The sequence below is a fragment of the Megalobrama amblycephala genome, linkage group LG14, assembly GCF_018812025.1.
Source record: "Megalobrama amblycephala isolate DHTTF-2021 linkage group LG14, ASM1881202v1, whole genome shotgun sequence".
Taxonomy (NCBI): domain Eukaryota; kingdom Metazoa; phylum Chordata; class Actinopteri; order Cypriniformes; family Xenocyprididae; genus Megalobrama; species Megalobrama amblycephala.
This window is the reverse complement of record NC_063057.1, coordinates 52,693,615-52,837,793: the sequence shown is the minus strand read 5'-3', so window position 1 is coordinate 52,837,793 and position 144,179 is coordinate 52,693,615. Positions and strand designations below refer to the sequence as shown.

The 144,179-nt window shown below is 37.0% G+C and overlaps 5 protein-coding genes across 10 annotated transcripts in view; 4 read left to right on the top strand and 1 right to left on the bottom strand.

Annotated features, from left to right (window-relative positions):
• LOC125246154 (gastrula zinc finger protein XlCGF26.1-like) overlaps positions 1 to 14,545 on the top strand; it is a 15,280-nt gene extending 735 nt beyond the window's left edge. Inside the window, exons 2-3 of the mRNA XM_048157024.1 lie at positions 5,878 to 6,028; positions 12,443 to 14,545. Of these exons, the coding sequence (XP_048012981.1) occupies positions 5,944 to 6,028; positions 12,443 to 14,331 (1,974 nt within the window). The 5' untranslated portion in view covers positions 5,878 to 5,943 and the 3' untranslated portion in view covers positions 14,332 to 14,545. The remainder of the gene's footprint in view (positions 1 to 5,877; positions 6,029 to 12,442) is intronic.
• A 14,357-nt stretch (positions 14,546 to 28,902) lies between these two features.
• On the top strand, positions 28,903 to 74,310 carry LOC125245494 (RAB3A interacting protein (rabin3)). 3 transcript variants are annotated; one of them, XM_048156077.1, is made up of 12 exons: positions 28,903 to 29,195; positions 42,707 to 42,808; positions 44,343 to 44,613; positions 47,219 to 47,396; positions 51,081 to 51,176; positions 56,611 to 56,688; positions 58,992 to 59,195; positions 63,929 to 64,057; positions 66,993 to 67,105; positions 68,197 to 68,296; positions 71,534 to 71,603; positions 73,815 to 74,310. In XM_048156077.1, exons 3-12 carry the CDS (start codon positions 44,351 to 44,353, stop codon positions 73,895 to 73,897), a joined length of 1,314 nt encoding a protein of 437 aa, XP_048012034.1. In that variant the 5' UTR covers positions 28,903 to 29,195; positions 42,707 to 42,808; positions 44,343 to 44,350; the 3' UTR covers positions 73,898 to 74,310. The 3 variants fall into 3 exon arrangements, with proteins under 3 accessions (XP_048012034.1, XP_048012036.1, XP_048012035.1); XM_048156078.1 differs by having other exon boundaries at positions 28,904 to 29,195; positions 73,818 to 74,310; XM_048156079.1 differs by lacking the exon at positions 51,081 to 51,176.
• A 5,002-nt stretch (positions 74,311 to 79,312) lies between these two features.
• LOC125244534 (gap junction alpha-1 protein-like) lies at positions 79,313 to 80,160 on the bottom strand. Its single transcript, XM_048154601.1, has 2 exons — positions 80,143 to 80,160; positions 79,313 to 80,022 (listed from the first exon to the last, which is right to left on the bottom strand). The coding sequence occupies exons 1-2, from the start codon at positions 80,158 to 80,160 to the stop codon at positions 79,450 to 79,452; spliced, it is 591 nt and encodes a 196-aa protein (XP_048010558.1). The 3' UTR covers positions 79,313 to 79,449.
• A 1,197-nt stretch (positions 80,161 to 81,357) lies between these two features.
• Positions 81,358 to 111,687, top strand: LOC125246403 (myelin regulatory factor-like protein). Its single transcript, XM_048157341.1, has 25 exons — positions 81,358 to 81,576; positions 82,137 to 82,250; positions 86,686 to 86,773; positions 86,871 to 87,314; positions 87,401 to 87,504; positions 89,497 to 89,644; positions 90,690 to 90,885; positions 90,974 to 91,050; positions 91,156 to 91,266; positions 93,258 to 93,348; positions 93,821 to 94,021; positions 95,705 to 95,813; positions 95,899 to 96,008; positions 96,099 to 96,259; positions 96,525 to 96,597; positions 99,604 to 99,692; positions 103,078 to 103,140; positions 103,303 to 103,358; positions 105,823 to 106,008; positions 106,099 to 106,146; positions 106,528 to 106,612; positions 107,387 to 107,461; positions 109,869 to 109,977; positions 110,251 to 110,325; positions 111,047 to 111,687. Exons 2-25 carry the CDS (start codon positions 82,205 to 82,207, stop codon positions 111,131 to 111,133), a joined length of 2,832 nt encoding a protein of 943 aa, XP_048013298.1. The 5' UTR covers positions 81,358 to 81,576; positions 82,137 to 82,204; the 3' UTR covers positions 111,134 to 111,687.
• Positions 111,688 to 121,762: 10,075 nt separating this feature from the next.
• Positions 121,763 to 127,804, top strand: LOC125245758 (gastrula zinc finger protein XlCGF26.1-like). 4 transcript variants are annotated; one of them, XM_048156484.1, is made up of 3 exons: positions 121,763 to 121,985; positions 122,606 to 122,719; positions 125,677 to 127,804. In XM_048156484.1, the coding sequence occupies exons 2-3, from the start codon at positions 122,635 to 122,637 to the stop codon at positions 127,323 to 127,325; spliced, it is 1,734 nt and encodes a 577-aa protein (XP_048012441.1). In that variant the 5' UTR covers positions 121,763 to 121,985; positions 122,606 to 122,634; the 3' UTR covers positions 127,326 to 127,804. The 4 variants fall into 4 exon arrangements, with proteins under 4 accessions (XP_048012441.1, XP_048012443.1, XP_048012442.1 ...); XM_048156486.1 differs by having other exon boundaries at positions 122,592 to 122,719; XM_048156485.1 differs by having other exon boundaries at positions 122,577 to 122,719.
• The last annotated feature ends 16,375 nt before the right edge of the window (positions 127,805 to 144,179 follow it).

Here is a 144,179-nt window from a genome sequence, read left to right as displayed (position 1 = left end):
CAGTGTTTATTGTGAGTAAAGCGCATCCGCACATGAGTAATTCATAAGGTGCGTCTCATTTCGCTCCATATAACGTTACTTAGCTCCCGGTATCAGGAATCACTTTACCTTAAACACGAATTCGGGCACTGGCAATTAAAAATGGGAGAAACGTTGTTAATGTTTATCTGGTGTCCGTGTTCAGTTGCTGCTATTTCAGATCGGCCGCATGTTTATCAATTTTGAAGAACCTGCAAAATATGTCCATTAAAATGAAACTGCCAAACTATATGATGTATTATTTTAGAGTTTTCTGATCTCTCCTATAATATCACCATCATGTAACGTTAGTGAGAAAGTTTAATTGTAATATCATTAAATGTAACGGCAGAAGTCTCATATCCAGCAGCTGCAGAACCTAGTGATGGGGAGTCGAATTCAAAAGAGTCGACTCTTATTTAGCCCTGGTGTAGGAGTCGGAAGGAATCGACTCTCGTTGTCGACTCCGTTGCTGTGTCTGAACTCGATCACTCGTGTGTAAATAAAAGAACTGGAGCTGTTGCAGAAACAACGTCACATTCACATAGTTTTAAAGGATTAGTTCACTTCTGAATGAAAAATTCCTGATAATTTCCTCACCCCCATGTCATCTAAGATATTTATGTCTTTCTTTCTTCAGTCGAACAGAAATTAAGGTTTTTGAGGAAAACATTCAAGGATTTTTATCCATATAGTGGACTTCAGTTGGATACATGGGGTGGAAGGTCCAAATTACAGTTTCAGTGCAGCTTCAAAGCGCTCTACACGATCCCAGACGAGGAATAAGGGTCTTATCTAGCGAAACGATCGGCCATTTTCTAAAAAAAAAATACAAATTTATATATGTTTTAAACCACAAACGCTCGTCTTGCAGTGCTTTACGATCCACCACGCATGACATAACCATGTTGGAAAGGTCACGTGTGAAAAACTCCATTTCATTTTCTCCTCCAACTTCAAAATTGTCCGACATGGTTATTTTAGCTTTTTTTGTAAAGGGCGTTTGGCTTAATCTTTGCACATTCGCTTTGTAGACACTTGATCGGTACTTCTGCCTATGTGACGCATGATCTTTGTAACATGATTACGTCATGCGTGCGGAAGAAAATGACTGATCGTTTCACTAGATAAGACCCTAAGTCCTCGTCTGGGATCTTGTAGAGCCTTTTGAAGCTGCACTGAAACTGCAATTTGGACCTTCAATCGTTTGGAGGCCATTGAAGTCCACTGTAAGGAGAATAATCCTGGAATGTTTTCATCAAAAACCTTAATTTCTTTTTTGACTGAAGAAAGAAAGACATGAACATCTTGGATGACATGGGGGTGAGGAAATTATCAGGACATTTTAATTTGAAAGTGGACTAATCCTTTAATCATGAAATTCAAAATAAACATTTAGTACAATGACTTGACCAAGTGAAACACTCTCTATATGAAAACCAATAGTAACTAATAAAATATTGCTAAAATAATATTTTAAATACATATATAAACAACTAAAAAAATTAAACCCTAACTAAGCCCATTGCCATAATGAAACAACTCAGACCTATAATGATTTGAACACTGAGAATATGTTTTTGCTTGTTGCTGTCCATAGAGTTAAACATTTTGTTGATTTCAGTTTTGATGGATGAGTTTGAGCCTCGTACCAAGGACAACTTTATAGGTGTTTATTTTGATAAACATACTTATGTTGTTACAGGTAATGAAATCACTTATTTTTGACAATGGCACCTGTATGATAGTGGTTTGTTTAGGTAGTGGTAACACTGCCTGTTATGTATAGGCACATTGTAAACAGGAGATGATGGCCTAGTGTGCGTGTTGGCAGCACACCACTATTTTACTGCATTTTGATCCGTCTGTGTTCCTCTTCAATTTATGTTAAGAGTACGGAAGCCTCTGACTACTACAACAGTTGGAATAAAATAGCAGACTGACTGAATTGCATCAATAAGCTTTTGTTTTACCTGACAGACTTCAATGTTTTAGACATAAATGATAATGCTGGCATTTACAGCCGCTTACAATTTAAGAGAGAGAACAATATGTGAATAAATTACTTTGTTAGTAGCTATTCAACACTAACCCGTCCTAAACAGCGTGCCTCTGTGTGCATCGGTCCATGTTGTATATGTCAAATGAAATCTGTCATTAAAAAAAATGTCATTTTGATTGTTTTTTGTATCTGTATACCTATTATGTGATTAAGTTATTAATCAACATTGAACATAAAGGAAGATATTTTGAAGAAAGTTTGTAACCAGACTGCTTTGGCATACTATAATAAATTGTAGTATACTGTACATATTATAGTATTTACAACACTTTGTTAATGAATGCTACAGCATACTGTATAAACCGTTATAAATACTGTAGTATACTTTAGTTTTTACTACAGTAAACTGCAGTGTATATTGTAGTATAATATACCCTATAGTTGTAGAAAACTTAGTACAGTTATTTGGGTAAAGTCATTTGTTTATATTACTATAGTTGTTATCACAGCAACTATAGAATTACCACAATAAATTAATTCAAGTAGGCCTGCTTTACTGTAGTATCTTTCAAAAACACTATAGTATTTACTATAAATTACTTTAGTATTTTTTCACCTGGGTCAGGTACATGTTAACGAATCTTATTGTTTTATTGTGTATTATTCATCAAATTATATTAACTGCAGTGATTCTCTATCAACGGGTAGCGGAATACAATGATTTAATAAGAAATGTGCGTCAAAATCTTGTGTTTATTTGTGATAATCTTAGCACTTTATTATTATTGCCTAATAAACCTGACATTGTGTATTATTACTGACTTTTAATTTTTTTGTTCCTCTTTTCTTCTTCTAAATGCATGTAGCCTAAATGCAACAATAGGCTAATAATAATAACAACAACAACAATTATTATTATTTATTTTTTAAATGTATTTATCAATTATTTTTAATTTATGACTATAAATGAGTGCACTTAAAACAGTATGTTTATCATAAAATAATTAATTAATGCTTTATTAAAAAAAAATAGGGGGGAGAACGGACTGCAAAACCATCATTCTTTCCCACATTCTTCAAAATATCTTCCTCTGTGTTCAACAGAACAAAGAAATTTATACAGGTTTGGAACAACCTGAGGGTGAGTAAATGATAACAGAATTTTCATTTTTGGGTGAACTATCCCTTTAAAGAACAAATGGTGCAACCAGATAAAGTACAGAGTTAGTTACAAATGATCTCCTAATGATCGCCTTTTAAGAATTCAAAGAATGATGACCAGATTGCAATTAGGGATGTTCATTTCTGTTTTTTTTTTCCCCTAACCGATCAACCTAAGCGTGTTAACCGTTAACCGACAAGATTGTTAAATTAGAATTAAATTAATTTAGAATTGATACGTGTCTGTGACCCATTGAAAATGACAAAACATTTTTTCCAGTGGTTTAGTCTTACATGCGCAAATAACAGCATAAAAAAACAGAACATGAGGGTTAATTGTCAAATCACACACATGCAGCTCTTCTGTAAATGAAAAAATAAATAAATAAAATCATATATATAAAAGGAATAAATATGTGAAATATATTTCACTTAATTAGCAGATTAACAAAAGGAAAGAAAAAAACAAGTAGTATATGCTGAGTTTCGGTTCATTTTTGTGATGCATTTCAAAATCAAGTTCACGAAAAAGGAAACCGAGAGGCAGAAAGCACATCCTGTTTGTTTTCTTTATTTTACAAAAGCACAATGTTTTGTTCATATTGTGAGTGCTTACAAATAAAAGTAAACCTTTTCGAATGATGTCTTGCTCTTACCTGTATGACTATAAATGACAGAGTATTTTAAGTTGTTTCCACTGTTATAAGGAAACAATTGAAGTGTAGATTGCCTCGCGAATGCACAACATATCAGTTCTAGCATTGCTAACTTGACATCGCAGCCTGTTCATTGTCAGAATAAAATACAGTCAACCAAAATATAACGATTTGCTCATTTTAAATAGTCGTATGTAGTATCTGTGGTGTTTAGCATGACCACTGCCCCACTGTGGTGTTATACCAAGCACATATTTGCACATATGATGGATGATGTTTTATGTCGATACTGGAACATGAGTGAAGTACAAAACCTAGTTTACATAATAAATAGTTTAGCATCCAAATACATTGTGAATATGGAACCATTTGGATTTTTGCCGAATGAGGGAGGTAGACTGCGTGAGCCCAATGCTGGTTTCTGTTTCAGTTTCACTTAAAATTAATTCTTACTGTCAGTTAACGGTTAACCAGTTAACGGATTAGTCCACTTTTAAATAAAATTTTCCTGATAATTTACTCACCCTCGTGTCATCCAAGATGTCCATGTCTTTCTTTCATCAGTCGAAAAGAAATGAAGGTTTTTGATGAAAACATTCCAGGATTATTCTCCTTATAATGGACGTCAATGGTCTCCAGACGGTTGAAGGTCAAAATTAGTGTTTCAGTGCAGCTTCAAAGGGCTTTAAACGATACCAGACAAGGAATAAGGGTCTTATCTAGTGAAACGATTGGTCATTTAAAAAAAGAAAAGAAAATGTATATGCGTTATAAACACAAATTAACGCCTTGCCCGTGCTTCAGCTTTCCATATTCCTCAAAACGCTTACACTGTATGTCCTACGCCTTCCCTATTCTACTTACGGAAAAAAACGAAACTGGCACTGCGTTCGTTCCATAAGTAGAATAGGGAAGGCGTAGGACATACAGCATAAAGCTTTTTGGAGAATACGGAAAGCTGAAGCACGGGCAAGGCGTTAATTTGTGTTTATAAAGCATATACAGTTGAATTTTTATAGAAAATGACCGATCGTTTCGCTAGATAAGACCCTTAGTCCTCATCTGGTATCGTTTAAAGCCCTTTGAAGCTGCTCTGAAACTGTAATTTTGACCTTCAACCGTTTGGAGGCCATTGAAGTCCACTATAAGGAGAATAATCCTGGAATGTTTTCATCAAAAACCTTAATTTCTTTTTTGACTGAAGAAAGAAAGACATGAACATCTTGGATGACATGGGGGTGAGTAAATTATCAGGAAAATTGTATTTAAAAGTGGACTAATCCTTTGATTATGAGCATTCCTAATTGCAATGTCATGCACTAACTGTATTTTATATACCAGGCGAATCAAAGGGTTAGTTCACCCAAAAATTAAATTTCTGTCATTTATTCTCACCCTCATGTAATTCCAAACCCGTAAGACTTTTGTTCATATTCAGAACAAAAAAATTAAGATTTTTTGATGAAGTCCAAGAGCTTTCTGACCAGCAACATCATAACCAATTTAAAGGACCAGAAAGGTAATAAAGACATTGTTAAAATAGTCCATGTGACTACAGTGGTTCAACCTTAATGTTATGAAGCGACTAGAATACTTTTTCCAGAGAATACTTTTTGCAGTAGAAGTTACAACTTGACATGGACACCAGTTAAATCAAAACACAGGAGCTTTTTAAATCAATTGAATAAATTGAACAAACACACTGATGACACAAGCTACTCTAAATGTTTTTAATGCAACTTTTACAATGTGTGATTACAATGAAATTGCAAATGTTTTCATGAAAATGTAATCGTATAAATGTATCTGCAAATCATTAAATACCAATTTAAATAAATATGAAGTGTCTGTATAATTTGTTGTCTTGTATTAATATGAAGTGCTAGTTTTGAGAGTTTTTTGGGAGGGCTTGGATAATCATGGATAAGACTCTGACTCACTCCCTTGCCAGTGCTTTGACTACAGAATTAGGAGCTGCTTGAGATGCACCAATATATTTAGTTTGGATTTATTTTTCTTTCTGTTAATTATTCATGACAGAGTGTCCAAACACACAGAAGAATTCCTGGTGAGAAACTGAGATCCACGTGACACACTATTATCAAGATGGCGTTTATTAAAGAGGAGAGTGAAGACATGAGGATTGAAGAAACATTCAGAGTGAAACAAGAAGATACTGAGGAACAAACAGGTTGGTTTCATTCTCAAAGCTGAACTCAGTCATTTGATCCTTATTAAAATGTTTCCATCTTAACGAATATATTTATGAAGAATGTCACGTGAGTGGTAATGAAAGTGGTGGTAATTAAAGTAGGGGGCAGTCATGGCGTAATGGTGGACTTGTAACCCAAAGGTTGTATGTTCGAGTCTCAGTACCAGCAGGAATTGTCGATGGGGGGAGTGAATGTACAACACTCTGTTCACCCTCAATAGAAACCCTTGGTGAGACCCTTAAAGGTGCCCTTGATTCAAAAATTGAATTTATCTTGGCATAGTTAAATAACAAGAGTTCAGTACATGGAAAAGACATACAGTGAGTCTCAAACCCCATTGTTTCCTCCTTCTTGTATAAATCTCATTTGTTTAAAAGACTTCCGGAAAACACGCGGATCTCAACATGACAGAATGTTACGTAACAGTCCGGGTGTACGCCCCCAATATTTGCATATGCCAGGTATGCATACACAAGGGCAGCCAGTATTAAAGTGGATCTGCACAGATGAATTCAGACTAGGTAAGCAAGCAAGAACAATAGCAAAAAATGGCAGTCATGGGGTAATGGTGGACTTGTAACCCTGTTGGTTAAAGTTACACCGTTTCTTAATGTCACAGAGACAAGAGCCGTGTTATTTTCATTTTTAAACACGAGTCTGTATAATTCATAAACACAACTTCATTCTTTATAAATCTCTCAGTGTCATTAGCCGTAGCCACGGACCAGCCTCAAACTCACTCAAAATAAAAGTTAACATCCAAATATATACTTTACTCACATAATTCGAATTGTCATGATGATCTTGTAAAGATCCATTTGGGGTTATATTAGTTGTGTGAACATTGAATGCGCTGTAATATACAACACTCATGTGGCAGGGAAGACGCTCACTCTTAAAGGGGCCTCAGTGAAAAATAGAGACCAAAATAGGCTTGGTGAGAAACTTCACCCTTCAGGAGACAAGACTTATATTACATCTTATAAAAACATGTTCTAGACCTTTAAGCGCTGAGCCCCCAACTGCTCCCCGGGTGTCGCAGCAAAAAAAAAAAAAAAAATGCTCTGGGTGTCTGTTCACGTGTGTGTGTTTGATTACTGCTCTGTGTGTGCACTTTGGGATGGGATAAACACAGAGCACAAATTACGAGTATGGGACACCATACTTGGCTACATGTAATAAAATACATGGAACGAACGCAGTGCCAGTTTCGTTTTTTTCCGTAAGTAGAATAGGGAAGGCGTAGGGCATACAGCGTAAGCTTTTTGAAGAATACGGAAAGCAGAAGCACGTGCAAGGCGATTATTTGTGTTTATAAAGTTTATAAAGCATACAGTTGTATTTTTTATGAAAATGACCGATTGTTTCTAGATAAGCTATTCCTCGTCTGGTATCATTTAAAGCCCTTTAGCTGCACTGAAACTGTAATTTTGACCTTCAACCGTATGGAGGCCATTGAAGTCCACTATAAGGAGAATAATCCTGGAATGTTTTCATCAAAAACCTTAATTTCTTTTCGACTGAAGAAAGAAAGACATGAACATCTTGGATGACATGGGGGTGAGGAAATTTCAGGAAAATTCTTGAAAGTAAACTCGTCTGGTATCATGGTTTTTTTTTTTTTTTTAACAGAAATAAAGCCATGTAATCTTTGAAGCTAAAGAATATAGAATATTGGTATTTGAGTTGTATGCTTATGTTGAACTTTAATTTTGAAACTGTATTGGTTTGGCTCATTTTGAAATTACATTCTCAAAACCTTCAACCGTATGCTTACTTGAGCTCATACCTTTCCCAAAACTGCCATTGTCAAAACTAAATTTCCTTCTCATTTAAACAAGTCCATGCTTCGTTCCTATAAGGAGAATAATCCTGAAATATCCCTCATGAATGTCCTTCATTTTTCACTGTTTTTTGTCTCAAAAACCTTAATTTCTTTTCGACTGAAGAAAGAAAGACATGAACATCTTGGATGACATGGGGGTGAGGAAATTATCAGGAAAATTTTACTTGAAAGTAAACTAATCCTTTGATTTCTGCTAATGCTTACAATTCCATGTTTTTTTTTTTTTTTTAATAACAGCAATACTATAGTTCCAGTAAAACTATTTCCATGTAATCTTAATGTTAAATTTATCAAAATAGAACTGCTAAAGAATATAGAATATTTGGTATTTGAGTTGTATAGGCTTATGTTGAACTTTAATTTTGTACATACAGGTGCTGTATTAAGCAATATATATCCTTCTGATTGAAAAGTGTTTCTGTTGCTAAATGAAAATGTCTATGTATTTGACAAATATTGCATCTAATTCACTTCATCTGTGATAAAATACACAAACACAGTGTGAGCATCACTACAGCAAGCAGAAAATGTCTGACTCCTTCCTAGACTGCGGCAAAATCTCATAGATCGGTTAAAGGTGCCCTAGAACTTATTTTTAAAAGATGTAATATAAGTCTAAGGTGTCCCCTGAATCTGTCTGTGAATTTTCAGCTCAAAATTCCCCATAGATTTTTTATTATTAAATTTTTTAACTGCCTATTTTGGGCCATAATTAAAAATGTGCAGATTCAGTGCATGTCCCCTTTAAATGCTCGCCCTCCCCACCCCCAAGCTCGCAACTCTATAATACATTGCATAAACAAAGTTAATACAGCTAATATAACCCTCAAAATTGATTTTTACAAAGTGTTCGTCATGCAGCCTATCAGATCGTGTAAGTACAGTGTTTATTTGGATGTTTACATTTGATTCTGAATGAGTTTGATAGTAGCTAGGCTGCAGCTAATGGGACTAATGCTAACATTACACACTGTTGGAGAGATTTACAAAGAATGAAGTTGTGTTTATGAATTATACAGACTGCAAGTTAAAAATGAAAATAGCGACGGCTCTTGTCTCCGTGAATACAGTAAGAAACGATGGTAACTTTAACCACATTTAACAGTACATTAGCAACATGCTAATGAAACATTTAGAAAGACAATTTACAAATATCACTAAAAATATCATGATATCATGGATCATTTCAGTTATTATTGCTCCATCTGCCGTTTTTCGCCATTGTCCTTGCTTGCTTACCTGCATAAAGTCTGTGTGTAGCTCCAGATGTTAATACTGGCTTGTCTAATGCCTTGAACATGGGCTGGCATATGCAAAATTTGGGGGCGTACATATTAATGACCCCAACTGCTGCGTCACAATCGGTGTTATGTTGAGATTTGCCTGTTCTTCAGAGGTCTTTTGCAAAAATCAAATTTACATAAGAAGGAGGAAACAATGGTGTTTGAGACTCACTGTATGTCATTTCCATGTACAGAACTCTAATTATTTAACTATGCCGAGGTAAATTCAATTTTCAATTCTAGGGCACCTTTAAATCCGGCCGGTTAAATCTAGTTCCTGGTTGCGTTGGCCATTACTAAAGTGAACGGATCTTTTCTCCCCTTCCTAAGGATACATATTGATTGTGCCCAAAGAGAGTTCTGAGGTCAACTGGGATCTTACAGTTGTCTTGCAGTCACTGACCACAGCCAATTTTGAACCTTTGAAACAAGCCAATCTCAAGTCCCTGACATGCAGGGGCGGAAACCTGAAACAACAGAACTCTTCTACAATTTGTGTATTCATATGTGTGTGTGTGTGTGTGTCTGCATTTAATGTTGGGGGAGTAAAAGCTTCTTCAACAGGTCACTGTTCTCAGCAACTCGGTCTATGACAGTGTCAATGTCAAGGGACATGAAAATGTCTTTCTTTGTGGCCATGAGCATGAATGCTCTAATTTCTTTTAAGAAGACTGCATTAACAGCGCTCGTGCTTTCGGTTGAGTCATGTAAGTGGTTAAATATACTTGCACCTTGGCTCAGAATGCTTTTGTAATTCACTTCAACCTTTTTGAACTTTATGAATGATTATTTAAGGTTTAAGTGGTGTGTGTAAAGCACGTATAGTAGTGCCATCTGCTGTTAAAAAACTAAGCTCAGAATTGATTCGAGAGAGAATCGCGATACATCTGAAAATATCAGAATCGCTCCAGATTCTTTGTATCATGAAACGAGATTCGATGTATTGTCCCATCCCTATTTTTTTGCATTTTGTAGCGTCAGTCTCTAAGGACTTTGCTTTTTTTTTCTTTTAGCTTCTCCCAACCACTTTATCTTTATCCAACCACTTTTTTTTTTCGCTTGTTATTATAAGCAAAAAGGATTGCATTAGCGCCCCCTTTTGTTGGTCGTCAACGTCACTTACACCGTGTCCTAACCAGACGCAATACAACGCCACAACACGCAATAAAACTTATCTTTTCCATGTTAATCAGAGTTTTTGTCCTAACCAGCCACGAAGGCGACACGTGAATATTCTATTTTAGAAATGATTTCTATTTCTCCGTGATGTCGCTGCTGAAACAGCAACACAAAGTATGATATTGATAAACTCAGGTACTGTTTATGTGTTTTATTTAATGTTAAAAGCGATTAATGTGAATTTGAATATCATTCTGTGTTCCCAGCTTTTTAGCTGTAATGAAGACACTGGCTAATTCACCTCAGATCATGAAAATCAATAAATGGGCGCAAGAACGTTCAAACTGTCAACTCAATGCGAACAAACAAGTGTATTCTATGACAAAGATCGGTTCAGTCACTACATGTGTACTTTAAATAATGTTTAAATGATGTAATATTTATGAACTTTACTATATACTTGCCCATTTCACTGTGTCTGCTGTGCTCTTGCCGAGAGAACCTGCCCACACTCTCTTCTGATTGGCTGTGGTTTTTGATTGATTTTATCGCTTCTCATTGTTGCGTCGCATCTAGTGTGGACAGTCAAGTTGCTCGTCGCTGGAATCTTATCGCATCGCGTCTGGTTAGGACACGGTTTTAATCTGACACTTTTTCTTTGATGATGAACCAGCCAGGTCGACGGCCGTTGGACTGGTGGCCGTTCTGGACTTCTCCAGAAAGTCCAGATGGCCAGTCCGCCCCTGATTATATGTTATATTATACATATTTCATTCTCTTTTTGTGTATTTTAGTTCATACAATAATACACTTATTTTAATTACCATTGGTTTTGTGATGTTATTTGCCATAAATGCGATACATTGACTGCTGTAATATTGTGAGATAGTAGCAGCTGTTTGTAGTTGTGGTGGGGATTATTTGGGGGAAGATGAATCGCCTTCGATAATGAACGCGATATTGCGTAGCTTGTCAGTGATCTACGGCTCTGTCTATTAAATGCCGCTCCATTTGAAAGCAGGTGATGGCGATTTAGCGGCAATCAGGGAACCGGCTTTACTGACGAAATGCGCGTGACAATCGCATGCGATATATCGCCCAGCCCTAATCCAAGGCCGTTTTTTACTCCCAGTCTGTCTCTGCTAACTTAGAAGACATGGTTTCTTCTGCCAATTTGTTCGGCTAAATGTGACTGTTGATGAGGTTCTGAGATTATAGGAAACACCTCTTTTTCTATAGACCCCTTAAAAGTTTGTAAACATTGCAACGTTTCCTGGTGGGCAGGGCTTAGCTGGAGGCAAAAAGAGATGCTGGACTCAATGTTGACAAGCGTAAGCTAGCATGTTTTAGGAGGGATTTATTAAACATAGATGCAGAAGAAAGTTCAGAACTGTCCGAATATGTACAGTCACTGACTCTGCGGGACCGTAACAGCTATTTTTGTAAATTAACTTAAGTTTTGGATATTTCCTAGACAACATATGAATTACTTTCGGGTGGTTCGGGGAATTTTGTCAAGGCTTATTGTCTAATGTAACCTAACGCTGGGCTAACTATGATTATGGCTAGCAATGTGGATTATTTTAAGAGATCATTCAAAGGATGGCACACACATCTATCGCTGTATGTTTGTTTAACATTTAAGCTAGCTAGTGTGCTGAAAGTTGGCGATTTTCACCTATAAAACAGAAACTTGCTGATTTGTACTAGATAAAACCAACACACCATTACATATGCATCGTTTATTTTTACCTGATATGAAGTGTGCACTGCAAACACGAGTATTATTTATGATCGTCTCCGTCCAGTCTGTACGCCGTATTGCATTCAACCACAATTATCTTTTTGATTTCTGTGAAGGAATGTCTGCCGGGATCTGGTAAAACTTTAGTTTTGAACCAAAAGTCCTGTTCCTTCTATTCTGGCAGCCAAAAACACAAGAAGACGACATTTTAAAGTCAAAACCTCAAACTTTTAGCGCGCCTGCTATGAGTTCTTATTTATGTTTTGCCTCCAGCTGGAGCGGTGACGTCACAGTGACGTAGGCGATTAAGGGGTCTATAGGTTTCAATGGTTTATTTTTTTTTATGATTTTGATGTCTGTTGCTTTGTGCCAATAAACTGTATTTGTCTTTTTGCTTTAGACCTGATAGTACTGAAAGAAGAAAGTCAAGAACTGATGGAAGAAAAAGATCAATATGAGAAACATCATGAGATCATAACTGGAGAAAAATCCACACAGACTGAAAAGACTTCCTCACGAAAAAGAGCTCAAAAGACTGATGAACCTAACAGTTGTTTTACCTGCAGTCAATGTGGAAAGAGTTTCAATCAAAAACAAAACCTTGAAGTCCACATGAGAATTCACACTGGAGAGAAGCCTTTCAGCTGCCAACAGTGTGGAAAACGTTTCACTCAAAAAGGAAACCTTAAAAGCCACTTGAGAATTCACACTGGAGAGAAGCCTTATACCTGCCAACAGTGTGGAAAGAGCTTCACAGCAGAACCAAACCTTAGGTATCACATGAACATTCACAATGGCGTAAAGCCGTTCACATGTGATCAGTGTGGAAAGAGTTTTACACGTAAAGTAACCCTTAATTACCACATGAGAATTCACTCAAGAGAGAACGTTTTAATATGTCATCACTGTGGAAAGTGTTTCAGTCATAAAGTAAGCCTCAAGACTCATATGAGACTTCACACGGGAGAGAAGCCTTACACATGCCTTCATTGCGGAATAAGTTTCACTTTTAAAGCATCACTTGATTCCCATATGGGAAGTCACACTGGACAGAGCCCTTTCAGCTGCAAAGTGTGTGGGAAGAGCTTCTCACTAAAAGGAAATCTTAAGACTCACATGAGAATTCACACTGGAGAGAAGCCTTTCATATGTGTTCAGTGTGGAAAATGCTTCACACGTAAAGTAACCTTAAATTGCCACATGAAGATTCACTCAAGAGAAGACTGTTATATATGTCATCAGTGTGGAAAGAGTTTCCCAGATATGAAATGCCTGAACAGGCATGTGATAATTCACTCTGGAGAGAAGCCTTTCAAATGCCAGCAGTGTGGAAGGGGTTTCAAATTCAATAAAAATCTTAAGGCTCACATGAGAATTCACAGCAGAGAGAAGCCTTTCAAATGCCATTCCTGTGAAAAGAGTTTCAGTCATAAAGTAAGCCTTAAGACTCACATGAGACTTCACACTGGAGAGAAGCCTTACACATGCCCTCAGTGCGGAAAGAGTTTCACATATACTGCAACCCTTAATGCCCATGTGAGGATTCACACTGGAGAGAGGCCGTTCAAATGTGGTCAGTGTGGAAAGAGTTTCACACGTAAAGGAAACCTTAATTACCACATGAAGATTCACTCAAGAGAGAACTGTTTTATATGTCAGCAGTGTGGAATAAGTTTTACAGACAGGAATAACCTTAAGAATCATGTTATAACTCACACCGGAGAGAAGCCTTTTATGTGCCATCACTGTGGAAAGAGTTGCACAAACAAAGCAAATCTCGAGGTTCACGTAAGAGTTCACACTGGAGAGAAGCCTTTCACCTGTCCTCAGTGTGGGAAGAGTTTCACACTTAAAGGAAATCTTAAGACTCACATAAGAGTTCACACTGGAGAGAAGCCTTTTATGTGTCTTGAGTGTGAGAAGAGTTTCACATATCAAAAAGACCTGAAACGTCATTTGCAAACACATTCCGGAAAGAAGATGCAGTGTTGTGAGTGTGGTAAAACATTTGGAAAAAGTAGCAATTTCAACAATCACCTGCGCATTCACTCTGGAGGAAGGAGATTTAATTGTGATCAGTGTAATAAAAAGTTTCTTTTGCCATCACACTTACAGATTCACCTGAAAAGTCATACATATGTGAGACCCTATTTGTGTTCCTTGTGTGGAAAGAGTTTTAAATGGCCCAGCAATTTAAAATGGCACCAGAAAATACGGATCTGTGTGAAATTAAGTCTAGGTTCACCCCGTAGCAGAATGTGGGGCAAATCTCATTATCCACCTTCATGACTATTTGCATCCTTCACCTCTGTATACGTTGCCTTGAGGCTTTTATTTTCGTTTGTCATGTACATATGAACTTTTGCAGCCACACCTCACCATCTCTTTTTCTATAGTTTAAAATAGGGATGCACTGATACCAGTTTTTAAGGACCGAGTACGAGTACCGATACTTTTTTCTAGTACTCGCCGATACCGATGTACGGAAGAGGATTAGGGCCAAGCAATAATAAAAAAAATAAAACCATCTCGAGATTACAGTTGTTAAATTTCGAGAAAAAACTTGTTAAATTTTCGAGAAAAAAGTTGAGATAAAATGTTGAGAATAAACTCGTTAAATTACGAGAAAAAACTCGTTAAATTTTGAGAAAAAAGTCGTTAAATTTTTTCTCGAAATTTAACGACATTTTTCTCATAATTTAACTAATTTGTTCTCGTAATTTAATGACTTTTTTCTCGTAATTTAATGACTTTATTCTCAACATTTTATCTAGACTTTTTTCTTGAAATTTAACGATTTTTTTGTCGTAATTTAATGACTTTATTCTCAACATTTTATCTCGACTTTTTTCTCGAAATTTAACGAGTTTTTTTTCTCATAATTTAACGAGTTTATTCTCAACATTTTATCTCGACCTTTTTCTCAAAATTTAACGAGTTTTTTCTCGTAATTTAACGAGTTTATTCTCAACATTTTATTTTGACTTTTTTCTCGAAATTGAACAACTTTAATCTCGAGATGGTTTTATTTTTTTATTATTGCTTGGCCCTAATCCTCTTCCGTACCGATGCCTATACCGATGCCTATACCGATGCCTATTAATTTCTCTCTCTGTCTTTTTTTTTTTTTTGATGTTGCAGTTTTCCAAGCACAACACAGTGAGACTAATGAATGTAGGACAGCTTCTTTATTACTTTTTTTCATTAGAGTAATAATAATTTTGTGCTTGTCACAAACTTGAACAAAAATTTCAAAGTGTCCAATAACCTTCAAAGGGCATAGTTACCAATATATTAGGGCTGCACGATTAATCGCATGCTATTCTCACGCGCATTTCGTCAGTAAAGCCGGTTCCCTGATTACCGCTAAATCGCCATCACCTGTTTTTAAACGCAGCGCCTTTTAATAGACGGAGCCGTAGTTCACGGACAAGCCACGCAATATCGCGTTCATTATCGCAGGCGATTCATCTGCGATATGAACGCGATATTGCGTGGCTTTTCAGTGACCTACGGCTCTGTCTATTAAATGCCGCTTCATTTGAAAGCAGGTGATGGCGATTTAGCGGTAATCAGGGAACCGGCTTTACTGACGAAATGCGCGTGAGAATAGCATGCGATTAATCGTGCAGCCCTACAATATATATAATTGTTGTTATATAAAAAGAAATTTTACAAACAAATTACAAACAATACAACAAATACTATAGAGATACAAATTAAATAAACTTGTTTTTCAGATACAGTAGGTCTATTTACCATTTATACATTTATTTAACATATTTTGTTGTTTTATTAATGTTAATGACAAATATAGGCTACGGTCTCTTTAAGACCGAATCCATGGATACTGAAACATATCCTGTTTTCACCCAAATGTTTATGTTGACTTAAGCCATAACCGACTGTATTTATGTGAGATACTCCACATTTTGACAACTATGTGAATTTGACCATTCAGGCGCGAGGAGAACGGATCGCGTGCTGTCTGAGAGAATTGGGATCCCGCGCAAAAAAGAGAGAGAGCGCTTCTGGTCTGTGTCATTCAGCGCGATTCTGCCTATCCCGCCTTCACTATTCGATAACGAATTGTGATTGAAAGCATGCAGTTTGCAATGTGTGTGTTGTCATCATTAATTTTGAAGTATTTCCATACCTCTGAGGCTGACATTGTTTCTGCTGCTGCCGTCGGTGTCTCTGTGCACGGAAAATTCTGTCAGTTACGTCACGTGAGGTATCGGTCTTTGGTATCGGGGGTATTTTTACGAGTACGAGTACAAGTACATGAGCTTGGTATCAGCCCGATACTGATACTTGTATCGGTGCATCCCTAGTTTAAAATATTGAGTGGTTGCGGTAGACGCCCTCTAATTGAGACCTCTCAGAACAAAATATTAAACTTCTTTCTTGCTGTGAATTGCCACAATATAAAGGAAAGACTGTAAACAAAAGAACATGAAATAATGAACTGCGTTATTTTAGTCATCTTAAATGAGAGAATGCACAGGCATATGTTGTCAGTCTGGAATTTAACATGGATATTGTTCAGGCTCATCTGGTGACACTGGAAGCTAGTTCCAGCTGTGAGTTGTGTAATTGCTAAATATCTCTCACTTTTGATCCTAGGTGTTTCTTAGCTGATCAATTAGTCAAGTTTATTTCATTTACATAATGCACACTGATAACACAGCTTTACAAAAAAATAGCTGTAAAGGCCAAAGTATGCATCAGATTTAAAGAAAATGTTTAGAGTTATCTGTACAGCCAAACTAATGGCCTTTTAAAGTATACAACATTTGATAGCATGCGCAAACACAGGCAGTCAACACATGGACACTAGAAAATGTTTTCTTTGTCCATTGTCTGCACTGTTTCTCTTTAGAAGTTATAAGTGATAAAATGTCTTTGTACTTGTTTAAACTAGTGCTCATCAACGTAGGCATCTATTGTGTCTCCAGTAGTTTGTTGTTGTTGTTCCATCTATTCGGTTTCTTTTTTGAATGTAAAACAATGGCCTGGGCCACCTTGCCACCCTGTGGACAAACTACACTATAAAATAAATATATAAATAGTTTAAAAAAAAAAAAGGTCAGATGACTGCCAAACAAACAAACAAAACGTAAAATTAAAGTTAAAATATCCTAATTACAGAAATGCAGAAATTTTCATTAAACACTTTACAGAAAAACTGTTATTTTACAGGTATTTCCTGAATTATTCTAATCAAACGCTTTCACTGTAAAATGGAAATCACTTGCAGTTAACCGTTAGCTAGTAATAGCACACATGCATGCTAATGTATATAGACATCACTGTGTTAGTGACTACATAGAAAGCAAAATATTGTCAATGTTTTCTAGCCCACCCTGGACTGAAGCTCTTCACCACATGGTGACCAACAAAACTCAGCAACAGAAACCCTTTAAAGAACATTAAACACTAACAGATCTCTCAAGATCTCTGCATCTTCACTTATTAAAATCTAGTTTGACTTTCTTTCACACAAAAGTTCTTATTGACAATTAACAGAGGTTTAGATGTTGATGTTTTTATTGAAAATAATAAACTTGGTAAGTTACCATTATGGTGATCAGTGTTTGCTTTAGTTTCTGGCTGCTGAAACTGTGTATATCTAAAGCACATTTGCCACATATGGCAAAAGAAAATGTGATCAGATGAAGTTGGCTACTTCTTGGTGATGATATAGCCATCATGTAATGGACTGGTCTTGTTCAGAGTCTAATGATTAAATTATTTCAGATTTTTGTTAGTTATTAATATCACATTGTTCACCGTAGCCCTATAATACTAATGCAAAAAAATCATGCAGTGCTTTGATTTTTTCAAAGATTTTATAAAGTCATTATGCAGAAAATATTTTTTTCAGGATCATGTAGACCAGGGGTGGCCAGACTCCTGTCCTGCAAAGTTTAGCCTCAACACACCTGACTGGAAGTTTCTAGTATGCCTAGTAGACCTTGATTAGCTGGTTCAGGTGTGTTTAATTGCCGTTGTTCCTGAACTCTGCGGATGGTGGCCCTTCAGGAGCAGAATTGGACACCCCTGATGTAGACACACAGATATCAAGAATCAGTGTATGAACCTCAACATTGGTGACAATCGAAATATTCAGATAAAAAGATAATCTCTGAACATTACAAAAAAGCTTTTTGTTGATTGTCACCATTGTTGAGATTCAAATGCTGCTTCTTGATGTCTCTGTGCATCTAAAATACACAGCTAAAAACATTTTCTTTTTAAAGACTTAAAAAAAATCAGAATATCTGATTGCCATAACACTGATGCCATAATATCAGAAGGCTGTTGTAAATAATGTGAAATTAACAGCTAATATACATTAGGTGATATCAGTGAATCAGGCCACTACATGATGACTATATCACAAATAAGTAGCCAACTTCATCTGATCAGAAGTTTGCCATAACAAATGTGGTTTAGAAACACAATTACAGCAAACAGAGAAAAAAATAATGTTAAAAGGTGAAGGGTCAAGCTTCAGCTAAAGCAAACACTGATCACAATAACGGTGATATAGACCATCTAAACCTTTTTTAATTCTCAATAACAACTTTGGTATTAAATATATAGTCAAACTGGATTCTAATTGAAGATGCTGAGATCTCGACAGATCTGTTTGTCTTTAATGTTCTGTTGCTGCCAGCAGAGGCATCATGTCAAATGGAGGGGGCACCTCAGATGTTTAAACCAAATGGATTTGAATGCAGCTTCCAAAAGACAAAACATAATATTTTTACATTTGATAATTAATCCTTTGAAGCATACAATCACGTTATGTGATCACATTATGTATGATGTGTGTCATGTTATCAACTGCTAAATTCAAATCTGTGTTCATGCTTTGGCTGGCGCCGAGCCAGAGACGGACGCTTCAGCGTTCGTCATATATCACAACTGTGATATATGGTTATGTTTTCAACCATATCATTTTTATTTTATGTTTCTGACAATTAAATACAGATAAGTAGAAAAATCATTAATAGCTTGTAAAATATACACTGATGTCTATGGATGCGGCAATAATCCTTTAAAATTTAATTTGACAATGTGTTTTATTGACCTCCCATATATAAACATTGTGTAGGTAACTATAAAGTTTACTTTAATCTTGGAATATTGTAGGTAAAAAATGAATAGTGCCCCAAAGTTGTCGAATATCTTAGTTTTGAATATGTCACACAGCCATAGATGATTCGTGCAGAACCATTGTTTGCCTTGCAGTGTCAGTGCTTATATGCTTTAAATTAGTTTGTTTCTATAAGTTACAAAATGCATGGAAGACTGAATCAATGCAGGACGTATAGTCCTAATAATCTTAATATTCTGGAATAGCGACAATAAATGCATTAATAATGTATGTTCTCACTTCAATAATTCAAAAGTATAAATGGATATGATGACACTGCAGTAATTATTACTGTGAAAGCTAAAGTAAAGTTTTATTCTAGTGAGAATAAAAAGCTTGAGTGAGAAAAAAGCTGCTGCATCGGCAGATATGCATACAGTATCTTACAGAAGTGAGTACACCCCTCACATTTTTGTAAATATTTTATTATATCTTTTCATGTGACAACACTGAAGAATTGACACTTTGCTACAATGTAAAGTAGTGAGTGTACAGCTTGTATAACAGTGTAAATTTGCTGTCCCCTCAAAATAACTCAACACACAGCCATTAATGTCTAAACCGCTGGCCACAAAAGTGAGTACCTCCTTAAGTGAAAATGTCCAAATTGGGCCCAATTAGCCATTTTCTCTCCCCGGTGTCATGTGACTCGTTAGTGTTACAAGGTCTCAGGTGTGAATGGGGAGCAGGTGTGTTAAATTTGGTGTTATCGCTCTCACTCTCTCATACTAGTCACTGGAAGTTCAACATGGCACCTCATGGCAAAGAACTCTCTGAGGATCTGGAAAAAAAAATTGTTGCTCTACATAAAGATGGCGTAGGCTATAAGAAGATCCAGAAACCCTGAAGACCAAGACCCTGAAACTGAGCTGCAGCACGGTGGCCAAGACCATACAGCGGTTTAACAGGACAGGTTCCACTCAAAACAGGCCATGGTCGACCAAAGAAGTTGAGTGCACATGCTCATCGTCATATCCAGAGGTTGTGTTTGGGAAATAGATGTATGAGTGCTGCCAGCATTGCTGCTGAGGTTGAAGGGCTGCATCAAATTGGTCTGCATGGCTGTCGTCCCAGAAGGAAGCCTCTTCTAAAGATGATGCACAAGAAAGCCCGCAAACAGTTTGCTGAAGACAAGCAGACTAAGGACATGGATTACTGGAACTAGGTCCTGTGGTCTGATGAGACCAAGATAAACTTATTTAGTTCAGATGGTGTCAAGCGTGTGTGGCGGCAACCAGATGAGGAGTACAAAGACAAGTGTGTCTTGCCTACAGTCAAGCATGGTGGTGGGAGTGTCATGGTCTGGGGCTGCATGAGTGCTGCCAGTACTGGGGAGTTACAGTTCATTGAGGGAACCATGAATGCCAACATGTACTGTGACATACTGAAGTAGAGCATGATCCCTTCCCTTCAGAGACTGGGCCGCAGGGCAGTATTCCAACATGATAACGACCCCAAACACACCTCCAAGACGACCACTGCCTTTCTAAAGAAGCTGAGGGTACCTAAACCCTATTGAGCATCTGTGGGGCATCCTCAAATGGAAGGTGGAGGAGCGCAAGGTCTCTAACATCCACCAGCTCCATGATGTCGTCATGGAGGAGTGAAAGAAGACTCCAGTGGAAACCTGTGAAGCTCTGGTAAACTCCATGCCCAAGAGGGTTAAGGCAGTGCTGGAAAATAATGGTGGCCACACAAAATATTGACACTTTAGGCCCAATTTGGACATTTTCACTTAGGGGTGTACTCACTTTTGTGGCCAGCGGTTTAGACATTAATGGCCGTGTGTTGCTTATTTTGAGGGGACAGCAAATTTACACTGTTATACAAGCTGTACACTCACTACTTTACATTGTAGCAAAGTGTCATTTCTTCAGTGTTGTCACATGAAAAGATATAATATAATATTCACAAAAATGTGAGATACTGTATATGCGCACAATGATAACATAGACAGAAGGGATAGGACAAAACCCCCCATAACAGCATATCTATCGCCAAGACATACTATGTACTGTTTTTTCTTTTCTTTTTCCTTTTTTCTTTTCTTCTACTATCTATGTGTGCCTTGGCTACTTTGCCAACCGACTTAATACTAATGACCTAAGGCTATGTGTGCCTGGGCTACCTTGCCGACCTGACTTAGCACTAGAAACGCATGTTATAAAAAACCCAGCAACCACCTGAGCAAGTATTATCAATTAAGTCATTTAATAATGATTACATAACCCTTATACTTATCTTGTTTGATAATTGAAAAGCCATTAGGAGCTATAATGAATGACAGGTATGACTTGCTCTGAGGCTGCATCAACATGTTAAGCATAGCTAATGAAAACATATACCCTTGAAATAAAAGAACATGTAATTATTTTATGCAGCTAAACATAACCCTGTTGAATGTGAATGCTTATTTTACTTTAACCTTGTTATAACTTAGACGGCGTATACACACAGAGATACAGTAGACCATTTGCTGCTGCATAGACAAACTGTATAATGCTCCAGCTTATGCTTAGTAAATCACACCACAAGACTGTAAATATGTTTATTTTAACTTAGTTTAGTTTAACTGTATTGATTGTTTTTAGAGTGACTCAGACACACATATTTAGCATAGCTAATGAAAACATGCTCTGGAAATAAATGAATGTGTCATTGAAGTTTTACCGCTAAAGATGGTAAACGCCGTTTAAAGCGCAAATGCTTATATCACTTTAACTGTTTTCATATTGATACTTAACAGCATATAAAATAGCAATGACATGCAATAGACCGCTGCTGCTGCGTAAACACATGCAGTAAACAGATGCAGTAAACACTGCTGCTTCAGTAATTCGCTCTTGCAACAGTTGACATGATGATGCTAGTTTAAAACATTTCTAACATAAAGCTAGTTTAAAACTTTTTTGATTGCTCAAATCAAAGATTGCTCCATTTAGGAATTAATAGCCGGACGACACAATATGTGCAGAGAATAAAACATCATTCACTAAAGCTGCGTTCACGTCACCTCGTATTTACCGGAATCTTGAAATGACAACACGTGACGTTATATTCGGAGCTGTTCACGTCCTTTTGGTCCTTGAACTGGGAATTATGCGTTTCCATGGCAGCACTGTCAACGCCTAAATGAATCTACAGCTGTCAGGTGGTACAGCGCGGCCACGTGGTATATCTGGGAGCTTTCAGAAAACTCCCAGCTTACAAGCTGTAATTACGAGCTCTACGAGGACATGAACGCTTTTTACAAGCTAGAATCTCGTAACTACAGGAATTACGAGGCCACGTGAACGCACCTTTATCTTAGATGTTGATTCCAAACGTGTTGAGCCGCAGCTCATTGGCCGCTGATACAAAAGCAACCAATCAGCTGTGCTATGTAGATAATGATATGATCGCTACCAAATAAAGATCTATCAGCCTGCGCCATCTAGAGTTTCATGCCAATACTAGGTAATTATTTTTATTTGGGGGTTAGTTTTTTCCACATAAAACACAAACAGTTCTGCCCCCATAGTGGTGCCCCCTCAAAAATACTATGTGCATGATGCCCCTGGCTGCCAGTCATTTGACTGTTTTTTTTTTTGTGTGTTTGTTTTTTTTTTAAACAGTGAATGTGTTTGATCGTAATAATTCAGGAAATACCTGTAAAATAACATTGTTTTTGCAGTAAAATGTTTAATGTATATTTCTTTCAAAGTTTTTGCTCTTTATTTAAATTGGGATATTTTTCCTAAATTTGACAGTTTTTGCTTGGCAGCCATTGCCAACTGTTTTTTTTTTTATATGATTTTCTTTCTTTTTTTTATAGTGTGAGCAATAGTGCCAACTGTCCCTTTGCACCATCTGGTGGTGATTTTGTGAATTATTATCAACATTATTTTTGTAGTTTTACATACATTTGTATGTAATTTAAATAGAAATACAGTAATTTTTTTTGTATAAAAATGAGAATTACTGTAATTAATACTTCAAATAACAGCCGAGTTGTTAATTTTACAGATATTGTTTGTAATTTTACAGTTTTGAGTACAAATTCAAAATAAAAGAAAACTACTGTAAAGAAAGTTATTTTCTGTAAGATTTTTTTTTTTTTTTACAGTGTAGTGTTCAAGTGCTGTGAAGTGAACTGATTTCACCAAGTACATGTTCCTGGATCAACATTCCAATCAACCAGTCAGATCTGATTAATAAAAAAATAAAACCATCTCGAGATTAAAGTTGTAAAAGTTGTTAAATTTCGAGAAAAATGTCTAAATAAAATGTTGAGAAAAAACTCATTAAATTAGGAGAAAAAACTTGTTAAATTTCGAGAAAAAGGTCGAGATAAAATGTTGAGAATAAACTCGTTAAATTACGAGACAAAAATGGAGATAAAATGTTGAGAATAAAGTCATTAGATTACGAGAAAAAAAGTTGTTAAATTACGAGAACAAATTCGTTAAATTATGAGAAAAATGTCGTTAAATTTTGAGAAAAAAGTCTAGATAAAATGTTGAGAATAAACTCATTAAATTATGAGAAAAAAGTTGTTAAATTACGAGAACAAATTCGTTAAATTACGAATTTGTTCTCATAATTTAACAACTTTTTTCTCGTAATTTAATGACTTTATTCTCAACATTTTATCTCGACTTTTTTCTCGAAATTTAACAACTTTAATCTCGAGATGGTTTTATTTTTTTATTATTGCTTGGCCCTAATCCTCTTCCGTACAAAGTTAATGTGGGTTAGAACTGTCAAATTAAAATTCGAATTTAGAATATTAGATGAATTTAAAATAAAAATACATATTCGAATGCAAGACGGTGCATTCGAATTTTAGGTGTGCGTCAGGCAGCTTTATCAGTGACGCACAAGATGCGATGATAAGAGTCGTTGCTTTTTAATTTTTTTGTTAGCCCTATCTAGCTGAACCCACTAGATGCGGCACTGCTGTATTGGTCATTCAAAACATTGCAGAAATAGAGAAGCTCAATGTGGAGAAGATCTTGGTTACATCAAAACCATAATTAAGCTGTTCACACAGTACACATTTTCTGTGCTGCTTTTCCATTGATGCCGTTTTGTTCGTAATTGATTATGCAATTTACGAAATTATATTTGATTTATAAACGTTTAAACATTATGCAATTTTTTTTTTTTTTTTTTACAGACAATCACGTCATTTTGTCGCTTTGAATAAACAGTTTAATGCGTTGCATTAACATTTTGCCCTCTTGTGGACTCAGGAGACAGGCCATGTCTTTATATAATTCATTTATTAGTAATATTTAAGAAAAAGTTTCAAATTTAGTTTTTCAGTCATTTTGACAGCCCTAATGTGGGTGCATTCCTGCATCTCGCCAGAAGATGGCGCCCGCAGCTGAATCCATCCATTTCCAAACTTCACTGGTCCAGTGGCTACAGCGTAATGAATTCACTCGTTCGTTTTCATTATTACATTATTTGCTAACTGCATTCTTTAAATTGTAATGTTGACATGCATTCTCTGTAAAGCTGCTTTGAAACGATATGTATCGTGAAAAGCGCTATACAAATAAATGTGAATTGAATTGAATTAATTCCTTCCAGTGGACTATAATATTGGCGTAATGTACACTCTCAAAAAGGATGTGTTAATTAATAACACATTTTTTGTGTTATGGCTATTTTAACACATTTTTGTGTCAATATAAGTTGATCATGTGTAGAGAAAGAGAGAGAAAGAGAGAAACAACACTGTGTCCAACACAACATGTGTTAAACTATCATCCAATCACATTGCTCCTACGTCACTCCGCAAGCCGTTAAGCAAGTTTGTGCCTCTTTCTTCATCGGTGGATGACTTGTGTTCATTTTGACACATTCATTGTGTTATGATTTTAACACATTAAATGTGTCAGGAAGGTGATCTGCTGTTAACAAGCAGAATCAAAGGAGAAATTCACAATTTTAAGTTACCATCATGGAGATGAGTGTTTGCTTTAGTTGGGCTCTTGACCCTTGACTTTTTAATACTGGATTTTGTTTGGGCTGCTGTAACTGAGTTATAACAGCCAGACAAGCAAAGAGAAAAGATGATCAGGTTGTGTTTGTTATCACATAATCATTATTTGTCTTGAACTCATTTAGAGCACAATCTCTGAGCTAGATTTACATTATTGATTATAGCAGAAGATCAGCTTTTTCTACATAATTCAAAGGTATTTCTTAAAAAGTTGTTCTGATCAAAAAAAACAAAAAAAAAAAAACATTGCTTTTACACACAGACATCAGGAATCAGCCTGTGAATCTCAACAGTGGTGACAGGCAACATATTTTGATTTTAGAAACATTAGAAAAGAAGCTACTAAAAAGTCACATAAAACAGAGAAAGAAAAAAAAATAGTGAGAATAAAGGAAATTACTAAGACAACTAAGCTCATAATTTATTCATGCAGCAATGCATGATGGGAGCCATGGATGAATTTTGATTGGTGGCTCCCAGAATGCACTGCAACATGCTTTATTATTCTCACCACTGTAGAGATTCACAGGCTGATTCTTGATGTCTGTGTCTCAAAATGAAAGAATAACTTTTAAGAAATTCTTCAGATTATATTGAAAAAGCTGATCTTCTGCTGTAGAATCACAGTGCTGCTGTAATCAATAATGTAAATCTAACTCAGAGATTGGGCTCTAAATGAGTTCAGTGATTCAGATCAAATAATGATTATGTGAAAACATAACCAACACCACCTGATCATCTTTTCTGTTTGCTTGACTAGCTGTTACAACAGCCCAAACAAAATCTAATTTTAAAAAGTCAAGGTTCAAGAGCCCAACTAAAGCAAACACTCATCTCCACGATGGTGGCTTAAAAATTGTGATTTTCTCCTTTGATTCTGCTTGTTAACAGCAGATCACCTTCCTGACACATTTACTGTGTTAAAATCATTGACTCAGTGAATGTGTCAGAATTAACACAACAAGTGTTGTCCCTAAACTCACACACTGATGTGTAAGAATTTAACACATTTTGAGTCAGTTTTAACACATCCTTTCTAAGAGTGTGTATTGCATTCATTTTAACTGGTCAAAAATAGCACATCTATGACACAAATTGTGTGATTTATGACACATTAGTGTGTTAAATATTTTAACACATTGCCTGTGTTAAGAAGAATAACACACTGGTTGAGTTAAAAAAAGTAACACAAAATGTGTTGTCCTTAACTAGACACACGGATGTGTTAAGATATAACACAGGTTGTGTTGTTTTTAACACAACCTGTGTTATATCTTAACACACCCGTGTGTTAAGTCATCCGCCAATGAAGAAAGAGGCACAAACTTGCTTAACGGCTTGCGGAGTGACGTAGCAGCAATGTGACTGGATGATAGTTAACACATGTTGTGTTGGACACAGTGCCGTTTCTCTCTCTCTCTCTCACACACATTAGTGTGTTAAATATTTTATGCCTGTATTAAGAAAAAATAACACACTGGTTGAGTTAAAATTAACACAAAATGTGTTGTCCTTAACTAGACACACAGATGTGTTAAAATATAACACAGGTTGTGTTGTTTTTAACACATCTGTTTTAAGAGTGTAGGGTATAGTAAATGAGGGTATGGGGGCGGTTTTGAACACAGCAAAATGATCGGTTTTTCTTTATTGCCAAAAATCAGGATATTAAATAGATCATGTTCCATGAAGATATTTTGTACATTTCCTACCATAAATATATATAAAAATATATTTTTATGAGTGGATATGCACTACTAAGGACTTCATTTGGACAACTTTAAAGACAATTTTCTCAATATTTTGATTTTTTTTATATCCTCAGATTCCAGATTTTCAAATAGTTGCATCTCGGCCACATATTGTCCTATCCTAAAAAAACATACATCAATGGAAAGGTTAGTTATTCAGCTTTCAAAAAATGGACCCTTATGACTGGTTTTATGGTCCAGGGTCACATTTAAAGGGTTAGTTCACCCAAAAATGAAAATAATGTCATATTACTCACCCTCATGTCGTTCTACACCCTGTAAGACCTTCGTTCATCTTCGGAACACAAATTAAGATATTTTTGTTGAAATCCGATGGCTCAGTGAGGCCTCTATTGAGAGCAATGCCATTGAAACTCTCAAGGTCCATAAAGGTACTAAAAACATATTTGAAACAGTTCATGTGAGTTCAGTGGTTCTATCTTAATATTATAAAGCGAATACTTATATTATATTATAAAGCGAACTTTTTGTGCGTCAAAAAAACAAAGACTTTTCACCAATATCTATATGGGCCGATTTCAAAACACTGCTTCAGAGCTTTACAAATCGAATCAGTGAATCGGAGCGCCAAAGTCATGTGACTTCAGCAGTTTAGCAGTTTGATAGGAGATCCAAATCACTAATTTGAAACAAAAGATTCATAAAGCTCAGAAGCTTCATGAAGCAGTGTTTTGAAATCAGCCCATATAGATGTGGGTGAAAAGTCGTTATTTTGGGGGGGTTTTACCGCACAATCCGCTTGTTAAGTCGTGACGTAAGGAACGCCGTTTCCGGGTCCAACCCTCTATGCTCGTTTCACTTGAGAATGCCATCGACGGCCATTTATGAGTGCTATTTATTCATTTTAAACATCAATCATTTAAAAAAAGTTAAACATTTTAAATACTTACAGTGTACACAACAGTCCATGCTCACAGCATCACAGATATTAATATTTTAACGATTTATAAAAGATGAATCATTGTCTGGCCATCTAGAATTTTGGTATGGAGATAAAGGTTATAATTATATATTTTTTGTAGTATTACACCACATCGTGTATGTATATTAGCATCATTTGTTGTTTTCTTGTGGTATGGGATAGAGCGTTAGGACCCGGAAGCGCTGCCGCGTGACGTCAGACTTAACAACCGGATAAGTATTTGTGTCGCTTCATAATATTAAGTTAGAACCACTGAACTCACATGAACTGATTCAAATATGTTTTTAGTACCTTTATAGACCTTGAGAGGCCTCACTGAGCCATCGGATTTCATCAACAATATCTTAATTTGTGTTCTGAAGATGAACGAAGGTCTTACGGTTCTAGAACGACATGAGGGTGAGTAATTAATGACATTATTTTCATTTCTGGGTAAAATAACCCTTTAATATTTACCTGTTCTCCAGTTTTTGCAGTTAGAACAAAGTTTTGTTCTTCAAGATCGACATAACATCCAAAGAAATGTGATATTTACAGTAATATGGAGAGAACACACTATCCTATTAATCATCGTTGTCAGTTAAATTATGATTCAAACTGCCCGATGCGCGGCGCTGCTGTCCATAATTATAATCCTAAACAAACACCTGAGTGGGATTTATTATTATTACTTAAGGTTAATAAGTCATTTTTGTTTTATTGTTTTATGTTTATTAAAATGTTTTATAAAAGAAGCGATTTAACAGCACTTGCGTGAGCCGGTCTGAGCCTCCGCCTAATCTGACAGGATTGATTGTTGGATGAACAGTCGTACTATGGCAACCGCTTGGCTCGTGAAATATTAATTAGGTAATTTCATAATCGATCAATATGTCTTTCTGATTGGCTGAAAGGCAGGCGTTGGTAGGCGGCGCTGGACAGCTGACGAATAAACGAAGCTTTTGAATATTAATTAGATCACGTGTCTGGACCCCAAATGAACGTACCTGAGAAACGTCACCGCGACCAAATTAATATTCATGAAGAAACCGTCGCAATAGTAGGAATCGTATATTCAACATTGAACAGCACAATCATGAAGCGGGATGGTGGCTGCCGGTGGCTCTTGTTTGTCTCTTTGTCTGTCCCTGGTTACTGTCTTTAACCGAGGACTAGTTTATTACGAGAAAGACATGCGTTATGAGAGGAAAAGCGCGAACCGTGTAACCGTGCAAACGTTAATGTGTTAATATTAATTATATTCGTGTATTTTCTTGAAGGAGGAGCGGGATACATGACAGACACACAATCCCTTCAGGACATGTGAGTGTACTTAAATTAGACAGCCATCTTGCGCTTTTAACAATGATTCTTGCTTTTATTCATTGCATCAACGCCAAATCCAGCGTATTATGTCATTGTGTTAATGAGGCTTTGATGCATTATTCATAAGGAGTTTATGACATGGTGTTGAGGATCACACTTGCAGTGCTTTACAATATCATACCCCTCAGGGGTTGTTGAAAGCATAAATATAATAACATGACAGGCCTTAATTCCCCTTCTGCATATAAAGATAGCAGGTGTGTTTATATAATAATATGGAGTTGTTTCTGTATCCAGCATTTCTGGTCCATCTTGCTCTGAAAGCTTAATATAACCACACTGACAGTGTGTATGCAGCATACTTGCTCTATTTTGTAGTGTACTAGCAGTGAGCTCTTCGTGAGCCCTATGTAGTAAACAGCATGTGGGGGTCGAATGCCTTCAGGTCAGGCAGGATACCTGATCCCTGTGCTGGTGACAGTGGAGTCATTGTGCACCTACTATATAACCATTGTTATTAGTGTCATCTACTGCATCTCCCATAGAAGACTAAACTAATGTAGCTCAAAGATGTCCAAGTTAATTAAAAAAATTCACATTAGATCCTTAGTGCTGTTACTGATGGAGGCCTTCAGACAGACCTGCAGAACCTCAGGCCTATTTATGATGAGGTTCGTGTGATTTGGCCAGCAGAGAATCAAACATATTACATTTCATCACGGCTCCTCCATCCTTTATTTAATGCAGTTTTGTGCAAAGCTGTCTGCCACACGATGCCTGGGTGTTTTGAGGTTATGGGTGGAACTGTAGATCAAATGGTTAAGCATGGTGCTTGTAATACCAGTACGGTCATGAAAAACCTGGAAAAGTCATGGAATGGATTTTTCAAACAGCAATTTCCAGGCCTGGAAAAGTTTTGGAAAACTAAATAAACAGAGAAAGTTTAGGTTAAGTCATGGAAATTTGTTTCAAATTATATAATAGAATATATGTTTAAGTGATAAAATGGGTTAAACAAACTACAATACTTAACGTTCATTCGATCCATCCGACTGCGGCATTCCATCAGATTTCGTTTTGCAGCGTTGAGCATTATCAAAGTCCCTTAAAACAAGTCATTTCACTCGGCGGCCATCTTTGAAATGCCTCTCGGGCATCCAAGTGCAGCTCCTATCTCTTTGAATGGGGAAACATCAAATTCTCCAAAGCTGTTTGCCAAGCTTTCGATTAAATTTCATATTTGTAATCACCAATGAAATCTGACAACAACCGTCTCATAAATTTTGTTTCTAAACGCTCGAATCATGACAAAAAAACTGTATTTTTCAGGCTGGATCAAGCTAATGCGCATGCGTCTCTTGTGCCTCATTTCGGAGGCGCACGTCTGACTGTTTCTATAGAACCCGGAGCTTCTAACGGCCGCTGCAGTGACGCAACGATTTTACCAGTCGGCGATTGGACCTGATTTAGAAGGCGGGACTTATTCCGCCATATTGCACGTTGCACTTTCTCCCATTCAAAACAATACGAGTGACACATCTTATGTTATTCTATAGTCTTTGGCATTATAACATGTTTCTGTTGAGCTCAGAATGTGATGGCCAATCAGAGGCATTCAGATTAGTCATCGCTGAAACGAAGGGTTTTGTTCAATGTACGTGCTCTCTGACTGAATTCTGACTGAAACAAATTCTCAAAAATTCTCTCATCATAAACAACAAAGTGCAGATTCGATATAAGACAGGCGTCGACAATAAGGACTGCCCGATTACTCATAATTTGATTATTTGTTACTATTTTATTACTTACTGTTTATTTGTCTAACAATATTTAAAATTTAATTGAGTTAATCTAGTAGCTTTTGGTGTCATAACCCTATTTATTAAGGTTACATGTATCAAAAACAACGAAAAAAATATCTAGGCTTTTTTTATGGGTCTGTTTTCTTTTCTTTTACTTTATTAATTTTTTTCCACTAGCCCAACTGGGCCAGTAGAAAAAATCCTTAGCGTTGAGCCCTGTAAGATATTTGTGTTTGTGAGAGTGCTCACGCTAGACCCAACGTTATGGACAGCTTCATGATTGGTCACATTCTCTACTCCTTTTCTGTATACAGTTTATGCCAGATATAATTTATTCATCATGATGATAAAATTATGTGAAATCTTAATTTTCTAATGTGTAGAAAGTTCTTAGATTATTTTATCTGTGTAGCCAAAATATGACTTGCAGTTTTCCCAAACATAAACATTTTTATACGCTTGTAATCAACATTAATAATAATTATTACAATATGAAGAGCATTAAAGGGATAGTTCACCAAAAAATGAAAATTATCTCATGATTTACTCACTCTCAAGCCATCATAGGTCTATATGACTATCTTCTTTCAGATTAGCACAATCAGAGATATATTTAAAAATATCCTTAGTCCTTCAAGGCTTATAATGGTTGTGAATGGCTGCCCAGATTTTGAAAACAAAAAAATTGCATCCATCCATAAAAAAATAAATAAATCCATGACTCCTGGGGGTTAATAAAGGCCTTCTGAATCAAATCGATGCATTTGTGTGCATTTGTGTAAGACAAATATCCTTATTTAAAACTTTATGAAGTAAAATAACGAGCTTCCGTAGTACACAATGACATGACATACTACGCGTTATAGCGTAGGACATAGATTATTGCCAAAGATTATTGAATAACACCAAGACGTGTCACTCGTATTGATTTGAATGGGAGAAAGTGCAACGCGCAATATGGCTGAATAAGTCCCTGCCTTCTAAATAAGAGCCAATCGCTGACTGATAAAGTCATTGCGTCACTGCAGCGGCCGATAGAAGCTCTGGTTTCTATAGAAACAGTCAAACGCGTGCTTCCGAAATGAGGCACAAGAGACGAGCATTTAGGTCTGCGCATGCGCATTGGCTTGATCCAGCCTACAAAATACAGTTGTTTTTTTTTGTCATGATTTGAGCGTTTGGAAAACAAATTTATGAGACAGTTGTTTTCAGATTTCATTGGCGATACACAAAAACATGCACATAAACTACGATGGAAACACTTTTTCCGAATAAATTCCTTGATGTGCATCAAAAAAGACATGTTACTTTGCAATGTAACAGCATAACTGGACCAACCAGTGCACTGATCTCATTGCACAGCATCTGAAATGCTGTTTTTGGTCATTCTGTAATGCCTGAGCAAAGTCTGTCATTAAAGTGGTTCGGTTTAATTCCCTCCCAGAAGCGCCTCACACGATTGCGTTCACAAATACCAGGCATTTGAATGCAAGATAACATGACAGTGTTTATTGTGTTTCGTCTGCACGCTCTGAGGTGTAAATAATTTATTATATTTAAAAATTCTTATATATACAATGTAAAGTGGCATTTTTGTTCTCTTTGACTTGTGGATGGAAACAGTGCTTTATTCGCAAATGTTTTATGTAGGGATGGGCATTTTTCAAAAATACTGTATTCGAATATTTGGGCTCGTAAAAAAACGAATATTCGAATATTCGTTTATTTAAATGAGGTTAAATGAGAAGGGCGTTATTGTTTTATATTCATCAAGATTTTGTAACCATTTCTGAACAAGCTTACGATTAGGCAATATACACAACTAGCTTACATTATATCTGAAGGTTTTCTTTTAGTTCAAAGCATTAAACAATATGTGTAAACAGAAAATATTAAGAACAAAAGCATTTAAGCTCAAGCAGTGCGAACCGGAAAAACGCTTATAAAGCAGACAACGCCAGTTATCGTACAAAACTTAAGGTACATAATACACTTGAGTCAGTATATGGTTATTGTGTTTATATTTTTTCACATGTTCATGTTGAGAAAAACAATAATATCCACATGCTCAGGTGAGAAAACAAGCTGCGCTGACAGACATTGCAGGGACAAAGATAACAATAATACATAACGGTGTGCTAAGCTAAGTTTCTAACAGCAGCACTTTGTTTTCTGTTCGTAAATATGTCTCCCGCGACGAAACTTAAAGGAAACATATGTCTCAAAATCATTGTGAAGTTATCATCTCGGCTCACTCTGGGATAACTTACAGCTGCGCTTACTTGTCGTGAATGCAGTGATGGACAGCTGTCTTTCCTCTCTGGTGTTTTGATTTCATGTGCTTTCTCAATATGGTGGTGATATTATGTTAACTCAGTTTCATTAATTAATTTGATCAAAAGTAATTCCATTTTGTAAGATCATTTTTATCCAACTAATTCCAAACTGCGCGAGGCAGACGACAACATTATGTGACGATCAAATAAAATAAACTTGTTAAACACGCTCCACAGCGCCACCCGGTGCATTTAGTTATGACTGTGAGTTTTAGTGATTAGGATTTATCATGGATTCACTGCATTTATGGCCAGGAAAGCAACATTTTAAAATTCGAATAGTATTTTTTTTTTTTTCAAATATTAATTACAGGTCGAATATTCGACTATTTGTGCACACAGTTTTATGTGATATTCAAAATCTGCGCATAAGATAAATACGCAATTTTGGATGGAAACATAGCTAATAATGACCATGTAATGAGTTCCTGTTAATTTTATAGCTTATGAGTAACATTAAACAGTCAGTGTAAATGAAATTGTATGCTATTTCAGATGCAGCTTGACTTATCTCAGGCTTTTGTTAATGATAACATTTTATTGGTAGCAGTCTATGTAGTATTTTGATTGATTTAAGTAATTGGGTAAATTGAAGTATTTGACATAAAAGACAACACAGGTAATCATAAAAACTGCACTTAATGGGGGTTTAAAAAAAAAAAAAAAAAGCCCTGGAAATCAAATCTTAATGGAAAAGTTAATTTCTGACCCTGGTATAGGGTGACATAGATGCTTGATGTACATGTTTGTACTTCGGTGTAAATTACAATAATGAAAAAATATAAACTTGACTGTTTTGGGGAATACAAATAGGGACGTTATATTGTTGATGATTGATGGTTATCCATTGAGATTAATGGTAAATAGGAGGCAAAGCTGTTTTAAAATCTTCTTAGTTACCAAGTTTTGTATTCCAAAAGTATTGCCATCTTGTAACAGTTGACTGTCAGTGTTACTGGACACTTTTATTTACTTATTTAACATTGTTGCCTCCCATTGATATGTTAATTCATTGCTACACCGTGGAGTTCTGTGGGTCAGACACAGCATTATTTAAATCTTTTGTATTAAACCACCTAACTTGTCATTAATTAGTTAAGATATGCTGTGATTTGAAATTTGAACATGGATTTTTATTCTTATTTTACATACACAGACGTTTCATGAAACGTTAGATATTGAATATTTGCCTCAAAAGTCACGGAAATTTATTGGTAGAAATGTGTACGAGAAATGTGTACCCTGCCAAGGTCATGGGTTCAATTTCTAGAGAACAAACATGCAAAAAGATATATACCATGACTGCACTGTAAGTTGCACTGTTTCTGCCAAATAAATAAATGCAAATAGTGGCAAAAACTTTAGATATGAAAAGATTGTGCACTCATATTACAATGAATAGGAGAGAGTGTAACGTGCATCATTGCTCAATAAGTTCCTTCTTCTAAATAAAAGAGTCAATCGGCAATTGATATAGTCATCCCATCACTGCAACTGTTTATTTATTTATTTTAGATGCAAAATGTACAAGTCCTAAAATTAGGAGCAACACCACCCTTAATTTTTAAGAACTGTTCCTAAATTTCTGCATTAGGAGCAACTTTTAGATGAGTGTGTTAAATATGCTCTATGTAAGTTTTTGGCTGTACTAAAGCATAAAAATACCATAATATGGTTGCAGATATTTATTAAACATGCTGAGTTCACATACCGTTTCTCTGAAAACCATTGGTAAAGCCAGTTATTTTACTTTGAAATTTGCATTCCGTGTCGGAATTTCGTTTCTTTGTTTCAGTCTGTGCAAGACCGCACGTTGCCAATTTACCCAATAGTATTTCGCCACCCTGGGTTGCCAGTTGGCGGAAAACACATGCAGCGAATTGCAGCCATGGAAGCCTGCGAACAAACTGGGTCAGAGATTCTACCCGACCTAAAAAGCCTCAGCATCCATCTTTTGTTACCAACATTTTTCATTTTTTGTGTTCAGCAGAAGAAAGAAATTTATAAATGTTTGGAACAACTTGAGGGGGAGTAAATGATGACAGAATTTTCATTTTTGGGTGAACTATCCCTTTAAGTTCTGAGTTGTCTCTAAATTCAACCCCATTGAAAGCACTGCTGCTACAGACACATTTAATAAAGCAATAAGCCCCGTGAAGCCATGGTTTACAGTGAATTTATAACAGCTAAGGGGTGTTGTTAGGCACAACGTGGAGCGTCAAATTGCGTCTCTCTCTCTTTAAATTAATTCAATTATAATTGAAAATTTCTCAAGTATAGAAAACATTATCTCTGCTAATGCTGTAAACATGCACATAACTATACTATTAAAGTTTAACAACAAAGCCCAAACCATTAGCCTAAATTCAGTTGCTGTTCATTAGATGTAATAATCAACACTCAAATAACAAATCGTATGCAATAGGGGTGTGATGAGACAGCTCACGAGACGAGACAGAGATGAGATTTTTGCATAGTATTTTCCTCAGTGATGAAATACATAACTAGAGTTGAAGTGACAGTTATCCAACTGAATTAAATGTTTTTAATTTTTATAAAAAGTATAGTTTATTTCGCTAGTGAACTAACAAGCTGTGGACACTGAATGACTTGCCTGAGGTAAATGCTATGTGACATATTGTTTACAAGCTTTACAAGTTTTATTGATGTTTTTCCGCCACTGAAACACTGATTGAGCGATTACATGAGATGCGTTTCAGTAAAGTTGTACTGTATCTTTCAACATACCTTCTGATGTTCATTCATGTTTACACATTAAAGAGCAGCAAAACTGCATTTTTTTAAAATTCTGTGATAAAATGGACAGAATTTGAAAGACGACACTTTATTTGTTATAAAAAAGTAACAAAAGACTGAGCTTATTGTGATTATTGGTGTTTAATGTTGGTTAGGCTCCAACACTGTATTCATTGTGTACACATAAGTAAATTATGTGTACACATGCCGAAAATTTGCAAGACAAATATGTGTACTGTTACACCCCACTTACTATGGAATCAAATGTCAAGGAAGGAAAATTATGTTTGTGACACAAGGTAAAGTGAGGTCAAGCTCAACAATGGGCCAGGGTTGGGCTGGGGCAGCAGGGGCAGGGGACGTTTGGTACACCATGAGAGTACCGCGGTATGTATCGTGGGGTGGTGTATCTCCCCGTTTTTCAGTTTGGTTTGAATATTGTTACACCCCTACTTGGACTGGGTTCTGGCACCCCCGTCCCAACATACTGTACAATGTAACATACATTCACATCCCCTGTTTAGCAACGCAGAAGTAGGGTTATGCTCGCGTGAGAATGCAGTTTTTCACCTGCACCCTCAAGTCTCTTTCTGGTCTCCAAATATGGATCCGGTCCCTCCTTCATTGTAACTCTCTAGGATTTTTTCACTCATTTTGTTGTCCAGTAGGTAATAATTAATCTGATCACTTAGTGAAGTATCTCCTCAACAGGACGAACCACGTGAACACAATGACCAACATTAAGCTACATATATTGAGCTGCATGCTGTCAGACACACAGTCAGCAGTAGTTTAGTCTCAGGATCACACCTACTGTCTGTGTGTGTCTGCTAGAGTGATACATTCCTCTATTGTGCAGTTGAATGTATGGGATTGTGTTCATATGACTCTGGTTACTCAATAAGATGAAATAATGCTGCTACGTGACAATACATAAACATAGTCTGTACTCTGCATCCTATGTTGCCATCTTGCACCAAAACAGTGAAGTATGTTTCATACACAGTTCAAATCACGAAAGATGGATGTGAAACAGATGCTGTTAGCGTGATTTGTGCATGTTTGACGTTTGCTACACCTGACGTCACCACGACTTTGACCACACTTAGTCAAAGTAGTTAAAGGGGTGGTTGATTATGATTTCCCTTTTTTTAACTTTAGTTATTGTGCAATTTTGCTGTTTGAGCATAAACAAAGTTTACAACGCTCAAAGTTCAATGCAAAGGGGGATATTTTAAAGAATTCTCTGTTTAAGGAATACAACAAATGGCTGGTAGGGACTACAACAAGCTTCTTCCCGGGTTAGTGAACACTCAAGAACATGCAACAAAGGGGATGAGGCCATGTTGGGCTGCTTTAGAGAAGAGGAAGAGTTGTTGTAGTAGAGTGTTGTTACCATGCCATCATTTTACGCCGGACTGCTTCACAAACAAAGGTCAATTCAACACTGGATTTGCACAAAAGATTAACATGACGGCACATGCTAGTCGATGAGTTGAATCAACTCCACAGCAACTACATAAATTTATCCACTAACCATTCAGAAACGTCCAGATGCATTCTGTAAGTTGTAACTTCTTCCCGAGTCTCTCTATCAGTGTCGACTCCGGTTGAACAATGTGAACAATGTAAGGCTGAACACTGTAACTGACAATTCTCATTTTGGCTGCGTGAGATTCTCCGGCTTTGTTGTTGTTGAGCAACTGAAGCGTGAGCTGTTAAAGCTTTGCCCTCTTCTGGTAAGCGGCCAGGAGCAACAGCTCATTTGCATTTAAAGGGACACACACAAAAATGGTGTGTTTTTCCACACAATCAAATAGGGGCAAATTTGACAAGCTGTAATAAATGATCTGGGGTATTTTGAGCTGAAACTTCAGACACATTCTGGGGACACCAGAGACTTATTGTGCTCAGCGTAAATGAGTACATCCCCTTTGAAAAAGTAACATTTTAAACAGTATTTCAATGAACACAAAAACAATTTCCAAAATGTTGACGAGACTAAGTTTAATATCACATCTGTTTAACTTATAACATGAAAGGTTAATAATATAACTTAGATTACACATTTTTCAGTTTTACTCAAATTAGGGTGATGCAAAAATGAGTACACCCCACAACAAAAACTACTACATCTAGTACTTTGTATGGCCTCCATGATTTTTAATGACAGCACCAAGTCTCCTAGGCATGGAATGAAGAAGTTGGCGACATTTTGCAACATCTATCTTTTTCCATTCTTCAAGAATGACCTCTTTTAGAGACTGGATGCTGGATGGAGAGTGATGCTCAACTTGTCTCTTCAGAATTCCCCATAGGTGTTCGATTGGGTTCAGCCACTGAATTGCTTTCACAATTTCGTCAACGGCAGTCTCTTGTAATGTTTTTGTAGGCACGCATGTTCAGTTGAAGTGTACCTGCCGCACATACAACATTCCTTACGGTACTGACGATACTACTGTTTAAAAAATACAATGGCCAGTATTTTGAAGCTTTAGTATCGCGATACTACCGTAGTACCGGTACACCTTGCAACCCTACTGTGAATTCATGATGCCATCAATGAAATGCAGCTCCCTGACACCAGCAGCACTCATGCAGCCCCACATAAGGACACTGCCACCACCATGTTTCACAGTAGGCACCATGCATTTTTCTTTGTATTCTTAGTCCCAGTAGTCTTCATCTTTGTCAGCATGGGCACTGGCAAACTCTAGGTGGGCTTTTTTGTGCCTGGGCTTTAGGAAAGGCTTCTTTTGTGGACGGCACCCATGCATGCCATTCCTCTGCAGTGTACGCCGTATTGTGTCACGGGAAATAGTCACCGCAGTTTATCTTACTACTTCTTTAGATAACTGCAGTGAACTTGCATGCTGATTTTCTTCAACCTTTCTCATCAGAAGACACTCCTGTCGAGGTGTTAACTTCCTGTGAGATGGTTGCAGTCCATCTTTTTTAAATTTTTGTACCACTTTTGCTACAGTATTCTGACTGATAAGTAAAGCTTTGCTGATCTTCTTGTAGCCTTCACCTTTCTGGTGTAAAGAAATGCTTTTCTTTCTCAGGTCTTGTGACATTTTTCTCCCATGTGGTGCCATTGCTGACAGCATGAAATGGAAATTGTTTTAACACTCTTTTATCGTCAACTGTCTGCTGGACACCTGTGTAATGAATAATTTGACTCACCTGTGGTTGAATTCTTGTTAAATTAGACATTTGTAGTCTAAAATTTAGCTTTGCTCCAGAGACTTTCATTGGGGTGTACTCATTTTTGCATCACCCTAATTTGAGTAAAACTGAAAATTTTGTTATCTAAGTTATATTATTAACCTTACTTTCATGTTATAAGTTAAACAGATGCTATATGAAACGTAGTCTTGTCAACATTTTGGAAATTGTTTTTGTGTTCATTGAGATATTGTTTAAAATGTTACTTTTCAAAGGGGGTGTACTCATTTACGCTGAGCACTGTATATTACATCTTGTGAAAGGGGTATTATAGGTCCCATTTAATACATATTGGCTAAGTTTGTGCAACTGGCCCCTGGAGTTTAGTGCCTCTACAGAGGGGTAAAACTAAAAACCCCAGTGTTCAAACACAAGGTTGGAAAAGACCTGGAAAAAGACTAACGACTAACTAAACTAGTCACTCTCAAAACACACCACGGATTTGTTCTGATAGGTTGTGAACTGCAAAAAAATATTATAAAACTTACTAAGTTTATAAAAAAGGACACTTCCCACATCTTCTGTTGATGTCAAAGGTCAAACTCTACAGTATGTCAGCACAAATTTGTCTTTCACTCTGTATAAGTTCATCAAATTAGACAGGTGAACATGGACTGGTTGAGTGATGCCCTCGTCCTCTAAAGACCAACAACAAAACTACACAAAACAGGTGTACGCTAGCTGTGAAGAAGAACATTTAGTTTTAAAACTAAAGTAAATCTTCCCAGGACAGGAATTAATTAATATTAATAAATGTTAGTGTTTAATTTTAAGGACAGTTTTGTGCATTGTTGTTCAGTAATGTTTTGGGTCAAAAGCACTGGTCTTGTTCTGTAGTGTGAAGTGACGAAATGATGAATTGCATGTGGATGGAAAAGAGGTCACGATTACAATAGATGTGATGAGCACATTTCTTCTGTGGACTGAAACACTCGCTTAGAAATCTAAACAACGAGCACACTTTTTGGAAACACCCTAAAGAGTATCAGCATTCATTTTTATCTTTTCTTGGCATTAATGCATTAAAAATAGCTGTTTTTATTCAAGAGAAGCAATAATGATTTCCTTTTGATGCCATAATAGATGCCAGACAAGATGCCTGATTACTGGATTAAACAGGCCAAGGTTACTTTAGTGAAGATTATTGGCTCAGCGCACCTATTGAGATTAATACACAGCAGACAAGTCAGAACACAGTTTTCTATGTTCTGAATGTATTCATTTTCTTTATAATAAATTAAGTGTTCATAGTTTGTGTTACTCTCATCATTTCAAAATAATTCCAGAATGATAATGATCTGTGCCAATAATGTCCAGGGTATTTCCTGGACGTTTTAAGGGCACCATATAAAGAAACATTACGGTCAAAGTTCAAATGCAATTGCAAATTCATAGTTAGTATTTGCGTTGCATCCTCATTCCCAGAAGTGATCAGTCCATCCAGGACTTGTGATCGCAAGAATGAATGCAAATGTAACCAATGGTCACATTATTTGCAGTAAGCTTGCATTTTTGTATTTACACAATGGGAGTTGTGAACAACAAACCTCCATATTCTGTTAAACAGGTCGCATTGCTTCCGGTTCAGGTCTTTTGTATGCTTTTCATTAAATATAGAGTAGTTTTACTCAAGAAACCTTCAAAAGAGCAAGCAAAGATGAGCATAACTGATGTCCATTGCATATGCAGATTGATATCTAAAAGATATTTAAATAGAATAAAATGCCAACAATAACAAGAACTAGCTAGGTTAGCTGATTGCCTTAAAATATAGGTGCATCCCAACTTGTGTACTTGTACACTATTATGTGATGTTTTATAGTGGAAATAGTGCGAGCTCTGAAAATTCCAAATAGAAAAAGTACAATTTAAATGCCCAGATGATGCACTTAATTAACCGAAAAAATTAAGTGTGGAACGTTGGACACTTAAATGCCCTCAACTGTTGCAGATCTAATTACGTAGTGGAGGGGGAGGGGCTACAGGACTGCAATGTTGAATGGCAAAATAACTTTATAAAATTCTATTTAAAGTTATAAACACTCGTGTTCCAGATAGCTAGTGATCCTTCCACTGGTGAAAGTTAGAGCTAGTGTAGATAAGCTGGAGCGCTTCCAGCAGCAACAGGACTCAATATTTCATGAGGGAACAGCTCTAGCCTATCAGATATCTATTTAGCTTATTACAGCATTCACGAGTGTGAATGCTAAGCATAGATATATGCCTTCTCCTCAGAATGTCATCTAAATGTTGAGTTTATTCATTCATGATGTATATTGATCAGCAAAAACGTTTTGACACAGGTTTCTCTTGATCTTAAACTTGAACTTTCCAGCTTTACTGATTCTACTAGGTGAAATATCATGAAGTGTTCATCACACATGTTCCTCCTTCAGTACAGTTTAAAAGCATCCCAGGATGAACCTCATGAAGTTGGCTGATAAATGTCCAGAATCTAAAAGAAACTCAAATATCGACGTATCATTGTTGTGTAGCTTGCAATGTGACTTTTACCAACTTTCTTAAATTAAGTTGTTTACTTGCATTATTTGTACAGAACAATAACCACATCATCATATTCTCTGACATGATCGAACATTAAACCAGTAACACACATCATTGTTCAGTCTGGAGTCATTTCTGCTTGCAGTTTCATTATGTTATGAAAAGGATAGTTCATCTAAATGAAAATCCTGTCATAATTTAGTCACCCTTATGTCATTCCAAACCAGTCAGACTTTTGCTCAACTTCGAAACACATATGGTGATATTTTAATGAAATATTAGCGATTTCTAACCCTCCATTGAAAATCCATTTCACCAAATTTTGATGCTTCAGAAAGTTCATAAAGACATCGTAAAAGGAATCCATATGAATTAAGCGGTTTAATACAAGTCTTCTGAGAGGACACACTTGCTTTATGATAATGGATTAAATTTACTTTTATTCACATATAAACATAGATGCACATACACAGAGCATATATATATATATATATATATATATATATATATATATATATATATATATAATATGTACAGTGATCATGTCTCTTCAGAAGACTTGGATTAAACTACTTGATTCGTATAGATTACAATTGCAATGTATTTATGAACTTTTTGGTGGAATGGACAATGAAGAGACAGAAATTTAATTTCATTACAAATATCGTAATTTGGGTTGTGAATAAGAGTGAAAGTCTTATGGCTTTGGATTGATGTAAGGATGAGTAAATGATATTTGAACTTTTGAGGGTGAACTAACCCTTTAATTGTAAATGTTCATTGTAATTTACCCTTAGATTTTGCTCATAATTCTTCTGTTAATTCTGGAATTGACTGACCATTCATCTGTGGCTTGTGATCTTGTTTTGTGTGTCTGTAGGTGAAGATAAATCAGGAATCAGACGTGGTTTATGAAGAGAAAACTTTATGCTTTTCCTGCTGACTTATGTTCTAAAGCTTTAAACATTATTTCATCACAATGGTACGTTCATATTTCCCTACTATCACAATAATGTGTCCTTATAGTTGATATTTATTGTAAATTTTGCTAATATTTGTTCATGAATTGTTTTTCTTCTGCTGAACACAAAAGAAGATATGTCTGAAGAATGTTGGTAACTAAACAGTTGATGGACCCCACTGACTTCCATAGTATTTTTTTCCCCCATACTATGGAAGTCAGTGGGGCCCATCAACTGTTTGGTTACCAACATTCTTCAGAATATCTTCTTTTGTGTTCAGCAGAAGAAAGAAATTCATACAGGTTTGTAACAACTTGAGGGTGAGTAAATGATGACAGAATTTTAATTTTAGGGTGAACTATCCCTTTTACAGAAAACTTTTGACCTTAAAGGGATAGTTAACCCAAAAATGAAAATTATCTTATGATTTACTCACACTCATCTTCACATCTTCTTTCAGACGAACACAATCGGAGATATATTTAAAATATCCTTACACCGCATCTACACCAGACGTGAACGACATGACGCAACGCGTCTAAAGACAATAGAACCCATTATAATCTGTGATATTGTCTACACTGGATGCGACTCAACACGACAAATTCCCCACAGTAAACGGATTCCCCGTTCCATTTAGTAGTCCAAGTGCTTTCCAACAGTTTTGAAGCCAAAAATAATGCATCCATCCATAAAAAAGTAATCCATACGACTCCAGGGCGTTAATAAAGCATCTTTGTTAGAAAAATGTCCATATTTAAAACTTTATAACTTCAAATATCTAGCTTCCGGAGGATGACCGTACGCAGAATGCGCAAGTCGATTTGCGGCAGAAGAGTATCCTTCGACCCTGACGCACAACGTAATGATGAACGCGGAGGAGCAAGAGGATAGAGCAAAACAAATCACCGGTCACGGATTATAAGTCTAAAATGATAATTTTTAAAGAGAAATGTCAGAGAATTTTAATATAAAAGAAGAGGAGCTTAAATTTGTTGCACAGCCCTATATGTTTGAACTGCGAGAGGCGTCTAAGCTTACAATACATACATCACGTCAGAGGATTACTCATTTGGCGCAAGTCGACTTGCGCATTCTGCGTATGGTCGTCCACTGGAAGCTAGTTATGTGAATTTATAAAGTTGTAAATATTTCTATTTTTCTTGCAAAAACACATTGCTTCGCTTCAGAAGGTCTTTATTAACCTACTGGATTCATATGGATTACTTTTTTTTATGGATAGATGCATTATTTTTGGCTTCAAAACGCAGCCCCCCATTCACGACCATTATAAACCTTGGAGGACTAAGGATATTTTTAAATATATCTCCGATTGTGTTCGACTGAAAGAAGAAAGTAATATACACTTAGGATGGCTTGAGCGTGAGTAAATCATGGGATAATTTTCATTTTTGGGTGAACTATCCCTTTAAAAATGTTTTAAGGGCTAGTTAGCTACTATGAGATGGTTTTGGTCATAGACATTGGATTTTGCTTTTATTTGGTCTTGTAATTGAACCTAATTGTACCTGTCCTCTCCTGATGTTTTGACAGAGTATTGTATGAAGATATCTGTGGCTATGGCCAGTGAACCGCTCGAAGGTTTCCATGAGGTGAACCTGGCGTCACCCACCACCCCAGATCTTCATGGCGTTATCGACCCGAGTCCACCAAAGCACAACGCTCCCCCCAGCACTCTGTACCGCACACACTCGCTGACCTCCAGCCAGAACACACCTAACGCTCTCCGAGCCGACCAGCTGCCCACCCAGCCCGTGTATTCGGCCCCACGACACCTGGGCACAGAGGACGCCCTTAATGGCAGGTAACACTACAACATGGGACAGGTGTAGAACCAAACACGAAGCTCCAGTCAGTGTATATATAATATATATAAATATAAATTTATGTATATATTTTCATTCCAAACTTGCATGACAAAATGGTTTGATTACCAACATTCTTCAAAATACCTTCTTTTATGTTGCACAAAAGAAAGAAAGTCATACACAGGTTTGTAATGACATGAGGGGGAGTAAATGATGACCGTATATATTTTTTTGGGGTGAACTATCCCTTTAACTCTTTAAGTTAATAAAAAATACTTAAATACTAAATATACAGAAACCGAAATTACATGGAAGCTACATAACAACAAAAATAAATTAAAGCTATAACATTAAAATGGCACTAATAACTCAATTAAAAGTGACAAATTAATAACCCTTGTATCCGCAGATCAAATTATCTAGTCTTCTAGAAATACAGTAGTGCTGCTTTGAGTCCCATTTCTGTTTCCTGTCCCACTTTATTTGTCAAAAGACAAAAATAGTATCAAAAATAAGTATTTTGTATTACTTTGAGGAGGTGCCATCAAAAGCTTATAATCACAAGCTGTTGTATGTGAATATGATGTATGTACCTGAATGTTTTATATATGATGGTCTGCTGATGGAGTTAATGTCACCATGAAATCAAAGTTGACATTTTTTTTAAATGTAATATTGCAAAATTTAAATATTTATCTGTGCACATCATCAATTCATGTTTCCTTGTAAACTTTAATTAAAATAACATCCCCTCCCTATTGCAGTGACATCTCTTCTCTTCTCTTCACTGGTGTGAGGGCGTGACAACCTGTCACTCACATGACATCACAACAATAGCAAACCACAAACCATCCTATTCATTTCTTTAAAGTCACATGAAATTAAAATTGACAATTCATACTTTTTTATGAAAAGTTGTAGTGTTTATTATTAATGACTTATCCGTGTACATCATTATTTTTAAAATGTAATATATACAGGGGCGCACATAACTTTTTTGGCCTGGTTCTCAAGGGAGCACCTGAAGATGTTGCTTGGTACTCACACTTTGCTTCTTTTCTCTCGAACATGGTAGATGATGATAATAATGTTTTTTTTTAATTTTATTAACATTAAAGGTCCCGTTTTTCGTGGTTTTTTTTGGAGCTTTGATTGTGTTTATAGTGTGCAATATAACATGTGTTCATGTTTTGCATGTAAAAAAACACAGTATTTTTCACATAATTTACTTATCTGTATACCGTTGTTTCCACTGTCATAAAAACGGGCTGATGACTTCCTTGTTCTATGAAGTCCCTCCTTCAGAAATACGTAACGAGTTCTGATTGTGCCAGCGGTTCCTGTGTTGTGATTCGACAGCAGTTTAGCGCATCTTGCCCGGAAAGGTCACGCCTCTTACCATAACGTGGAGATGCACGCGCTCAGTGTTATTGTAAACATGTCTTTAATTTTACCCTATCAATTTGAGCCGGAATCAGACCCGGTGATTGGACTGCGGGATGAAAATAACAGCGTTTCGACGACATGGCGACAAACACACTCTACAAACGCAACTCTTGTGTATTCCTGTGGGCGGAGGTTAGTCAAAAAACTGTTTTAGTGACGTCATTAAAGAAGGAAGTAGAGGGATGTAGTCCAAACTGGCCGTTCGATGTAGGCGACTTCTGTTAAATAAAATATCTCGCTTGGCATTGAACTTTGAGCTTTAAAATGTTACAGTTTTATTTATACTCTAACAACAACATTACACACTAACTAAAGTTTGAAACATGGGATCATGAAGAACGGGACCTTTAATGATAGACAACGGCAAGAATATTAGGCTGCTGTCACTTTAAGAAGGAATGCACACACAGATTGAATATACTGACACACATCCGGTTTCTTTCTCAACTGTTCGCTAATGTCATAACCGAGAGAATACAGGTTATTATTTTGACATAATTGTGTGTGTATGTGTCTCTTTAAGCAAAAGAGGAATCAATTCGGTGTTCAAGCGCTGTCTGAAACGCACCTCCTTCTCTCTCTCATGTGCTTCGGGTGTGGCACAGCTCGCGAGTCCCGATTTTTGCCTCTTCTTGCACTTTTAAAATCATTTGAATGTGTTAATTGGCAAGACATAACACATCCAAATGATAAACTTTCACTCTATGATGGTCAAACTTAGCAGTTAATCCGCGAATCACATGCATGCCGAACCGTTGGGCCTTATCCGTACAGATTAACTGCGATCCATTGCACCCTTAATAATTAAATAACGCACTTATCATCATGATTGCTATCTTACCAGATATGGAGAAAAATCCCACTCCAGTAAGTAAACATGTCCCTGTCAACCGGACCCCAAAAATGTTGGTACTCAAAAGCACTTCCCTCTATGTTTTCTGGTGCAAATCGCTTATTTTTACCACGCATGTGCACCAGTTATGTGCACCCTGAATATATATATTTTTTAATTCATGCACAACAACATTTCTTCTCTTACCATGTGTGCACCGGTGCAAGGGCTGGGCAATATTCTCTCCACTCCACTACAGTTTCAGTAATTGCACTTTTAGACCAGAGGAAGTTTAGAAACCAAACTGATGTTTGTCTCCACAGTGGAAATGATCCCGCAGCCGCTGCGGATATGGTGGATGGCAACATCCCGTCGGCTGATGGAGAGGAGGTCCTGGGCCTGAGCACAGACAGTCTGTCCCGTCTCAGAAGTCCGTCAGTTATGGAGGTCCGAGAGAAAGGCTACGAGAAGCTAAAGGAGGAGCTCGCCAAAGCACAACGGGTGAGACTCTAAACAAACGTCATTCACACTCACTGATCTAGTATTGAGTATCACTGATCTCTTTCATGCTTATAACAAGCAATAACACTGTATTTTTGATGAAATCCAAGATGGGTTTTTTTCTCCCATAGAAAACAACAAAATTACCACGTTCAAGGTCCAGAAAGTAGTAAGGACATTGTTAAAAGAGTCAACGTGAATACAGTGGTTCAGCCTTAAAGGGTTAGTTCACCCAAAAATGAAAATTCTGTCATTTATTACTCACCCTCATGCCGTTCCACACCCGTAAGACCTTCGTTAATCTTCGAAGCACAAATTAAGATATTTTAGTTGAAATCCGATGGCTCAGTGATGCCTCCATAGAGAGCAATGACATTTCCTCTCTCAAGATCCATAAAGGTACTAAAAACATATTTAAATCGGTTCATGTGAGTACAGTGGTTCAATATTAATATTATAAAGCGACGAGAATATTTTAAACCATAATAACGGCTTATTTAGTGATGGCCGATTTCAAAACACTGCTTCAGGAATATTCGGAGCACAATGAATCAGTGTGTCGAATCATGATTCGGATCGCGTGTCAAACTGCCAACGGCTGAAATCACGTGACTTTGGCACTCCGAACAGCAGATTCGACACACTGACTCATCTGTGCTCCGATGCTTCCTGAAGCAGTGTTTTGAAATCGGCCATCACTAAATAAGTCGTTATTTAGTTTTTTTTTGGCGCTCCAAAAATATTCTCGTCGCTTTATAATATTAATATTGAACCACTGTACTCACATGAACTGATTTAAATATGTTTTTAGTACCTTTATGGATCTTGAGAGAGGAAATGTCTTTGCTCCCTATGCAGGCCTCACTGAGCCATCAGATTTCAACTAAAATATCTTAATTTGTGTTCTGAAGATTAATGAAGGTCTTACGGGTGTGAAACGGCATGAGAGTGAATAATAAATGACAGAATTTTCATTTTTGGGTGAACTAACCCTTTAATGTTATGTAGTGATGAGAATACTTTTTGTGTGCAAAAACAAAACAAAAATAACGACTTATTCAACAAGTTCCTCTCTACCATGTCTTTCTCCCACACAGTTTACATTGAAGACACATTGCAGAGCTTCCAGGTTCTACGTCAGAACGCCGACTCTGTATTGGCCAGCTCCTGCATCGGCATCACACATGCGTTGTGCTGCTCACGTAAACAGCCTCGGCCAATACTGAGCCGGCGTTCGGACGTAGAACCTGGAAGCAATGAGTTAACCGACTCCATCGTTACTGTTCATAACACTGTGTATCAATTTCTGAGGAAGACTCCAGAGCTGAAATTCAGATATGATAATGGCCGTTTTGTTTCCGACACGCATTGTAAGCCGTAGACCAATCTTTTTTTTTTTTTTTACTTGGATGCAATAATAGGGGCACTTTAACGTTAGTAAATTAGGACAAATAGTTATGTTGACTAGTCCCTACTACTACACTAACACTTCTGAGGAAGAACTAATTGTCATTAAGTTAGTTTGTTACCATGAAATCAAAATGAACAAATTAATATTTTTATGGAATAATTCATTGTTATTATAAATGATTTAAAGGGATAGTTCACCCAAAAATGAAAAATGTGTCATTATGTAGTCATGCTCATGTTGTTCCAAATCTTGGAGTTTCTTTTTTCTTATCTTAAAGGTGCCCTAGAATTAAAAATTGAATTTACCTTGGCATAGTTAAATAACAAGAGTTCAGTACATGGAAATGACATACAGTGAGTCTCAAACTCCATTGTTTCCTCCTTCTTATATAAATCTCATTTGTTTAAAAGACCTCCGAAAAACAGGCGAATCTCAACATAACACTGACTGTTACGTAACAGTATTTGCATATGCCAGCTCATGTTCAAGGCATTAGACAAGAGCAGCCAGTATTAACGTCTGGATCTGTGCACAGCTGAATCATCAGACTAGGTAAGCAAGCAAGAACAATAGTGAAAAATGGCAGATGGAGCAATAATAACTGACATGATCCATGATAACATGATATTTTTAGTGATATTTGTAAACTGTCTTTCTAAATGTTTCGTTAGCATGTTGCTAATGTACTGTTAAATGTGGTTAAAGTTACCATCGTTTCTTACTGTATTTGTGGAGACAAGAGCCGTCGCTATTTTCATTTTTAAACACTTGCAGTCTGTATAATGCATAAACACAACTTCATTCTTTATAAATCTCTCCAACAGTGTAGCATTAGCGCGTTAGCCACGGATCACAGCCTCAAACTCATTCAGAATCAAATGTAAACATCCAAATAAATACAATACTCACATAATCCGATGTATGCATGCAACATGCATGACGAACACTTTGTAAAGATGCATTTTGAGGGTTATATTAGCTGTGTGAACTTTGTTTATGCAATGATAGAGTCGAGAGCTCGGGAGGGGGCGGAGAGCGCAAGCAATTAAAGGGGCCGCAGCCTGAATCGGCGCATTTCTAATTATGCCCCAAAATAGGCAGTTAAAAAAATTAATTAAAAAAAACTATGGGGTATTTTGAGCTGAAACTTCACAGACACATTCAGGGGACACCTTAGACTTATATTACATCTTGTAAAAAAGCGTTCGATTGCACCTTTAAAGAATGTTGGTAACCAGACAGTTGACGTAGGCTGATTTTTTTTTTTTTTTTTTTTTTTTTTTTTCTTCTTCCATACTATGGAAGTCAATGGGGCCGATCAACTGTTTGGTTACCCCTATCCTTTAAAATAGCTTCCTTTGTGTTCAGCAGAAGAAAGAAATTCATACAGGTTTGGAACAACTTGAGGGTGAGTAAATGATGACAGAATTTTCATTTTTGGATGAACTATCCCTTTAAGTCAAGGGTGTCCAATCCTGCTCCTGGAGGGCCTTTTTTCAGGTTTACCTCCAACACACCTGCCTAGAAGTTTCTAGTGATTCTGAAGAATTTTATTAGTTGATTCAGGTCAATTTAATTGGGATTGGAGCTAAACTTTGTGGGACAGTGTTTCTCAAGGAGCAGTATTGGGCACTTCTGGATTGTGAGTTACAGTGAGCTTCATTCCTTTTGAAATATTGCTGCACTGTTCGCATAAATGCACTGAATGTGAACAGATCCATGTATTGTTATGCAAGTGATATTACAAGCTGTGTTGAGGAGCTCAACAGTACTATGGTCGCAACAGCTGCTTTCAGATTCAAGCTGGCTGCTTCATCTTTCAACAAAAGTTTCTTTGCGATCTCTCCATTACACTGTGCATCATTTGCAAAACGAAATGCTCCGAACAAACATATAATCCTCCGATGCAATCCGGGATGCCATTCAAATAAACCTTCTACTTGTCTCTAACGCTTGAGGTCTGTACAGAGAATTTTGAATTAGCTGTTATTTCAGATTATTATTTGAATTTAGTTTATAATTATTTCTATATCACTATATCTAAATCTGCTACTGTCAGTAAAATGTTGCTCAAAAAACCCCTGCACATTTACCGTATTTTCCAACAGTACTTTTTTGTTTGTAAGGAATACTTTAGTGTGTGTGTGTGCTGAATCATCCACCATTTTACATTGATGCCATGGGCTAAATGAGAGAATGAGCCATACATTCCCTGTTTTTTTGTTCTGTTTTTCATTTGTGTGTTCTGTTCATGTCATTGCATGTGTCTGAAGGAGCTTAAGTTAAAAGACGAGGAGTGTGAGAGGCTTTCTAAAGTGAGAGACCAGCTGGGGCAGGAGCTGGAGGAACTCACTGCTAGCCTTTTTGAGGTTTGTTTGCCAAATGACGGAGCAGATCTGTGTGTGTCTGTGAGCACTTGACCGTCTCGAGTTACTCTGAACATTCAGCACTGTGATGGGTCAACTCAAATAGACAAACGATTCAAGACAAACATAAAACAGTTGTTGATGGCACATCTGTGTATCACACTCTGTCCACACTATATATATTTATATAGGAAAATTCCCATTTAATCATTTCCATTTATAGGCACCTATTTAACAATATATTGTGATATACCTAAATGTGCACTACCGTTCAAAAGTTTGTGTTAATAATTTTGAAAGAAGTCTCTTCTGCTCACCAAGACTCCATTTATTTGGTCGAAAATACAGTAAAAACATTAATATTGTGAAATATTATTACATTTAAAATAGCTGTGTTTTTATTATAATATATTTTGAAATGTATTCCTGTGATCAAAGCTGATTTTCCAGCATCATTACTCCAGTCTTCAGTAGGGCTGGGTATTGACACAATTTTCACGATTCGATTACGATTTCGATTCGATTCGATATCAGTTATTTTGGATGTAGTATTTCAGTTACAGTACATGGCAAATTTTCTAGAGGAAAAAAAAATGAATCGAATCTAACGCTGTAAACTACACATGGGAGTCAGTTGGTACTATAATAATATTGAAGGTTAACCTTATTTATATACAAACACTTAAATTACACTCAATGATGTTTTTATTATAAATAAAGTTTAGAATTACATAATCATATTTCTACTCCAATTCGTTTTTTTGAAATATAAACATTTAAATCGCGGCTGTCTTAACTGATTTATTCAAACATGCATCAAATATTTAAGAACATTAAAAATTACAATGAATATGTAATGGTGCATAGCTATATTTATCAGAATGCTGCTTTCTAGAATACATTTTTCTTAGCTGACTAATGAGTTTATGGTCACTGAATATGTTTTTCTGAGGTAAATGTGATGTTATGTGACATTGTTTACTAGCTGTTTTATTGACGTCTTTCCGAGGTTGAAACACTGATTGAGCGATTACACGAGACATGATACCGATTTCGATAAGTTGTACTGTATATTTTAACATACCTTCAGATGTTCATGCATGTTTATTTCGCGCTGTAACTGGTATTAAAGCGGAGGAGAGGATGTTCACATGCCGCTTCTCTTTAAGGCGCTAAAGCGATCTGTCACGTCACATTAAACAGCGCCAAAACAGTATTTATTTTTTTAATCTCATAATAAGATGGACGTCATTTGACATCTGAGACTTTGCTTCATATCAAAAGTAACAAAGCACAAAGATTATTGCGATTCATTGGATGGGAGGCGCTACATATTCTGCTCATTCATCAACTGAAAACAGACTAGACTAATCGGTTCTTGGAATTTAAGAATCGATATCGGTTCCTAAAAATGAGAATCGATTAAAATCGAGAAATCAATATTTTTTACCTAGTCTTCAGTGTCACATGATCCTTCAGAAATCATTCAAATATGATGATTTGCTGCTCAAGAAACATTTATCATTATTAATTTAAATAATTAAATAACAGCATTTGTTTGAAATAGAAATCTTATAACATAAGTCACTTTTGATCAATTTATTGCATCTTTGCTAAATAAACGTATTAATTTCTTTCAAATTGATCTTACCCCAAATTTTTGACTGGGAGTGTATATTTATTAAAAGTTCTTATTACATTATTATTGTCACATGAAACATTTTGTGAACATTTTGAGTGTTGATCAGAGTTTTAAACTCTGAAAAAACAGAATTCATGTTATCCTAAATCTGTTGCCATTCTGATATATATAGGCCCAGTTTACACCTTGTATTAAGATGCGTTTTGCTCGATCAGATCACAAGTAGATGAGGGAGACACATTCTTATTTACACCTGGTATTTTAATCTGTCTCTTTTGTCCACTATCAACCACTTCTGTCCTGATTTCTTCGAGGGGAGGATCTATGGGCGGGTAAATGTATGGGTTTTTCAGATCTTTCAATCTAATGGATGAAATAAGCTTACTCTACGATGGAAAAACGTACATAAGCTTTCGTTTCTGCTCTGATAGCTGTAAGACCACCTCAAACGTGGTAAATGCATGTTAGAAATCAGGAATGGTGAGATAACATTGTGCTTGGCACAATTTTTATCTTCAAACCAAACTTGTCTGTTTAGCTGACAAAGTTGAAATCCCATCTGGCTAGCATGCTTCCCATAATGTTTACACATTATGTCAGTAGGTGGACTTATGTGGCTGTTTGAACACATTCGATTACATGAGCATCTACACTACCAAGGCAATCCAGTCGAATGTGTTGAATGGAAGTGGTTAAAAATGGACAAGCTCAAAAAATTTTAGCCCCCGTTTACACCTGTATTTAGCATCATCCACTTGTGATCCAATCAACCAAAACGCATCTTAATACCAGGCGTAAACAGGGCCATATATAATACCAATATGTAATTTAATATATTGCCCATTTTAAAGTGTCAGGTCAATTCACCTTTATTTATATAGTGCTTTATACAATACAGATTGTATCAAAGCCGCTTTACCGCAATGAATAAGAAAATAATAATTAAATGCTGCAAACAAAGTTCAATTCTGCCGTAAAAGCAGCTCTAAAAAGACAATAGTGTCATTGTTCAGCTGAAATCACTTCTGTTCAATGACTGTGTAAAGTTCAATAATGTAATGCATTCAATTCATCTATAACAGTGATGTCATCGTCCAGCTCAGTACTAATAGTGTCAGTACTGACAAGTCAGTAATATTGCTGAATATTAAGTGTCCCCAACTAAGGCAGCCAAAGGCGACATATTTGTGTACAAATGATAAACATCTTAAAATAAGCAAATGACCAAAGTCTAGTATAGCACTAGCCCCATAAATTACATCGTCTATAAAACCGCACCCACTGAATACGCCTCTGCGACTTTATGTGTGCTGTAAGGGTTGTAAAGCAGTTCACATCAAATCTTTCATCAGTTTCTACTTCTTGACAAGCTTTCGTAACAAACCCAGAAATTTATATTAAGATCGTTATCTGACTGAAACTATTGCAACATGTTTTATTGCATCATTTGCTTTTAGAGTGCCATTAAAACTAGAGTATGGCAGACGTTAGTCCAGTTCACAATGCTTTAGCTGTTTATACAACAAAACTTAAGTTCAACCGAACAAGCTATTGTGTCATTCAGAGTTATATAATCTGCAGAATAAAGCACAGTTGAGTTTCATTTGAGGTTCCAACCCAGTGAATGAACAAACTCAATTATAAACATGTATATTTATCATAAATTCTTTTTTCTTTTTTTAATTTCAAAATGAATTTGTATGGACTCGAGATCACAATCAAATGAATTGAGAACTTGTGAATCGGAATCAAATCAAATTTTAAAACCTGTGTCAATACCCAGCCTTAAGTTATTTAAAGTCCCCCTGTAGTCAATAATTTTATCCCTTAAAACTCATCTTTGATCACTAAATGACACTTAAAAAAAAAAAAAATCCTGTGGAAAAAAAAGCTTGAATGTAACCCTACACCCTTGTTTCATTTATTATGGATCTATGAATATGTTAATTAGCCCCACCTCCTTAAACTCGCACGAGCTCAGGGATCCACTCGGTCAACTTATTGAGGTAAACGCTGCACAAAGGTATCGCTTTTTATAACGTTGGACACATGATGGTAATTAATATGATTAGCCTTTTGCTTGACTACATTGTCAAACAGCTGCTAATAATGTGTTGCTAATGTTACACAAACCATGTTCCCGTTTGCGAGTCAGACAGCTGCCTTCTAACAATCAGTATCCTTAGAAACACTTTGAACACCTTAGAACATCAGTGGAGAAAGGCATATAGTTCATCATAACATCGTGATATCCATCAAACACCCGCTATATTGCTAAATCTACCCAATTTTTTATATCAACAGAAAAATCTACTGGGATGGCTTCTTGAAACTGTCCTGCTTCAGAGCACTCATGGTTAATTATATGCTAAAGCCTGCCGGCACGTTGACGTGATTGATTACAAGGTAGTTTGTGACGTCACAGATACCAACGATTTCAAACTGCGGGTTCGAGACTTTGAGTTTTTTTTTTCACTGCAGTTTTAATAGAAAATACTCAAATTGTTTGTCTTAAAGGATTAGTTCACTTTCAAATAAAATTTTCCTGATAATTTCCTCACCCCCATGTCATCCAAGATGTTATTGTCCTTCTTTCTTCAGTTGAAAAGAAATTAAGGTTTTTGATGAAAACATTCCAGGATTTTTCTCCTTATAATGGACTTCAATGGCCTCTAAATGGTTGAAGGTCAAAATTACAGTTTCAGTGCAGCTTCAAAGGGCTTTAAACGATACCAGACAAGGAATAAGGGTCTTATCTAGTGAAACAATCAGTCATTTTCTAAAAAAAAATGCAACTGTATATGCTTTATAAACACAAATGATCGCCTTGCAAGTGGTTCCCCCATTCCGCCTTCCGTATTCTTCAAAAAGCTTACGCTGTATGTCCTACGCCTTCCCTATTCAACTTACATAATTAATGTAACTGGCGCTGCATTCATTCCGGAAGTAGAATAGGGAAGGCGTAGGACATACAGCGTAAGCTTTTTGAAGAATACGAAAGTGTGGTTTTGGTGGAACCACTTAGAAGGCGATCATTTGTTTATATAAAGCATATAGATTTTTTTTTTGGAAAATGACTGATCGTTTTGCTAGAAAAGACCATTATTCCTCGTCTGGTATCATTTAAAGCCCTTTGAAGCTGTACTGAAACTGTAATTTTGACCTTCAACCGTTTGGTGCCCATTGAAGTCCACTATAAGGAGAATAATCCTGGAATGTTTTCTTAATTTCTTTTCGACTGAAGAAAGAAAGACATGAACATCTTGGATGACATGGGGGTGAGTAAATTATCAGGAAAATTTTATTTGAAAGTGAACTAATCCTTTAAAGCATATTAAAAACACCACATAGACACATAAACAACATTAAAAACTTGATTTTCACCACAGGGGGACTTTAAGAATCTTACTGAATTGTCCAACTCCAAATACTTTAACTGAAGTTCCTCTAATTATGTGGACAGGGTCAACATATGACATACCTACAGTACTGTAGATCTTTATACCGTATGAATACAGATGTGCTGAGTGATTAGGTAACCTGTTCTAAAGTCTCACTTCCTCTCCTCATTTCATACTTTCTTCATACTTTTCCTTTTTTTATGTCTTTCTTTCTGTTTTCCTTTTTTTTTTTTTTTTTTTCTGTTAGTCAAAGTCCTTGAGTGTCCTCGTCCTCTAGCGCTGCTCTGTGAGCTGCCTCTGATCTGGTCTGTTGTAGTAGAGGTGTCTCTTGGTGTAGGTTTTTCACAGACGAGTTTGAGTTTGACGTTGATCTGATCTTTGACATTCTCAACAGGAGGCTCATAAGATGGTACACGAGGCAAACCTGAAGCAGGCCACTGCGGAAAAACAGCTGAAGGAAGCGCTGGGAAAGGTGAGTTATGCTGATATGACTCAAATGTCAAGACAGCACTTTCTATATGACAACAAATCAAAGAGCTAAATGAGAGAATGCATTAAAACTAAGAAACAAAGCAAATCAACATCTCGCTAAACTGTTAAAATTGGTCACTGTCACCACTGCAAAAATTAAAAAAAAGGCTATCAATAAATTTTCACTAGCATTAAAGCTGCTGTAGGTAACTTTTGTAAAAAATTTTTTTTTACATATTTGTTAAACCTGACATTATGTCCTGACAGTAGAATATGAGACAGATAATCTGTGAAAAAATCAAGCTCCTCTGGCTCCTGCCAGTGGTCCTATTGCCATTTGCAGAAATACACAGCTCCCGGTAAGAAACAACCAATCAGAGCCAGGAGGAGTGTCTTAGCAGTGTCAATCAATCAAGCTCGCGTGCACGCTGATCTCACCCCTCTCATGCACAGCGCCAGCGCATACAGGCTTCAAGATTACCGGTGTGCCGCAGCTTTGCTTATGGCGGAAAAACAATCCAAACTGCCAATTCCTCGAGTGGCACCTGCTCATAAAATAAAGACGGGTAAACGGAAAAAGACAGATGACGATGATAAAAAAGCCAAAAAGAAAGAATTAGATAGAGCCCGAAATAAAACGAGGGTAAATATCGGAGCGGCTTTTCCGAGGTGGAGGGAGCTACGTGTCCTGAACGGATTAAAAACCGATGCAGAGTCAGCCACATTTCTGCTTGACAAGTAAGTATCCCTGCTTGATTTGTTTAATTTTTTAAGAACTACACAACTAAGATAATTTCAAAACAGGACTGACAAATTATGTATGGCATGGTTTCTTGTAGATTTCAGGGTGGTCCTTTGCATATAACATCGTTTTATTTCGCCATAAGCAAAGTTGCGGCACACCGGTATTCTTGAATTTGACGCCTGTACACTGTGCATGACAGGAGTGTGATCAGCGCGCACGCGAGCTTGATTGATTGACACTGCTAAGACACTCCTCCTGGCTCTGATTGGTTGTTTCTTACCGGGAGCGGTGTATTTCTGCAAATGGCAATAGGACCACTGGGAGTAGCTAGAGGAGCTTGATTTTTTCACAGATTATCTGTCTCATATTCTACTGTCAGGACATAATGTCAGGTTTAACAAATATGTAAAAAATATTTTTTTACAAAAGTTACCTACGGCAGCTTTAAAGGTGGGTCTTATGACCAAAATCTAATATCACTCTGATTTTAAGAGTCAGTCAAATATTTGACAGTAACACTATATTTTGCAATATAGCTATTATTGCTGTAAATTTAACCCCAAAACCTTGTATATTACATTGGTCATATAGTCATGTCTGTTTTTTCACTGCAGACAATGCTTCTCTTACTTAGATTTTTTTGTCTTATTTCCAGTCCAAATATCTAAAAATTCTTAAATCAAGAATCATTTTCTAGACATTAAAAATTATTGTCTTGTTTTCAGAAAAAATAAGTCAAAATTAAGTGAGTTTTTGCTTAAAACAAGCAAAATAATCTAGAATAGTCTAGAAAATGCTTCTTGATTTAAGAATTTTTAGATATTTGGACTGGAAACATGACAAAAACTTTCAATCGTTTGATAATTGAGTGATTTACATTCTTTAAAAATTAAATTACATTGAATTTATCATGACACACATCCAATGATTAAGTGCAAAATCATCTTCACATTTGGAAACACTTGAGTTTGAAATAAAATTATAAATATGACTAGATGAACCATGTGTAAAACCCATATGTACACATCTGCACACTGTGACACTGTCAGGGTTTATGTCATTGATGAAGCGCACAGTGCAGTACTATTAACAAAAACACAGTCTTTAATAAATCCAAAATGAAAACACAGGAGATGGCAAGAGTAATAAAACAAACACGTATACATTGTTGAGATCAGACAAAGAACTAAAGAAAGAAAAAATGGTATATAAAGGCAGGGAGATAATGAGTAGAACAGGAACAGTCAGGAAAACTAACTAGGTAACAGGAAAACGGAAAACGATCAAACAGAGTGAAAATGAAACTAAAACAGGATATAACTGATCATAACCATTATAGATGCTCTCATCAGGGTTCAAAATGAACACTTGTCGTACCAAATGAGAGTGAAATGATGCTTTGGTGAGTAAATAAAGCTGAGGTGCCTTTTTTAATATGACAGAAATGACATGAGCAAAATCAAAGATAGAAACAATCCACTAGGAAAAATTCAATGGCTATCAAGGTAGGAAAGACAAAAATCTAATATAACAAGTCCTTCTCTTTCCCCTGGGTTCAGATCGATGTTCTGCAGGCTGAGGTGGCTGCTCTGAAGACTCTGGTCCTGTCAACCTCTCCCACGTCCCCCTGTATGGAAATGCCCCCCGGACCCAAAGCCCCCTTTAAGAAAGGCCACGCTCGCAACAAGAGCACGAGCAGCGCCATGTTGGGCAGCCAGCAGGAGGTTGCGGTAACGCAGCCCATTGTACGCGAGTGTAAAGAGGTTTGTATCTGCTTGTGTACGTTTGTGTGTGTAGGAACACTCTCGCATCCAGAGACATTTCCTATATACCCCTGGGGTTTGTTTCATGTCAACCATGATGACTTCAGTATGTATTTTTACCCGTTGAGTTGATTTGTAGATGAATCTCATGAGAATATTTCCAATATTTCTGACTGCACACTAAACCAAACATACTGTCCAATTTATGAATTAATAAATTATGCTTAATTACATTGTCATTAACTTTTATTTCTTTAGCACATTTTATAAAAAATAAATTTCATGTGGATTACTTTAACGATATTTTTCTGAACTTTCTGCAGCATCAAAGTTTGGGTGGAATGGAGGGACAGAAATCTTTCAGGTTTCATTCAAATATCTTCATTTGTGTTTTGAAGATGAACAAAAGTCTTACTGGTTTGGATGCCATGAGGGTGCATTGTTGGGTGAACTACACTATATTGCCAAAAGTTATGGGACGCCTGCCCTTACGTGCACATGAACTTTAATGACATCACATTCTTAATCCGTAGGGTTTAATATGGAGTTGGCCCACCCTTTGCAGCTATAACAGCCTCAACTCTTCTGGGAAGGCTTTCCACAAGGTTTAGGAGTGTGTTTTATGGGAATTTTTGACCATTCTTCTAGAAGCACATTTGTGAGGTCAGGCAGTGATGTTGGCGAGAAGGCCTGGCTCGCAGTCTCCGCTCTAATTTATCCCAAAGGTGTTCTATCGGGTTGAGGTCAGGACTCTGTACAGGCCAGTCAAGTTCCTCCACACCAAACTTGCTCATCCATGTCTTTATGGACCTTGCTTTGTGCACTGGTGCACAGTCATGTTTGAACAGGAAGGGGCCATCCCCAAACTGTTCCCACAAAGTTGGGAGCATGAAATTGTCCAAAATGTCTTGGTATGCTGAAGCATTAAGAGTTCATTTCAATGGAACAAAGGGTTCAAGCCCAACCCCTGAAAAACAACCCCACACCATAATCCCCCTCCACCAAACATTACACTTGGCACAATGCAGTCAGGCAAGTACCGTTCCTCTGGCAACCGCCAAACCCAGACTTGTCCATCGGATTGCCAGACAGAGAAGAGTGATTTGTCACTCCAGAGAACACGTCTCCACTGCTCTAGAGTCCAGTGACAGTGTGCTTTATACCACTGCATCCGACGCTTTGCATTGCACTTGGTGATGTAAGGCTTGGATGCAACTGCTCGGCCATGGAAACCCATTCCATGAAGCTCTCTACGCACTGTTCTTGAGCTAATCTGAAGACCATACAAAGTTTAGAGATCTGTAGCTATTGACTCTGGAGAAATCAGCGACTTCTGGGCACTGTGCGCCTCAGCATGCTCTGTGATTTTACGTGGCCTACCACATCATGGCTAAGTTGCTATTCTTCCCAATTGCTTCCACTTTGTTATGATAGCACTAACAGTTGACCGTGGAATATTTAGTAGTGAGGAAATTTCACAAATGGACTTATTGCACAGGTGACAACCTATCCTGGTACCACGAATGTGGAACAAATGTTTGTAGAAGCAGTCTGCATGCCTAGGTGCTTGATTTTACACCTGTGGCCATGGAAGTGATTGGAACATCTGAATTCAATGATTTGGAGGGGTGTTCCTATACTTTTGGCTAGGGCTGTGCGATATGACGATATATATCGTTACCATGAAATAAAATGTCTATCGTTAGAGATTTTGCTATATCGTAGTATGTAAATATATTGTACTATTGACACTTTAGAGTGATGAAATGCATGAACGAGAATATAAAGAGCGGGACGTGCTTGATGTTAAAAGAGTTATAAGCGCAATATATCCTGAAAAGGAACTTGGTGCAGCACTCGTGCTGACTGGCACACTGCCAAAGTGCGCGCATGAAACCTGCCTCTCCTAGAAGGTGATCGCGAATTAGAGACTTGCTCAGTGTTAAAGTGTATTAAGCACAATAAGTAGCGGTGGGTGTGATATACTGGTAGACATGATTAGCCGGTTGAAATTTGTCAACTGGTAGAGATTTTTGGACTATCATCTCTGTCAAGGTTACGCTCACGTGAGGTTGCTATGCTGCGCAGTCACGAAAAAAAGAAGTGGTTTTAAACAAGTGGCTCTCTGAAGAGACCGTTGACGTGCGACATGAAGCCGCTGCTCATAGAGCGCGTGAGGACTGAACTGAGTGCTTTTTGATGCCTAATTGGGCTTGAACGGATAAATACACATACCTATGTGCCAAAGTGACCATGTATTTGCAAACAGAGCCATTTATGTCTTAAGTGAAGGTACAGTTGAGAAATACAAGGCTCGAGTTAATGGATCGGTGCAGTCAGTCTTAAGGCAGGAACACACCAAGCCGACGGTCGGATGTCTGGCAGTTTTTGTTCGTCGGCCGACTAAGTTTTCTCAGTGTGTTCCGCACCGTCGGCTGAAGTTGGTCCTCGTCAGCTTTTTTTCGGCTCATTCGAAATGTTGAATCACGTCGGAGCTCGTCGGTCTGTCAGGCCATCTGATCATTCTGATTGTCTGTTCAGCTACTGCCACCTGCTGGTTCAGAAAGGCATTTCATCTCAGGCAGGCGAAGAACTGACGTGCTACTTGGCCGTCGGCTGTCTAGCGTTGGTTTGGTGTGTCAGGCCAACTTTAGATACAGACGCTGCCGACGTGAGCCAACCCCGCAGTCTGCTTTCATCTCCACTAGTTCGTCGGCGTCAGCTTGGTGTGTTCCTGCCTTTAAAGGGACAGCATCCAAATTTACCTGCTGTCATTATTAATGCTAATCAAACAACAAAAAAGACAGAAAATCTCTCACTGCTTGCTTTTGTAACTTTAAGAAGAATAAATGTATATTTAATTTACACAGTAAAGAATATGCATTATTTTTTTATACCTTTGATTATACATTTTCTAGTGCTTGAAGTTTTTTCATGTAGGTCTATTTTGACTGCCTTGTCTGTAATATTGAAATATGATGATTGATGATATTTTTAAAGCAAAAATAACTATATTGTGATATATATCGTTATCATGATATAAAAGTACTCATATTGTGATATAAGATTTTGGTCATATCGCCCAGCCCTACTTTTGGCAATACAGTTTATCTCTTTCAAGACAAAAAAAGACTCTAAAATGAAGGGATGCCAACACTAGAGAAACACTAACCTGTTTCCTGATCCTCAGAAACCTAGCTGCTGCTAACAGAAGATGATTCTGTGATGCATGAGGAAGCCCCAAATACAAAGAACTGCAAGAATCCAGTCTTGATTAAATAAATGCATATATAAATCGATTTTAAGATCGTTGAAAGACAGGAAAAGCTTAATTTTTTGCAATGGCCCTCAGTTGGGAACAGCTTTAACCACAGAGTTCAGTTACTTAAAAAACAATGTTAGTTCTGAATCACACCAAGATTCATTGCTTGATTATGTCAATTAGATATGAGGGTGCCTAGATTATTAGTTATATGTATGGTTGAAATGATAGGTCCAAACATTGATTCAGTTTTAGCTTCAATTTGAAGAAAATTTACAGCTATCTATCTTTTGATGTCACTCAAACAATCCAGCAATGACGTTAATGCAGAACTACCATTGACCTTTAAAGGAAGATAATAGCTGTGTCGTCACCATTACAATAAGCAACATTGTGTTTTTGACAAATAAAATGTATGAGAGTAACACATATAGGGAAAACAAGTTGAGACTTAGAATAGAGCCTTGAGGAACCCCACAATTGAGAGCAGAAGAAGAGTCATTTCCCAATTCTACAGAAAAACTAATTCCATGATGTATAGTGTCAAAGGTTGTGGTAAGATCAAGAAAGACTAGAACAGCACAATTCCCTGAATCGACAGAGAGTAACAGGTCATTAGATAGTTAAGGAGGTCAGACTGTTTTATTTTATGATCTGAAACCCAACTGAAATTTTAATTTTAAGACTAAAGTTTTTGAGAAGGGGTTACACCATAGCATGCCGAACAGTTTTTACATGCTATTGGGTTGAATCAGGAAAAGTCAAGTCGACTGAAGTCAAGTTACAGTATATATTATAAATCCCCCTACACATATATACTGTATGTATGCGAAGAAAGTTGGACATATTTATATATCCAGTTTTATATAAAGGGCTGGGTGATAATATAGTTATACTTTGCAATGAAATAAACTATCAAGAAGTTGAGATTTGCTGTATATTATATATTGCTTTACTTGAAAGTATACTGGCAAATTTGGAGGTACTATATATCCAATTTTTAATATATTGCTGATTGATAATATAGTTTACATTTTGCCATGATATCATTTAAGTCCACATCATATTATCAAACTTCTAACCACAGGTTGAGAGCTGTAGTTCAACTTTGCAGAGTTGTTTGCTAATGTTCACTGGAACTATGGTTTCGGGAAACATCAAATCATTGACAGAACTTGCGTTCATCATTGGCTAACAGTGCTTTGGGAAATGTACCTCTGTATGACTTACTTTGTTTTGAGGAACACAAAAGAAGATATTTAAATATTACACACTGGCATTGTTTTCCATATAATGAAAGTCAAGCGTGACTGAAGCTACACAGTATACTACAGCTGTGTGAAGAACAGTCTGAAACTTACTTCAAAGTTCGCTGATCACCTTCTTCTTATCCAGGGTTCTGAAATGGACTATAAAAGTTGTTATAATTGTGGCTATTAAATAGTATATGTGTGTTTTTGGCATTTGCTAGGTGGATTCATTGCTCTTCACCGAGTTCAAAGCGTGGAAAGAGGAGCCGAACCTGGAGAGAAGTTGCTCCTTCCTCGAGCGCATTTACAGAGAAGACATCTACCCATGTCTGACGTTTTCTAAAAGCGAGGTATGTCATCCTTCTGCAGGGCTTATGAGCACCTCCTTCTACTGTTTTTATTTTATGGACATTAGTTTCTGTAAATGATTAGCTGTAATGAACTAAACAAACGTGGCAGCTCAGCTAATGGTTGAGAATCTAGGCTAATAACAGATCTACAGCTGCTCTCTGGTGGTTGAATCTACTCATGAATGGCTGAAAACATGTCAGTTATATGAAAGTGTAGTTTACAAAGCGACATGCTGCTCATATTGTGAGGTAATTTACTAGTCATGCTACCAAACAAAAAAACGTAGTGCAGTACACTGCATGTAACTAATGGAAAGGCACTGCCTTAAGCTGTACAATGGGGAAATTTTAAGAGGTGTTCAATTTGGGGATGGAAAAACAAAGGGCATTAATGACCTATTGTGATTTATTAAACTTCAAAAGGCATATGAATTAATAAATAAATGTAGTTAAAACACGGCGCTGTTGCACATTCTACAGGCTTGTGGATTCAGAGCATTTTGCAATCAACAAATACAACAAATTTATGTCAATTGTTTGCTTATGATGTACTGTTCATGAATTATAACAGTTTGCTTTATGGCTTTTTATTTTGTATTATTGTTGTAGATAGTAAGAGCTCATATTTTATCTCCCTCATCTTTTTGAATGAACAGCTGGAATTAGTAAAGCATATACATTTCAAAATAAGAGTCTTAGTGTATTTCAGGTTTCCTTATAGTTGAAAGGTTTTATTTTTGTATTTATTTATTTTAGTTATACTATACATTGTATCTGGCATTTAATTCAATATATACATTCGTAAATTATCTCTGGGCAGCCCCGTCAAGGAAGGAAAGTCTAAGAACATTACAGGGAGTGCAGAATTATTAGGCAAGTTGATTTTTTGATCATATTTTTTTTCCAAGTACATTTTACCAATTCCAATCCACATCAATCATAATAACTACTATTAATATTGTTTTTAATCATTTATAAGTGATACATAATTGTTCATGAAGGCTGGAAATGAAAAATGCCTTATATTCAGGTGTGCAGAATTATTAGGCAGGTTTTCTTTTACAGGCCAAATGAGCCAAAAAAGAGATTTAACTCAGACTGAAAAGTCAAAAATGATTAAATACTCATGAGAAGGACGCAATACTAATGCAATACTAGAAATTGCAAAGTTAAAGCATGACCAATGGACAGCAAAATGCTCATTGGGTCAGCGGGGTCATACAAAAACAGGTGGAAAAGAAAAGACGCATGTTAACTGCAAAATAATTAAGAATTAAGGTGAAGAATTAAGTGTGAAACCATCAGGAACCCTTTAGTCTCCAGCGCCACCATTTTCCAGAACTGCAACCTACCTGGAGTCTCCAGAAGTGTGAGGTATCAGGATCTCAGAGACTTAGGCTAGCTAAAGAATCCTAAAAAATGACCTGCTCTTAATAAAAATCACAAGCTGAAGTGTTAGAAAATACATTAAGACTGGGTTTTTATAGGCCTTATAGACAGACAGATTGAGAGTGACTCTTGAAGGACCAGCACCACATCCTCTTGTACCACCGTTTGAAGAATTTATCTTCCAGAATCTGGCAGTAAGATGTGGGAGTTCACTTTTAGTCCATCTCTTATCCTGAAATGTCCGTCTTGCAGATATGGACTAAAAATGATCTTCTAAAACTTACTGTCAGATTTTGGAAGATGAATTCTTCAAACGGTGGTACAAGAGGATGTGGTGCTGGTCCTTCAAGAGTCACTCTCAAGCCGTCTGTCTATAAGGCCTATAAAAACCCAGTCTTCATGTATTTTCTAACACTTCAGCTTGTGATTTTTATTAAGAGCGGGTCATTTTTTAGGATTCTTTAGCTAGCCTAAGTCTCTGAGATCCTGACACCTCACACTTCTGGAGACTCCAGGTAGGTTGCAGTTCTGGAAAATGGTGGCGCTGGAGACTAAAGGGTTCCTGATGGTTTCACACTTAATTCTTCACCTTAATTCTTAATTCCTTTGCAGTTAACATGCGTCTTTTCTTTTCCACCTGTTTTTGTCTGACCCCGCTGACCCAATGAGCGTTTTGCTGTCCATTGGTCATGCTTTAACTTTGCAATTTCTAGTATTGCATTAGTATTGCGTCCTTCTCATGAGTATTTAATCATTTTTGACTTTTCAGTCTGAGTTAAATCTCTTTTTTGGCTCATTTGGCCTGTAAAAGAAAACCTGCCTAATAATTCTGCACACCTGAATAATAGGCGTTTTTCATTTCCAGCCTTCATGAACTATTATGTATCACTTATAAATGATTAAAAACAATATTAATGGTAGTTATTAAGATTGATGTGGATTGGAATTGGTAAAATGTACTTGGAAAAAAAATATGATCAGAAAATCAACTTGCCTAATAATTCTGCACTCCCTGTATATAGATTTTACACACTCAGTACATGGATTTTATCTTTATATTGCTTTTCTTTGAAGACATTATTATAGTATCAGCTAAATCCAATATCGATTGACTTCTAATTCATATGTATGGACATATTAGTACATAAACCAATTTCAATACATATGTATGCAATATATTGAATAACACATGTCTTGAGTATTTTAAACTTGCAGGTACCTTGTTTAGTGGAGTAATGTGTTCCCCAGCCTGTATAATTAAGTAAAAGAATCTGACATGCATGATGTTCTGTATGAACATAAATTTATTTATATTCATTTTATTTGCACAGGTTTAACAACCTAAAAAACATACATAACAGATAATGTAGTCATATATTGCTGAATAGAACAGTAGAATACACCAAGCATATTTGTTTCAGTTATTAGCCAAAATGTACCAACACACATGTAAACAGTACACACTTAAATGTCTTTTGTGGTTAGAAAACTTTAAATGTGAATTTAGATTTGTGCTGGGCTGATGTATAGTTTGTGCGATCCGCAGCTTGGATCGGCGATCCTGGAGGCGGTGGAGCAGAACACACTGAGCGTGGAGCCGGTGGGATTCCAGCCGCTACCGGTGGTCAAAGCATCTGCCGTCGAGTGTGGAGGACCCAAGTAAGTGGCCGACTTCACTTGACACAAGGCCCGCCGCTCTATTATTGTAGTATTGTAGCACCGCCCCAAAGATACTTCACAACAAATATTAAATAATGTATATTCATCAAGGTAACTTGAAAGAAGAATTTAGAATTGCAGGGCATGCTGGGAAGCCACAGATCATGAACAGTGGGTAGCTTCACCAGAGACTCATACACAATCACATAAAATATTGACAGACACTGATGCTGCAGGAGGAAACACATATGAAGTGCTTTTTAAACAGAATCATGTGTGTAAATTTACTTAATTATTATTAAAATGTAAAGGAAAAAAAGAAAGTAAAAGTCCTACCATATGTATATTCCACCCATGAACTCAGCCAGCTGATTTCACTAATTAATTCTACTTCCTGGCTGAGAAACTGTGCTAATTAGCAAATCCAGGTGATTGGAACAAAATACTGAGGAGGACTTTTACTTTCTTAACCTGGACTTTACACCTCCAGGGTAATGAGAGTGGAAGAGAGCACTGTTCATTCACTCTCTACATTTCCTGCCCGTACTGTGACTCAAACCCACGACCTTACAAGTCCCACTCTCAAGCCATTAGGCCACAAAAATTGTATTTTTATTTCATGTCTGTCTGCATGACTGCATGTCAATTCTTTTCTTTTTTTTCTGTATTTGTGTTCTTTTGTTGGTTTTGTTCTTATTCTGATGGGCTCTTCCTGTGGCAGGATGGCACAGACTCTCGTGTAAGTGAATCGTGATTGGACCCTCAATTCTCCTGATCTGGCCAATACCACCTTGTGTCCTGATCCCTCTCTTGATTTCCCTTGTGTCTGTGTTTCAGGAAGTTCTGTCTCAGATCTGGGGTGAGTTTCCCGAAAGCATCGTTAGCGAACCATGGTCGTTAGTCCCATTGAACTCTATTGGTAACGACGGAACTTGCGACCATAGTTCGCTTTGGGAAACGCACCCCTGTTTGTGTGTGCTTCGTTTAGTTATTCACCCAGGTTTTATAGTCGTAAATCCCTTGTCAGATGTCCATCAGGTTTGTGGTATAAAATATTTCTAAATGCTTTCAATCTCTTTCCCGCTGTGCAGGAAATGTGCCCTGTGTGGTCAAACCAAAACCTGCAAGCACAGAATCAAGTTTGGTGATTCCAGCAATTATTATTACGTGTCTCCGTTCTGCCGCTATCGGGTAAGTATCGCACTTTTGGCTTGTTATCCAAGACACATTGAATTTAAAAATAGCCACATCCACTCTTACGTTAAAAATAACTTGGATAGGCTTCACAACATAGTGAAATATGGATGCTTGTGTAGATAGGTCTTTGGAAAATATTGTGTATTTATTTCTATTTGTGTTGCATATTCGAATAAAAGCATCTTTATGTGTTTCACTAGTGATAGAATGAATGTTTTAAATATTAAAATCAAATGTATTTGACTTAAGACCATCCTACCAAATTGAGCAAGTCGATAAAAAGAGCAATTGCAAAGAATTGACCGTGAAACCTACATTTGCTTCAGCAGGTTTTGTCTCTTTGAGAAGGTGACTAGATTAAAGGTTCTACTGAGGAAAACTGACATTAGGTTGTTTTATTATGGAGAGAAAAGTCATATCTGATTCACCGCAACCATACATATGTCATATTTAGTCTGCTTAGTTTAGTTCTTTGTGTTTAGTTTCTTTGCTTGTTCATTTGTTGCTATGGTTACTCATTTGTTCATTAATTACCCTCACCTGCTCCTTGTTTCACCTATCATTTAGGGTACGTTTACACGACAACGTTGTATTAAAATTAGGGCTGTCAAACGATTAATCACGATTAATTGCATACAAAATAAAAGTTTGAGTTTGCCTAATATATGTGGGTGTACTGTGTGTAATTATTATGTATATATAAATACAAACACATCCATGTATATATTTTAGAAATATTTACAAGTATATGTATTAATTTATATTTTTATATAATTTATATTATATATAAATACATTTTTTTGTACATAAATAACATATTTCTCTTAAATATATACATTAATTTGTGTGTATTTATATATACATATTATTTACACACATTACTCACACATATATTATGCAAACTCAAACTTTTATTTTGTATGCGATTAATCGCGATTAATCGTTTGACAGCCCTAATTAAAATGGAAAAGCTTGCATTTTCAGCCCCCCAAAATGCTGTTGCCATGTAAATGATCTACCAAAACTCATAAAAAATCATTTAGTTTTTTTTTTGTTTGTTTGTTTGTTTTTTCTGATTTTAATTGAAAACGGTGTTGTGTAAACGGCCCCTTAGTCTGTGTATCTCTCATTTTGATTTGTTTTATAATGTTGTTTAGACCTGTTTTTTTTTTTTTTTTTTTGTGATCCCGTGCTCCAGCTCTCCTGCGTTTCTTTGTTCCTGTTTTGTTTTCATTTAATAAACAATCTGCTTGGAAAAAGATCCTCATCTGACGTCATTTGAACCAATCCTGAAAACATAGCGGTTCATAAATATATTGAAACCTGTAAAAAATAATTTCTTCTTGGAAGTTTAACAAATAAATGCACTGAGATACAAACTTATAGCAAAATCTGCAGAAACATTGCTATGTAAATGTGCCCATAACTGAGCAAAAACTGCCTGCAAATGTCAGAGAAACTAATTTGATAATCATTTTTTTATGTAAATTTCGCCTCCCGATCCAGTCTTGATAAATATTGTGAATGAATTTGGCTTTTGCTTGTGATGGTGATTGGCTGGAGTGAATGATTAGGGTCCTCCCAAACATGATTTTCAAACTTCACTTAACCATTATTAGTCAAATCCTTCCAGTGTTGATCATGATGGTACTGTCATAGTAAAGATATATGTATAGTAAAGTATATCTTTCGTAAAGCTGAAAAATAATTGATATCTATGAAGAAAATTAACCCATAATTAAACTTGATTAAAATCAGCATAAATTGAATTCTGTACATCTAATATCATAATGCTCTAGGGTTGGGAATCGTGAGAAATTTTCTGGTTCCGATTCCGGTTCTGCCTAACGATTCTGGTTCCTTTAAAATAATTAAACAACTAATAAAAAATAGTAGTAAGGAAAAAATGCACAATACTCGACTCAAACTGTCCTTTTTGTGTTTATTATTCTTGTAAAATGAATTTAACAGACTGTTAATCTCAACAAATGTGCTAACACTTTCCAATAAGGTTCATTAGTTAACATAAGTTAACTACATTAACATGAACTAATAATGAACTGCATTTCTAGCATTTATTCATCTTTGTTAATGTTAATTTCAGCATTTACTAATACATTATTAAAATCAAGAGTTGTATTTGTTAACATTAGTTAATGCATTGTGAAGTAACATGAACAAACTATGAATGGCTGTATTTTTATTAACTAACATTAACAAAGATTAACAAATACAGTAACAAATGTATTACTCATGGTTAGTTCATAAATGAACCTTATTGTAATGTTACCACAAGTTAGATAAGATGCTTGAACACACATGTGAGATCCAGACAGAATATTTTTGTAAGTTAGATTCATAAAGACTTCACTTGTTTCTGAAAGAATGATTCAGTGATAGACACATTTTTAAAAGTAAATTTGTTGCCACCTAGTGGCGTAACAATGCAATCGATACAGTTGTTATTTGAAGTCCAGTTACTTTCAGAAGGTAATTTATTATACATAAACATCAGCGTTTCTATCTGAATAATAAACTTTTGTATACTTCTATTTGTCACACAGAAATAATGATACAATGCGTTTGAAAAGATTGTTTGTGAAGCTGTTTATATTTACACACGACAACTCTCTTTGATCAACGACAGCGCGAACGCAGATTTAAATGTCACGATTTTATTTTTGTCAAAGGTTTAATATACACGGGCGAATCATTGTCATTTAGGAATTAGATCATGTGGGTGATGAAATCAAGAACGCAATCTTTTAAATATTAATCGTGCCGCTTTGGGCACCTCTCTTTCTGCATTGAAATCTGACGTATAAGAGGGCTTTTCAGTGCATTCATTGCTATAATATTCATGATGTGAGATGTCTCTATTAAAGGATATTAAAGGCTCCCTGCACTTCGCCCACCCATCACACCAGAACCGTTTTCGGAACCGAAACTTAGAAATCTTGCACGGTTCCGATTCTTTTCAAAAAACACTACCGGTTCTGAATGAGAACCAATACTTGGTTCCCAACCCTACTCTTAAGTGCTATTACAAGGCTTGATTGTCTTTCTGTATGTGCTTATTTTTTTCTTTGTATTTTTGGGTGAAATATGACAGGCCACGTCAGCATTTTAGTATTCAGTTTTTATGCTTTGAGTGTTATTGTCACATTGTTTTCATGTGTAGTACTGAGGTTGGAATGTGAATGACACATTTTTCTTCTCTACCTACCTCAGATTACGTCTGTCTGCAACTTCTTCACCTACATCCGTTACATCCTCCAAGGACTAGTCAAACAACAAGATGGTAAGCTAATAAATTATCTCTTTTATAGACATATATCTTTCAAAGCTACATATCAGTATCCAAGCTTGTTTTCAGTGGCGTATAAAGACCTTACATAATGAACCGTTATGTTTTTATTACCTTAGAATGAGTCATGCGGGTCCCCTTAAGGCCTTTGCACATGGAGTCCGAAAATTTCGTATGGTTTTTTTCATATTCGTGATCCTAAAAATTCGTCAAGCACAGAGACCTTGCACACTGAGTCTGATGCGTATTAACGAATCCGTTGCGAAAAAATTCGCAAAACAATACAAAATGGAGTCTTCAAGCAGTGAGAATGATTTAGTTGTCCTGTCTTCTTAAAAAGAAGAAATATTGGGTCCATCCAATCCCGAGATTGCGTAGAGAGAGAGAGAGGAAGGAGATTTCACCACATCAAGCAGCTGCGTGATTATCCCGAGTGTTTCAAAGTTTACTTCAGGATATCAATGGCTCAGTTTGATACTTTGCTACTGGCACAATCTGTCTTTATATTCTGTCTCTTTGTATTCCGCACTTTGTTTGTCATACAGTGCTATTGCTTTGTGCTGTAGACGACGATGGATCAACTTGTCAGATGGCATTCTGGATTTTGGCGTTCGCTTGTACGGTGACTCTGAATTGTCAAAACGTCTCTCAAAATGCGTGCCACGGATGCGAAAAAAAATCGAACCTGATCCGAATTTTTTTATGACTGACGAAAGTTTCAGAGGCAGTGTGTAAACGTGATTGACACAACGTGAGGTCGTATTTATTTTTTAACGTGCGAAAATTTCAGATGCGAATTTCTGACTCATTGTGCAAAGACCTTAGCATATTAAGTCGTCATTTTGCGCCGGCATGTTTCTACAGTTGCCCTAAACACACAAACTGCTCTACAGAGCGCATTTGCTTGATTGGCTACTCTCTGTGTCTCAGACTTTGTCCTATGTTGGACACCGTAGCTAATCAATATTGCAATTCACAACCTCGCCGCTAGATGCCGCTAAAGTTTACACACGGCACCTTTAAGTTTTAAGTAAATTCACTGACGAAGTACACAAATTTAAGTATTTGTGTAAAACTACAGAGACCATAATAAAATAGTACTCCTGTAAAAACTACTTTTTATTTGTTTTTTTAATTTGTTTTTTTAATTTAAGTGTGTGTTATATGTGGTGGTAGTAGTCGCAGATGAAGGAGATCCAAATAACAGTCTTTATTAAACCCAAACACTCAGGAGAACACTAGAATTTGCTCAGGAACATAAACCACACTTTACATAAATGAGAACCAACCAGGAGCAACTGAAACACAAGGAGTGTATGTACAAGGTGCAAACAAAGAAACCTAGATGAGAAACAGGTGGACATTATCAAATAACCAATGAGTAACCATAGAAACAAACTAAGGAGAAATAAGTAACCAAATAAACTAAACAGGGGTGCGTTTCCCGAAAGCATCGTTAGTCAACTATGGTCGTAAGTCCCATTGAACTCTATTGGTAACAACGGAACTTACGACCATAGTTCACTTTGGGAAACGCACCCCAGGAACTAAATAAAAAAAAAAACTGAGCAGAATGTAAAAACCAAACATATGTGTTACAATGTGCAAACAAGTGAAAATAGAATATACCAAATAGTATTTAATAATGGGGAAAAAATGTGTGGTGAAAATATAAAAACAGACATAATATGGGGCAAAATGCAGTTACTAATTTTTGCAGGACAACATTACAGCAGCCCTTTCTTCAGACTCTCATCCACAGACTCCTTGATTTGGGTGCGGGAAGGGGGTGTTTTTATTGCTCACTAAATGACAGCACAGCACAAACTTTAATGTGCTCGTTGTCTCCCAATTAGGACTCTATAAATAGATATATATAAAGTCTGCTTATTAAAACAAAGAAGCGTTGGTAGGACGATGGATGGTATGCATATTTATGCAGTGTGCACGTCATTTCCGCTTAAACAGGCATATCGACCTGATTGCTTTATTTAGCGTTCATGTAAACACTATGTTTATTTTTAATGAAAGTGAATGTAAAAAACAGGAAAATCATAGCCCTCATAGCTATAGCCCCAGCACTGATTCTGACTGTGCTACTAGTCTGATTACAATTAGATTATTAGGGACAAAATATGCAGAATAGATGTTTGTTCTTATGAAGGTTTCTCCTCTAATTTGTACATGATGCTGTGTTTTTCCAAGCAGAGCAGATGTTCTGGGAGGTCATGCAGCTACGTAAGGAGATGTCCAACGCCAAGTTGGGGTACTACAAAGACGAACTGTGAACAGAGCCATGACAGTCTTGGGAACGTCATCGTCTTAACCCGGCCACTCCTTGACATGATGGAGTTTACAGGTCCTGTCAGAGTGGCTTCACAAGGACCACCACACCTCATCATATTTATTGAAGCAGAATGACGAGAAGACACTAAAGCATGAACTGTAGCTGGAGGTTGTGTTCTCTCTGAAGAATCTGTACAATGAAGGACGAAACACACTCAAATAAACGTGTCTCAACCGCTCTTAGATTGATATGTTCAGTGCTGTAGCTAGCTGTGTGCTGTTGTGTTTGTGTATCTGGAATGTTCTGTTTGTATCCTCTCAGACCACATGTATATTTCCTCATGAGTCTCATCTAGCCTCCCTCATTTTGATTTTAGTGCCTTTCTGGAAGCCTGAATAAAGTTCTGCACCTCCAGAGGAGTATAAACACTGGTTTTTGTCCTCATGAAGCGGTGACCTCTCAGAGTCACAGCATGTGAATACCTGAAGACTATCTATGCTATTAAAGGGTTAGATCACCCAAAAATGAAATTTCTGTCATTAATTACCCTCATGTTGTTCCAAACACTGCAAGACCTTTGTTCATCTTGGGAACACAAATTAAGGTATTTTTGATGAAATCTGAGAGCTTTCTGACTCCTCCATAGACAGCAATTTAACCACCACTTTCAAGGGCCAGAAAGCTACTAAAGACATCGTTAAAATAGCCCACGTGACTGCAGTGGTTCAACCTTAATTTTATAAAGTGACAAGAATACTTTTTGTATGCAAAAACAAAACAAAACAAAAAATCTTCTCTTCTGTGCCATTCTCCTATATCTCCTTCCAGGTTCTGTCTTTAGTTCTTCTAACAATGTCTTTAGTACCTTTCTGGACCTTGAAAGTGGTGGTTAAATTGCTGTCTATGGAGGAGTCAGACAGCTCTCGGATTTCGTTAAAAATATCTAAATTTGTGTTCCGAAGATGAACGGGTGAGTAATTAATGACAGAATTTTCATTTTTGGGTGAACTAACCCTTTAAGGGCAGTTCATACCAAGGGCGAAAAATGTAATAATCATTCTAATTCCATGAGAACAGGGAAGTCCACACCACAGCTATAATGATAGCAGCACAAAGAAATTATGTCATTGGAACTATTTTTTTCCAGCTGATGAATGATAAAACATTGACAGCCAATCAGAAACCACCTGACTTTAAAGAGCTTGAGCATTTAAAGGATTAGTTCACTTTCAAATAAAAATTAGCCCAAGCTTTACTCACCGTCAAGCCATCCTAGGTGTATATGACTTTCTTCTATCTGATGAACATAACTGAAGAAATATTAATAAATATCCAGACGCATCCCAGCTTTATAATGGCAGTGAATAGGGTTCACGAGTATGAGCTCATCCATCCATCATAAATGTGTACTCCACATGGCTCCGGGGGGTTAATAAAGGCCTTCTGAAGTGAAGCGTTTGTGTAAAAAAAAAACCATCCATATTTAATCAAGTTATGAAGTTAAATATTGAGCTTCCGTATGTTAACATATGGAGTTGGCCTACAAAAATATGTCAACCCTGCACCACCCTATTGTGATAATATTATATACAAAAAGTAAGCAACGAATGCTCCCTTCATATACTGTCAGGGATTTGTCATGTCACGTTGCGCTGCATCAAGTGTAGACAATATCGGTGATTATATTGGGCTCTGTTGTCTTTTAGTGAGTCGAATTGTTCCGCTCACATTCGGTGTAGACTAAACCACTACAACTAACATGTGTGAACTGATATTTGGATAGTATTTACATTTGTGTTGGGTTTTGCTCAACTGCAGTTGAATATCTTGCAGTAAGTAAGAGACGTCCTCTGTCCCAGAGGAAACCTAAAATACTATGTGGAGGATGCAAGATGATTTAATAATTATAATATGCCCGTGTGGTGAACCTATGAAACTAATTCATATTTAAGCAACTTTTGCTTTGTGTTGTTGGCCAGATAAAATGACAGATAAAAGAAAAACAAACATAAGATAATTTTTCAGTGCACCAAAATGCCAAGTAAGTACAATAAGTTTGTAAACAATTTAAAGTTTAAACAACTTGCCCTTAATTAAGGCAACATATCTTTATAAGAATATGTGCTTATGGAAATAATGTCACGGTGTCACAGGCAAAGAAGACAGAAAGTACTGAGGGACAGGGAGACTAGGGACAGTCAGGTGTACATTCTCAGGTAAGTGTGTTGAGCTTTTGTTAATGTTTTTTTGGAGGTGTGTAGCTGTTCAGTAGATGCGCACCAATGCCTCACCAATTTACACTATGATAAGCCAAATTATCAAGTGTTATGAAACAAAATATTCTTTATTTAAAAGTACTACTGGGTTGGATGAGGTTATTATGAGAATGGAAAACATATTTTTTCTGTTCCAGGAGTCAGACTTTTTTTTTGAGACTTTCACGTTTTGAGACCGTGAGAGTAGAGGGTCAGAACCAGGCAGAGACCCAGAGACAACAGCACAGGGAGATGATATTGCCAGTACCAACACAGGAGCACAGTTTTTAGTTCAGGTCTCAGTGACTGCACAAAGCCATACCAACCACATCCCTAGTCTATCGAAAAACAAATACTTCCAAACAAGTCATTGGCATTTGAAGAGAAATGGTACCAAGACTTTCCATGGCTACATTACAGTCCATCAGTTAAAGGGGTCTTGTGTTTTTACTGCAGCAAAGGTGTATCAAATCAGTACTTTTTAGTTCATAGAGCTGATCAGTGGTGTAGTCCTAAAAAAATAAGTGGTGTACTATTACCCAGACCCCCCTTCCCCCCTCCCAAAAAAAACCGAAAAAAAAAAAAAAAAAAACATAAACATAAACATAAACATGCCAGTAAATGTGTTTTATGTTTTTGTTCACTAGTAACATGTTTCATTAAAAACAAATATATACAGTGCATTCTAAAATTGGTTGACATTTTTATTGCTTTACAGTTTGACTATTATTTAAACATGCTGCTTTGGAATTATATTCACTGTAAAAAAAAAAAAAAATGATATATCTGAAATTAAAGTTTCATTTTATTCAAAAGGGTGTTAAAAAAGTCAATTATTCAAAATTTAATTTATTAACATTATAAAAATGTGGTCATGAGTTTCACAAACAAACAAAAACAGTAGTCAGGCTGAATGAAAATTTAAACCACTCTCTGTCGGTAGGTGGCGCATATGGAACAGCAGAAATAGAGTTGTTTCCCCGGTAACCTCTGTAAACTCAGTTTTGTATTATTTATATACATGTAATATCAGTTTGACAGAATTTTCTACTTCAGTGTGCCATAAGAAGTCAAACTATATCATTTTCCATTATCATAGCATTTGTTATGAAAAATAGCAACCTACACATAGCCTATAGAAACATGTTTGACTTTCTCTATAGCGTTTTAAAGTGTTTAACTCTCAATAGAATTCAAATGTATCGCACATTTTATCATCAGTGTCGGAATGGAAATCTTATCAAACTTTTGGAGCTTGATAAGATTCAGAGAGTAAAGTTAGCCTAGTATGTTTATGATTCCCGCACCACTAATGCATTATAAACAAGGCTTCAGTTGCGCTGATGGTCTTTTCAGTTCGTACGGAAACTTGGAAAACGCATTATGTAGGCTATATAATTAATTAATAGTCTTATTTACTCACCACCATGTTTCTCACGCCGAGACCGCTGCAGTGAGAGAAATGCGCTCAATGCACGGCTCAAAACACCGAGCGGCGTTGATCGGAGTTCTCTCACTGCAGCGCGAACACGCACTGTGAAGCCTGGTTTTTAGCCGACTATGAGCGGGACAAGGTATGACAGAAGTGCTCATGCACCAATTACATCAACGAATCGCGAGTTTACACAACAGCATTGGACACACAGTTAAAGGGGAAGCTAACAGGACAATATTTTATGGACTTTCGAAGCAAAAAACAAGTGGGTATACGCAAATACTGATCCTTAGAAGTTGTAATACGCAAACAGCCCTGAGCAAAAAGTAAGCATACGGCGTATGCGTGCGTATCGCCCCGACTACACCACTGGAGCTGATGCTGCTTTCATTAGTACAGGCTTTAGAAATTGGAGAAAAGCCATTGAAACATTTAAACACATTATGTGACTGTGAGTGCACATCATTCAAACCCAATCAGTGCCCATTTTATCCAAAGCATGAGGTAAACAGCAGGAGGTGGAAAAATATTGCCTGAGGAAAATTGTTAGCACTGTACGGTATGTGGCAAGGCAGGGACAATCTTTAAAGCCCGGAACACACCAAGCCTATGCTGACAAACTAGTGGCGACGAAAGCAGACAGCGAGGTTGGATCATGTCGGCAACGTCTGGGTCCAAAGTTGCCCTGACACACCAAACTGACGCTCGACACCCGACGGCCAAGTAGCATGTCCGTTCTGCGCCTGCGTAAGAAGAAATTCCTTTCCGTATCAGCAGGTGGCTGTAGCTGAACAGCCAATCAGAATGATCAGATGGCCCGACTGACCGACGAGCTCCGATGCCGATTCAACATGTCGAATCGGCCGGAAAAAAGCCAATGAGGACCAACTTCAGCCGATGGTGTGGAACACACTGAGAAAACTTAGTCGGCCGACGAACAAAAACTGCCCGACAGCCAACCGTTGGCTTGGTGTGTTCCGGGCTTTAGAGGCCATACTGTTTAAAGTGGGAATCTGTATCAGCTCCTGAAACTTTGGGCAGAAGAGGATGATCCCATTTTATTGAAATGGTAAACAGATCGCAACATTTCATACACAAGCTCTAAATCACAGAATGAAATACTGAACATTATGGCCTATACTATAATCCGGGGCATTGCAAGTGAGATTAGGTCTCCAGGACTTGTTCCATTTTCTATAATAGTTGATGGCACCCAGGATATTTCTGGAGTTGAACAGGAAAGTGTCTGTCTGCTGTATGTGGACCATGACATTGTACCACATGAGGAGTGTATTGGCTTATAGAGTTTATCAGCGACAACAGGCCAGTGCCTTGCCAAGATGGTAACTGATGTGCCATTGAGGCTCCCCATGACTGCTTTACGTGGGTAGAGTTATAATGATGCCTCAAACATGGCAGGAAAATACAGTGGTACACAGGCAATAGTGAGGGAGTAGCAGCAATTAGCCCTCTATGTGCATTGTGGTGCACACTGTGTCAGTCTAATCACACAGGCTGGCTGCTTAGCCTCCCCAATGATTCGGGACTGCCTTTCTTGGGTCCACCAGTTTGGCATCCTTTTTAGCTAGTCAGGAAAATCTAAGAGAATGTTTGAAAACATAGTTACCTCTGAAAATGTACCCATGACCACACTGAAACCCCTATGTCCAACCAGGTGGACTCTGCGCAATTATGCTATAATAGCTTTGCAAAGGCAGTATGAACGGGTACTTGGCAACCTAGAGGAGATGGCAAAAAGTTTATCTAGGACAGTGGTTTATTTGAGCACCTCAGCAAAGGTAAGACTTTGTTGGGCCTCACACTTGCTTCTGCTGTTGTTGGAGAGCTTGAGTGCCTAAACATTTATCTGCAGAAGAAGACCCAGACTCTCTCTGCTATGTAGGCTGCAGTAGATTGTGTCCGAGGCGAATGCTCGCAAATGTACACAGTGGACATGGTGAAGCCATAGATGTACCACTGGATGACCAGGAAGGCCACCTCAAAGATGGACTTGAAAATGATGCTGACAATGTAGGTGCACAGCAGAACACCCTTCATCTCCACCTTGCCGTGCTCCTCCAGGCCGTGCTTGAACTTCTTGTGCTCGATCTTTTTCAGATGGACCTCGACGTTGCTGCCGTCGTTCTGCATGGCCTTCAGCTCCTCCTCTTTGTGAGTAAGGTAGAACACGTGCGCAAGGTACAGGAGCGAAGGTGTGGACTCGAAGATGATTTGAAGCACCCAGAAGTGCAGGTGCGAGATGGGGGAAAATTTGTCAAAGCAGACGTTCTCGCAACCGGGCTGCTTGCTATTGCACTTGAATTCTGACTGCTCATCATACCAGGCCGACTCCACTGCTGTTCCCAAAACTAGGATCCGGAAGATGAAGAGCACAGAGTTCGCCCTTTGCCCTGGTTCGCCCTTGTGTTTCTTAAACTACTAGTTCTAGTGTAAACTAACAAGCGATTGGTTCTTTTATCTGTAAGGCAGAACTGTAAATAAGTGTTACATTTTCTCCAATTCGTGTTTGTGCAATACTGATATTTTATCATTTACCAAACCATTGAAATACATTGAATACATAATAAGCTAGGAATAAATACCTCCTGGTGACACAACAGTTATGGCAACCAGTGGCGGATCCTTTAGCTTTCAGACACGACTTTCTTCTTATCTTTATAGTTAAAGGGTTAGTTTACCCAAAAATGAAAGTTCTGTCATTAATTACTCACCCTTGTGTCATTCCATATCTGTAAGACAAATTAAGATATTTTTGATAAGATAATTAACACTTTCAAATGCCCAGAAAGCTACTAAAGACATTTAAAACAGTTCATGTGACTACAGTGGTTCAACCTTAATGTTATGAAGCAGCTTTATTCAACAATATCTAGTGATGGGCAATTTCAAAAAACTGCTTCATGAAGCTTTGAAGCTTTATGAATCTTTTGTTTAAGTGGTTCAGAGTGTGTATCAAAGTCACATCCCCTTAGTGGTGAGCCATTGAAATTTCGAAACACTTATGACATAATGAACTAAAATCACGTGACTTTGGCAGTTTAATACACACTCTGAACCACTGATTCGAAACAAAAGATTCGTAAAGACATGTTTTAAATATGTCTTTGGTAGCTTTCTGGGCATCTGAAAGTGTTAATTATCTTGCTGTCAATGGAGGCCTCACTAAGCCATCGGATTTTATCAAAAATATCTTTATTTGTGTTCCGAAGATGAATGAAGGTCTCTTATGGCCTTTCGTCCCAAGAACAGCCACTTGGGAGAGCAGAGCCAACCATCCCAGGGAAAACCCCACAAAATATGAGTCGTCACAGGCTTTTACTCTAGAATTCTCTTCTCTCATGAATAATGTGCCAGAACTTAATAAACCGATCAGAATAGACTTCCATGATTGACATGTCTGATTTCACCTATAGGGCACCAAATGAGCCAAAACCCTGGTAACTATATGATAAACTATATAACCATGAGGATTCTGTCTTGAATAGGTTCAAACTAGATATATTTGTTTCTCTCATTGTATTATTAATGCTGTTGAAGAACATTTTTGCTCGATTATTTGTTCCTGTCAAAACCACAGATCCAGGAAATCATTGATCTATTTGCACAGAAACACACCCTTCAGTCCCTACATCTCTCGCAGCACGTCTGTGTGCAATTACCTCATAAAGCCAAGCTTCCTTTATGGCCTCCTACAGGTGTTTGCCCGGATGTGGGTGGATTTTGCCTCTAGGGTCAGTGAACAAAGTACATGCGAGACTGCGCAACAGCTGCCATTTTCAGTGAATAAGAATCTCCTTTTCTCTTTCTATTTACATTATTAATTATTATTGTAATGTAGGAATATATATGGTCCTTCACTAAAGACCATCTATCTATGGTGTATATGGAGTTACTGATGGATTACACTTAAGCTGCTCACTTTAATGGGTCGAAACCAAAAGAACCGATGTCTACATTTTGGGGGAAAAGGTAGAATCTTTTTTTGTATAAAGTGGAAGAAAAAAATTAATTGAAATGTATTGCTATCAATCTAAGGGGATGGTCAGTTTAACTACATTTTTGTTGTCATGTATATTAAATTAGCAGGTAGTAGTAATGATTTTAGAGTAATGGTTTTTGAATTGCCCCTTACATTACATTATGAAGATTATGAAGCAAAACTGGCTGCCGCCATTCCAGTTCATGATCACTGTGAGCCTGTGTTAATAGGGTGTACATTTACAGTTTTGCCTTACGTTGACTTTAAAATGTTCAACTTTAGATATGACACTGTTCAATGATTACAACAGTATTATTGTGTCTTATTATGAGGTAGATCAGTATAAACAATGTACTTTGTGTGAGATCATCACATTACATTAGAAGCACAATGGAAAGGAAACTAATGCAGTCATGTGCTTGACACAAACAAGCTGTCGATCTTTCTCAGTTTCTCTGAATTGGGGAAAAGGTAAAGCGATTAGCATTTGGGTCAGTTCATGCTATCTCTCCATGTCTAAGATACAACCTGCCCTGTGTGTTTCATACAGGGATTTTACAGTAGTAGGTTTGAAATAAGCAGCAATAAAAGAAATTCAGGAGACCTGGAGCTGATCCAATGGATGTTCTTGGGGAAAATGAGGCACTGCAGCAGTTTTTTAATGGTAAGTCACCTAAACAACATTCACCTTATTAACATATTTTTTTATGTTTTCTTGTCTTTTAGTTAAACCATAACTAAATGAACATAATAATAATGCAATACGAAATATATTAATGCATAATTCACGTTCTTACATAGTGTAAGTAATACACATACTGTAATCCAGTGCATATTTGAATAATTTAGATACTGTAACTGTTTGCTTCTTAAAATGTATGTCATTATCAGCCGTTATTTCTGTCAAAATTACATAAGATTGAAATCTGGTCACAAACCAGGAATTTGTATTTATCATTCTATGCAAACAACCTACTGTAGTTTAAGAACTATAAATGTTAGTATTTCATGGAGGTTGTGTTTAATATGGTCTTCATGGCATTCCAAGCATGTAGGTGGCTGTAATCTATACAGTATGAAGGTACAGTTCACCTTATAGTTCAAGGCCACAGATCTATAAAACGAAGTCAGGAGAGCAAACAGATCAAGGCCCATTATGTTAATACACACAAACGTTCACTGTCACCTTGTTGTTTCTATACAGTATATCTTTTCTTGAATTTTAGAATTTATATGTATTTTATTATCCAGCCACAATATTAAAACTACTGACATGTGAAGAGAATAACATTGTTCATATCATTACAATGGCACCTGTAAAGGGGTGGGATATGTTAGGCAACAATGAACAGTCAGTTCTTAAATTTTATGTTTTGGAAGCAGGAAAAATGGGTGATGGATAGACTGCATCAGAGAAAGTGGTGATGATGACCCCTGTCCACCGTCAAAAGCGCCTACAATGAGCATGTGAGCATTAGAACTTGACCATGGAGAAATGGAAGAAGTTTGTCTGCTCTGAATAATCACGTTTATGTGGCAGGTGGTTTTAAAGGTGCTATAGAGGATGTTTTGTTTTATACATTTTTGCAATATTACTTGAAACTGTCTTTACTAACTGATAAAAGACTATTTATTAGATGCACTGAAAGGAATAATATCAATATACATCATCTGTGCACGAGGTAGGGCCTTAAAAACATCAGCCAATCGTTTGTGTGATCATCGCATAAACGATTGGCCCTCTGGCTTGTCAATCACTGCCATTACGTTCCTTGTGAGAGATGAGCGTGGCAGCGCGCTCCAGTAACTTTCCACACTCCACAGGTGCCGCATGCAATGTTTTTTGTTAGGAGTAACAACTGCAGATTATAAGTTACCTGCGGTGAGTCCGACATAATGAATCCACTAACACGACACAGCGAATGCCGGTGGTAAACAAACAATCGTGTTCCAATACTCGTGCACGAGTTTTGGGAGGCGTTCCCTCGAAATGAGCTGTGAAGTAGGGGGGTTGTTCTTACGCATGCGCTCATTTCAAAAACTCAGTAACAGTCTTTGGTTTCTCAGTCGTTGAAAAAATCCTCTGTAGCACCTTTAATATTGTGGCGGATCAGTTTCTGGCTGCTATGAAGCTCTCGCAATCTTCTACTGATTGTTTGATTTTGTACCATCATCATCTGTGTTTTCATTCAGTCAGTTGAATAATTTTCAAGTTCTTGTGTCATTTCCTGATATAAGTATCTCTGATATTATGATGGTTGTGTTTTCAGCCTGTTTTGTCTTGCCAAGGCACCCCATGTTCATCCTCCTTATCCTCTAAGAGTGGCTTTTGTCTGAGATTTGTTTTGCGGTCCATAATCAGGTTGTTTGTCTGAAGTGTCAGTCAATACTTTCGTTATCTGAGATGGTGGCCTTTGGAAGCTGGTCTCTAGATCCGATCAGGTGTATTGTGAGAGGTTCTTCATGTCTCTTTCCTATTTTGACATTATTGTGATAATGTTCAAAACATGTTTGTGGATCTTTTGAAATTTTTCAAAAGTGTCTAAGCCAGAAAGTCTGTACAGCATTTTGTCTACAGAGGTAGATGGTTGCAGTCAGTGTTAGGAGTCTTGACCATAGAACTATACATCCTATTTCAAACATAAGAGCGATCAAAGCCTTTTTTAATTGGAATTTACAAGGCTTCTGGGGCAGGTTGCACCGGCTGGATGTAAAGTAGAGTGCAAGCCCTATGCTGGGCTTAGTTGCGTCCAGCTTTTCAAATAATATTTCTGTTTCACCAATTTAAAAATGACCAGTCTCAACTATGCCCAGTGCAGATGATGTGCATCCATGGTGATTCATTCTACCCCACTTATAGTTGAGATGCCATTCACATAGTTATGGTTTACAAACTTACACTTAGTAATAATAAAGAACTGAATTGCTCATTACATCATAATTAAAGCCACCGTGCCATCTGATTGTTACATGTTTGGTTTATTTGTTCATGTTTAAAGTCTCCCTCAGTCTCGGTTGGTTCTCGTTGATTGTAATGTGGTTTTTCTCCTGCGTTTTACCTTGTTCCCGAGTGTTTGATGATTAAAGTCTGCCTTCTAGAATTCTTCCTTGTCGTGTGCATTTCTAAGGACCATGTTACATAACACTGATTTCAATGCGTAAACATGAGTCAGTGTTTTTATATCTGCAGTCTCTCTCCCTGTACATTCCTAAGTCATGTCACCCTTATTTATATAGCACTTTTTTAATACAGATTGTTTAAAAGCAGCTTTACCAGCTTTACCTATATGCATGTTTAATATGGATTACATAACCTGAGAATATTTGTTTTCCATTTAAATTTGTTAATTTAAAAGCATACATTTTGGGTTACACTTTATTTTAAGGTGTCTTTGTTACACTGTAATTATACATTTAAGTACTGAGTAATATTAATTAACTACATGTACTTACTATAGGGTTAGGAGTAGGGTTTGATTTGGTTTAGGGTTAGTTGCATGTAATTATGCATTATATTTAATTATTAATATACTAAACTACATGTAACAATGACTCTAAAATAAAGTGTTGCCACATTTCGCTTTCTATAGATACATTTTTGTATGTCTGTGAGGCAAGTTTATATGGAGTCTCGGTTCAGAAAGCGCATCCCGTTTGCTTTTATTATTTTACAAAAGCACAATGTTTTGTTGTTATTGTGAGTGCTCATAAATAAAAGACTCTTCACAGATTTAAAATATGTATTACTCTTATCTGTATGACCAAAAAATTAAGTATTTTAAGTGCAAGTGATCGCACCGCCGTCTCCATGTTAGCTGTCATGCAGTAAGCATGCTGCTATTCAGCTTACACTCTGCACAAACACTTAAATAGCCCATATTTTTCTAGGTTAATGTTAGAGCAAGCGGCCATGTAAAGTTGCATGTTTGAGATAAGCATTATTTGAGGTCTATGATTGATAGGCGAGCATTTGGATGTCCTGTCTGATGTACTGTAATTACCACATAGACCAGCTGTTAACGTTCTGTCCGTCGCAGACTACGTGACTTCGCCACTTCCTGTGGATTTTTTTCCCTGCGTCTAAGTGACTAATAAAATTTTGGTAAACTCAGCCTCTTCTCATCGATTAATGGTTAGTTGACTATTAGGGGGCAACCCTAAACAAGCTAGAGATGACAGTGGCAAGAAACCCAAACTTCATTAGGTGACAGAATGGAGAAAAAAAGAAACAAGGCTCAGTCTGTTGTCCAGTCCTCTTCTGACCAACAAACAAACACAATGTGATTATGATTCATTTGGCACCAGAAGTCAGTAGCCCAGTGGAGCTAGAGGGATGATGGACAACAGTGGAATCGAGTGGAACGGTGGAACTTTTCACTTTACGCCTACCTTTGACTAAGGATAAGATTTAGTCTTAGACATAGAACTAGATGGTGCAACAGGTACACAAGGCTCAAGGTGTTTTTTACATTGCAACCGGCCCATGGTGCCAGCCATTTCCAGTTATTTTAGCTATACAACAGTCTGTAAGGCTGCTTGATGTTGTTGCAAATGTTAATTACGGTTAACTTATGGTAAACTGCAGAGTCGCACTTTATATTAGGTGCCTTTAACTACTATGTACTAACATTTAAATGAATCATTTGATACAGTGCACTAATTGTGTACATACATGTTTTTACACTGTACTTATATTTAAAATAAATAAATAAATACCTGCATGTAATTACAGCTGTAATTAATTCCTGTAATCACATCTATAATTACACAATTGACCCTTCACTTACACCTTAACCCACCCTTAAATTTACCCATACTACCAAACATGTCCCTAACCTTACCCATATCCCACCTCAATAGCAGTAGTGTTTGCAATACATTATGAACACAATAAGTACATTGTACTTATTTTTTGATGTAAGTACATAGTAGTAAAGGACACCTAATAAATTGTGACCAACTAAAGTTCAAATGTGCTTGCATGACTCGAGAGAACCAATGAATAAAATTACTGATAAATCAAATTTATCACATGAGGTGAAATTTCAACATTAGAAAGTATTTTAACATCTTTTTTTTTTTTTTTTTTTTTTTTTCAGGCCAAGATGTAAGTGGTGTGTTGGAGAGTGCTGCGGTAGACACCAGTATTCTGGAACAGTATTTGAGCAATGAGACAGATCCCACTTTGTGAGTTTTTTTTCAGATATTCAAATTAATTTTCAAGTAAAGTCCACATAATCTCTTCTAAATGCCCATTTGAGTACACGTTTTTCTCATTTCTTAGCATGTTACCCGAGTCACCACCAGATTCAGGATCAGAACGTAGTTCTCCACCACAAATACAAGAACAAAGCAGCCAGGACATGTATAGCCAATCAGAAGACTCCTTCCCTCCACCTTGTTCCTTTAAAGACAGAAAACCTGAGCACTGTGGTGGTGCAGGACTTATGTATGATGTTGGCAGAACCCTTGGGAACCACATCAAAGCCGTTTCACCTGCTTCGGTACCTCAGTACTGTCTCAACACAGCTGAGAGTTACATACAGGCAACCACGTCCCATAATGCAAACATCCATGGTATCCCGCAGTATACTCAGTGCTCACCGATGGGTCTTTCAGCAGGACATATGCCAACTAATGCTGCTGCGGCCTCCTCATGTGTGCCCCATGCTATCCACCCAGAGACTGTGTACCCTTATATGCCCCCAAAACACGACCAACATATAGGGTAAGATACATGTGCTGCATGTGCTGTTCTGCTTCCTTATTAAGTTTATTCAGTATATTCACAGTCTGCAGTGCTTGCTTTAACAGAAATTTCTTACACAAAAATAAGAAAAGAAGAAGGTCAAACTCTTTTGATGGGCACACAGAGCAGCGCATGTGCACCGACACGGTTTGGGCCAAACCGTCATTCTGTGAGTATTACATCATGTGAAGAATATTTTACTCCTATCTGAGGTGACCATGGTCTATTTTCCAGTCTATTAATGTTGCTTTGTAGCATTACATCTTGCAATATATTGGTCTGATCCAATTTAAAAGTTAATTTGTTCAAGAAAATAACATTTGGTTGGCCAGACAAGGTCTGCCATTGAAATTATGAGGCAAAATGGTGAAATTGTCTACTATGTTACCTGTCAATTATGTTACTGTCATTGTTAACTATGTTTTGACTGATTTTTTACATTTTAAATATCTATACTTTAATACTTACTTCAGGATATAGTTACTTCAGGGTATAGTTTAAATCCACATGGACTGGAGTTTTGCATGACATTCTTTTTAATGCTATCTTTAAAGTAACACTGGCTGATATAGTGTTCGAGGCTTCACCCCTATATAAATGCATGTGGCCAATCTTCACTGATTTTACATTCCATCAGTAAGAGTAGAGTGTGAAGGTTAAATTAGCAGAGCAATAGCATTGTACATTAAATATTGTGATCCACAAAAACATAATGGAAGACATATCTGAGTTCAAAAAAGGACAAATTGTTGGTGCAAATCCTGCTGGCTCATCTGTGACCAGGACAGCAAGTCTTTGTGGTGTATCGAGTGTTGTGGTATCCTCGGTAATGTTGGCTTACCACCATGAAGGAAAAACCATATCCAACAGGAGTAACTGTCGACACAAGAGGAAGATGTCTGAAAGTTATGCCCAGGTACAAACCTGGACTGTATCCAAAAAACATAAAACCACAGTTGTCAAACTCAATGAATGAAATGTGCACCTTGACACTCCTGTTTCCACCAAAACTGTTTGTTGGAAGCTCCACAGGGTCAATATTCACTGTCAGGCTGCAATAGCCAAACTTTTGGTCACTCGTGGTGCCAACAGTGCAAATCTTGGGCTGTGGACATTGTGAAACATGTTTTGTTCTCTGATGAGTCCACCTTCACTGTCTTTCCCACATCAGTGGGAGTTACAGTGTGGAGAAGCCCCAAAGAGGCCCAGAGTGAAGAAAAGGGGTGGATCATTGATGGTTCGGGCTGCAATATCATGGCATTCCCTACTGTGCTTGATGGGTGCATCACTGCTAAGGACTACCAAACCATTCTGGAGGACGATGTGCACCTAATGGTTCAAACATTGTACCCTAAAGGCGGTGCCATGTATCAGGCTGATAATGCCCCAAAAGACACCACAAGACTTGTGACAGAATGCTTTGATGAACATGAAAGTGAAGCTGAACATCTCCCATGGTCGGCACATTGACCAGATCTAAATATTTTTTTGCCATTTTTTGGTATTTTGGAGGAGTAAGTCGTTTTTCTCCACCAGAATCACATAGTGACCTGGCTACTGTTCTGGAAGAGGAATGGCTCAAAATCCCTCTGGCCACTGTGAAGGACTTCTATCTGATGAAATGATCCTGTATTGGCTGCAAAAGAAGGCCCTACACCATACTGATGAATTACTGTGCTCTAAAACCTGGTGTTTCAGTTTCATTGTCCAACCCCTATAGATTTATGATAAAAATGTTCTTGTCCTTAATGACCATGTTGTGAATTTACACAAATATCTGCAAAACATAACATTCTTAGGAGTTTTTTAAAGGAATCACTGTAAACCGACACCAATAGTTGTTTTATTGAGAAAACATATTGTTTTTACACTTTTCTGCTGATGTGAATTGTACCCTGAATTATAGAATGACTATCTCTAAATATGTTTTATATCCTTCAGCTGGATGGACTCATATTCTGAAGCTGAAATCTGTGCTTATCATACACTATGCTATTTTCTGTGAAATCTGTCAACTCAGACTGTGCCAAAATTGCACATTGTTTCTGACTCTTGGCAGCTAGCGTCGACTTGTTCAGACTGCAATTAAGTCATGTAGTATATTCCAGCCTAAACATATCATTTTGTGTATATCTTTGCTTAATGTCTGTGTTGTTTTCAGGTTCAGAGAGTGGATCATATGAAGCACAGTCTTATGACAGTGATGCCACTGGTGGAAGTCCAGCAAGCAGTGTGCACCAGCTGCTCACATGGGACCAGTATCAGCCCAGTCAGTGGTGCTCGCTCCACAACAGCAGATCTGAAACGCTGTGAGTAGCTACCACGACTTCCTAGCCTGACGATTAATCGCATAATCTGATCTTTCTTTTTCTTTCTTTCTTTCTTTCTTTCTTTCTTTCTTTCTTTCTTTCTTTCTTTTTTGTGGTAATAGACTTAAGCGAACAATTGCCTTTAAAATGACTTAATAAATAATAACAATGAGGAAATAATAATTGGTTCAAATAAAGCATTAAAAGCAAGTAATCGTATAGTTTTATTGAACAACACTGTTAAAATACATAATGTAATAATACATAACAAACATAATTCGACTTTTGTTACACACTTAATACTAAGTATTATAACAAATGCCTGAAGAGGACACCAACAGCCTGGCGATTGTTGTTGTTACACTTTACAGCATGATCAAATCCCTGTTTAATATTGGCCAAAAAAAACAATTAATTCAAATGTGCACTTAATCTTTATTATTTGGCCAGTTCCTTTATAAGTGCAATTTATTTTCTACTCTTATTAAATATATGCATCATCATATGCATGCAAATTCAGTTATGATAATAATACACTATAGGCTGTTACCAATCAAAATCCATTTTTACACTGCAGAATTGGCAGAGCAGCATTTAGAAGTATTTACACTGCAGTTACAATTGTATAAATAATGCTGAGATTATATAGATACACAATTATTTTTTTATTTATGAAATGATACTTTAAATATTACATTTTTAACTGCCAGTAGGTGGTGAGTGAGTCATTTATTCAACTGACTGATTCATTCAGGAAAGAAGCTAGTGACTGTCTTTATGAAAGGATCACTAAATCATTGATTGGTTCATAAACTCTGATTAATTCAGGAACAAAACACCACTGTGTGTTATTCAGACACACACAACAGTTCCACTGTGGCTTTGTTTACAACTATTTTTCGTTGGCAAAAGCAGACAATATTTACAATACTGTGCCTAAAATGTAAATCACAATATTAACTGATATTCACAAAACAACTGCATGCTTGCCCGTGTGATCATGACTTTATTATTAGTAGACATCTTATACCCCTTTTTTGTGTAGACCACCTCCAGGTTACCATGTAGATACTGATAAGGGCTTCAGCTACTCCACAGCTGATGAAGCCTTTGTCTGCCAGAAGAAGAACCACTTCCAGGTGACGGTTCACATAGGGATGGTTGGAGATCCCAGATTTGTCAGAACCCCAGCAGGTCTCATGCCCGTGGAGAGCTTCCATGTGAAGGTGTTTGGGGTCAAGGTAGTGACAACATGGCTGAAAAAACCTTATGGAAACATTTACGATCTGAATTCAGATGGTTTGTTTGATGCTTGAACCCTTTTTGTAGCTTGAAGCACAGAATCATTTCATCACCATCGAGCAGTCCCAGTCAGATCGCAGCAAGAAGCCTTTTTTGCCGGTCAGGTGAGTATCAGGATACTTAAAACTACACATGTAGAAAAACTAAAACTATTTATAATGTGTATTTTATCCTGGTTTTTGTTTTTGTATTTTTTCCATTTATTCTAGAGTAAATTTGCCAGGAGACAAAATCACCAAGGTGACATTAGGACGCTTACACTTTAGTGAAACTACGGCGAATAACATGAGGAAAAAGGGCAAACCCAATCCTGATCAGAGGTTAGTTACACAGTCGCTATCATCTCTCAATGCAATTTTGGTCAAATTTGCTCAATAAAGTTTTTTTGAAGGTCTAACATTTGGACATACAAAGTTTACCATTTTACGAGTTAGAAACAAGAGGTTACCAACAAAGATCCAGTGAAATCTGGACTTACCAATTAGCACTTTCGTGTACAGTTTTATTAGATTCGCAACATTCACTTATGCAGGCCAGTCCTTAATATTTCATGATTTCTGGTCAGGGGTTTGGTTATCTGTAGTGATTCTAAGAGAAAATCAAGCTTACAAGAGCTGATAAAGAGAGACTGTCCTCCAAAAAAAATGACCCTATAGGTCGTTTTTCAAGCACCTTATTACGACCTATATTATGTTTTAAAGTCATGCGCCCTCTAGCAGGCGTAAAAATAATGACAGTGTCGTGTTACGTCTGTCGTCATGAAATGACGTATGACTGTCGTTACCAATTAAAATGCGATGTGTGGACTTTTTACACCATTTGTCCATTTAGCAAAACTCATTTTTTTTATTAACGACTACACACACCCCACCCCTAAACCTACCCTTAGTGATTTATAGTACATATTCACTTTAGGAGCACATGCGTTCCCTGGGATCGAACCCACGATCGCATAATCGCATATTGTTATATATTGCAATGCTCTGCCAATTGAGCTACGCAAAACCCGAAATATGACGCAGATAAAAGGGAACAATGCATTAAAATGAAAGTGTCCTGTTGTCGATAGGGGCGCAACTTTAGCAAACACTCCTCTGGGTCGTATTTCAGAAAAGTGACAAACGACCTATATAGGCGTATTGATTGGAGAACATGTTGGATAAAGACATCATAAAGTAATCCATATGATTTCAAGTGCTTTATTTCAAGTCTTCTGCATAGACATCATTTTATATGATGAACAAATTCAATTTAGGTTTTTATGTAAGGAATAATAGCTGACGGGCTGTTGAATTCTTAGAAAATAATGCACACCCGAGGTGGTAATGCGGCCACGATGTGAAGCGGAGTCAATTATTCAGCTTAACGTTACCACACCTCAAGATACTGTTCCAATGTTGTATTTCAAGACATTTGTTAGGTTTTTGTCCATAAAAAACCCTTGTGTGTGGGACTAATTTCTTAAACATCTCATCCCAAGCCTCCGTTGCTAATTCCAAAACATCATTTCAGAACTAGTAATGGGAGCTTGAGCCTTGATAGTAGAATAATACAGTTAATAATACATGTGTGTATGTTTGAAAGAGAGAAAGAGAGCGGGAGAGTGTATGCACATTCAGGACACAATAAAACGTGTTTTGTGGCAAAAATCATGACAATAATTTGTCGTTTTCATCCTATTGTTTAATATATTTATTTGCTTGGTCAGTGTCATTGTGGGTTTTGGTTCTTTTGCAGTTGTATGCTGTACGGACCTTTAAAATAACTGAAATCATTTGGCGAAGTGATATGAAACTGCAATGCGGTCAAGACCTGCCTAGAACTACTTTAGCCGTGCGTTTCCCTGAAAGTAATTGCACACCTTAGAATGTTGGTCAACCAATCAGATTCGAGCATTCAACAACCCCGTAGAATAATCACATGCCACCCAGCATTTCTGGTTCAAGAAGTCACCACTTGCCACTGATAAGAGAGAGAATTCTGTCAATATAAAAATTATCACTCAGTATCTGGTGTGGCCACTAGCCGCTTTAAGTAGTAAGTACTAGTGCATTTCATCCTCATGGACTGCACCAGATTTGCCTGTTCTTGCTGTGAGATGTTACCCCACTCTTCCACCAAGGCATTTGCAAATTCTCGAACATGTCTGGGGGGACATGTTGTTACATGTTTGGCAATAGTGGTATCAGATCTTTGTTACCAATTTCACTCATGATGAGTTTGCATCCATGAAATTTATTGATTGAAAACTGCAATACTACTTGACCATTTAATGGTAACTAGCTGTACTGTATGTTATTATGCTTGATAGGTACTTTATGATGGTGGTTGGTCTGTACGCTACTGTGAAAGAAGACAGTTTCCTGCTGGTTGCAAATGTTTCTGAAAGAATCATTGTCAGGGTAAGTCTTCCTGCTGTTGTACCATAACCCTGGGCTGGACTGCAGTCCTTAAGAATTAAAAAGCAACTAAATTACGTATCTAGCGATACATTTCCTTGTAGAATCCATCTCCCTCTTGAGAAAAACAGCATATGCTGGTTAGGTATGATTTGAAGCATGGAAGCTGGTTTGAGCTGGTTTATGTTGATCCTTAGCTGGTTTGAGCTGGTCCTAAGCTGGTCCTAAGCAACTAACTCCAGCTCAGGACCAGTTTAGGGTCCTTGCTTTCATTACCAGTGTCCGAATTTGTGTACACGATATACTGATTCACAACCTCAGAGCTAGGGAGTTGATTAAGACAATGTGTATATGACAATGTAAACAACAGCTCAATACCCCTTTTATTTAAAGGCTGTGTGTGTGTGTGTGTGTCAGTGTGTCTTGACGGTGTACGAAAGTGGTTCTCAAACTTTTATCATCTCTCCATCTAAAGGCCTCCAATCCAGGTCAGTTTGAGAATGATAGTGACGTGCTCTGGCAAAGAGGACAGATCCCAGAGTCTGTGGTGTGTCATGGGAGGATCGGCATCAACACAGACAGCCCCGATGAGGCTTTGGTGGTTTGTGGGAACGCCAAGATAATGGGCAATGTCATGCATCCCTCAGACAGAAGAGCCAAACAAAACATTCAGGAAGTGAGTGTGTCTCTGATAGATAATAAAAAGACAAATTGAAAGGTTAAAGGGTTAGATCACCCGAAAATTAAATTTCTGTCATTAAGTACTCACCCTCATGTCGTTGCACACCCGTAAGACCTTTGTTCATCTTCAGAATGCAAATTAAGATATTTTTGATGAAATCCGAGGTTATCTGATCCACACATAGGCAGCAACGTCATTGACGTCCAGAAAGGTAGTTAAAAACATGGTTAAAATAGTCAACGTGATAAGTATAGAAACATACTTTTACATTAAGTACTCATTTTGTTCCAAACCCTTAAGACCTTCATTCATCTTTAATTCTGTCATTTATTACTAACCCTCATGCCGTTCCACACCCATAAGACCTTCGTTGATTAACGCAAATTAGGATATTTTTGTTGAAATCCGATGGCTCCGTGAGGCCTGCATAGGGAGCAATGACATTTTCTCTCTCAAGATCCATAAAGCTACTAAAAACATATTTAAATCAGTTCATGTGAGTACAGTGGTTCAATATTAATATTATAAAGCGGCGAGAATATTTTTGGTGCGCCAAAAAAAAAAAAAAAAAAAACTACTTATATAGTGATGGCGGATTTCAAAACACTGCTTCAGGAAGCTTCGGAGCATTATGAATCAGCTTGTCAAATCAGCTGTTCGGAGCACCAAAGTCACGTGATTTCAGCAGTTTGAAATGTGATCCGAATCATGATTCGACACAGAAGAATCATAACACTCCGAAGCTTCCTGAAGCAGTGTTTTGAAATTGTCCATCACTAAATAAGTCGTTATTTTGTTTTTTTGGTGCACCAAAAATATTCTTGTCGCTTTAAAATATATTAATATTGAACCACTGTACTCACATGAACTGATTTAAATATGTTTTTAGTACATTAATGGATCTTGAGAGAGGAAATGTCATTGCTGGCTATGGAGGCCTCACTGAGCCATCGGATTTCAACACAAATAATTAACAAAGGACTTATGAGTGTGGAACGGCATGAGGGTGAGTAATAAATGACATTATTTTCATTTTTGGGTGAACTAACCCTTTAATTGCTTTTCCAAATGGGCTTTCTCTCAAAAGTGATCATGTTTACACCTGGTGTTAATCTCTGTCCCAAGAGATCCAATCAGTTCAAAATACTGAAATCAGAGACCCATTGATCTGGGGCCTTATATATACTGTAAGTAGTAACACATTAGCTCCGTTCACATTAAACCCAGTAAATTAGCGTAATAGTACAATAATACTACTGTTACTGCAATATAGTACTCAATAGTAACTGCAGAGAAGCAGCGCTGATGAATGATAAAGAAAGGCAGGGTCTTAAACATGGCACAACAGTCTCAGACATCTATCTAGCACATTTACATTGAAAAGCAGTGATAAACATCATTGACAGAGATTTATGATTGGCTTAAAGTAGACTTCTTACGTCAGTGCATAAGGACCTTGTACCCAACGCCTCATACCAGTGATCCTATTTTTAGTTCATAAATATTATACCAGTAATTTACACGTAAGTTACAACTTCTCATACTGTAAAATTGCCATAATTAATTTACCGGTATTTTCCTGTTCACATGTGATCTCTAAAATGTAATTTACCTGTAATTTACTAGTAAAGACTGCATGTGTGAAAGGAATTATATCTTGTGTCTGCGATGTTGTAGGTGGACTCAACAGAGCAGCTTAAGAGGATAGCTCAGATGAGAATTGTGGAGTATGATTATAAACCAGAGTTTGCCTCAAGGATGGGGATTGACCAACGTCATGAAACGGGTATACAACCTAAATTAGTGTATACACTTTATATAAAACTGTTCTGAAGACAGATACTCACCATCATCTGTCTTTCTTTGATTAGGAATCATAGCACAGGAAGTCAGAGAACTCCTGCCTTCGGCTGTGAGAGAGATGGGTGATATCACTTGCATAAACGGGGAGAAGATCGATCAGTTTCTTATGGTGGACAAAGTGAGTCTGTCAGATTTTTGTTCTTAATTGTAGTAAATTTTTCTAGACATGGACAGTATGTGAAGTAATTTTGATCGGTTTGTCTTAAAGGAGCAGATTTTTATGGAGAACGTGGGTGCTGTGAAGCAGCTGTGTAAACTCACAGATAACCTTGAGAATCGTATTCAAGAGCTTGAGGTCTGGAACACTCGTCTGGCCAAACTGAAGACGCTGGGTAGCGTGCGCTCCAACAGTGGCCCTCCTGCTAAAGGGTATGGAATTTCTTAACTTGTCAGTTTAGTTTAGGAATTTTTTTAGGGCTGCCAAAGTAAATGCACTAACTGGTATCATTTAAAAACATTTTAAATGTCTTTTAGATCCATAATTGCTGCCTGCTGATATTCCAATTTGAAAACTTGAACTTGCACTGTTGCTTAACAATTGTTGCGATTTTCGTGAATATGTGTGATTTATGATGTATGTGCTTTCATGCAATCATCTGAAATTTGTTGTTCTATTGAAATGTTTATGTCACAGGAAAATCAACAAAAAAACCACACCTCATTCAGAACTTCCACCAACAAAGTCACCGCCACTGCAGTCTAGCAAAGTATGTGAAAATCACAAACTTATCATTTTCTACAATGAATGTGACAAATACGGTAACTGGGAGGGGACATGATTGTTTCACTTAGTTTTGTCATGGGAATGTGATAATATGACGTGGTCACGCAATATTAATTAGTGGGAACGTCGTAGATCATTTTGTCGAAGCAACAACATCCTTGTGTCGTGGCCATTCGATTTAAAGGGCCTCGAGATCCTATGTTGAGGGAACAATATATTTTCTTGTGGCCATGAGTTAAATGCATAAACAACCTTCATGACCATAGCAACCTGGGATTATCAGAAATGGATAGGCCTATAATAATATTTATTTTTGATTAAGAAAAAATGTGGAATTATGAAATGATTATATTAACATATTGCCTATAATATTGTATTGCGCATGATGGTTCCTATAGACAGCATTCGAAAGAAGTTTGTTATTAGTAAATGTAAGTTCCCCTTTCATCTAAAAGAAGTTCCAAAACCAAGGAACTAGGTGGGATAGGAGATAAGCCTGCAAAGACAATTGCCAGGTACCATTTGTGAAAGAATGATGACATTAGCATGTCATTGATTACAGACGGATCCCATTTGCACCATTGTTCAACCCAGTCCCTCAGTCCTGAGACCAAGGTGTGAATGACCACAGACTGTCAGGCTCTGTTTCCACCTGGTATTAAGATGCTTTTTGGTCAATCGGATCACAAGAGGACGATGCTGAATACAGGTGTAATGTAAAACATTTTGAACTTGTCCACTTTCGACCACTTCCAGAGGTAGTAGAAAATGTATTCGACCGGGTTGCTTTTGTAGTGGAAACGTTCATGTTGAATGTGTTCGAACAGCCGCTAAAGACTGTCCGTCTACTGACCTAACGCGTAAACATTATGGGAAGCATGCTAGCCAGATGGAAATTTAAGTTTGTCGGCTGAAAACCCAAGTTTGGTTTGAAGACAAAAAACGTACCAACTAAGCACAATGTTCTCTCACCATTCCTGATGCACTCACCACTTGTGGTCGATCTTGCGGCTGTCAGAGTATGTGTCTCCCTTGTCTACTTGTGATCAGATCAACCAAAATGCATCTTAATACCCATTGGAAACAGGGCCTCAGACTCACCCACGTGGGATTTGAAGCCACAAAGGATGTATTCTCTATACATTCTCTATAAATGGACACAAAATGGAACATGAGTGCAAGGGTAAAAGTTCAATATTACACAATGATGTCTTTACGTTTTCAGCACAATGTCTTGGTTAATCTGTAATTGGTTTGGAAAGTGAATTATACATAGAAAAAACCTTAAAGACATGAACTTTAAGCCATGCAAATGAACCCTATGCCAGAGAGGGGCATCAGCCAATCAAATGTTGAATCTGAAAGCTGCCAATTTGCAAATCCCTCCTTCTCAGGAGAGTTTAAAAAGGTTCTCTCTGAGACAAAGAGTTGTTCTGGTTCTATTGCAAGGAACCAGTTCAGAGTTCCAGCTGCAGTTTCTGGTTCCAGTCCCAAGATTTTCCGTTTCCAAGAAGTGAATTTGGGGATTATGGAAATAGCAACATGACCAACAACCATAAGCTCAGTGCCCCCCATTTTCAAGATCTTCTGCACTAACTTCAGAATCTCTTCCGAGATCCTTCAGATCTGCATGTTCCAGATCTTCTGTACAGACTTCAGAATCTTCTCATCAGAGATCCTTCATTTGCGTGTTCCAGATTGCCCGGATCTTCTGCACCAACTTCAGAATCTTCTCTTCAGGGATCCTTCATCTGTGTGTTTCAGATTATAAGGATCATCTGCACAGACGTTAGAACCTTCAACTTCAAGGCTCCTACTTCTGCATATTTCAGAATAAAGACCTTCTTTGTGCTCCAGGAGTTCTGCATTCAGTTCTGCAGTACTTTGTGTTCAAGACTGTGAGACATATTCCAACTCCTTTCTTCCCACTGCAATGTGGCGCAGGTCAGCAAGTGGAAGACGCCACTGCTCAGATTCAGCACGTAACCAGGCAGAACATAAATATCATTTTAACAAACCTCTTTCCAGAGACCTTGTCATATTGTCAGTGTATGATTTTCTAATTTGCATTAGATTTTGCATAGCTGATATCAGTTAATAACCAATAATCTCTCGATTTATTTGTTGAATTCAGAATAAGGTTACCTTATTACTTCTAGAGAAACTACAGTTTATCTTCCAATAAGATAACTTGTAATTGCATTTAACATATTAGGCTATGTATTCCATTTTATTTAGGTTAAATAGGCATGATGATAATAATAATAAGTAAAGACACAACGAATGGATTTAAAAGGCTGTGAGATGGGATGGAGAAAAATGTTTTATTTTAGGCCTATATTATTTTATCATTTATAGATAAAAAAAACTTCATTTGAATGCTTTCTATAGGCAACATTGCACGCAATATAACAGGCTATTGTCACACTCATTCAGTTTTTTATTCTTAGATTCTATTTTAATGGACTTTCATTTTGTTTTCATCTGTCACATGTGTTCCTTTGTTTGAGTTTCCCACCATTCATAATTTTCAATGGACTCTAATCTTCACAGCTGTTCATAATTTAGTTAATCACTATGTGTATATAAGTTCCTCACTTTCAGTCAGTGTTTGTCCAGTCTCATTTGTGTTAGCACTTGTTTGTAGACTTGCTTGTTGGATTGTTATTAAACTCAGCATTTGAACTTTATTCCTGATCATCTTCTTCTTCCTTGTACCTTGCGGACTGCTATAATATATTAGTATAAACATTTCTTATTGACTTATTTTGTCAATCTTAATTAAAAATAAATATTACAGTATTACAGGCCTATCCATTTCTAATAATTCCAGGTTGCTATGCTCATGCAGGTTGTTTACGCATTTAACTCGTTGCCATGAGAAATAGAGGTCATTGAGGTCATGGCCATGACAAAACTAAGTGAACTGAACATGTCTACTCCCGGTCTCCGTAGACAAATGTAACTGCTCATCATATTTTTCTTCCAGAACTACTTCTGTGGGAGATATCATAATTGTCTTCAACACCGAGTATTCCAAGCTAGCATCATCATGCTAGTAACAACAATGGCTCTTTGGTGAGATGGTCTTAAATACACACCTTAAGATATTTTGACCATGAATTAAGAATTTGTTCCCACAACTTATCAATTCATTGCCCACGTTTGATTAAGGCAAAACAATACAGGAAAATCCATTGTTTCTTTTAGGCACTGGTAATTTTTTTGCTTCCATATATTTCTTTTAGAATAGAGGAAAGAAAACACTTTTAATTGTTTATTTTATTGCACTTTATCTGTTTGATATTTTCACTAACAATACATATTTTTAAAGAAAGTTTTCTCAAAATGACTTTTTAACATTTTATTCCTAAAAATATGTTTGTTTGTTTTTTTTGGGTTTTTTTTTTTTTTCTGGCTGTTGACAGTATTTTCTACGGAAGAGGATTAGGGCCAAGCAATAATAAAAAATTAAAACCATCTCAAGATTAAAGTTGTTAAATTTCGAGAAAAAACTCGTTAAATTTCGAGAAAAAAGTCGAGATAAAATGTTGAGAATAAACTCGTTAAATTACGAGAAAAAAACTTGTTAAATTTCGAGAAAAAAGTCGAGATAAAATGTTGAGAATAAAGTCATTAAATTACAAGAAAAAAGACGTTAAATTATGAGAACAAATTCGTTAAATTATGAGAAAAAACTCGTTAAATTTTGAGAAAAAATTTTCGAGATAAAATGTTGAGAATAAAGTCATAATTTAATGAGTTTATTCTCAACATTTTATCTCGACTTTTTTCTCTAAATTTAATGAGTTTTTTTCTCGTAATTTAACGAGTTTATTCTCAACATTTTATCTCAAATTTTTTCTCAAAATTTAATGACATTTTTCTCATAATTTAACGAATTTGTTCTCGTAATTTAATGACTTTATTCTCAACATTTTATTTCAACTTTTTTCTCGAAATTTAACGAGTTTTTTCTCGAAATTTAATGAGTTTATTCTCAACATTTTATCTCAACTTTTTTCTCGAAATTTAACGAGTTTTTTCTCGTAATTTAATGAGTTTATTTCAACATTTTATCTCGACTTTTTTCTTGAAATTTAACGAGTTTTTTTCTCGTAATTTAACGAGTTTATTCTCAACATTTTATCTCGACTTTTTTTCGAAATTTAACAATTTTTTTCTCGTCATTTAATGAGTTTATTCTCAACATTTTATTTCGACTTTTTTCTCGAATTTTAACAACTTTAATCTCAAGATTGTTTTATTTTTTTATTATTGCTTGGCCCTAATCCTCTTCTGTAATTTTCTGATTTATGGAGTGATAAAAAGAAATATACAATAAATATCTCACCTGTAAAAACATTTGACTCAAAAATGGACACGCAGTGAAACAAGAATTTTGAACCTGGTTTTATCCTATCTTCAGACTTATGCATATTTTCATTAGATAATGCCTCATTTGCATATAGAAACAAAATATTTCAAAAAACTTCCTATACAAAACAGTTGTCTTAATGCACTGTGATTAATTAACTGGGGAAAGTATTGTGGTATCTATTAGTTAAAGGGATTTTTAAAATATTTTAATGTTCTTTGAGGTTCACTTATAATGTTTTTTGCACACACAAAAAACAAAACAATATACACTACCAGTGAAAAGTTTGGAAACGGTAAGATTTTTTATGTTTTTAAAAGAAGTTCCGTCTGCTCACCAAGGCTGCATTTATTTAATTAAAAACACAGTAAAAACAGTGATATTGTGAAATATTATTACTGTTTTCTATTTGAAAATATTTTAAAATGTAATTTATTCTTGAGTTGGCAAAGCTGAATTTTCAGCATCATTGCTCCAGTCTTCAGTGTCACATGATCCTTCAGAAATCATTCTAATATGCTGATTTGCTGCTCAAGAAACATTTATGATTAGTATCAATGTTGAAAACAGTTGTTTACTTTTTTTTCAGGATTCCTTGATGAATAGAAAGTTCAAAAGAACAGCATTTATCTGAAATACAAAGCTTTTGTAACATTATATACTACCGTTCAAAAGTTTGGGTTCAGTAAGAATTTTTATTTTTATTTTTTTGAAAATAAATTAAGGAAATGAATACTTTTATTCAACAAGGTTGCATTAAATCGAACAAAAGTACCAGTAAAGACATTTATAATGTTACAAAAAATTATATTTCAAATAAACACTGTTCTTTTGAACTTTCTATTCATCAAAGCATCCTGAAAAAAAAAAAAAAAAATATATATATATATATATATATATATATATATATATATATATATATATATATATATATTGTACAAAATATTTTGTGCAATTGTACACAATAAATGTTTCTTGAGCAGCTGCTGTCAGATCCAATACAGTTTGCTGCTTAATCTTTCAACAAATGTTTCTTTGTGAACTCTCCATTACACTGTGCCTCATGTACAAAACTAAATGCTCCGAACAAACATTTAATCCTCCAAAGCAATCCTGGACTCCATAAAAATAAACCATCCACTTGTTTCTGATGTTGGGATCCTTCTAAAGTCTGTATAGAAATGCAAACTAGCTGTTTAAACGCAAACTTTTTCACTCTTCCATTTGTCTTGTTGTCGACAGACTCAAACGTGTAGAGTATGTCAGAAAATGAACGCGCATTTGTATACTGTATTCAGTGTAGACAGCGGCAGTTAACATAATGTGTTTTATTTGCTTTTGATGCGACGCTTGCATAAAGTGTAAGTAAATGTCAGCTGTTAAGCGACTGACTGCCAGTGGACAGTGCCTATGGTGCGATGATGTATAACTATTTGTCGGTGTCTTGCTCTGCATGCAGTCATATGCACATTTTCAGGATGTTTTAATGGTGCAAATACCTTTTATATTCAAAAGATCAAGGCCAATTTGATTTCTCATGTCATGACCCTTTTAGTTAAGATTCTTGACATAATTAGTCTGTGGCCACGCTGTACTAATTTGTTCCCTCATTTTAATGTAGTTACTGTACATCGTGGCCATGATTTACCTAAAATGAGGGAAAAGATTAATAGGTCATGGGAACAAATTCTTTATTAGTGGCCACAATATCTTGTTTTGGTTTTGGTTTTTGAACGTTATGTGCAAAACTCCTTACTTGCAAGTAAAAGAAATATTACCAGTTAAATATAATTTGTCAATGCTCAGCTGATGACCAAAAAAATCATCAATTGGTCCCTCAACATGTAAAACTGAACAAAAACTGTGCATGTCTAGAGATGCATTCTCACATCAATTGGACAATTTAGAGACTTTTACAGCTAAAATAACAAACATTGTTGTATTTAACCTGGAATATTTCTTTAAATGAAGGTCTTGAGGACAGTTTGAGACCAAATGAAATTCTACTGGATCCTGACAGAATATTTCACCAAACATGAAAAGATCAGCCTGTGTGTGACTTTATTTTGTCCTGTTGTTTTGCAGTGTCATTTGTATTACTGCACTCTATATGTTAACATTACAAGAGGACATTGGCTTCAATAACAGGTACAATGTCGCCATCATCATCATCAGTAATGTCATCACTACAGACTATTGTGTTTGGTGCACAATGATTCAGTTAAATTATGCAACAAGCTTGGCAATCAATATAACTGCTTAATTGACTGTTATTTGGAGTGAGATTTAACTTTGTTTCTTGTCATACAGTCTCAACAACAGCAACAATATACCACCTTACACTACAACAACAGCACTGACCACAGGTACTGTATGTAGATATTTAGAGATACTGTATAAGGCTTTTCACACTTTAAATGGTTAACCCTGGGTCCTTCTAAACCCCAGGAAAATGGAATCCTGGGTTATCTTGCTTCACATTTCACACTGCTCATAATTTAGCCTAGATTAACAATTATTCCTGGGTATTCCCTGGGTTAATGTTATTATTTGTGGTGTCAGTGTCACAGATTAGATAAATGCAGCATGCAGCCTGTTTACATAAAGACTTTAGCATCATATTTTTCCTGAATGGACTTTTTGTACAAAACATGTGAATATAATGCAGTGGCTCCCAACCCTGGTCCTGGAGCACCCCCAACTGTACACATTGTGGATGTCTCTTTTATCTGAGGCCTAGTCCACACATACACGGGTATTCGTGAGTTTTTCCTCTTTTGTTTTAAAAAAAAATCATGTCCACATTAAATCACAAAAACACACTATGAAGCTCTGTCAAGAGCATGCCAAACCAACAGGTGGTGATATAACCTTAACCGTAAAGCCCGTGTTGGCCAATCAGAATCCTGGAAAAAAGGTTATTACCGGTTCCGGTTCTGAAGTCACAAGCCAAAATCTCTGATTTCACCATCTAAATGACAACACTGTAACCGGAGTTTCTAAAAATCTTTACCCTGGCAGGAGTTTTCAAAAATGTTCAGTTTCAGTGCTGCTTTTACCCGTGTTCGCGTGGACAGGGCCTGAAACAACCATTTCAGGTCTTGAAGACTCTACTTTAAGCTAATGAGTTGAATCAGGTGTGTTTGATTAGGGAGACATACAAAATGTTCAGAGTTGGGGGTACTTTAGGACCAGGGTTGGGAACCACTGATATAAGGTACTCTATTTGGTGTCTGTTGCTAAGCATCTTGCTAATATTCTCACACTGCATAGCTTCACAGAATTCACACTGTACACGTTTGGCACCGCAAAAGCAGTGCTAACCCTGTTCTGGAGGTTTTCATAGTTTAGACAATAACCCAGGGTTAAAAGGCTTGAAAGTGAAGTAATTCAGCTTCCCATATCTGCAGAAAAAGTGAATGACACAATAAGTCAAGTTGTAGGTGTTAAAGGGATAGTTCACCCAAAAATGAAAATGTGATGTTTATCTTGCTTACCCCTAGGGTATCCAAGATGTAGGTGACTTTGTTTCTTCAGTAGATCACAAATGATGATTTTTAACTCCAACCGTTGCAGTCTGTCCGTCGTATAATGCATGGCAATGGTAACAAAATCTATGAGAGTAAAAAAAACATGCACAGACAAATCCAAATTAAACCCTGCGGCTCGTGACAATACATTGATGTCCTAAGACACGAAACGATTGGTTGGACAGTCAAACTCTGGTGTAGTTTACGCAAGCGCCGGAAGTGATCTCTCGCACATATACGTCACTCATTGTTTACACCGTGCACAAACATTGTAGGTACGACGGTTAATCAAAATGGTACTTACTTGCACTTATCCAGATTGTTCAAACCGACTTAGAACTAAAAGATTACGTTCTCTCGTGCAAACTCATTCGGGAGTGGTGACTTTCCATGTATTCCCAACTTCTGAGCCTGCTCTTCGGCTGGATATCAACACGCCCATTAAATGAGTGATGTATATGCGCGAGAGATCACTTCCGCCAGGGTGCGTACACACCTCATGCACTGGGTAGCTGGACATAGTGGTGTATTAGAGGTAAAAAAATATATATAAATACTGTTTGGTTTCTCACACAAACCGATCGTTTTATGTCTCAGGACATCAATGTGTCGTCACGAGCCGCAGGGTTTAATTTGTATTCATCTGTGCATGTTTGCTGCATGTTCAGCTTTACTTTCTTGCATATATTCTTTCGACTATGGTTTCTTGGAATGCAAAAACCACCCTACAATATGTTAACCTGGAGCACAGTAGCAACAGCTTGGGTCTGAATTCTATTCAAACTCGGTGTCTTGTTATAAATACCCCATTAATATTTGGTGATGTGGTGCCACAAGTCAATAGAAACTGGAATATGCTGCTTCTCTTGTGGCAAATAATCAACACTGTTTTCCCAAAGAGTTTTGTTATGGCATGACTGTATATCTTAAACACCTAATCAAAGAGCAGCTCAGATTTTCCGAATTGTGTACACTAATCAACATTTAATACCTCAACACCATTTCATGGTACTTTACCTTTCATGCATTTCAAAATAGGTCCTCTCCTACACACTTTTGTTTGAGGCAAAACACAAACTTTTCAAGAATTATCTAAAGAACTTTAAGAACATTACCAAGTCCCTTGCAAGAAAACATTGAATGTCCATTGAAAGTCACTGGGACTCATTAACATTTCACCACAAAAAGTATGGGCCAATGTCTTTAAGTAAAGTGTGAAAAGCCCTTGTGAGTTGGTTGGTCTATATATTCTGATAATTTTTTAATTTTATTTGGTGAATTTAATCTTGACTGTTTGCAGTGTTCTCCACCGCCCTTCCTGGTTCCAGCCCTCCAGACATCGATTTCTCCAATGTGTTTTATTCAGATGAGGTCTACTGCTGTCCTTCAACATTAATTAATAATCATAACACCCAGATGACAGAAACAACCGTCCCGTCTGACTTTCTTTCACACCCAACCATCAATCTGAGAAAATCACTTGAAGGTCAGAGACACAGTAGCAGCGTTCAGTCTTCAAATATACTATTATATATTTTTGGTTGTCTTCATGTAATTTTCATTTGTTCCCTTTCAGAGAAGTGGTTAGAAAACCTGCCAGAGAAACTCAAAAATTCTACTGATTGTAAGTTAACCGATTAAAAGCATGTACATGCCAAGATTAAACAACCAATTTCATTTTAAAATGAAACAATGTATTCTTATCACTGTACCTCCTTTACACTGAGACTGAAATATTGTCATCTGGATCATCTTTCTTTTATTTAGAGGCTTCATTCATTACTCATTCATTCATTACTCACCACTTTGTTTCAGCTATCTAAGCTTTTATCAACGAATGGCCTTAGTGTGGATAGTTTTTGTGCTAAATTAATAGTTTGTGAATGTCTGCTTAGTGTAAATCCATTTTGTCAAAACATTCCTTATTCCTAATACCAGAATGAAGTGGAGGTGTGGCCGCAATAATGATTCACACTTTACATCTTTATTTATGTCTTCTTCGCAGGGACAAACACAACTATACATTCCATCCGAATAACGCAAAATCAACAAATTATAGATCAGCAGTACTGTCAGCGAGAGAACTGTGGGTAGGTATCAAACTGACATCTTCAATATACTTAGATATTCAACAGGAAGTTTATTTTTCATTCTCTTTTAGTATAACACTTGTCATGGTGTGACCATTTATAATGTTTCCCTTTATAAATTCCATAACTAGATATTTCTGAAGATCATGTTCACATCAGGGTTATTACAGGATTGTTATTACAAAATAAACATAGGCTTCAGAGATTTTCAGTCCTGGGTGGCATTCACTAGGGTAATTTACTGATGCAAGGAAGACATTACAACAATTATTGTAAATAATTGTAAACAATACTCATGTAAACAATACTTCGACAAAATTGATGTGATTAAGCTCATAATCATGGCAACCATAAATGATGTTTTACTAACAAAGTTAGTAAAAAAAAAATCCAATACATCCATTGAAATTTGTTTTGCATTTGACACAAGTAGATCAAAATTCTGGCCAGTAACACACCTACTGTATATGAGTTCATTTGTGCTGTGCATTGGCATGAATTATGGTGGTAAAAATAACACCAATTTTAGTGAGTAATCAGAATAATGAAAATTGCTTACAAACGGGAGTGAAGAGGCTCATGTCATGTAAACATATTACTGCAAGAACCTTGATTATTAGAAAAATTCACATGTAAACAGTCAATAAAAGGGAACCATACTGGTATATACAGCAATGTTTATAGCACATGGGTATTTCTTGACTTAACTAAAGCGATGAAAGAATGTTCTATAGTAATGCATTTGCATTTTACTCATTGATCTATATTTTGTAGGAAGGGAAACTACACGTACATCATTCCCCTCAGTAAAAACACCCCACCCAACATGCCCATAACCCTCCAAATGAAGTAAGTAGGCCGTTCATATTTCACACTGTCTTCATTATACTGTCTCTTGGTTATTTAACCAGGTTACTTTAATTTATTTATTTTTCTTTGTTTTTTCTTAAAAAAAATATTTGAATTTTGTTGGTGATAATACTGCATTAAAGGAGGAAAACTCAAAAAGCTGTAATTTTAACAAAGGAGATCAAACGTTTTATATCAACTGTATATGTGACCCTGTATCACAACCAGTCAAAATCAGTTTTTTGAAATTGAGATTTATACATCACCTGAAAGCTGAAAAATTGATGTTTTCTTGATGAAAGCTTTCCATTGATGTATGATTTATGATACGATAATATTTGCTGAGATACAACTACTTGAAAATCTGTGAAAAAATCTAAATATTGAGAAAATCGCCTTTAAAGTTGTCCAAATTAAGTCCTTAGCTATGCATATCCACTCACAAAAAATACATTTTTGATATATTTATGATAGGAAATTTACAAAACATCTTCATGGAACATGATCTTTACTTAATATCCTAATGATTTTTGGCATAAAAGAAAAATCGATCCTTTTTACCCATACGTATTGTTGACTATTGCTACAAATATATCTGTGCAACTTATGACTGGTTTTGTGGTCCAGAGTCACATATTGTTCAAAATAAAAAGCCTTGGGCATGTTCATGTTAATATAAAGAACTGTGGCCTTGTGCTGGTCAGGTGGATGAATTGCAGCCTTGCCGAAAGAGCCATATCGCACTCCTGCTTGTGTAATATTTATAGACAGATGTTATATCATGATATACAGTGGGTACGGAAAGTATTCAAACCCCCTTAAATTTTTCACTCTTTGTTATATTGCAGCCATTTGCCAAAATCATTTAAGTTCATTTTTTTCCTCATTAATGTACACACAGCACCCCATATTGACAGAAAAACACAGAATTGTTGACATTTTTGCAGATTTATTAAAAAAGAAAAACTGAAATATCACATGGTCCTAAGTATTCAGACCCTTTGCTCAGTATTTAGTAGAAGCACCCTTTTGATCTAATACAGCCATGAGTCTTTTTGGGAAAGATGCAACAAGTTTTTCACACCTGGATTTGGGGATCCTCTGCCATTCCTCCTTGCAGATCCTCTCCAGTTCTGTCAGGTTGGATAGTAAAAGTTGGTGGACAGACATTTTTAGGTCTCTCCAGAGATGCTCAATTGGGTTTAAGTCAGGGCTCTGGCTGGGCCATTCAAGAACAGACACGGAGTTGTTGTGAAACCACTCCTTCGTTATTTTAGCTGTGTGCTTAGGGTCATTGTCTTGTTGGAAGGTAAACCTTCGGCCCAGTCTGAGGTCCTGAGCACTCTGGAGAATGTTTTCATCCAGGATATCCCTGTACTTGGCCGCATTCATCTTTCCCTCGATTGCAACCAGTCGTCCTGTCCCTGCAGCTGAAAAACACCCCCACAGCATGATGCTGCCACCACCATGCTTCACTGTTGGGACTGTATTGGACAGGTGATGAGCAGTGCCTGGTTTTCTCCACACATACTGCTTAGAATTAAGGCCAAAAAGTTCTATCTTGGTATCATCAGACCAGAGAATCTTATTTCTCACCATCTTGGCAAACTCCATGCGGGCTTTCATGTGTCTTGCACTGAGGGGAGGCATCCGTCGGGCCACTCTGCCATAAAGCCCCTACTGGTGGAGGGCTGCAGTGATGGTTGACTTTCTACAGCTTTCTCCCATCTCCCGAATGCATCTATGGAGCTCAGCCACAGTGATCTTTGGATCTTTCTTCTTTACCTCTCTCACCAAGGCTCTTCTCCCCCGATAGCTCAGTTTGGCCGGACGGCCAGCTCTAGGAAGGGTTCTGGTCATCCCAAATGTCTTCCATTTAAGGATTATGGGGGCCACTGTGCTCTTAAGAACCTTAAGTGCAGCAGACATTTTTTTGTAACCTTGGCCAGATCTGTGCCTTGCCACAATTCTGTCTTTTCAGGGAGTTCCTTTGACCTCATGATTCTCATTTGCTCTGACATGCACTGTGAGCTGTAAGGTCTTATATAGACAGGTGTGTATAGAAGGTGTGTCCTAATCAAGTCCAATCTGTATAATCAAACACAGCTGGACTCAAATGAAGGTGTAGAACCATCTCAAGGATGATCAGAAGAAATGGACAGCACCTGAGTTAAATATGAGTGTCACAGCAAAGGGTCTGAATACTTAGGACCATGTGATATTTAAGTTTTTCTTTTTTAATAAATCTGCAAAAATGTCAACAATTAGCAAATGGCTACAATATAACAAAGAGTGAAAAATTTAAGGGGGTCTGAATACTTTCCGTACCCACTGTATGTGAAAAACTGTGTCTGCATATGTGGATCACATTCTCATTGATACACATTTTTTCCCCCCAATTGAGCAGCACACCTGAATTGCTGGTGATCCACTTGTGTTCACATGATGAGAGTGAGCAGTGCTCTTCAGTACTCGACTACAGCAGCCCAGAGCCAAACACTGCTCTCAACACACAGGTACTTCAGCACTTATAAACTCAAACAACATGCATTAGAAAAACATTTCATTATGAATGTAATAATAATATTATATGTTCATAATAGTTTAAATACATAATATATTTAGTAACTCTATAACAAGAATTATATTTGATAACGTTTATGTGTTGCTCAGGAGATTTTTAATGAAAACGATGGATAATCATATAATAGGCATTAGATAAAATTTTATTTATTTCCATTAAAATGGTTATTGGTTATGGTTAATGGTTATCTTTCTCTTTTTGATAGGGCTACATACATAGGTGGACATTGGCAGTGGCGAATCACTATCGTTCCTCTTACCATTTCCGCTCTTCAGTTGCTGTGAGTTCCTGTGCTATGTATTTGTGTGTTAGTCTGTGAATGTACGCTGTTTTTATTGAAAGACTTTAGTCAGGGTAAACACCATATTTAATTTGATGTGAATGAAAATGACACATGTGGGGGACAGAAGTACAGTCACAAAAACACAAGGCTTGTGAAAATCAGAGGTGAGCTTAAAGGGTTAGTTCATCCAAAAATGAAAATCCTATCATTTATTACTCACGCTCATGCCGTTCCACATCCGTAAGACCTTCGTTAATCTTCGGAACGCAAATTGAGATATTTTTGTTGAAATCTGATAGCTCTGTGAGGCCTTCATAGGGAGCAATGACATTTCCTCTCTCAAGATCCATAAAGGTACTAAAAACATATTAACCACTGTACTCACATGAACTGATTTAAATATGTTATTAGTACATTAATGGATCTTAAGAGAGAGGAAATGTCATTGCTGGCTATGGAGGCCTCACTGAGCCATTGGATTTCAACAAAAATATCTTAATTTGTGTTCCGAAGATCAACGAAGGTCTTATGGGTGTAAAACGGCACAAGGGTGAGTAATTAATGACAGAATTTTCATTGGGTGAACTAACCTTTAACAGTATGAAACATTTTACAGACTGTACTTCTGTCTATGGTAGTGTCTAATTAAACACCAAAGTCTATTTACATATTGGCAGTGTAGATGGTGTGACTATTTTGACATGTTCCTTTTACACAGGGTTTGGCTGATTGTAGCACCGATCCCAACTACGCAGAAATTTTATTTACTGACTACCACTTCAAGTTCTTCCGTCGCTGTGACTGATCCACACCAGATGATGCTGCTGTCAAAACAGCCCTTCAAAAGCAACATCCAGTGATTTGACAGCTATAAAAACTGCAGGCTGTACATTATATAGAAAGAACATCTTTCATGGGCAGATAGTGTGTTGTTGCTGGGAAAAAAAAAAGCATTTGAAATATGTTTGATATAGTTTATTCTTATTTTCCTGGTGTTTGGAATCAGAAGGAGACATCTGAACTCCAACACAAAGAGTAAAGTAGGTCTTCAATTATGATTTGACAAATATATGTTTCAACAATAAAGAGATGATTTATTTTGTACTGAACTACGCAATCAGATAATCTTTTACTCTGGTAGACTCACACTGTGTTCCTATATTGAACTGAGCATAGTTCGCATGTAACCCTGTAGACCAAACATTTATTCAGCTACAGAAACAGTAATTGAAGTAATGTCTAATATGATCGTTTAGAAGTCAAATTCCTTTTGTAGCTAAAGACTTTTCTGAAGTTAAAGTTTTTTCTAAATATAAAACATTACAATAAACGAAGCCCACAATCACACTGTGTACTGATTATTATAATAGGAAAACCTTTAACAGTATCAAGTCTGAAAATTATGTTACAGAAATTCATTGAGTGGTGTAAAGTGTGTGAGAGGAATTGCGAGCTACAAGCAGCTTACTGTGGTGTATTAAATGTGAAAAGTAGAAAGTATAACCAGTTTGTGTAATACTACTAAGTGTAGGTCAGTTACAAGCAAGAAGGTGTTGGAAACTAAAAATCACGTGTGTGCTTTGCAGGTAAATGCGCCATTACGAGGTGTTTTATGTTCTATATTAATGTGATACTTTTGGACAACACATAAGGTATTAAACATTTTTACACGTTGAAAAAATTCACCCAGTAGGCCCTCCCTATTCTGAAACCACATAGGACCACTTCACATATGCTACTCTAGGATGCTAGGTGTGTATTTAAAGGTGCAATATGTAATAATTTTGTCCGCTAAAAAAGATCGCTAGAAGCCTATTCAAAACAAAGGCGTAGCTTGATGACGCCAAGTTTGAGAGCGGAATATTGGGACATGTGGTCTTGATCTCAACGGACGGTGCGAAAGAATAGGACTGGAGTCGGGAACAAATCATGTTCATGGATGAGATTATTAACGTTACTGTAGTATGAAGCAGAGCAGGACCGAGTGTTGTGGGAGCTGAACGAGGCCGCTGGAGCGATTGCGGGCAGTGGAACTTTTATTATGACGCAGTTGTTGGCGCCGTTTCCGCTTTTCCGGTCATGATTATGAGGTAACGCAGCTCTGTTTATCATATTAGATACATTTGAGTGTGTTGAAAATTATGTTATAAATGGCGTGCAATTAATTTTAAAACGTATTGTATGATGGAGAAAAGTATGTATAACTGTTACTAAAAATAAAGCTGCATCTGATTATGCTATGTTAGCTACTTGACAAAATAGTGTTTTTCTCTGAGGCATGGTAAAGCACGGTACTCGAAAAAAATAAAGAAAAAAATTAAGAAAATTTAATTAATAAGACTAAACGTGTTGAGCTATATAACATTTCGTTTTCTGTCTATAAATATATCAAAACAGTTTGATATACAGTTGTTCCCTTGTCTATTAAAACGTGTAATATATTAAAGCGTCTTTGGTGTTTCCATGGTTTCAACAAAATAAAACCGGAAACCGAGGGTAACGTGTTACATGTGTAGTATGCAGTAGAGATGATGCGTACAAGGATATCCACAAAAAGGGTATTTTAATGAAGATCACGGAGCAGAAGTATATACACATACTAAACAACATTGAGAACAGACAAGGAGTGAAGGGAGTGAGTCCATATAAATAGGGAGTGCTGACGAGGGAGTCCAGGTGATGATGGTCTGTGATGATGGGGAGATGACGAGGGAAGTGAGTGCAGGTGTGGAGAACAGGAGGATCATGGGAAATGGAGTCCGGAGAACAAGGGATCTGTGACATTACCCCCCATAGGGGCATAGAACGCTTTTTCACAAGATGTAATATAAGTCTAATGTGTCCCCTGAATGTGTCTGTGAAGTTTTAGCTTAAAATACCCCATAGATTTTTTGTTTTTAATTCAGTTTTTTAACTGCCTATTTTGGGGCATAATTATAAATGTGACGATTCAGCGCGTGTCCCCTTTAAATGCTCGCGCTCCCCGCCCCCAAGCTCGCGACTCTATAATACATTGCATAAACAAAGTTCACACAGCTCATATAACCCTCAAAATGGATCTTTACAAAGTGTTCCATGCATAAAGTCTTTGTGCACTTTGTGCTTACCTGCATAAAGTCTGTTGATTCGGCTGTGCAGCTCCAGACATTAATACTGGCTTGTTTAATGCCTTGAACATGGACTGGCATATGCAAATATTGGGGGCGTACATATTAATGATCCCGACTGTTCCGTCACAGTCGGTGTTATGTTGAGATTTGCCTATTCTTCAGTGGTCTTTTGCACAAATCAAATTTACATAAGAAGGAGGAAACAATGGTGTTTGAGACCCACTGTATGTCATTTCCATTTACAGAACTCTAATTATTTAACTATGCCGAGGTAAATTCAATTTTCAATTATACGGCACCTTTAAAACTTGATGGCTGATTGTAATGCCAGCTAAAACGAAAATATCCTGCAAATCATCTTCAATCATCCGCTGGATGAAAAGTGAACATAACAGTCTTCATTTACTCTCCTTCATCAGTGTCTGTGGTTCGTACATATACAGGGAAACACCACTATTTTTCGTTGACAGTCGTATTGCTTATTATAGGTCCCCTTTAATAGAGATACCATGGAAAATGTGCCATGCTTTAGTGGAGGATTTATGTCACCTGGTGGAAAACAAACACTTTTGAAATGAAATGAAAATGAAAATGAAATTACCACTACAACCAGTAGATGGCTGCAGAGGAGCACTCTGTTTTGCTTTTGTATTTATTATAAAATGACTAAAACAAATTTGAGCAATTTTATTCTACTTAAGTATTAAGTATGGAAAGTGAAGGAAAAGTCACAAAGAAGCCTTTTAGATGAAGGGAACATTCAAAAAGCCCAGATTCCAAAAGCCTAGAGGGGCTTATTTTTTAATGTTTAATGTAAAATAAATAAATAAATAAATGAAAATAGTATTGTGGTTGCATGCCTTCATGCATGTGAACTTCTCCATTTTCGCTAGAGGAAAACAACTGTAGTGTGATAGGGGGTGAACACAGCAAAAATTCGCATCACATTATGTAAACTGCATTTATGACAGAGAACTGCAGAGATGTAGGTGTCATGATAATCTATCAATAAAAGCACAAAAATGTTCCTATCATATTGGCACTGCTCCCCTGCAGACTAAAAGACGGGGAGGAACCGAAGCCTGCCGCTGGTTGCATACGAGTTTTAAAGGGGACTGAGGCAATCACAAATTTGCGTACAGATTACGGAGTTAAACGCAATTTTTTTAAGAGGGCTGGGGGGACTCAAGCCCTCCAACTGAAGCCCTCCTATGACCCCATACTACCTCAATCTGTTTCCCCCCTTGTAAAAAATGTTTAATAAATAATAATTGTTTACTAAATAGATATGATACGATGCTAGAGTTAGCCCTTAATATTTTTGTAATACTGCCACATAAGAACAGCCAAACAGCACGTATCATTAACAAAATCATACATGAAAAAGACATTAATGCGTGTCGCTCTGCCCCATCGTCCAGATGCTCATTTGACTGGCCAAAATTCTCTGATCTCTGAGCAGTGCCCTCCCCTGCCTCTACAGGTGCACAAATCACGTTTGCTTCACATTTTTATGTGGTGCAAAAGTGTGAGAGCGTGTGTAACTTTTTCATTTGTTAGCGGAAAAAAACAGCGTTTGAGACTTGTAGCATGATTGTGCTAGAAAATATCAAAGAAAAGCAATATATTTGTGACAAAATATTCTTACAAGCGTGCAACGCTCATTGCATTAATTCACATAATAATTTGTGGATGTGCAAAATTTGTCCATGACTTCACATTTTTTGATACGGGTGTGTGAATGTGTTTTGCGCCATATTCACTTCAGCAAATGTAGCAAAAATGTGAGTGAATGAGTTTCTTAATTTGTGAGTTGTAGAATAGGATTTGTGCACCTGCAGTGAAGAATTTAAGAAGGTCTAACTGTTATGTTGTGTTTATGGGAGAGAAAAAATCTACAAGTTTGCAACTCCTAAAAGATTTTTCTCTGTGACTTCAGTGCTCGTGTGTGGCAGGCACTGCTTTGTGCAAAATGTTCAATATTTCCAGCTTAAAATGATAGGTATACCATCGGAAACAGAGCAATCCTGACGTAAACCATGAACAATGGTAATTAAACATCAGAATTTCATGGACTTTATAAAACCGTAAAAACACAATATACGTACAGGGGTAATTCACTATTCACAAAGTCAGCTAACTTAACCTTTAAGTGAGAGAGCACCATTGCTCTGACAAACATCTGAATGGTTGTTGCTGATCAGATGTATTCAGATTTGAAAGTGTCTTCAGTCTTTAAAGTTTTAGCTTTGTTATTCAATCTAAGATTAATTTTATTAAAGTTTACTGCAACAATGGAGCTGCGAACTTTACATACTTTTGAAAATCCAGCGTTTAGTTGATCCAGGTAAGCACTTGTAAACACGACGGCATTCCTCTTCCACGAGGGGGTTTAGCGTCACAGCATTTGTTTCCAGGTGGACCGTTAAAGAATGTGACATACGTGTCTCCTGGACATCCTGTAGAATTCAACCAACCAGATGACGACTTCGAAACTCCTGAAGTGTTTCCAGATAAGTGTGCCATATGCATCAGATGTTCAGCCAATGGTCCATGGGCGTGACGTCTGAGGCTGAGACTAAATGTTCAGTGACTAAGGGCTTTTGCACCGAATAGTTCTAGGAACTTAGTTCTAGGAAATAGCCACTAGGATAGTTCCCTGAGAACTAATTTCTCCCCCAGGCCATGTTCCTGGTTGCATTCACACCGGAAATAGGAACTCTGAAGACAGCAGCATCTTTAAGTTTGGCATTTACAAATGCTAAAAACCAGTGGATGGAAGACGCCATGATCGGAGCTGTGTTTGTTGTGTGTCGTGGGTTTCATAATAACGGAGATGGAATGTAAACTCATAATTTATGTGACTGAAAGAGCAAAAATTGGGGCTAAGAGACAAAATCTCCTATGACAACTTTCAGTATGACATATCATCGAGGCGGAGAAAAGAACACAACCCTGCAGACAATAGGTAAATGCCGTTATCACTGTTTTCCATGCTCATTAAGTAAATATGTTTACATGGCTTTTTAAAAATGCCAGGTGCCGGTGTTTGACATGCGTTTGACCAATCAACGTACACTTATGTCACTGATAGTTCCAATAGTGCTGGTTTAGACCCTACTCTGAAGTAGGAGCTAATTTAGTTCCGCCAAAAGGAGTTCCTAGAACTAAAAAATCGTTACTAGTTTCTGCTGTGCGAACATGGCAAAATCTCCGTACTTCAGCCAACAGATCTAGGAACTATGAAAAGGTTTCTCTGATGATCAACGACTGTTTTTAATTGTACAGAACAATCATAAAATAACATACAATACAGCAGTGGGGAGTCATCAGGGCCCTCTAGGGCCTCAGAGAGGGCATAAACTATTATAAAAATAATATTTACAAACTTTCAAATAATAGTTTAAAAAGTATAAACATTTTTTAATGAAAAGTCATCAGTTCTAATGTTCTTTAGGCTGATTTTAGGCTGAGTTTACTTTTCCCCGACGAGGGAAGGGGTGAGAGGGCCAAGGTTTGAGAGTCACATTTCTCTACTGTAGTACAGACATTATCTTAATTTCACAATTTCCTTCAAAATAACAATTTTGTTGACCACAAACTGACAATTAGGATATTTCCATAAATAAATCTTATGTTGAATTAAGACTCCAATACCCTGCCTCAGTGCACCACAGGAATATAACTGAAGACTTCAGATGCAAAAGCCTCTAAGTACCTATTAATTGCCATTAAAGTAATTCCACTTTAATGGCAATTAATAGGTACTTTTCATTGACATTAAAGTGAAATAACTGAACATAAACATACAAGCTTGATAAAAATGCTTATTTTAGAAGAAAATTTCAGACGGCACTTAGAGGCTTTTGCATCTGAAGTCTTCAACTGTAATTGAAGTTAACAATGAAAAAAGTATAGCTTACACGAAAATATGAAGCATCTTTGTTTGATTGAACAAACAAATCATAGTAGCTATAAGAAATGTTGAAAGTGCTTTGTAATAATAGTACAGAATAATGCTAATAATTGATGAGTGCTAATCTAATATGAATGCTAATGATAATCAGAGACTAAATTATGAGGTAAGCAGGCATAAGATATCAAGGAAGTGATCAATTTTGAAATAAATCAAATTTAATAAATTAATAATTAAACTAACACTGTGGTGACTATTAAACCATTTCATTCTGCCAAAATACATATGTCCTCAGAGTTGAAATATGAGCATAATTTATGTCGAACGGTATAGGTCTCCCTTGCACCACAATGTCCACCAGCAGTGGAGATGCTCTCCATTGATTGAATAGTTGGGAGCACTGGTATTCAGACACTTCTCCACTTGGATTGAGAAGAAAGTTGTGCAGGATGCACTTGACAAAATAAGGGTGTATGTTGATCCAGCTACGTAGGATCCTCCAGCGAGATGACAAAATGCCGAAGGCATATTTCACCACATTGCCCGGCCGAGACAATCTGTAGTTGAAGATGTGTTATTGTGTAGATAAGTCCCGACCAGGGTAAGGCCACATCAGGTAGGTTTTTAATGGGAATGCTGCATCCCCAACAATGGTGAATGGCATGTTCCCCAGATGCTCTGCTCCTGGTTGTTGCTGATCATCTGGCCAACTTCTTTGCATCTAGTGCTTGCCCTATAGCCAAGCAAAGGCACCCCCATCGCTTGACCATCCATACTCTCTAATATGGACAAGATGGAAGCGATATTTGGCATCAACCACAGCCAATAATACTACAGAGAATGTTTTTTGTAATTAAAATAAAGGCTGCCTGAATGTGGTGGTGCAAAGAGGAGGATGTTCTTTCTCATCTATTTCCCTATGCAGTTAGGGAAATTCCACCTAGTTGAAAACTTTGATGCAATATTCTTCCACTCCTGCTCAGTAGGTCTTGAGGTGTGTATCCATCATCTGCCTGTTAATTGTAGCACATGTGTCCTTGATGGATTTAGCCACTCTGCTCTCGTCCATATGATAGTGGAAGGCAATTGTTCTGACTGAACATCCTGTGGCCAGATGTCTGTAAAACATAAACATTAATATAAACATTTATTTCTCCCTCTTCACAGAAAATAAGTTCAGAATAAAATGGAAGTCACTTCGAGACAACTACATCAAGTTTAAGAAAAGACAGCAATTGCCAGGTGGCTCTGGAGCAATGCGTCAACCAGAGACAGCAGGGACCGAAAGTGAATAAGTTTCAAGATGGCCCAAGAGACACAGGGGAAAAAAGAGACAACCCAAAAAGTCCAATCACCCAAATTAATGAAAAGCTTATGGACTTTTTAGTAACACCAACAGTGCCACCAAAACAACACAATGAAACAAAGCTTTTCCTTCTAAGTTTAGCACCTCAAATGATGTCCTTGGGAAAAAGGGAACAAACAAGAGAAAAAATAGAGATGCTACATATCCTGGATGAACTGGGATGAACTTAGGTAGCTGGAATGCTCCAAATTTTAACATTGTGGCACCCCCTAGCTTTGTCAACATACCATATTCATATAGTTCAATGAGATGTAATGTTTGTTTGTTTGCTTGATTGGTTTGGGAATTGTTAACCTAATCCTGTTATATGTTAGATTACATACTGATAGTGTTTTTTGTTACTGTAGTATGTGATTTTTGGGCCTACCCTTGATAAAATATATGTGGAGGCTGGCTAGAGTGATCAGTAATTATTATTATTAAAAGTATCTATGTGTACATTACTGTGTTGTCTCGACATGTGGCTCACATGGTAAAATCCATATAATGAATTATTGTTTTGAAATAATGTATTCATTCTTCTAATATCATGATATTATTACAGTATTATTAGATTATTACAATTATATTTCAGATAGGCAAATAGGTTATATAGAAAAGTGCTTACCTCAATGTTACTGCAAGTTTTTCCCTTGGCCCAATTGGTGTCTGGTAATTTATACACATCCCTGTGATGTCAGGTCTAATAACTGACAACAGATCCTCCATTTGCCCTGCACTCATTCTGAAGTGCTGCAGGTGATTCTGCAGTGCCAAACTGTTGCCTTTTCTCATTAAGAGGGTGTACCCAAATGCGATTTCTGTGCAGGAGTGCATCAGGTTTTTTTTTTTGGTCAAAATTTTATCTGTTTGGGAAGAACAGGAAAAACAGGACATTCATACAAAATAAAAACAAAACACCTTCATAGGTTAAATACCAAATGTTTATGTCTGTTGAATAGTGCATAATTTAGAAGTGAATATTCTTTAGTACTGTGAAATTACCACAAAATACAAAATATTAAAGAAAAAATATTATTAAAGGGGATGTCTAATGCTATTTAATGCATTCTGACTTATTTACACTGTTAAAGAGTTGGATTCTCATACTAAACATGGCAAAAGTTTTTAAAAAATGAGCTGGATGTATGAATTTATGTGCCAGATACACTTTTTTAGGGTTCATATAAGTTTCGGAAAGTTTTTATTCAGGTGTGGCCCAGTATGACATCATAAAGGGCAGAATTCCTTGTATGGGCACTTCTCCCGGAAAGAGCACACACACACATCAACCAGAGCGAGAGCAGGAGCACGCCCATCTACGTGTTTCGTTCGGGTTATGGAAGTCTTCGGCAGCACAGCACTGGACTGGATCGAGAAAGATTTATCATTTTGTTTTTAGACCATAGAATCAACATTGTCACCAAAGAAGTGTGTTTTTGTTTGTGAAGGAAAGATAACCTTGTTCAGCTTCCCGAAGAACCCAGCGTGAAAGGAACAGTGGATGCAGTTTGTTTTTCCAGGGCAGCAACGGATTTGTGCAAGTGTGTTTGTTTGTTCCTGGCATTTCGGTGACAAATGTTTTATAAACAAGGCCCAGTGTGACGCTGGATTTGCAGATTGTTTAAAACTGAAAAATGGAGCAGTCCCAGCAATAAAAGGTCCCTGTCATGTGTCGGAACTGCAGGCCGGAAGTAAAACTACATCAAATGTCTGTTTTGTTGGCATTCGCCATGTAAGTGCATATAATGTAAACAACACAAATGTATAATGAAAGTTATCCAGGGATAATGTATTCCATGTATGTATTGTTGATGTATTGCATGCTTGTGGCTCTTTAGCTCGAATTAAGTTATTTTTGATAAAATCCGTTTTTTTGATAAAATCCAGTGAGGCCTCCATTGCCAGCAAGATAATTAACACTTTCAGATGCCCAGAAAGCTACTAAAGACATATTTAAAATAGTTCATGTAACTGCAGTGGTTCAACCTTAATGTTATGAAGCGACGAGAATACTTTTTGTGCGTGAAAAAAACAAAAAAACAAAAAAAAAACAACTTTATTCAACAATATCTAGTGATGGGTGATTTCAAAACACTGCTTCATGAAGCTTTGAAGCTTTACAAATCTTTTGTTTCGAATCAGTGGTTCGGAGTGTGTATCAAAAAGTGCCAAAGTCACGTAAACTATTGAAATTTCGAAACACTTGTGACGTAACGAAGCCTCGTTGACGTAACGAACCACTGATTCGAAGCTTGCCATACTTCTTCCTTTGTTTAATGGCAATTTACATTCTTATTGCATATCGCCACCTACTGAGTGGTTGTGCGATAATTTTTTTTATCTTTAATCAGGGTTTTTTTTTACTGTGAACAAGAATTATATTGTTTGTTCTAGTGCATATATAAATTTAAAAAATAAAGATTGATTGAACTAAAAAACAAAAACAAAAAAACAGTCAGCTTGCAAAGATAATACGTCCAAGTTATTTAGTTTATTATGTTTAGGTATTTTACTTCCACATTTGTTGTGAGATTTATCATATATGTATTTTATTTTAGAAATTCATTGCATAGAAAATGTCCTGTTTTCATTCCAAAACCTTTTGAATACACATCTAAGATGTCTGAGATGAGAATACAATAAATTAGAGTAAAATGAGTAATAAAAAAATAAGCTTTTCTTAATTAGTACTTTTGTCTTGTTTCCAGTACAAATATCAAAAAATTCTTATATCGAGAGGTATATACTAGACAAGTAAAATGGTATAAGATATTATGTCTAGTTTCCTAGGAAATAAATAAATAAATGTTTGTTTTTGCTTAAAACGAGCAAAATTATCTGCCAAAATAAAAATAATCTTAACTCAAACAGAAACAAGATAATTTTTCTTACCCAATTGGCAGAAAGATTAAGAATTTGTAGATATTTTGACTGGAAACGAGACAAAAATACTAAGTAAGGCATCTTTTTTTTGCAGGGTAGTAGCCTATGATATATAATCAATTGGACGCACATGCGTTGAATACCTCTGAAATAAACTAACTCTGAACATATATTTTGCAAACCTGCTTTCTGAAATACCCCCTGGACATTTATTTTGTGGTGGTTGTGTGACGTCATAAAGCTGCGCCGCACTCTTCGTTTGTTATGATTTGGCTAAAGACAGGTTTGTGCTTTGGGAAATTTTAGGTGTTTAGATGTGAACAGATGGTTTAATCAGTGTATAGCGTTTAAATTAATTAATAATGAATACAACACTGAAGCATTTCTAAATGTTATTTTGGTGAGTAAAGCGCATTCACACACGAGTCGCAGAAGGGGTAACATTACGTCTCATTTCGCTCCTTAAATCCCTGAGGCTGTCTTGAAATCAGATCAGTATATTGTAAACTGAAATTCGGCCTCTGTCAAGTAGTGATGGGAGAAAATGCTATGAAAATTCTTAATTGAACGAATTGTTTGGCTAAAAGATTAAAAGTTTCGAAGCTCTCAAAACACCGCACGCTGACGGTGCATTCACACTGTTTTGACCGCCTGCTGGTCAAAACGGTGTAAATGCATCGAAAACAGTACAAACGAGTAGACAACTTCTGATTTTATTCTTTCAGTAAAGCATAATATATTAAATATAATCTACAAATCATTAAATACCCAATATATCATAAATATTAAATAATTAGAGTCTGTAAAAGCAAAATTAATTTGTTTATACAATATGAAGAGTGTATAAGCAACATTAACTTGTAATTAGGTTTGATCAAGACATTTAGCAACTAACTGACTCCCTTACCAGTAAAACTAAGTCTGATGTACCCAGAAATTTATTTTGGATTTATTTTTCTTTCTTATAATTATTCGCATCTTAAACATAAAGTGTCTAAACGCACAGAAAAAAATCTCCAGGTGAAGCAACTGAGATCCAAGTGACAAAGATGGCGTTTATTAAAGAGGAGAGTGAAGACATGAAGATTGAAGAAGCATTCGGAGTGAAACGGGAAGATACTGAGGAACAAACAGGTTGGTTTCCATTTTCAAAGCTGAATATTTGATCCTTATTAAAATGTTGACCTCAAAAGTGCTTGCTGTATCAAATCAGTGTCTTGTAAACACAACTTTATTTTCTGTGAGGAATTCCAGAAAGCAGAGTTAACTTATCAACTGTAACTTATAACCCAAAACTTATAGTTGATTAACCCAAACTTTTCTTATTTGAGGTAATCAGTTCAGTCAACTCTGAGTATATTCACAGTGAACACACAAAAACATGGAAATGGATGCTGAGTACACCATGCTTCTTTTGTTTAATGGCAATTTATATTGTTAGTGGATAATTTAAATCTTATGTTTTAATCTTTAATCATTATCAATCATTTTCATTATTGTGAATGAGAATTAGGCTTCGGCCTTTCCATAACAAAACAATGAAAGCTCAGCCGAACAGCTGATCATAGCTGTACATGGTGGTTTTTATATCTCATCTCCATAAATATATCTAGTAGTAAAGCTAAAGCAATAAATGACAACTGACAATAAAGTACCCATCACTCTCACTGTAATTCTTCCTTGCTCTCTTTGCAAAAAAATCTATGATTTCATAACTTTGTAAGAGAAGATGCTTCTTTGCTAGATCTTATTTTTTTTTGGTATGTATAATAATAATAATAACAATAAATAATAATAATTATTAATCAGTATTAAAAAGTTACATTAAAGGGTTAGTTCACCCAAAAATGAAAACTATGTCATTAATTACTCACCCTCATGTTGTTCCAAACCCGTAAGACCTCCATTCATTTTCGGAACACAGTTTAAGACATTTTAGATTTAGTCCGAGAGCTTTCTGTCCCTCCATTACACTGGCCATGTCCAGAAAGGTAATAAAAACATCATCAAAGTAGTCCATGTGACATCAGTGGGTTAGTTAGAAGTTTTTGAAGCATCGAAAATACATTTTGGTCCAAAAATAACAAAAACTATGACTTTATTCAGCATTGTATTGTAAGAAAATCTTCTTGTAAGAGAAGATGAGGTGATTCAGGAAAAACATTCTCCAAATGTGCCTTGTGAAACATGGATTCGGTCTTCCAAACTTTTAGCATCGTATCAGTTGATTTATATTATTATGTGTGAGTGCGAGGTAGAGAGAGAGCAAAGACAGTGCTTACTTTGAAGACAGGGAGAGTTTGTGTGCACGAGGGTGGAGCTCTCTGCTCGTTCTGTCAGTCAGTGCAGCAGTCATCTGCATCACTAATAAACAACTCTCAATAACTTGTCGAATAAGGCTTTGGCGGAACAAAAATTTGTTTTGGCGGCCGTCAAAAAATGTTCAATGTAGGAAAAACCCTGTAACAATGCTGTTCCAAGAACAGTAAACATAGCAGCATATCCTTCTCCATAATTTTCTCCATAATCCAGCAGTTCCATCTTTGCAAGGTTGAGTTGAATTTGGTGGAGTTGAATTTTCACGCTGAGCTTAACCCCAGGTTATCTTTGTTCTAAACACTGGTTTAAACCCAGGTAAAGGAACATTTCACACTTGTAATTTTGAAGTGGGGTTATGACACCCTGCTCTGGAACAACAGACAACCAATCGCATGCCTCATATTCACGTGCTTTAGACAGTCACAGAAACACCTCGCATTGTATATAAACAGTAAATTTAGCATTTAAGAGGAAAAATGTCAAATGCTGAGAGAAAAACCTTTAACCCTTAACACTTCTGTTGCTTGACTGCTTCTCCTAATGACTGTTTGCTAATACTGTTTAAGTACTTTAGCTGGCTTTGGCCACACCTTAGTATTTAACAGACCGAAAAACCACGCGACACAGCACAAGAACAAATGCTACTTCAACAGAAGACACAATTGAGAAAAACAAATACACTTACAGGATGCTGTCCACTTCTGAGGATGTTACTCTACAACGATCACTTCACACTGACCACACATCAATTTGGTAATCTATTGTTCAAAAGTGTTAAGCATTTAAATCATATTAATAGTGATTTTTTTTTTTTTCAGCCATTTTGACTAAAATAATCTAAAAATGTCTTTAATTGCTTATTGTTGCAGTTGGTCTGATGCTCCCAGCCATGTTTGCATGACTTATTGTTCATTTTTTGTGCTTGATCCCTTAATTGCTGCTTGCAGCTATATTTGTGCTTGAATAGTAAAAAAACACTTGAAAGTTTAGACTGGCAAGGATTTAAAAAATCATGAAAAGGATAAACTTTCATGAACATGCAACACTGCACATGGAACTGGGTTGGGACGATAATCCAAAATTTACGTAGGTTTTCACATATCTACCGGTTTATTCTGTCTATTGGTATATTGACCACCTCTAATAATGGGCCTGACATACAGTGAAAAAAGAGGACCTAATACTGGTCCATGTGGCACTCCATACTTGTGTTAAATGAAAAATCTCTTCATTTACACATTTGTAGCAATTGTCTGATGCTTGTCTAAAAATGCCAAAGAATGTTATGGTCCTTGTTGCTGAAAGATCTAAAAGCAGCAGAAGATGCCACAATTAGATGCCAAAGCAGGCAGGTTGTAACTTTAATAAGCAAAGTGTATGTGCTATGATGGGACTTTAATCCTGACTGAAATCTGCAATTCTACAAAAACTTTTCTCTGCAAAAATTAACAGTTGATAGGAAACCATTTTTCATTTATTTTTTGATTAAAAATGGCAGATTTGAAATCAGTTTATAATTAACCAGTTCTTCCGGGTCAAGCTCCATTTTTTTTTTTTCCCTCCCAAGAAAGTTTTTGGGATGTGTCCTAAAGAAAGTGAAGAGTCAATATTAAGAGGAGGTTCTGAGTTTAAAGGAAACCCATATTTCAAGAGCTTTGTCAGTTTAGGATCTGGCATACATGTGGTTGCTTTGGATTCTTTGAATTTTTTTGATGTCTGTTGCTTTGTGCCATTAAACTGTAGTTAACTTGTATTTGCCTTTTTTGCCCTAGACCTGATGCCGCTGAAAGAGGAGAGTCAAGAACTGAGTGAAATTGATGAGAAATATCACTTTGAGAAAAATCATGATTCTGTCAGTGGAGAAAAATGCACACAGACTGAAAACACTAGCAGTCATTTCACCTGCTTTCAGTGTGGAAAGAGATTCAGTCAACCTGGAAACCTTATAGTCCACATGAGAATTCATATTGGAGAGAGCCATTACATCTGCCAACAGTGTGGAAAGAGTTTCACTGAAAAAGGAAACCTTAAAGTCCACATGAGACTTCACACTGGAGAGAACCCTTACACCTGCCAGCAGTGTGGAAAGTGTTTCACTCAAAAAGGAACTCTTAAAAGCCACATGAGAACTCACACTAGAGAGAAGCCTTTTAACTGTGAACTTTGTGGAAAGAGCTTCACTAGAGAACTAAACCTTAGATATCACATGAACATTCACAATGGATTGAAGCCGTTTTCATGTGATCAATGTGAAAAGTCTTTCACACGTAAAGTAGGTCTTAATAACCACATGAGAGTTCACTCAAGAATTAATTGTTTTACATGTCATCACTGTGGAATGAGTTTCTCAGACATGAATCGCTTTAACAGGCATGTGATAATTCACTCTGGAGAGAAGCCTTTCACATGCCAGCAGTGCGGAAGGGGTTTCAAATATAAAAAAAACCTTAAAACACACATGAGAATTCACACTGGAGAGAAGCCTTTCACATGCCATCACTGTGGAAAGAGATTCAGTCATAAAGTAAGCCTTAAGACTCACATGAGACTTCACACTGGAGAGAAGCCTTACACATGCCCTCAGTGCAAAAAGAGTTTCACATACAAATCAACACTTAATGCCCACATGAGAAGTCACACCGGAGAGAGCCCTCACACATGCAAACTATGTGGGAAGAGCTTCTCACAAAAAGGCAATCTTAAGACTCACATGAGAATTCACACTGGAGAGAAGCCGTTCATATGTAGTCAGTGTGGAAATGGTTTCAGATGTAAAGTAACCCTTAATTACCACATGAGGATTCATTCAAGAGAGAACCTCTTTATATGTCAGCAGTGTGGAATGGCATTCACAGACAGTAAACAACTTAAGAATCATGTAATAACTCATATTGGAGAGAAGCCTTTCATGTGCCATCACTGTGGAAAGAGTTTCACATTTAAAGGAAACCTCAAGACTCACATGAGACTTCACACTGGAGAGAAGCCTTTCATATGCCATCAATGTGGAAAGAGTTTCAGACATAATGTAAGCCTCCAAACTCACATGAGACTTCACACTGGAGAGAAGCCTTTCACATGTCTTGAGTGTAAAAAGAGTTTCACGTATCAACGAGATCTGAAACGTCATTCGCAAACTCATTCTGGAAAGAAATTGCAGTGTGAAAGGAGGGTAACAAAAAGGGGTCATTTCAAAAGTCACCTGCCCATTCACTCTGGAGGAAGGCGATTTAACTGTGATCAGTGTAATAAAAAATTTATTTTGTTTTCTCACTTACAGATACACCTGAAAAGCCATGCAGATATGAAACCCCATTTGTGTTCTGTGTGTGGAAAGAGATTTAAATGGCTCAGCAATTTAAGATGGCACCAGAAAATACGTATCTGTGTGAAATCAAGGCTACGTTCACACCGCAGCTGAATGTGACCCAAATGTAGTATTCTGACCACGCCTGACTGTTTCCTGTAATTTCAAATATTTATCAGTTGCGGTAGGCATCCTCTAATTTCCATTGTATTATAGCGTCTCTATATTCGTTACCTCTGAATCACACCACTGGCCCTTTTTTGTTGTCCTCTTTGTGTGTACATTGAAGAGAGCAAACATTTGAGTTGTTTCATCTTTTTTAATAATTATATTCATGTTCCTTTCTGTTCAGTTTTATTATATTACTCATTATATTCCTTACTCTTGCAATGTTTTGCTGTTGATATTTAGTCTTAAGATTGTGTGGTCTTCATAATCTAGAGATAAGAGGGAGTGGGTTCATTTCAGTGTTTCAGCTGTCACAGGATGATGTTGTAAAGCAGTTTGGAATAATATCACGGACAAAGTCTGACTGAGCATTGAGAATGAAACAACTAAGTTTATTCAATTAAATGTGCTCAGTTTTACCATTACTATGTCTCCTGCTACCTCTTCTGTTGCCTCTGTCTGTCTACACAAATGGGCTCCTGTGGTTTGAGACTAGGTCTAACATTAATCATCTTCATAACATGCTCTTTCCATTCCTGTTCCACAGGAAATTAAATGTGCGATTATGACAAAACATCATGTTCAAATGACATCCCAACAAGTTGTCCTATGTTCCCCAGATTTATATGGCACATAATGAATGTGAAAAAATGTGTATATGATATGTCGATACCTGTGCAACATATGAGTATTACAAGAATATTTAATAGTTTCTTCTTCAACAACCTATCCATTTACATATGCAAAGGCCCTGCTAGAAGGACAAAGGATCATAAAAGTCTCCACAGAAGAATTTCCTGCTCAGAACAGACAACAGACTGCTTCTACTGCAAAAGGCATGCAGGTATTGAACATTTTAACTAAACAGGGCCCAGTTGCATAAACTTAGTCACTATATTAAGACTGTGACATTACGAACTAGTTTGACCAACTTGCAGTTAACCAAGGGGTAATCAATGTTATTTTTCCAATTCCAATTACACCAATCTACCTTTTTATGTAATGGACTTAAAAAAATTAGGACCACTCTTCAAGAAAAAAAAAAGTGTCTTAACTGTTAAGACTAGTCTAAGTGGTTTATGCAACCGACCCCAGAGGTTTTAGAATACGCAGTAAAATCCTTTTAATGAGGTGTTTTGAAATGATAAGCTGTTTGTTCTTTTCCTGGTTTAATGACTCTTCCATAACTTCATTCCCTGTTCCTATTTCCGGTTTCATTCTATCACTTTTCATTTTACATTGTATGTGTGATTGTGTTTTTGTCTGTTAGAGTAGGTGTGTTTGTGATTTAGTTAATAAAACTTGTGCACAATACATATGTGATGTGATCTGCGAAAACCCATCACGTGGTGAAATTTTACCACAGGTTTTAATATCACAAAAAAGCTGGATTTGAGCCCTTTCCAAATCTTTTACTTCTTTCATAGCTTGTCTGTAACAAAAGTTATGGTTAATGTTTCTTAAACTGCAAGAAAATCAAAGCCAAAAATGTCAACATTACAAACTTTAGGTTGATATATTTAAAAAATTAGCTTTCAGTAAGATTTTGTTTGAGCGCAGTACCAAACTTTTTCACTATATTACATCCAAGCTCTATTACTGACCATGTAAGGGGCCTCCATTTATTTGAGTGATCTGATCCATATATTTCTATATTTTCATACATTTTATGAAGTAGACATCCTATTCAGAAGTAGTATGGGCAGTTTGGCAGTATTTGATTTGAAATCAACCTCTAATAAACACATAATTAGAACATGTATGTGCATTATAGCTCCGTTCTCTTGTACTCTGTCCTCTCATGATAACATTGTGTTAGAAAAAATATCTTTGTGTGCCTTAGTTTATACAGGACTAGTGGGAAATTTGCATTAATACACCTTCATTCTACATGTTATGTGGTTTATTTTGATAGGTGAACTGTCTTTGTAGTGTTAAGAGAGGGAAAGCTATGGCTGATTTTTTTTTTTCACCTCAGCCGGGTATGTTAGAGAAAAACAGTCTTTTCAGCTTGCCACTATAAATCGCTATTTTTATGCACTTAGTGCAGTTCATGGAGCTCTATGCTCTCTGCCAGGGGTGGCTAACCCTGGTCCTGGAGAGCCTCAGTCCTGCAGAGTTTAGCTCCAACCCTGATAAAAACTCACCTGCCTATAGCTTTTTAGCAACCTTTCAAACCTTGATTAGCTTCAGGTGTGTTTGATTAGGGGGCCAGTTCTCCTCTGGCGAACAGTGCTTTGTTACGACTCAGGTTGCTATCATAAGTCCGATAGGATCGCAACATTCAAAGTATTAATTTCAGTTCCATCCAGTTGAGGATCGTATTCATCACGCCGGTATGGACGGCTGTTGAGGAACTGTGTCGTGGCTGTCGTGTTGATGAGGCCTTCACAGTGGATGATCTAGTTGACTCAATCTCTGCTGATACTTCAGGGCTGCGTTTTGGTCATGTCAAGGTGCAGGTCCTTGGTCTCACCTGGATACGGCCCAGATCTGGTTGACTACGGTAAACCTCAGGATAAACAGAAAGACTAATATTAGCATAGATGCCATTCTTCTTCTGATGTAACAAGTACATCTGGTATTATAGGAAGTGTTCCCGGTTCCGGCTGACCTAATTTATGCAGCCTAATAATCCTTTAACGGATTTAAACTGACAGAGTGTGTCTGTTTCCCAAACAATGCTAGGAAGATTGTTCCAGAGTTTAGGTGCCAAATAGGAGAAGGATCTACCGCCTGCGGTTGATTTTGATATTCTAGGTATTATCAGCTGGCCTGAATTCTGAGATTGCAATAGACGTGAAGGACTATAATGCTTTAAGAGCTCGCTCAGGTACTGGGGAGCTAAACCATTTAGTGCTTTGTAAGTAATTAGCAAGATTTTAAAATCTATACATTGTTTAACAGGAAGCCAATGCAGTGTTGACAGAACTGGGCTAATATGGTCATACTTCCTAGTTATAGTAAGAAGTCTAGCTGCTGCATTTTGTACGAGCTGTAGTTTATTTATCAGGTGAGCAGAACAACCACCCAGTAAAGCGTTACAGTAATCTAGCCTTGAGGTGCATTTTTCATTGAGAGCATATGTCGTAGTTTAGATATATTGTTAAGATGGAAGAATGCGGTTTTACAGATGCTAGTAATATGGCCTTCAAATGAAAGATTGCTATCAAACAGCACACCCAGGTTCCTAACTGATGACGAAGACTTAACAGAGCAGCCATCAAGTGTTAGACAGTATTCTAGGTTATTATGTGAAGAAGTTTTTGGTCCAAAAATTAGAATCTCTGTTTTTTTCTGAATTTAGTAGTAGGAAATTACTGGTCATCCAATTTTTTATATCAGCTATGCATTCTGTTAATTTTGATGAGTATCATCAGTGTAACAGTGAAAACTAACGCCATGCTTCCTAATGATATCTCCCAAGGGTAGCATGTACAGAGTGAAAAGCAACGGTCCTAGTACTGAGCCTTGCGGTACTCCACATTGAACTTGTGATCGATATGACATTTCTTCGTTTACTACTACAAACTGATAACGGTCAGATAAGTATGATTTGAACCATGACAATGCAATTCCACTAATGCCAACATAATTTTTGAGTCTATTTAAAAGAAAATTGTGATCAATGGTGTCAAATGCAGCACTAAGATCCAGTAACACTAATAGAGAGATACAGGTGCTGATCATATAATTAGAATATCGTGAAAAAGTTCATTTTTTTATTGTAAATTATTTTAAAAAATGAAACTTTAATTTATACTAGATTCCCTACATGTAAAGTAAAACATTTCAAAAGAGTGTACAGCTAATGAAAGTCCAAAATCCAGTATCTCAAAATATTAGAATATTTATATTTGAGTTTCATTAAATGACCATCCCTACAGTATAAATTCCGGGTATCTCTTGTTCTTTGAAACCACACTAATGGGGAAGACTGCTGACTTGGCAATGGTCCAGGAGACAATCATTGACACCCTCCACAAAGAGAGTAAGTCACAGATGGTCATTACTGAATGTGGTGGCTGTTTACAGAGTGATATATCAAAGCATATTAAATGCAAAGTTGACTAGAAGGAAGAAATTAGGTAGGCAAAGGTGCACAAGCAACAGAGATGACCACAAGCTTGAGAATACTGTCAAGTAAAGCCGATTCAGACACTTGGGAGAGCTTCACAATGAGTCAAATGAAGCCGGAGTCAGCGCATCAAGAGTCACCACACTCAGACATCTTCAGGAAAAGGACTACCAAGCCACTTCTGAAACAGAAACAACGTCAGAAGCATCTTACCTTGGCTAAGGAGAAAAAGAACTGGACAGTGAACAGTGGTCGAAAGTCCTCTTTTCAGATAAAAGTAAATTTTGCATTTCATGTTAAAATCATGGCCCCAGAGTCTGAAGGAAGACTGGAGAGGCACAGAATCCAAACTGCTTGAAGTCTAGTGGGAAGTTTCTGAAGTTAGTAATGATTTGGGGGGCCATGACATCTGCTGGTGTTGGTCCATTGTGTTTTATCAAGTGCAAAGTCAATGCAGCCATCTTCCAGGAGATTTTGGAGCACTTTATGCTTCCATCTGCTGACAAGCTTTATGGAGATGCTGATTTCCTTTTCCAGCAGGATTTTAGCACCTGCCCACAGTGAAAAAACCACTTCCAAGTGGTTTGCTGACCATGATATTACTGTGTTTTATTGGCCAGCCAACATGCCTGACCCCTGAATCTATGGGATATTTTCAAGAGAAAGATGAGAAACAGTCGATCCAACAATATACAGATGATCTGAAGGCTCAATAGTGCCTCAGCAGTGCCACAGGCTGATCACTTCCATGCCACACTTCACTGATGCTGTAATTTGTGCTAGGAGCAAGTCATTTGCTGTAATATGTGCTGCCGACCAAGTATTGAGTGTACAAATGAACATACTTTAAAAAACTTGAACTTTTCTGTTTTGAAAATCCATTTTTTGATTGATCTTAGGAAATATTCTAATATTTTGAGATACTGGATTTTGGACTTTCATGAGCTGTATGCTCTAATCATCAATTTAAAAAAAAACAACTTTTGAAATGTTTTACTTTACATGTAGGGAATCTAGAATATATGAGTTTCATTTTTAAAAATAATTTACAATAAAAAAATGAACTTTTTCACGATATTCTAATTATATGACCAGCACCTGTACAACCACGATCTGATGATAAGAGCAAATCATTAGTAACTCTAATGAGAGCAGTCTCAGTACTATGGTATGGTCTAAATCCTGACGGAAATCCTCACAGATACTATTTCTTTCTAAAAAGGAACATAGTTTTTTGGTGGTGATTCTTCCAGTGAAACAATTCTGACAATGACAGAGAGCTGTTCTTTATGACTCAGATCAGGGATGCAATCTAAAATGATGGAGAGATACTTTGAGGTCTTGATCTCTTCCACTATTTTCTCCTGTCTCAGTTCAGTTTGGATTCTTTTGCACAGGCACTTTCCACCCTACCAACATGCTGCTTCATTATTGGGTCAAATTAGGCCATAAGCTTCCTCAAAGCTCTAATTTGAGAAAATTGCCATTGTCTGGTTTGCTTAATGTGTCTGTGGATCCCCTTAAAGCCATGTTTCTTTCAGCTAAGGACTGAATTATTGCCACCAGTCTGGTAAGCACCTCATGCCACCTGTTTTTCTCTGCCTCAGCATAAGCCATCTCTTGCTTATCTATGGTCATCCCTTTTGCAAGACAAACCTCTAATTCCTTCCATGTTGCCATGTTTGTATTGTGCTCCTGGCTATCCTCATGGGCCTTGAACAAGTGGATTGACTTTTTCCAGTCCCTTAGCCCTTCTCTAATCTTTCTGTGAAAAGATTTTGCAGCAGAACCAGTACAAAATATCCTTCTTTTTGAGTACATTAGCCAGCTTCTTTTGATTTTTTTCTCCATTGACTAAGTCTTTTATTTGATATGGTCCTCTGAGAACAAACTCTGTTCTTACCTTTTCATTTAAAACAGATGGCCAGTCAGCAGAGTCTATTGGTGCAGCCTTTTTGTAGACTGATGCCGAATCACTTGGCGGTGCTGAAGTTGAGGGAACAGATGTGCTTAATGCTGAATTGCTGGGTGGTGCTGAAGTTAAGGGAACAGATGCACCTGATGCTGAATCGCTGGGCGGTGCTGAAGTTGAGGGAACAGATGCTCTTGATGCTGAATCGCTGGGCTATGCTGAGATGGAGATGTCTGCAAAGCCCGGAACACACCAAGCCGACACAGACGAACTTGTGGCGGTGAATGCAGACCACGGGGTTGGCTCACGTCGGCAGCGTCTGGGTCCAAAGTTTCCCTGACACACCAAATCAACGCTCGACACCTGACGGCTAAGTAGCATGTCCGTTCTGCGCCTGCGTTAGAAGAGATGCCTTTCCGTACCAGCAGGTGGCAGTAGCTGAACAGCCAATCAAAATGATCAGATGGCCCGACAGACCGACGAGCTCTGACGGCGATTCGAATCAATGAATAAAGCAGACGAGGACCAACATCAGCCGAAGGTGCGGAACACACTGAGAAAACTTAGTCGGCCGATGAACAAAAACTGCCCGATGGCCGACTGCCGGCTTGGTGTGTTCTGGGCTCAAAAGGTGGCCCAGGATATGCAGGGATGGGGTTCAGATATTTCAAAAGTGCATCTGAAGAGAGAAGAGGAGGAGTATATGTGACCATTGAGTGTTACAGATGTATTGTCTAACTACTATGCAACATAGATAAACTAATCATACATCACATTACTTTTCCCGTCTTTATCCCATTTTTCTTCCTCTTCTCTTCTTTTTTTTCTTTCCTGGGCACCAGAAGGCTTCATCCTTTTTGACATATAATGATAATATATCAGTGAATTTGGCCATCCGTCACAGTCACAATCAGGTAACGGATGTCTGTGCGAGTGCGACTAGGCGGGGGCGAGTTTGATGCGTCAGATCGGGGTGTCGGGAGATCAGTGTAGTTATGTTTTTGTGGGTCGATCTTTTTTTTTTTGTAATATTTTAAATTCATAGTATTGAAGTATTGATAATAAAAAGTAGTAAAAAAGGGAGATGGCTCCTATTCCGCCTGTGCCACGGGCCGGCCTTGGTCTGCTTGTGTGCTTTAACCTCGCGCATGAGCAGATCCATTTCCTCACTAGTGAAGCGTTCAGATTTTCCACTTGCAGATTCTACCATGTAGCGATTCCACAATGGCGCAAGCGCAACTGGCTTTTAAAGGGAATGGGAGATGAGATTCTGATTGGTTTATTGCACGTTACCCCAAAACACACCCATTACTCATTAGAGAATTGGTACAACTCTTTTAGACCATGCGCTGGGCGCACCGACCATTTTAATGTTGTTAAACTAGCAAAAGTGGATTTGGACATGCCCTATGTGCACTTGCGCCGTGCACTTTAGACCATGTGCTTAGATCGTTAAAATAGGGCCCTGTGGGTCAAAGCGCAATTTCAATGCCCCGCCCCCCAGCTGAACTGTAAGTTATGATTGGTTTTGCACCCGAGTCAGACCTGTCACTTATTGCCTGAAGTGCAGGGCTCCATCGTACCGCAGTGTCTGTCAAAAGTCAGCTTGCCATGTTTCTCCATCACCACCTTTGTCAAAGTACTTTGTACTTTTGGTGAAACATAAATTTAGCAAAGTTGAATACTTTATTTTTATTCAACTCAAGTAAAAGTACCACAATTTAATTATACTTAAGAAAGTAGAATATTTTGAAAAATCTACTGAAGTACTATAACGAAAGTGTTTGCAATTAGTTACTTTCCACCTCTGGTGTAGATGGAAAAGTATTTCTTGGTAGTGCAGAGACTGCAATGGGCAAACCAGTCCTCCAACATGAGCCCAAAAGGTAATCCAAAACTGTCTCGACAGGGAATATCCAGAACAGGAACAAAGAACAAGAGACTCAAACACAGCCAGGACTAAAACTGCATGAACACACCAACAATAATGACAACACAGGGCAAAATGCACAGACATTAAATAGCAGCCCTGATGAGCCCCAGCTGATGCTGATCAGCTCATCAGCAGCAACACACACTCACAGAGAGACCCAGTGAACCCGTGAACCATGACAAGTACAATCAAGTACACTATTAGTATGTAATTAATAGCACTTTTTCCCCCCACATTAAAATATATAAAAATAGCACTTGAAGTACTTTATGCTAAAAGTATACTAACTGTTAAAGTATGAATTTTAGTACACATTTAACCTGCATGTTTTATTTATTTATTTATTTTTTAAAATCCATTAAAATAGAACTTAGTGACAGTATATATAAAAATTCTATATAAATTTTATGTAAAGCATTCATAGCACACTTGTTAATAATGCACTTATAAAACACTTCTGTCTATTCGTTTTTACTTTATCCGACTACACATCGATTTAAGTGTTAGTGCTAAATTAGTACATTTCTATTAAGTGTACTTAAGTACCACAGTTGGGAAAAAGTACTTATAATGTGTAATGTGTACATTAGTAATATATTTTTAATAAAATCAATTTAATTTAAACTTACGATTACTACAGGGAGTGCAGAATTATTAGGCAAGTTGATTTTCTGATCATATTTTTTTCCCAAGCACATTTTACCAATTCCAATCCACATCAATCTTAATAACTACTATTAATATTGTTTTTAATCATTTATAAGTGATATATAATTGTTCATGAAGGCTGGAAATGAAAAATGCCTTATATTCAGGTGTGCAGAATTATTAGGCAAGTTTTCTTTTACAGGCAAAATGAGCCAAAAAAGAGATTTAACTCAGACTGAAAAGTCAAAAATTATTAAATACTCATGAGAAGGACGCAATACTAATGCAATACTAGAAATTGCAAAGTTAAAGCATGACCAAGGGACAGCAAAATGCTCATTGGGTCAGCGGGGTCAGACAAAAACAGGTGGAAAAGAAAAGACACATGTTAACTGCAAAATAATTAAGAATTAAGGTGAAGAATTAAGTGTGAAACCATCAGGAACCCTTTAGTCTCCAGCGCCACCATTTTCCAGAGCTGCAACCTACCTGGAGTCTCCAGAAGTGCAAGGTGTTAGGATCTCAGAGACTTAGGTTAGCTAAAGAATCCTAAAAAATGACCTGCACTTGATAAGAATCACAAGCTGAAGTGTTATAAAATACATGAAGACTGGGTTTTAATAGGGCTTATAGACAGACAGCTTGAGAATGACTCCTGATGGACCAGCACCACATCCTCTTGTACCACTGTTTGAAGAATTTATCCAGAATCTGGCAGTAAGGTGTTTGAGTTCACTTTTAGTCCATCTCTTATCCTGAAATGTCTGTCTTGCAGAGATGGACTAAAAATGATCTTCCAAAACTTACTGCCAGATTCTGGAAGATAAATTCTTCAAACAGTGGTACAAGAGGATGTGGTGCTGGTCCTTCAGGAGTCACTCTCAAGCTGTCTGTTTATAAGGCCTATAAAAACCCAGTCTTCATGTATTTTATAACACTTCAGCTTGTGATTCTTATCAAGTGCGGGTCATTTTTTAGGATTCTTTAGCTAACCTAAGTCTCTGAGATCCTGAGACCTTGCACTTCTGGAGACTCCAGGTAGGTTGCAGTTCTGGAAAATGGTGGCGCTGGAGACTAAAGGGTTCCTGATGGTTTCACACATAATTCTTAATTATTTTGCAGTTAACATGTGTCTTTTCTTTTCCACCTGTTTTTGTCTGACCCCGCTGACCCAATGAGCATTTTGCTGTCCCTTGGTCATGCTTTAACTTTGCAATTTCTAGTATTGCATTAGTATTGCGTCCTTCTCATGAGTATTTAATAATTTTTGACTTTTCAGTCTGAGTTAAATCTCTTTTTTGGCTCATTTTGCCTGTAAAAGAAAACTTGCCTAATAATTCTGCACACCTGAATATAAGGCATTTTTCATTTCCAGCCTTCATGAACAATTATATATCACTTATAAATGATTAAAAACAATATTAATAGTAGGTATTAAGATTGATGTGGATTGGAATTGGTAAAATGTGCTTGGGAAAAAAATATGATCAGAAAATCAACTTGCCTAATAATTCTGCACTCCCTGTATATAACAGTAGCCTGATGTGGTCATACTCAATTCTAGTCAGAATATGAGTCTGATACTGCTCCATTGGGCTTTGATTATGGGGGCGTATTTCAACCGATCCAGGAAAGACCTCAATTGGATAGACCTACAACCAATCAGAGCTACAGAGTAAGTGACGTATGTTCAGCGACGCATAGTTGTCAACAGAACTCTTCTTAGCGACCATTGGGGCCAGCTGATAAATCAAACTTTTGCCGAATCCCGTAGGAAGGACGGCAAAGACATCTTTCCCATCGACAAATCCCTTGATCGTGGTCCTCTGTTCCTCTTTTAAAATTAATGCGCTGCCGATATCTTCTATAACGGACGCGATGGCGGAATCTACACATCTCAGTTCTTCAACAACAGCCATCATTGTTGTAAACTAATTGACCTTTCGCAAAGACCCGCCCCCCTTAGTTACTGTTGCTTTGTCCGACAAGCCGTGGTGCTGTCACGCCACACAGAGTGGAAAATACATCGCGGAGCAAAGAGGAAACTGACAACACATCGACAGACGAGCCAGAGCAGGTTACTTATGATATTAAACAAAGTCCCAGCTTTCAAACTGTGTAGTTATTAAAAAATTCAAACAATAAAAACCGTTTTGTGGCTCTTTAATGTGTTGTGACCATGATCGTGACAGATTGCTGTAGCGCCTCAGCACAAGAGGCTCGTTAACCGATCATCTCTTCCTACTAGTCCATTTATAGCATCAAATAAACATGAATGAACATGAGAATGAATGTTGTTTCAAACGCGGAAAGACGTCAATATGCACAATTTTTCAAGTTTAACTCCACCGATGTTAATCTTCTAACTCCTGACTGCTTTGTCGGACAAAATGGCGGATGCGGCGTTCTGATTGGTTAGATCGCTTGTCAATCAAACTCCCCAAGCGCTCTTTGATGACGTAGGTGGTTACATAACCGCAGATAGCCTGTCCATCATCGATTAAAGCCCGCCCTGGCAATTTGATTGCCTCGGCCTTCTGGGAGCCGAGCATAATTACTCCACAATGGATCGAGTCCAGACCGAACTTCCCGTCCAAAAAATTTTGTGGGCGGGGTTCTGGCTGGCACCCAGGCTAATATAACAGTCTACTAAGACTGAAATAATTTTTAAAGCATTCAAAGTACCCTTTAAAGAAATACACTAATAAAACTACTTTATTTCAATGCACTAAAAATCTAGTAGTATTTAGTATACTTTTTAAGTGCACTGTAGTAGAAATATATTTTTAATCACTGTAACCTTCCATGTGATAGGAATAGATATAGATATAATGCCATCAACACAACATTCATTAATCTCGACATTTGTAATAGTAAAATTGTGGTAAAAGTATTCGAAAGGATTCCACATGTAATACTTCAATTGCAAAGATGTCAGCCAATCATAGCAGTGGGTGTTTACACTTAAGTCTCACAGAGTCACAGCAGACATGCCCTTTAAAACAGAGCGTTCGAATCAGAGGGCTAAAATCAGGGTAGAAAATCACCAGCCCAGGTGAAAAAAAAGTTTACATGAATGCACTAAAAAATACACAAATACAAGCAAGTACATCTGTAATACGTTCTTATTTTTTGAGCTAAACAAAATTGTAAAAGTAATACACTAATTAACATTGAGCATATGAAGTTGATCGTGTGAATGCACACTTACAAAGAACTACAGTATATGCAGTAAAACTGCAGTATAATTACGCACAACCATAGATTTGCAATATAATGAAGCATAATCACAGTACAACTGCAGTACATTGAAATTCAACAGCAGTAAAATGAAGTACAACTGAAGGGTTTGCAATATAATGAAGTAGAAATACAGTATAACTGTAGTTCTGTGATACTGAAATGCCTGTATAAACCTACCACTCATACTACATTACTGCAGCTGTGGTAAGTAAAAGCTGTAGACCACTGCCATGCAACATTAACCCATAAAAAGTTGTCTTAATCTAAATGGCATGAGATTTGGTGACTTTGTGGACACTTGCTGACACTTAAATTTGTCAAATAAAATCACTAAATCGGCCACAACACAGAACACAATAACACAAAAATGAAGTGGCAACAATATAACCAATGTATGGTGTGTGTGTACATTTACATGGAGTTCTTACAATTTATTAAGTGTACATACACAATTAAATTTTTACTAAATTTGTACTAAGGATTCAAACATAAAAATTATATTCCCAAAGCATTAATTTTCTCCTCCTCACATATTACACTGAGATAAGGTCACAATACAGTTTTTTCAACAGCTTACACACATTTTCAAAACTTTGCCTCTTTTTTTTTTTTTCAAAACTTTACACACAAATATAAGAATTGCACACACAAAATGCAAAATGCCTTGTATCTCTTGCAAAATGAAGCACTGCATTCCAAATATCACAAACACATCTCAAAAGCAAACATTTGTCTTACGTTGTGTTGCCCAATGGTTAGCATGTCAGCAAGCTGTTGCTCCAAGAGTTTGGAGCAGAGGGGAGGGGTAGTTTCAATGTAGCAAGTAGACTGAGTAGGAGCTGAGTAAAGCTGTTCATTTCTTTAAATGTATTTTTGTTTTTCCTACACTCTTTCATCCAATGTCAAGGTTTACCACAGTAATGACAACTGCCTTCTCTCTTAGGACATTTATGTTTCTGTCAATTCTCTGTGTTGACCTTAAAGGATGCTGCTGCAATCTTTACTCTTGTCTTGACATCAGAGTCTCTTTCCCAAATAGCTAACCTATCCAAGTTGTTTTGCAGGGTTCCATTGGACCATGTGAGGTCTAAAAAAGGCAATGCATTTCTGTATTCTGATGAAAGCCCATCAAACCACATGCAGACCAGTGGTCCATTATCCTCTAACACCTTCTCTGGAGTGTCAGCTATTCCACTGTATGCTGCAGCTGACTGACAAAATCTTTAAGTGTACTCACTTATAGTTTCATCCTTCTTGTGTACACAACTAGTGATCTTTGATCAGTCCACCTTTGGTCCAACAACTTTCTGTAACACTCTCAGAACTCCCTCTCTCAATTCACATTTGCTGGAATTCTGAAACTCAGAACTATTTACAGCACTTTCAAAAACATTGAATTCTGACTATTTCAGGATATGTGTCATTAGCTGGGTGACTTTAGCTAGGGACATATCATAGAGCTTCATTTTTCTGGACAACTCTGTCCTAAACTCAGAAAGGTTTCTATGCACTGATGGCAAATTCTCAGCAATTCTTTCTATGTCTTCAAGACCTATAGTGGTACTGACTGCTTGTAACTGTATCTGATCTGATAGTTCTCAGAAAATAAACTATAATAGGGTGACCATATGTGCCATTTTCCCAGGACGCGTCCTGTCCAGGATTTGTAAATCGCCTAAAATGGCTTGAGCCCTTGCCTCTTTAATCATGAAAGTGGTTATATCGATGTGCCCCCTGAACGCGATTTCTAAACGGAGGTCTGTGCAAGCCACTGTTCTTATTGACAGTGTTCATGCAATGCATTAAAATGTTGTTGTATTTGCAATGATTTGACCGTTCTCTGTAGATCCAGCCTTCTCGCAAGCCACGATTGGTCGATTATGTATAATGCACGCTATTGGTAAAATAATTTTTTAATCATTACCTTCCGCAAATATGAAAACAAAACCAAAACTACATTTTATGCAACTTAGAAATCCTGGACAGGACGTGTCCTGGGAAAATGGCACATATGGTCACCCTAAACTATAACTTAGTGAATACTAATCACAAAAAAATTACACTTATGTCTAAAGACACGTTGAAATGTCAGGTTTAAAATCGTGTAAGTCATATCGAAAACAAAAATTCTGTGTTTATGTAATCTGTATGAAAAGAGACACATGTCAGAAGTCCGTGATTCAGCTCATTATCTGCTAATGCGGCCATGCCCACGGAGCCAGCGCTATTCAGACGCAAATTATGAGTCAATACAGGCATTCATCGTCTCAATCGTGTATTTATTGTCTTAAAGTGTTTATCTGTATGTTAAAGCCATGGTTAACGACCTTTGGAAGACATTCCGTTAGTTCCTGATATGTCTTCTTCTGTAGAATAATTTGTGGACTAAATGTGTACAGAGAGCGCCCTCCGGCTACAAGTATGAATTGAAAACACCATTCCTGAAATGTCCTCTTCTTCTTTAGAATAATTTGTGGACTAAAGGTGTACAGAGAACCCTCCGGCTGCAAGTATCACCTGAAAACACCAGCACTCATAGTTATGACAATGAATATAATATAAATATAACTCCTCTGTATAGAAAATTGACAAACATATGAGTATCCATCAATATTTCTCCAAATGTGCATGCTTTTAAAGTAAAAGCCTATATTCAGACTCTTTGCATCACAGAAATACATTATATTTTAAAGAATATAATAGAATACCATTATTTTAAATTGAGCTGAGACATGATTACAGAGTTTTTTTTCACAGCCTACCTGACTGAAAGGCCTCATTAATATGCAAGTCATTTCAGGTCATTATTATGCAATTCTTTTGTCTTCTCAGGTGTAAATGAGCCATTATTCATGATGATTCACGCCTCCACGCATACTGTGTTTCTTGACAAAAAGTGTCTTGCAAAAACTAAATCAATATATTGTTTTACATGAACAAGTAGGCATTATGATTTTTACATAATTTTGAAGCAAAAACTCTAGCCTACAACCTCCAATACCCAGAAGTCTTGTAAACACAGATTTAATATATATTTTTGGCCTTATTTCAGTGACTTAATTTTTTTGTTTTTTCAATAACCACGCATAAACATTATTCCTTCAAAAACACAAACATGTGCATACATGTTCCTCACATATTATGGTAGCCTAGTTTGTGCTGAATACAGTGTAATGACACTTTTGTCATTAATATGTTTATGAACAACTGAAAAAAGCACAAATGTCAGGGCATGTCAAAACTTCTCCAGGCCCCAAATCAGCCTCAGACTCCAGAGGGATATACACATCGTAATACACATTGTAATGTATTCAACCTTCTCTGGCGAGCAGAGTAGAACCAACTTGCTAACACACTGTAACAGTTGTAACCTTCCCTGAATTAACAGAGGATGAACCTTCTTCTCTAGCAAAGTAGAGGATGGCTATTCTGTTAACACACCACCTTCCCTGATTAAACGGAGGACAACACAAATTATTAGCACTTTACACTAATTCTTCCCTGCCTGAACAGAGGATACCCAATTATTAGCATGTGATGCTAATCTTCCCTGCCTAAACAGAGGATAAACTTCATCTCTAAAAGAACATTTTTAGATGATAACTTAGTTAACCAAACCCTACAGCTGTCTGTTAACTCTTCTCTGACGGCGCAGAGGATAACACATTTGTACTGGTCTTAAAGGTTCTTTTGGATAGAGTATCACTCACCAACCCTTGGGTGTACAGGAAAATTCAGCCTGGGTCTTCTTTTGGATCAGATCTTTGTTGTGCTTGAAGTTTCAATCTGGATTGAGGTGAGAAGCTCTATCCAGGTCACGGCACCAAAACTGTTGGAAACTTTTTCCTCGTCGAAGCAGAGACCAGGAGACGTTGGGATATCTTTCAAGCAGAAGTTACTCTTTATTGAGAAACGCGCTGTTCGTCGCTGTAGTCATCCAAGTCTAACTAAGGCATTGTACTTGGTAGTTCATATACATTCAAGGGGGAGGGATACATAGAGTAGGGGTGGAGACAATCAAAACAAAGCATGCAAATGCAGTGCAGGAATCAGCCCATTCCCTACATTTCCTAGCCATGATCTAATCAGCATAACTGTCATTCAAATGCATAGGTGCTAATCCAATCAGTCTGACAGTATTGCCCATACCTTTACATTATCATAGAGACAACAGCATCGCTGTATCTTGAGCTTATCCTGCCAAATGGTCAGGAAGTGCATGAAGACAAAAGGTTTATGTCACACACACCTGAGCTGCCTACCTTGATCTCCTTAGAATGTCATTATCTTTACCTTAACAAGCTAAATACAACATACTTCACCTTAGTAATTCATGTGAGGTGATGTCAGGATGTAGGATCAACAGATCTTAAACAGATTATTAAATTTTGAATCCCACTGTTGCAAACACCTTTGCCATAATATTCTATTTTGGATATATCTATACACACAGTTATTCAAAAACTAGTTCTTCTTTCATGAGCTCATATGTGCATTTCTGTACAAGACTGAAAGTAATTGGCAGAGAGATGTTGAAAAATTCACAGTAAACATGAAAGCAAGATTAAAAACAAACTATTAATTTTTTTACTGTAAGTATTTGTGGTTGTGAAGACAGTATTACACAGTAAGAAAGAAAAGAAATACATCAACCATTTGTAGTTGGACAGAAACAATTGTTGTGTTTGAAAAAGGAAATCAAGATACTTCCTGTTAGATATCTGTGTGTTACATAGAGTCCCAAAGTGTGTGTGTGGTTTTCACACTCAAAAGGTAACAATGTGAAGATGTTGCCTGTATTATTTTTTGAATAACTTACTGAACAAATGTTTCTCGTTCAAAAATTATTGTAGCCTGTGTATTTTTGTGGTTGTCTTTAGCAGGCACAAGCACCGAAGGCTGTGGAACAACAGTCTGCTGCTACAGGACCAGCACCAGAGGTCATGGAGCAGAGTCAGCCTCAGCTTCAGCTTCAGCCTCAGCTTC

Coding starts and splice junctions, on each gene's coding strand:
- LOC125245494 (XM_048156077.1), top strand. CDS start 44,351: ATGAAGATATCTGTGGCTATGGCCAGTGAACCGCTCGAAGGTTTCCAT. Junction 47,397..51,080: donor AGCTCGCCAAAGCACAACGG/GTGAGACTCTAA, acceptor ATGTGTCTGAAG/GAGCTTAAGTTAAAAGACGA. Junction 51,177..56,610: donor TCACTGCTAGCCTTTTTGAG/GTTTGTTTGCCA, acceptor CATTCTCAACAG/GAGGCTCATAAGATGGTACA.
- LOC125246403 (XM_048157341.1), top strand. CDS start 82,205: ATGGATGTTCTTGGGGAAAATGAGGCACTGCAGCAGTTTTTTAATG. Junction 103,359..105,822: donor AACAACAGCACTGACCACAG/GTACTGTATGTA, acceptor GACTGTTTGCAG/TGTTCTCCACCGCCCTTCCT. Junction 106,009..106,098: donor TCTGAGAAAATCACTTGAAG/GTCAGAGACACA, acceptor GTTCCCTTTCAG/AGAAGTGGTTAGAAAACCTG.
- LOC125245758 (XM_048156483.1), top strand. Junction 122,720..125,676: donor AGATACTGAGGAACAAACAG/GTTGGTTTCCAT, acceptor TTTTTGCCCTAG/ACCTGATGCCGCTGAAAGAG.